This window comes from Tenrec ecaudatus, chromosome 12 (assembly GCF_050624435.1).
Source record: "Tenrec ecaudatus isolate mTenEca1 chromosome 12, mTenEca1.hap1, whole genome shotgun sequence".
In the NCBI taxonomy this organism is placed as follows: Eukaryota; Metazoa; Chordata; class Mammalia; order Afrosoricida; family Tenrecidae; genus Tenrec; species Tenrec ecaudatus.
The window spans coordinates 13,737,663-13,861,371 of NC_134541.1; the positions used below are offsets into that span (position 1 = coordinate 13,737,663).

The 123,709-nt window shown below is 43.1% G+C and overlaps 2 protein-coding genes and 3 pseudogenes across 19 annotated transcripts; 3 read left to right on the top strand and 2 right to left on the bottom strand.

The window, feature by feature from the left end:
- The first annotated feature begins 1,047 nt into the window (after positions 1-1,047).
- STAU1 (staufen double-stranded RNA binding protein 1) lies at positions 1,048-74,437 on the top strand. 18 transcript variants are annotated; one of them, XM_075528594.1, is made up of 18 exons: positions 1,048-1,290; positions 11,806-11,879; positions 19,382-19,670; positions 21,289-21,413; positions 24,248-24,404; positions 26,711-26,849; positions 28,374-28,539; positions 34,584-34,670; positions 45,234-45,332; positions 50,970-51,200; positions 52,153-52,296; positions 54,401-54,547; positions 55,620-55,695; positions 55,871-56,190; positions 56,680-56,802; positions 57,677-57,762; positions 69,380-69,615; positions 74,227-74,437. In XM_075528594.1, exons 3-17 carry the CDS (start codon positions 19,466-19,468, stop codon positions 69,561-69,563), a joined length of 2,289 nt encoding a protein of 762 aa, XP_075384709.1. In that variant the 5' UTR covers positions 1,048-1,290; positions 11,806-11,879; positions 19,382-19,465; the 3' UTR covers positions 69,564-69,615; positions 74,227-74,437. The 18 variants fall into 18 exon arrangements, with proteins under 18 accessions (XP_075384709.1, XP_075384710.1, XP_075384711.1 ...); XM_075528596.1 differs by having other exon boundaries at positions 1,049-1,290; positions 50,988-51,200; XM_075528595.1 differs by lacking the exon at positions 11,806-11,879.
- CSE1L (chromosome segregation 1 like) lies at positions 73,076-121,388 on the bottom strand. The gene is made up of 25 exons (XM_075528593.1): positions 121,241-121,388; positions 103,108-103,203; positions 99,181-99,323; positions 97,534-97,635; positions 97,290-97,435; positions 96,855-96,945; positions 93,898-94,005; positions 92,289-92,381; positions 91,106-91,273; positions 90,879-91,008; positions 89,933-89,998; positions 89,310-89,512; positions 88,812-88,896; positions 86,268-86,329; positions 85,548-85,684; positions 83,996-84,099; positions 82,349-82,446; positions 78,717-78,867; positions 78,374-78,582; positions 77,781-77,878; positions 77,594-77,679; positions 76,780-76,861; positions 75,804-75,950; positions 74,306-74,537; positions 73,076-73,616 (listed from the first exon to the last, which is right to left on the bottom strand). Exons 2-25 carry the CDS (start codon positions 103,190-103,192, stop codon positions 73,527-73,529), a joined length of 2,916 nt encoding a protein of 971 aa, XP_075384708.1. The 5' UTR covers positions 103,193-103,203; positions 121,241-121,388; the 3' UTR covers positions 73,076-73,526.
- Positions 78,998-79,903, top strand: LOC142422190 (polycomb group RING finger protein 6 pseudogene; annotated as a pseudogene).
- Positions 80,570-81,235, bottom strand: LOC142423347 (large ribosomal subunit protein uL13-like; annotated as a pseudogene).
- LOC142422307 (U6 snRNA-associated Sm-like protein LSm1 pseudogene) lies at positions 109,900-110,229 on the top strand (annotated as a pseudogene).
- Positions 121,389-123,709: the final 2,321 nt, after the last annotated feature.

Here is a 123,709-nt window from a genome sequence, read left to right on the forward strand (position 1 = left end):
TCCCCTCTGCCAAAACGTTTAAGCAATAGGGTGAGAGACAGTGACAGAAAAATAAAATATTTCAAAATGTTGGGAAAATAGTTGTGAAGTGAGGAGAGAGGAGGTTTGTAATTACTCCAGTTTCCTGAACCCTCTCACAATGGAGGCAACATTTTTTGCCAGTGTCAGTCTAGGCCGGGGGTCTAAGAATTTTTCCCTCTCCTCAAACCCAGCACAGCAGGACCTCTAAAAACAACTTAGTTTATCTAGAGCTGGGTGGAGAAAAACTTCCACTTTGTCAGAAAAACAAACAGAGAGTACATTATTGTCAAGTAAACCTTCAACTACTAAGCTCAAAGTCAGGGTTTCAATCCAGCACTGCTCAGCAGGAGAAAAATGAGGAGAAAATGTAAATCCCATAAAGATTTACAGCCTTGAAAACTCATAGGGTCACTGTGAGTTGGAAATGACTCACTAGCAATGGGTAGAAAATTTATTACTTCTATTACATATTTTTTTGGTATTTTGTTTTTTACCCATTAGAATGAAAGCTCCACAAGAGCAGGGATTTTTGTCTATCACTGTACAAGCAAGGGCTGGGAAGGAGTGGCAGAGTGGGCTTCAAAAAGTTTGTGAAAAATTCCGGTATCTTCTAATGCCACTAACTTCTTAAGCCCTCTAGTATTCGCAGGTCTGGGAGCAGGGCTTTGCACACAGTAGGTACTTAGAAAATATTTACGTTAGGAAGGAAGTAAGGAGGGGCTGAGTGAAGGCAAGAAAGGAAAGTGAGTAGCAGGGAGGAAGAGTGGAAGGCAGAGCCACCCTCCCTAGCTTAAATTGGCCACAGCCAGGAGACCGCAAAAACTACAACTCCCAGCAGGCTCCGGGGTCCCGTGCCAGTCCCGGCACCGCCATGCTTAGACCAGGTCCCAGCGCCCCAAGCTCCCGGTGTGCCTTGCGAGCGCAGATGCCACCGTAGCGCCCGCCGGGACTTGTGGTCCACGCTCGTGGGGGTGGGGCCGGGCATGGAGGCGGGCGGGGGTTGGGGGCGGGCGTGGGCCCCTCCCCCGTCACTTCCTGCCAGGCTGCGGGCGCCGGAGCGGCTCTTCAGCGTTTGCGACGGCGGCTGCCGCCGCGTCTCGCTCAGCTCCCCCTTCCCCTGATCCCCGGCCCGGCGGCGCCCGCCCCTTGCACGGCCACTCCGCCTCTTCCCCCCTCCGTCCCGTCCTCCTTTCCCTCTTCCTTCTTCCTTCCCCTCTTCGCCGCCGCCCAGGACCGCCGGCCGGGGGACGCACTCAGGGCAGCAGCCAGGTGAGGCGGCCGGGCCTGAAGGGGCTCGCGCGGCGGCGCGACCGCGGGAGGCGGGCGGCGGGTGGGGCCTAGGCCGCGGCGGCGCCGCGCGCCCGGCCTCAGCTCCCCGGGCCTGGCCGCCGCCGCGGGGCCTTCCCGGGGAGAGGCGGGTCGTTCAGCGCCTCCAGCCTGCAGCCTCCCGGCGGCGGCCAGGCCCCCAGGCGCCCCACGCCCTCCGCCCCTGGCTGGGGCCACAAACAGGTGCCACCGGCGCCGTTCCTCGTTTCTCCTCGCGCGGGCTAGCCCAAGTTGTTCCCGGGGCGGGGCGGGGGTCCCCGCGTCCAGCCCCCGAGCTCCGGAGCCTAGGAACCCTCAGCCCGAGCACGGCCCGGCTGCCCAGCCCGGGCGCGCTCCGGGCTCTGCCCCCTTCGGCAAGTCACTTCTACTCTTTTGTGTCTTCGCTGGCGCAAGGGGCGACCGCCGGCCCTGCTCCTTAAGGCTGCCGGGGTGCACCGAAACGGGGCGTGTAAAGCCCTTATCAGGCTGCCCCAACAAGCCGTCAGCATAATTTATTAGAGTGATAGTAAGCAATAATTGAGTGAAGACAGGACAGGAGTCGACCTCCCGAGCCGCGTTTGGCTGCTCCGAGGCCGGAACGTCCGCGTGCCCCCCGCCCGCGCGCGCGGGGGCATTGTTTTGGGTTGCTAACATTTGCTAGGGGCTCGCGGTGTCATTGGGGCCGCGTGGACGTCGGACGCTGGGCTGGCATCCCCTCCGCTTAGCCAACTGCAGCATTTGCACCCGTGTGAAGGGAGCAACCTGTCCGTCTTTTTCCGTCATCGCCAGGCTTCTCGTCATTCCATTTCTGGGAAAGTTGCTGGCAGAAGCTCTCTCCCCCGCCCACTCCCATCCCCCCACCCCCAGTCCCCCTGCAAACCTTTCAGCAGCACCTGCTTGCTATGTGTCAAGTTCTGTGGGGTGGGAGGTGGTGGTGTACAAAATTGGAAAGAGAATGTCTGTCTGTCTGTCTGCCTGCCTGCCCGCCCGCCCGCCCTGCCTTGCTCCACATCTCTAACTTATGATTTTATTTACTGCAGCTCTGCTTTGATTCCCTCCTCCCAGTTGGCCGACTTTAATTTTAGGTCCGTGCCCCACCTCCGTGGTGCAGTGTTGCTTGTGTGGAAGTAAGTTTTCTTATGTTCCGCCAAGATGTGTGCTTCCGGCTGTACTGCTACAGTTCTCTGGCAGCGGGGACATTTTTTAAGGTCGCTCTTCCCTTCTGCCTTTAGCTTTAGCGGGTGGGGAGGAGGAGTTCCACCAGGCTTGCAGAGGACTTGGGTCTGTTCCTCGAGTCCAGCGCACTTCCTCGCGGTAAATCGCATCGCTGCTTGTTGGCGTGGAGACTAAAAATGGATTGTAGAGGGAGCCCGTTGCCATCATCCTGGTGACAGGTGGGACTTTCAGAACTGTCTCTCTATTCACGCATGCTCTTTCTTTTAATGCTGCCCTTGGTTGAATAGGTGGGCCCTTCTGCAACCTGATGCCGCGCATGGAAGTTCACATTGACAAGAGTAAGGAAGGTCTGTGTGCCTCCTGAACCACAGGCTTGTCCTCGGCAACTTGTTTCCGAAGTTGAATAGAAAATGTTTTGGTTTCCATCCAGCTCACAATAATACACATGATAAATTGGGGCGGCCTCTCTGTTCTTGACTTAAAAACAAAACAAAAACTCTCCTACTTTTTTTTTTTCTGACACTAGGTTTTATCATAGTTTTGTTTACGAGGTTTCTTAAAAACACCTGCACAAATAACTAGACAAATAATTCAAGGGGGGGGGCTTCAAAAAATCCCCCCAGGGGGACGGTGGGGGGGGGATAGACTGAAAAGACAGTGGAATTTTCCCGTTAATGTTTTGAAGCTTCCTTGTACAAAGCATGTCTTATACTCACATGTTGTAAATTGTAGTGCTTGGGAAATGGTGTTTTAATATTGCAGTTGATAACTTATGAAAGCAACCGATATTATGGAAAAATAAATGGTTATCGAGTTGCACCAGATAGGACCCTTCGTGTTGGTCACTCAGCTCTGATAATTATTAACTGATAGGCAAGGTCAATTTTGCTTTGAATGGTTCCAGTCCCCCAAGCTGGATTTAAAAAAAATCAATCCTAAATAACAATATCTCAGCATCAATGATTTTGGCTCTTAGCAGATTGCCCCAGCCAGCCGCAAATTTACTTTGAACAGAGTCATACTAATCCTTTTGTCTGTTGGGATTCTCATCTTTTTTTTTTTTCCCTCTCTCATAGTTAGAAGATAGGGGAGGGGTGGGGAAAGAACCAGCAGTTTGATTAGTACTTAATTCAGTGTTTCTCTCCTTCAAAGTCAAATCCGAAATCCTGCCTTGTTTCTTTGCATAAGAAAACAATAATTCTTGTGCTGTTAATGACTGTAATTGAAAAACAATCAGAAATACTGAGTTCCTTGATCTGTCTGGTGGAGAGCTACTTGTTAAACAACTTTTAATGGAGAATAAGTCTGTCCAAGTTAAACTAAAGTTAATAATTTATCACGAAAACCTTTAAAGTTTCTTTACAGTCGTTGTGTCAATACGTCGGTGTCACCCCTAGGTTAAGAATTAAGCAGAAGTTATTTGATTTCAAAACCCTCTGTTGTAGAATTGTTTTCCTAAAGTCTGTGCTCATCTGCCAAATTTGCAAACAGTAAATTCAGTTATGTGGGCACGAAATCCTGATTTTTTGCGAGTAGTATGAAATTCCAGTTTAGGGTGGTCACATTTCTCTTTCATGTCTAAAAAGATCTAGACTGGAAGTTGACAAGAATATTTTTTAAAAATTCTGTCATTGTTAACTTAATTTTCAATCCTCTGATCGTGAGCAGATTCCAGTCTGAGTCTTGTAACATTGGTATTTCACTTAGAAAGGTTTCTTTTTAAACTTGATCAGGTACAGCGGAAGAGTTAAACATATTTTAGGCATTCCAATCCAGAGGATTGGGAAGGAAAGGCCAATTTGGTATTTAGGAAAGAATACAAAATATATTGTGGGAAATGCTGAGTGCTTCCCAATAGGCTAAAATGAAAATCTGTATTTAGAATGATTACCATAATTACAATTTATTCTGCATAAATTCCTTTCTTTTAAAATTGACCAGAAATTCTATCTATATCCAGATTATTACGTTTAAAGATGAATCTGACTCATGGGACTCCCCTTTCCCCCTCCTTTCTGAAGTTCAAACCGTTAATATATTCTGGCTGTAATAGGCGTGATGTTGCGCTCTGTCTTTTCATGCGTATAGGGGCCTGTATCAGGACTTCATTTCTCTTTCTTTTTTTCCATTTCTCTTTATGACTGAGCTGTATTCCACTGTGTGTATTTATCATCCATTTGTTGATAATGGGTTGTGTCTCCCTTTTGGCCATTATGGAAGGTGCTGCAGTTAGTGGTGTATTCTTTCGCTTTTGGGGTTCACCTAAGGCTTTGATTGCTGGGTCCTATGATAGTTCTATATCCCGCTTTTTGAGGAACCACCGACCTCGTCAGCAACTGTACCAGTTTACATTTCCACTAGCGCTGGGTTTGGGAGGCGGTGGTGGGGTTAGCCAGTTTCTTTATCTGCCACTTCTGCAACACCTGTGGTTTTCATTGTCTAACAGGGGTGAGGTGGTAGCTCATTGTGGATTTGATTTATAGCTCCCAAATGGCTAATGAAGGAGCCCTGGTGTCAGCAGGTGAATGTTGGACTGCAAAACTGCCAGGTTGGTGGCTCAAACCCAGTTGCTGTGGAGAAAGATCAGATTAGAGGCTCCCATGAAGATTTACAGCCTCTGACACTCTATCTAGACACTCTATCTAGGGTCTCTGAGTCAGAATTGCCTTGAAGCCAGTGGGCTTGGTGTGGAATAATGAAGGAGTCCTGGCGGCACTGGGTTGTGTGGAGCTAATGGAAAGGTCTGCTGTTGGAACCCACCAGCTGCTTTGTGGGAGGGCTTCTGTAAAGATTTGTTGTTGTTTTTAGGTGCTGTTGCTTTGTTTCTTACTAAAAGCACCTCTGTTTACAACAGAATGAAACACCGCCAGACCTGTGCCATCCTGACCCACCTGTGCAGCCACTGCTGTAAAGATTCACAGGCCTGGATACCATGTGAGGCATTTATCCTCTGCCCTACGAGGTTACCACATATCAATAAACTGTGGCAGTGGGCTTAGTGGCCAGCCATGGTCAGCGTCTTTTTCACATGCTTATTTACTTATGCTCTTTTATTGGATATAGAGTGAAATTCACCAGAATATAGGTGAAACTCATGAAAATGATGTCTTTTTAGTTGATGCCACAGTTTCAGAGGCCATGTTTTTTTTAAATCATTTTATTGGGGGCTCATATAACTCTTATCACAATCTGTACCTACATCAGTTGTGTAAAGCACATTTGTACATTTATTGCCCTCATCATTTCCAAAACATTTGCTCTCCACTTAAGCCTTTGGCATCAGCTGAGGCTGTGTTTTTAAGAGCTTAATGATCTTTGCTGTCATTTTTGATGGTCTTTCTTTCCATCAAGTCAGTGCCAATTCATGATGACCCCATGTAGGCAGACTGGAATTGTTCCATAGGGTTGTTGAGGATATATGACTTTTTAGAAGCAGGTTTCCAGGCCTGCCTTCCGATGTGCCTCTGAGTGGGTTCAAACTACCAATCTTTCAAGTAGTAGGCAAATATATATCTGTTTGCACTACCATGGATTATACCATTCATACTGCCCTAAAATTAGAAATTGTCAAGTTTGAGATGGAAATATGAGAAGACATGCTAGTTGCTACGGTTATTTGCTCCCAACATTTTATTATGAAAAATTTCACATGTATCACAGAATTCAGGGAATTTTGCAGGATACTTTTAGTATATCTGTCACCTGCTTTCTACTGTTAACACTTTATTGTATTGTACTTGCTTTTTCACCTGTCTATTCCATATATCCAAACTCACTGCCAGTAAGTTGATTCCGACTCATAGCAACCCTATAGGGCAGTGTTCAACTGCTGCTTCGGATTTCTGGGACTAAATCTTTACAGGAGCCAACACCCTCATCTTTCAACTACTATAATCAAGTCTTAAATTGAGATAGCCAGTCTGTATTGTCATCCGCCCCGATCAACATATATCAAGTTAATGTGCTCAACTAAACTTACTACAAGGAAAAATGATTTAAAATGTTTTGGTTAAGTTCCATACTAGTGTATAAGGTTGATGTTAACATGGTTTTTGTCACCAGAGAACCTGTCCAGACCACTAATTCTATTTGCTAGGATTTATTTGCTCAAGGGGCTCATATAGTCAGGGGGCTGAAAGATCTTTATTTTAAATCAAAGTGGAAAGTCTGAACAAGTATTTGTTTCCAATTAAAAAATTAGTCTTCTAAATATTAAATCTGTAACCCATCTGCTTCTGTTTAATCTGGAATCTAATTTTGGAAAGAAGTGGACTGCATTTGAGTTGATAAACAGTAATGAGCAAAACAGGCCCTTTTATTTTACAGCATAATTCAGAAGTCATAGTTGTCAGGTGTTTCTTATGTCGGCCGGGTTAAGAAAGTCGCCGACATTTCCCCCTGAAGTGGAGTCATTGTAGAGGGCTACCTTAGGACATACGCAGCTGTACGGCTGCCCGCCCCACAAGTGGGCTGATTTTAGCTTGTTCTGTAGAATGTTTTTTTACGAGTGGTATGTGTAGCTATAAGTTTATATTTACAGATATTTATGTGACTCTGGACAAGAGTAGTGAATTTGCTGGATAATAATATTTGCTATTACTTAACTGACTTCTTGCCATATGTCCAATTACCAATTAGAATTACAGGGTGAGAGTTACTGCAATAGTCAGATTAGAGATTGGATTTAGTGATTTAAAAGCTGCTGTTCATTGAGTTCTTCCTTTATGCAAAGCATTCAGCTCTAAACCCTGGATGCTATATTGAGGGGCAGGGGCTCCAAAAAGTTCATGGAAATTTTCCCCTCAAAAAAACATTTTATTGGGAGCTAATATAGACCATTCCATAGTTCAACCACATCAAAAAGTATTATACAATTGCTACCACAATCAGTTGCAAAATACTCTCTTCCTCCTTCAACTCCTGGATATCAGCTCCCTTTACCCACCTACCCCACTTTACCGCTTCCTGTCTCCATAAGTTCAAAGAACTTTTGAATTTTCCCTAGTACTTGTTATATCCCCAAATATCTTTGCATAGTAAGGGTCGTAATAGCTGAAAATGCCAGGAGCTGTCTGAGAGGCCATATCATTGATGCAGGACCCGAGTAGTCCCCTGAGAATTGATTGCTGGGATACAGGCTTGACTGGCTCTAAAGTCAGTGCTGCTTCGGGTGAGTTTGCTTAGGATCATTAATTCTGCTGTCCAGTCTCTACCTTTCTTCCTGAAAACGAGAATAGGGGAATGATAATTAATGATGCACTCAATTCAATGTTTAGGATGCGTTATGAAAAATAATCTTGTGATTTAGGTGAAAGTTTATACAGCACATTAGGTTCCTCTGAATGTTTATACAAACTGTCGTGTACCATTGGTTACGGTTTCTTAAGTGTGTCAGCATTCTTCTTCCTTTTTGTTTGTTTCATACCATCCTCTTGTTTCTGAGTAACTGTTGACCGTTTGGTCTTAGACAGGGAACACATTATTGCCAGGTGATACTGTTTATTTTATGAGCCAATCTATTTCTTTGGTTCTAAGGTGATGGGCAGATACAGCTTCAATTGCTATGCACTATTTCATTGAACCTGAATAAGAAATATCTGGCTCTCCAGCCAGGCAATAGTCATCTCTGATGGCAAGTTATAAAAGGCTAAGCCAGTGAGATTAAATCTGCCTTTGGGTTTGGGTTTTAAGTAAAATGTTGTATGAGCTTGTATTCTGTATTTAACCTTGACAGAGTACCTTGTAGTCTGTAATGACTTGAGTGTTTCTTTAATCTTGAAGTGGGCTTGGAAATGTTTCCTTTCTGGAGCTAAAGTGAGCAGACAATGCTGCTTAAATTGTTACTATAGCGGTTCCCCTCAGGATGCGCTTGTCCAATTCTATAAACATCTTTGCTGTTTTGAAGTCCAGCTTTCTATAGATTAAAATTAACCGAGGCATGAATTCTCTAGACTTGCAGATTCCGCCCTAATACAAACAGGGCTGTAGTCTGCTGATGCCATTGGGGTTTTGGGCAGTGTGGTCAGCAGACCTGTACTCTGTCAAAAAGAGGATAAAGGTATGTCATGGTGCCTGGTGATGTTCAGAGGGTTATGTTCCTGTTTTAACTGACCCAGTGCATTGAGGTTCCATGACCCTGCGCCTAGATGATAGGCCAGTAGAGCTAGGTAAGGTTTCTTTCTTGGGAACATTGAGAAAATGAGTACTTCTTGATAGTAATTTCCCTGTTAGCTGAGAATTTGTCCACTTAAACACCAAATATAAAAGAATGTACAAGAATCTTTTCTTGGATGAGGTTGTTTGTAAAATGTTGCTGTTCTCTTTAGTGCATTTTGAACATGATTGAATAATTAGTTCTGTTGTGTCCTGGTTTTGGTATAGTGGTATAATTCTTGTTCAGGATACCTAGGTTCCATTCCTGGCCAATGCACCTCATGCAGCCACCACCCATCTGTCAGCGAAATTTGCATGTTGCTATGGTGTGGAACAGGTTTCAGCAGAGCTAAGACAGACTAGGAAGAAAGGCCTGGTAATCTTCTGAAAACCAGCCAAGGAAAACCTTGTGGCTCACACTGGTCTTGTGTGCACCTGATCTTGGGAATGGTCCAGGACTGGGCAACATTTTGTTGTCTGTGGGGTCACCATGAGTTGGGGCCTGCTCAGTGAATGCTTATGATAAGATAATGCATCCTAATAAATAGGTGTTTTATAGCCAACTTTGATATAGCATGCCAGTTTACAAGCATTTCAAATACATTACCTTTTAATATCTTCAATAACCATATAACTAGTTTCATTAATCATATCATATGAAGTGAGTGTGGTCAGATCTGTTTTCAGGAATCCTGGTGGTGTAGTGTAGAGGTAGAAGTTGGGTTTGAACCTGCCCCTTGTTTCATGGGGAAAAGGTATAGTGGTCTGTTTCTACAGGACTCCAGCTGTGGAAACCCTATACACAAGTTATGTTCTAGGAGTGAGAGTCAACTGAACAGCACTCAGCTTGGAGTTGGGAAGCCCATTTTATTTATTAAAAGATAAAGGTCTACAGATATATCATGGTTAGGATTATTTAGCTGAGAGGCAGCATTAGGAGTCAAGCTCTGGTCCAGAGGGAGAATTTTCATCACCATACCTGAGCCAGCAGTGTGCTAACTGGTTTGCCCATATCCTCAATCCACAGCTGTGTGTCAGGGCTTTAGCCTCCTATTGTACATCTACCGCCTCTATTGCTGAGCAGATGATCCAAGAAACTGGACTGTATAAAGAAGTACGCAGGCATCAGGATTGAAGGAAGGAAGACTTATTAGCAGCCAGCAGAGACACAATTTTGCTTGCTGACAATGAGGACTTCAATGTTGTTGCTGATAGAACAATGTTGTTGCAACTCATTGTAAAAAGACCCTACATCCTCAAAACAGGACCAATAGATAACAACATGATACATAGAGAAAAGATTGACGTCAAGGATTTCATTTTATTTGGTTCCACAGCCAATGTTCATGGAAGCAGCAGTCAAGAAAGCAAAGGACGCATTGCATTGAGCAGATCTGCACAAGACCTCTTTAAAGTTTTGAAGAACAAGGAATTCACTTTTAGGACTAAGGTGTACTTGACCATGGTATTTTCATTTGCCTTATATGCATGTGAAAGTTGGACAATGAATTAGGAAGACCACAGATAATTGATTGCATTTGAATTATGGTGTTGGTGAAGAATACTGAAAGTGCTGTGAGTGGAGAACAGACAAATCAGGTTTGGAAGAGGTACAGCTGAAATACTCCTCAGAAGAGAGGCTGGTGAGATTTCATCTCGCATACTTTGGACATGTTACCAGAAGAGACCAATCCTTGAAAAAGGACATCATATAATATGGGCAGTGTTTCATTCTGTTGTGTCTCTCTGAGTTGGAATGACACAACTGCACCTAACAACCCCACATCTGCAAGAGTGTCATCTACCTTATTGACATTAGTAAGAGTTCCAGTTCCCTTGGTGGGCCAACAAGTACCTCATTTGCATAGCTGACCCAGTCTTTTGGTAGGAATCACAGAGATTATATCCTGAAGGAACCTATTAAGTGATTCACTGTACCATGGATGTGCTGACATAATTGTGATGGCTTTGGATCATCATTTGAACTGATCTTGAAGGATTATTTTTAAAAATCATGAGGTTTGCTCATGGGAACATGTACCAGAGTCACATCTATTACATGTATTGTGTAAAGGTACATGAGATTCACTGTTCATAAGATTGCAAACTGTCATACTTCTCTCTATTTGCTGTTAAGTTGTTGGCTGCTCTCTTTTGGTTGTTTTGTTTTTTAGCATTGTGTTTGTCCTAGTGACCCATTCATTTTTTTGTTTTTGCTCCTGCTTTGGACTAGAAAGGGAGCCTGATGTCATAATGAGTATGGGTTAGACTTTGAACTGCAAGGTCAGCAATTCGAAGCCACCAGCCACTCTGAGGAAGAGGAGACTTTCAAATCCTGTAAACAGTCTTGGAAACCCACAGGGACAGTTCTACTTTGTCTTAAAGGGTCAGTGTTCGATGGCAGTCAGTGAATGAATTGAACTGGAAAATCAGACACCCAGATGCAACTGCCCTAGATGGGTTTGAATTGAGGGTGGTATTAGTGAAAGGCCTGGGCTACAGCCTGAGTACTAAGTGGGCTTTAGAGGCCTTTTTCAGTTCCCATCAGCCAGCCTTTTAAAAGGGTGCGATATGGAGCAGCTGAGCTCCAGATGGGAGAGGTGTTATGCTGTAAAAATGTAAAAAAAACCTCAAGGTAAGAAGTTTCTCTTTGCTATTAATACCTTTTAAATAAAAGGGAAAATCTTAGATGAACCAGGCCTGGCATTTGATTACTTAAGCACCTATAATCTAGTTTAAAACCCAATTATGGTTTGATTCACTAATGTTAATAATGCTTTTTCATATTTTGAAATTTAGTGTAGTGTAAGAATGGTTTTATACTAAGTACCTTTTAGTAAATTTTCCCATGTTAATTGCATTTGTATTATCAAGCATATAAAAAGAACCTTCCTGGGCATTCTCAGCTCTCATTAGATGATTGAAACTAAAAGAAGTTTATACTGTGTTGAATGTACATGTGCCTGCAAAGTACCATCACCCTGTCTCAGGCAGTTGGAGATGCCCCAAGTGTGTAGCTTGGGGCTGTGACATCACTCCGCAGAAACTCCCACCTGGAACTTTTAGGTTTCCTTGAAAAACAGCAGTATATGCCTTCATTCTCAGAGAAAGACCTACTCTAGTAAATTATTATTGTTTCTTATTTTCTAGGGGTTGCTTAACCACATAACCTCTCACAACTCTGAACCAAAACAACATTGTTCGTGGAGCACCCTCTTTTTAAGGTACAAGTTACTTGGCTCTCTAGTTTCAGACCTGTGACTCCTGCAATGACTTCTGCAGAAAAATGACTTTTACTTCTGTAATCCTAGCGAAACAGAAGACATTTTATGCAGTTCAAATACATAAAATCTGGAGATTTGATTATATGTAAATGCTGGGCACGTATGGAATGGGAAGAAGTCACAAGAATGTAGAGCCCTCAAGCCAGGACTTCCAGCTACTTGAAATGTGGAGTCGGCTCGCTGAAGTTGACATTAAGCAGAACTTGTTCATTAGCCTCTTGGTCAATAGCAACTTTGGTGGTTTGTTTTATTTCAGGCTTGTGATATCTCAGATTGTTTATATTACACTTGATTTTCAAAGTTGTAGAACTAAATCACTGTTATGAGATAGGGTTGTAAATCGAGCTGTTTACCACTGGTAGATATGAGCACCCAGACCCCCAAAGAGTTTTCAGAACCCCTTGGGAATTGTCTTTTATTAAGACACGGGGTTGCAATACATGCATGAGCAATACTTCGTATTAGCACTTTCCTTCTTAAGAGCTCTTCACTCCCTCATCACACCAGCTCTCTGAGGCAGTACTGAGTGGACAGGTCCCTACCACTTTCTCTGGGGACTAGGGTGTGGAAGTGGAAGGAGGTTAAAGGGGTTGCACCAGCATGGTGATGGGCTTACAGTTGCACACTGAGTCTATATGATACGTTTCTTTCCAAAGAGCTGACTGACTCTGGGTTACCTGCTTCAGGATTTCTTGCAGAGCTTTAGCCCTCAGATTGCTGCAATTTAAGCTTTGTCAGATTTCTTGTGAAGTACTCTGGGGGAAACAGGAAATCCACTGGGAAGTGGATTGCTAGGATTTGGGTAACTGCTCTCTGAGTTGGGGAGTTTGATCTGATTTAATGTCACTCACTACTTAGCAGAAGGCTGGTTTCTTAGAAACTGGGTCTTGGCATTGGGTCTGTTTCACATGAAGATCATGGCGAGTACATTTGTGTTTCCACGTAGATGGCACTTGGCTACAGACTACAGTTTGCTGTTGCTGAAAGGACAGGCCAGTTAACCATTATGCCAAACTCAGCCCTTCTTGTCACACAGCATTACTTTCAGGAACCTCTAGTAAATTGTGCAAGAGTTAGTCATTTTGCTTGGTATAGAACACTTTTTTTTTTTTAAAGCCTGTACCTGAATTGATTTCAAGAATTTCCTGTAGGGAAAAGAGAGAGAGGGAGGGTAGCCTGACAAGGTTTTAAAGCTAGCGAGGGAAAAGAAAGGTCACAACGTGTTAGACTACAGAGAGAAATTTTCTTCGCTTTTGTACAAAGGATGAGGTGCAGGCATGTACTCTACTTTTGGCAATTTTCTGTAAACCACCACCTAGTGGTTACATACGTGCAGCAGGAACATTGGTCACCACCACCTGGCTTGGGGCCAAGAGTAGGGCAGGGCCTCACTTCAGCCATAGGGGCAGCAATGCGCTTGAACGGTATGGCCTGTTTCCGGGCATTGTGTTTTGACGATGCTATTGTCTTGGCTGTGCTTGTGTCTTCTCAGAGCTCTGTTTCTCTGGTCTTCCTTTAGCATAGGGTGTGCTAGTTTTCTTGTTTTAAATAGTTTGGTCCTGTTTCTTTCCAAGAGCCTTTTGTTATGTGATTTCTCTATGAGCTTGCTGTGGAACGTGGCTTGATTTTGACAGTAATAGGGCTGATTATGTAGGTTGTTATCGGCTGCCCTGCACTGTTTATTTGGATGCTGTTTAGAGTCTGTGAGTTGCTGTTTCTAGGTAAGGGTGGGATGGGGCTTTTACTGGCAGAAAACTTAAAACTACATTGCAACAAGAAAAATACGCCAGAAAAAAAGGATTGTGAGGAAAATAACTATTGGATGTAAGGGGTCAATATAGATATATATCAGGGGACTCAAAAAGTTCGTGGAAACATTTCATTATCTTTTCATTCCATTTCCCAGGAGCTTTTTGAAGCCCCTTAATATTTTAAGGCCATTGAAAGGGATTTTATGTGGTAGGAAACCTACCACATATACTCGAATATAAACCAACCTGTGTATAAGCTGAGGTACCTAATTATTACCTGGGAAACCAGAAAAACTGGTCGACTCGAGTATAAGCGTAGGGTGGGAAATGCAGGATGTGAATTAACACAGAGACCAGAGGGGACAGACTGAGCGCAGCCACAGACACATCCTTACCAGTTCAGCTGCCAGTGTAAGTGAATCACTAGGGGTGCTTCTGTGAATTGGAGCCATCCACGTCATACGACGGCTCTGATTGGTTGAATGAACAGTGGAGGAACAGCAATCACCCATGAGATGTTACACCTCGCTGGGTACCACTGACCCGTGTATAAGCCAAACCCCAATTTTTCAGCACATTTTTTTTTTTTTTGCTGAAAAACTCGGCTTATCCACGAGTATATACGGTAGTTTATTTCTTAGCATTACTTTTTTGTTAGCAAAGTTTTTCTGGGAATGAAGTCTCCCAAAACTAGAGAGGGCCGACAGATCAATCTTGAGCTAGTGGCTGGGAGTCTCTTCTTATTTCTTTGAGGAAGAATTTTATCAAACCAGAGTTTTTCCAGCATTGAGATGCACAATCTGCCTTTTATGAGTGTACTGTCAGTTGATTCCAGTTCGTGATGCCCCTAGGATACAAAATGGACTGACTCCGTAGTTTCCTTGGCTGTCGTTTTTGGGGAAGCGGATCACCAAGTCTTTCTCCTCTGGAGCTGCCGGGTGGGTTGAAAATGCCCACCTACAGCGAGCGCTTCTCTGTAGCACCACGTTTTGTCTGGCCACATCAGTTATTAAAATAGGAACTGCTGTACTGAGTACCACACAACAGTATACACCCAGCATTCTAAATCAATCCAGCGAAATAGAAAAATGACATTTCCCCTAAGTGCTGAAGTAGATTTAATGGTCTGTTCAAGGTGGATAAGACTTAATAAGATGCCAGTGAATTCTGTACACAATTTCTAAAGGAGCTCTTGTGTAGTCAATTATTCAAAATGCATACACCGTATGGTTTAGACTTAGAAGATTTACTGTGGAGTGAGGAGTAAGCATTTTGTGCGTGACTGTCTTAGCACATTATGTAATTACTGCTTAATTAAAAAAATTGTGTATTGAAGAGTTGTGTGCCCTTCCCAGTAGCCCAAAATGAAAAAGTGCTTGGCATGTATAAAATGGGAGCTGCTAACCAAGGCCAGGCTGTTTTGATAAGAGGTTGGTTGTATCACTATGACCAAGCCAGTGTTAGGATAGGAAGGGCAGAGGATTGTGGGATCTTTGGAAAGGAGGACCTGTCAGCCTACTATATCATGCCTTTTACAGACTGTTAAAGTGCTGACATGTGCACCACAAAAGGTGGGTCTCCTGAGTGAGATAAGTGTGCTTTCTGAGTGGGTGTGCGAGCACCTCAATAGAAAAGACTCTGGTGAGGATTCAAGACCCTCAACTGTGCCGTGGCCCCCAGGGAGGCAGGAAAGGGTCAGCAGAAGAATCTTTGTGTTTCTGTTTTCCAGACTAATTTTACTTTTTACAAAGTGTTGTGTTTCTATGGTGTTTTAGTTTCTCTTGAGTCCATATGTCTTGTGGAAAATAATCCTTAAAGGTTTGTGTTTCTATTCCTCTGGTTCCTTGAAGCTTCCTTACCCCCCCCCCCCACTATCATGAGCCCAAGCATCTCTTTCACTGAGGACTAGACTGGAGCATGTACACCGGTACAGATAAGAGCTCACGACACACAGAATCCAGGTCAGATAAACCCCTCAGGAACAGAAATGGGAGTAGCAATACCAGGAGGGGAGAGGAAAGGTGGGTAACGGAGGGGAGGAAGGGGGAACTAATTGTAATGATTGACACATAACCACTCCCTTCTCCAGGGGGACCCAACAAAAACCGTGGGGGAAGGGAGAGAGTGGTTGGTGTAAGATATGAAAATAAGAGTAATTATAAATTTTTAAGGGATCCCAAGGGTGGGGGTGGGGGGTGGGAAAAAGAGGAGCTGATTCCAAGGGCTCAAATAGAAGGTAAATGTTTAGAAAATGATGATGGCAACATATGTACAAATATGCTTGATACAATTGATGTATGGATTGTTATAAGAACCCCCAATAAAATGATATTTAAAAACAAAACAAAAGAGGAAGGGTTTGTGTTTAAGGACTTTCTCTTCTGGAGAGAAAGGTTGAGCAGCAGATTAAAATTTTGTGCAGAAGTAATATCTTCAAAATCTCATGATTCCTTTCAAGTTTTTCTAGGAGCTTGTTGACATGGTGGGCTACAAGTTTTGGACTGCTAACTGCAAGGCCACCTGTTCAAAACCACCAGCTGTTTGTGGGAGGAGGAAGACTTTTCTACTCTTTTAAGGATTTATAGTCTTAGAAACCTACAAGGACAGTTTTACTCTGTTCTATAGGGTAATTGTGAGACAGAATTGACAAGATGGTAGTGAGAATATTAGCTATTATAGCTCAAGCTTTATCCTTTTTTTAAATTAAAGATCATTTTGGGGGGCTCTTACAATAATCCATAGATCAGTTGTATCAAGTATATTTGTACATTTGTTGCAATATTATTTTCTAAACATTTACTTTCTATTGAACCCTTAGTATCAGCTCCTCTTTTTTCCCTCCTGCCAACCCTCATAACCCCTTGATAAATTATTACTTTTATATCTTACACCGACCACTGTCTCTTCCCCCATGGTTTCTTTTTTTCTTCTTCTAGCTTCACCCCCCACCCCAGCTTTATTCTTTAAAAACATGCGTCAATATATTTTTTCCAATGGCTTTCCTGACTTGGAGGGAATGTGGTAAAATATTAACATCCATTTTTTGAGCCTTCTGGTACTATATGGTAAGTATTGGACTGTGGACTGCAAAGGCAGCAGTTGAAACCCGCCATCTGTTTCATTGGGGAAAGTTAAGTGTACCTCCTGCTATAAAAATTTGTAGCCCTGTGCACCCTATAGGGAGTCACTGTGAGTCAGAATCCATGACAGTGGGTTTTTAGGTTTGGTTTTTGGAAATAAAAAGGGATCCCCCCACCCCCCAACCTCCCAGGAATGTCTCACTTGGTTTTGTCGACTAGTTTGTGTATGTTTGAAACAGCATCCCTGGCCTCTCTATCCCTGAACGCCAGCAGCTTCGGCTTGTTCCCCTCAGTTGTTAGACCTTAAAGATACTTCCAGACATAGTCAGATGTCCCTGAGAAGCAGGCTCACCCTAGTTGAGAACCACTGCTTTAGATACTCTGAGCTTTAAAGACACAGGAACCAGCTGCTGCCTAGTCAGTCCCGTGTGTGAGGGTAGAACTGCGCTCCATACGATTTTCAAGACCTTGTTTTTGGAAGTAGATTGCCAGGCCATTCCGTAGAGGTGCTTTTGGGTCAGCTTCCTCCTCGTCTTTTGGTTATCCGGTGAGTAAGTAGGTCAAGTGTCCACTCAGGGACTTCGACTAAAGACATAGAAGGGATGCATTAACAAATGACTGAAAGGTGTTAGCCAATGAGGACTGTTGGTTGAAGTCTAGTACAGGTCATGCTGGAAAGTACACAGTCTTATTAATGGAAGGGGGGGAGGTGGTTTTTAAAATTTCGTAATGTATTTGGAAATTTCAACCAATCATTTTGAAGACATAATTTTTTCAGATAAACATGAAAAAATAACAAGTTTGGGGCAGTCTTTAGAGACTATTTTTTTTCCTTTCTTAACTTTTATAAACCTATGTATTCATTCTGTGACTGGATATACTTGGCATTGAGCCTGTTTTAGGCAACATTCCCCCAGAGAGATCCCTCCAAGCCCCACCCTGTCTATATTTAGTTCATTCAGAGCCTCAGACTTCAGCATCAACCTAGGGCAGAGTTGGGCTCTGGGCAGACTCTGGAGCAGACACTGGTGTATGGCTTGCTTTTTCAGTTTATGACTGTGCAGTGTGAACTGAGTAATGTCAGAAATGATTTTTAAATTTTTGGCGTAAGGAAATGCCCTTAAGACCAAGTTAGGAATGAGGAAGAGGAAAGGTGAGTGAGTGATGAGTGAGTGAATCAGTGAGACACGTTTATATTTTGGCTACTGAAGAAGAAGAAGAAAAAAAAAATGACAAACCAGGACATGACTGACTTTTAAACTGGGGTTCCTCGGTTGACACTGGCAGCTTATCTGTTAAGACCCTTATCTAGCTAGTGGAGCTCCTCCGTGCTCTGATTCCCAGAATACTTATTAGTAAACAAGGAACAACTGCCACAAGGGTGAATTTTTTTAAAGAAATCTTTATGCTGCTGTTGTCCAACGTCCGGTTTTAGCTGAGTTTCTTTCAGTTTTGTAGCCTTAAACATTTTTTTTTAAATGCCTCTCAGCGGGAGAGAATGTCCCAGGATTCCTCAAGTAACTGAATTGCTCTTGTCTGGAGACTCTTTGTCAAAGGCCTGGCCCTCATTTGGCATCATGTTGAGACTTAGTAAATAAATTAAGGGAACCAATACTCCATGAAAGAACGTGTAAGCAGTTAGTTGGCTGATTTGTGCTTTGGTTGGTATTTCCTGAGACTCTTGTCATTTCTATGACTGCATGTAACAGGCAATTTTTAGGTAGTTTTAACTGTCAATACATTTCCGCTTCTGTAGGATGGCCAGGAAAATGAGCAGAATTGCCCTTATTTTTACTTGCTAAGAAATCGAAATGTATTTAGAACTAATGCCTTTGCTGTCTTCCTAACTTAGAAAATGAAGGCAACAGTGTCCTGTTTTGCCTGCTTTCCTCCCCTCTTCCATTTAAAACGCCCAAGTCTTCTCTGCTGCTTCTCCACTTCTGCTTCTAGTAGCACAAATACTATACAGGTTGGTCATGTGCTTACTGATGTGGGTGCTTGTAACTGAATGAGACTGAGTCTCACAAACCCATTAGGGAAATGAATACGTTGTTTATTACCATAAAGAAAAAGAAACGGCAGATGTGAGAAACTCCTCCCTTTCTTTGGACAATGTACAGAAAAGTGGTGAGGATGCTGATCTGAGCTTGTGGCCCTTGAATGGAAGCAGTGTTTTAAGTTCACTTATTAATGGTGTTAGATAGCCAGTTTGCTTTTAGCTTCTTAACAATTTCTGAGACTTTACCCCATGCACAGTGGAAAACTGCTCTATATATTTATAGATACTCTTGAATTTAAACTGTAGTTTAAAATTCTTAATTTTCAGTAATAAACATTACTGTGACCTAGTGATTCTCACTGTAAAATGAGTATGCAAATGTGTAGGTATTGTAAAAGTCATTAAACAAAACAAGAACAGTGTGGGGAAGTCACAAACCCAGGAACTGTGCGTATACAAGGAGAAAACTTTTCCTGCTTGTTCACCCAGCCACATGTTACATGGGGCCGTTTTCATTTGTGAGTTGGTGACACCAATTTTGACTTGAATATTGTCACTTACATATCTCCTCTATAATTTACCTTTTTATTTTCTTTCCCTTACAACTTTCAGGTAGAACTTTAGACTTCATAGCACTGAATTAACCTGCACTGAAAGCTGTTTACCTGCATTTGTTCACTTTTGTTGAAAGTGACCATGTCTCAAGTTCAAGTGCAAGTTCAGAACCCATCTGCTGCTCTCTCAGGGGGCCAAATACTGAACAGGAACCAGTCTCTCCTCTCACAGCCTTTGATGAGTATTCCTTCTACTACTAGCTCTCTACCCTCTGAAAATGCAGGTAGACCTATTCAAAACTCTGCTTTACCCTCTGCATCTATCACATCCACCAGTGCAGCTGCAGGTAAGCGCCTGAATCCAAGTGTCTTCTTTCTCAAATGTTGTCTTAGCTTATTTTCTGATCTGACATGCAGGTTTGCAGATGGAGGGAACCTCAAACTTAGCTTTGAGAAGCAGGAGGAGGTAGCATTGCCCTCACTCTTCCTTCCCCTGATAAGAAAACACTGCTCAAGTGTGGTGGTGTTTGAGATCCCAGTTGGCACATCATTTCAAAATTGTAGGAAGAGCAACTGAAAAGTACTCAAAATACAGAGCTTACTCAACTATGGACTGAAGACAGGTTGAAAGAATTGAACAATAAATACCACTTTTGATATTTATGGTCATAAGGGAAAATTCTGCCTTTATAGTTATTTCCCAGAACTGACAAAGAACTCTTGTTTGTACAGCTCCCTTTTTGTGTTCGCAAGAGTTTATTCCAGGCAAGGGGCAGCCAGGTTTCACTGGAAACAATATACAAAAGTACTGGCATCTGTTAATTTTTATTTCAAACAAGCCAAAGTTCAGATGATTCTAGAGGCTGTTTAGAAATCAATGTGAGTAGCAATTAGAATAAAGAAAAACATTTTAATAAAAGTTTCAAAACTTTCAAATCTGATTATTAGGAAAATGAGAATGAATTAAGGGTCCTTATTGGTTAGAAAAGACTTGACAAAACAAAACCTAAAACCATTATTCTGTACTCTTGTCAAAAGTGGTGAGACCAGTCAAATGCGTGGATTGCCAGTATTGTCTGTCTATACCTGAGGCACTTTACAACGGATACTTTTCAACCCCATCCATCTCCCTGACCATTTCCCATACATTCCCCTCCATCTTCTCATCACCTTTACTTTGTAAATTAGTTTTTCAGCATATTTGCTTTTCACTTAGCTGCCTGGCACCTTCCACACTGCCTCCAGATTTCCTGCAACTGGCTCACCAGACAGCATTCTTGGCTTGTCATAGTCCCCTTGATGCTCAGTTTCCCCCCAGTTGGCCAAGTCAGACCATCTTCAAAGGCAGAGGCACAAAGGTTTCCAGTCCTCTGGGATATTTGTTGCTCTTTCTTCTAATATGTTCTTATGTTTGCATCCTGTGACTGTAAACTCCCTCTGACCAAGTCCTGTTTATTTTACTTGGGAACTGTCAGAAGTAGTTACAGATGGAGAGGATGACAGCCTCTAGAGGCAACAATGAGAAGTTAGCTCTCTAGGAGAGGATGGTGGTGGTTTGAGAGGTGGTGGCATGTTGAGTTTGGTAAAATAATGGATAGGTAACCAGTGTGTCTACTCTGAAGACCTCCTTGTTATTTTTGGTTGGTTCTAGTAGCAGCAAATTGATTTCTCTGACACCAACTCTTGCCTTCCTGTCTGCCTCCAATAGTGTACTGACTCCTGGCTTCCATTCGCTCTCCTTTGAAGCCACACCTTCTTTTAGGTTACCTGGCTTCAGCTGGTTCAGTCTAGACCATGGTAGTGTCTTATGCAGCCAAGAGCCCCAGTGTGGTTTGCATTTTTGGATCCCTGCAGCTCTCAGCCCTCATCCCTCCTGTTTGAACCCCCCTCTGTGTTCATAACCCAGGGAGAGCAGCAGTTGGACATACGGCTAGTTGACTTCAATGCTCTTCGGTTATTTTGCAGTTCCTTCTAACTTGGCACACCCCAAAGAGAAAACCCCCATGTGTCTTGTGAATGAGTTAGCCCGTTTCAACAAGATTCAGCCTGAGTATAAGCTTATGCGTGAGCAAGGTCCAGCTCACTGTAAGGTAAATATTGCCCATATTGCTTGTGCATTTATAAACCACCAGGAATGCTTTCTGTTTTTGTTTCATTTGTAAACACTTTTGAAAGGGGTGCTTTGATTTAAAATACATATTTTCACACTGCAGTGAGATTGTCTTCTAAAGAAGTGAAAAGAGTGACTCTTTTGAAGGGCAACTTCCTTTGCCATCCTTACAGAATGGATCAAAGGAAAGACAGGTTTCTTTGGGAGACAGTTGGCTTTTTAAATTGCCACAGGTATGTGGTTGTGTAGGGTTCTGATTGGAGACCCTTCCCTAGCTCCTGTTACTGATTTTTCAGGAGCTTCCCAGGCTCTGGGCCTCCTTCTGGCTGCCGCATACTACTGGCCCTGCTCCTGCTGTTTGCAGGAGTGCCTTAGATTGGGCAAGGGCTGGAGGGGAAGGGGACACTAGTGTTGCCCCTTGGTAGCACTCAGAGTGTGCATTTTGCATCGTCTCTGACTTCAGTTATTCTTGTCACTCCTCAGAATGAAGGACTGACTATAACTTCATAGTTTACAGTTTGTTATTCAGAAATCCCAGCCTCTTAAGCTTGTGTGATCTCTGTGCCATTGTCCAGTTTGGAACTTGGTGTTTGCATATCTGGCTTTATTTTTCGTGACGAGTACAAGAGACTTTAGTGCGTGAGATACAAAAAATGGACTTCCTGTTTCTGCCCCTAGCCTTGCAGCGAAGACTACACTTAAAAGTTATTTAATCTCTTTATACTTCACTTTCTTGACATGGCAAACCTCAGGCCTTAACTCATGTGACCTCTCTCTTTTCACTTGACTAATATTAATATCAACCACAGTTCTAAATTGGCTGTGGAGAATAAACCAGCTAGGTGACTAAAGTGGATTGAAGTCAGGCAGATCTGGGTTTGAATCCTTGTTCCTTACTAGCTATGTGACCATGGAAAGTTAGTACTGCCTTTGAACTTCAGGTTCCTGGTCTTTAAAATGAGGAAAATACTGCCTGTCGAGTCGATCTGTTGTGAGAAGTAAATGAGAGAATCTTAAAAGTGTGAAGCACATGGTCTGTTATGTACTAAGGACTTAAAAAACTTATTAAGCACTTGTGTATTTAAGAAAAACAAATTTCTTACATGAAGTTAGTTTTAACATTATTCCAAAGCATAATTATATTTCAAATGTCTCTTCATATTGGGAGGCAGTGTGTTGTTTTCTATAACTATTATGCTGCTTCTACAGGTCTTTTGCAGACATTAACTTTGAGATTCCCCTTATTAATTGTTTTTGGTATTTTTGGGAAAATATTCTTTTTTGCCTCTCCTTTACTATTTCAGGTAGTTTTGCTGTGTGTTCAATCTTAACTCCATTTTTCTTCACCCAGCAGTTGCTCAAAGAGAAGTTGTTTCTTGCTAGGTTACTGTTAAAGAGTATTTTAAAAAGTCAGAGGTCTGCTGTGCCTTTAATTCTATCAGAACCAAGATTCAAACTCATTGCCCACCCTCCCCACACAACCCAGCAAAGAGGCCACAGTGCTGATGAGTCAACTCTTAGAAAATTAGAACACTGTTCACAGAGTTAACCCCTTGTTTGTGTTTATCCTTTTCCCCTTCAGTATCTTTTCATGAAAGGATCACCAAACCACTTAGCGTCTCAGGCTTCTGTGGTGGAACAAGCTAGCCAGGGCCTGGAGGGCGTGCTGCTGGTACTTGAATGAGTATGCGCAGGAACTGCAGCCCATGTACAGGCAGCCCCTCAGGTGTCAAGGTTTGAAGGAGTCTCTTAACTTTTCCCTTTCCTGGACTTGGTACACTGAAGGTGTCCTAAAGTTAAAACCAACAAGAAAAACCAGCCAGGCAAATTGCTCAACAAATCTCTCATCAGTACTCTGTGGATGAAATGAAATGACGTCCAACGAGAGAAAATTAGAAAAGTAAAAGCTCCAAAAAAAAAAAAAAGAAAAGTAAAAGCTCCAGTCAATTTTGCTAAGTTCCAAAATAGTGGCTATATCAGACTCTTAAGGGTATATCACAGTCACTCTGAGAGTGTATGACCTGGACCCTCCCTCGTGCTGTTCAGTCAGAATCGGGGAGTGGAACCTGGGCATCTGGCTCACCAGAAACCCCATGGTAATACTTTGGATGCATTGGTGCTTTGTAGTTTTTTATCTGTTTTTAATAATTTAAAAATGGAGATGCCTTCATACTTACAAAGTAATAAAATGTCCTGGTGTCAAAGGTGTGCGTGAAGGCTGAGCCAGCTATTTGGATGCTGCTTCACAGTGGAGTTCAGAAGTGATTTAGATCTTTGTGCCTCTAGGTATGATTTTCTTCTAAAAGTAGAGGCAGCATCTGAATAATACAGTCTGAGGAAAGCAGGCAGCATTTGAGAACCTAGCTGCCATTTCTAAATCTGCTTATGGACTTGTCCTCCGAAGGGATATGCTGTCCACCAAGACTCCGCAATGCACCTGACAGCATCCCAGCAAATATGGGTTTGCTTGAGATAATCCCCTGTGCCTAAGTACTCCCTGGAAGTTCCCTGGAAGACTGACTGTCTCTGGGTGACTTCCAAGTAGACAGTATCTAACATTTTAGTATGTAAGAAAGCATTTGCCAATTGTTGAATGGAGTACTGTACAACTTTCATCCATGATACTTAAATTTTAAAAATATTTCTCTGCTTATAAAAGCAACAGAAAATAAAAAAGGGGGTAAAAGGGATAGATTGCCAAGATAATGGCCCAGCCTTTTAAATCTTGACCATAAGAAGTGTTCAAGGGCCAAGTGACAACTTAGAGTCAACTTCCGGTTTCACGAATTGAGAGCTCACAATTTTCATTTGTAGGTGTTTACAGTACAGCTAACACTTGGAGATCAGCACTGGGAAGCGGAAGGAACTAGTATAAAAAAAGCCCAACACACAGCTGCTGCCAAAGCTTTGGAAGGAACAAAATTTCCTAACCCTATAGTGCGCCCTTTTCGTAGCGAAGGAAGGAATCCAGGTATTATGGGTGGGCCAAGACAGGTTCCTTTCAAAAGTGTGTCTAGTTATCCCTTTAGTATGTGTATAAACTATTTAACTAATGTGTTGAATTTGAAAGCACAGATTCTACACTATCAGTGGCAAATTCTTATCTTTTAGGAATTCTTGACTTTACTCCAAAGTGGTGGTTTCTAATCCTGAGTCTCTCTTAATTCCCAGCAGTCTGGAGAAAAGGGTCATAGGGGTAAGGAGGGTGGGGGATTCACCAAAGGATTTCTAAGACTTCAGAAAGGCTTAATGAAAATACGTTGTTTTTCCCTGATCAGGCTGCATGTGTTAACAAGAATGTAGGTTTTACCTGACATCACTTCAGCTCAGTATGGCAACAGGGATCATAGCAACCATGACCTTGAATGAGTCACGTGTCCTGATCATGAAAAAGAATGAGAAAATAAGTATTTCTATTTCAATAAATGTAAACTAGTAAGTAGTACTATCTTTTCAAACAAGAGACCCGAGGAGAGAGACTGGGAATAAGAAGGTGGGTGGTGCAGAGGTTGGGAGCCACTGATGGAAAGGCTGTGGTGAGAATGGACACTTTTAACAGATTGGACCCTTGAGGGCATCAAGGCATCTCAGTCCCTCTGTACACAGAACCAGATCCCAGAGGTCTTGGCCATGCTTTTCTTGTTACTTTTGATTTCATCTGTTTTCTTTCTTCAAATTCGTTCTCTGTTGAAACAAACAAAATTTCTATGGATCAGAGCTGCTGTTAAAGTTACTTAGATTGTACTTAATATGCAAATGTATGAATGATGAGAAGAGAGAGATGCTCATAACTCATGCCCTTTGATTTTGTGTACCCCAAAGATAGTTTTGTAAGTTTAATTTCATGCACTAGGTTTAGTCAAAGCAGTTATAGTACAGAATCAATATAGTCATTTTTACTCATTTTAAGGTGGTTTTCTGTATACATTTAAATTGAATTTTGCCATTGCTAGTGTTGCTCTGTGTTTGGTGTGTGATTGCACTGACACTAATGTTTTGAGTCCCCCCTCCCCCGCCATGGCTTGTAAAAGTTTATGAATTCGATGGGTGGGTGGATGTGGGAGGAGTTAGAAACTGGATAGTGTATGCTTTCCAAAGTTAACAGTCTGTCTTAACTCAAGGTATACTTGTTCCTGTTGTCAATGGAACTCATTTTCCTAACAAGTATTGCTGTAGGTCAAATCCCACAGCGCTGTTAAGAATGGAAAATCCTTAATGGTTTGCATGCTTCATCTGACTTCTATAGCCTCTTCCTCTGTAATTCTGTACCTTTCCTTAGTAGTTCATCCGTTGTAGCAACAAAGCTCTTTCAGTGTGTTGTGTGTTCCTGAACTCTGGAACAGGAGTTGTGTCCATCAGCTTAGCACACCGCTCTGCTTATAGTCATAAACATGTATCCCAAACCTGTTGCTGTGCAGTCGGTTCTGACTCAGTAACCCTATAGGACATAGTTTCCAAGGCTGGAAATCTTTATGAACCCAGACTGCCACATTGGTCTCCTATACAGCAGCTGGTGGGTTCGAACCTTTGACCTTTCATTTAGCAACCAGGTCATTTAATCAGTGTGCCATCTGGGCTCTTGTAAATTGTTCATACCCATTGTTCTGGAAATAGTATGTACAAACATACTTCCAGGTTCAAGCCAATAACCCAGTGGATTCATACAGTCAAAAGTTATTTTGGTGAAGCATTCCTTAATGATTCATTTGGGCAGTCCCATAGGCTGTTTACCGGAGCTCTGGTGGTGGAGTGTTTTCTCATTGGGCTGCCAACCGAGAGGCCAGCAGTTCAAAAACTCCAGTGGCTGTGCAGGAGAAAGATGAGGCTTTCTACTCCCTTAAAGAGTTAGTCTTTTAGAAACCCACAGGGGCAGTTCTACCCTGTTCTATTCTATAGGTCGCTATGAGTTGGCATCAACTGTGTGGCAGTCAGTTTGGTTTTTGTAGGCCTTTTAAATCCTGATGTTGCAGTGTGGTGTGGCACTCTGAACAGCTGGAACCTGAGGCTTTCCTATGCTAAGTTGCCACACCAAGGGCCCCTCCTGGGAATGCTGCTCTTGACTGGTTACTGATTCCTAGAAAGCATCTCAGCTTCTTGGATTTCCCGATCCCATTGATACCTAGCGGCGAAGCCCTTAGAGTGTAAGGCTTAGACACTTTTATGTAATGCACCATCCACTCACTTAGTCAAAAGTTTGCTACTCTATTATTTTAATATAGCTATCATTCTCATATTTGAAAAACAGCAACTGTTCCTTGTGTTGGTTCTGTGTTGCAGAAAGCATAACTCCTACTGTGGAACTAAATGCACTGTGCATGAAACTTGGAAAAAAACCAATGTACAAGCCTGTTGACCCTTACTCTCGGATGCAGTCCACCTATAACTACAACATGAGAGGAGGTGCTTATCCCCCAAGGTATGTGCTTGCTTTGTTGGTTTATTTATGCATTTCATCAACTACAGATAGAAATGAATGTATCAGATGCTTGCATAGACCAAGGTGCCTTGAAGGTCAGCAATTTGATCCTACCAGCTGCCCTGTGGTAGAATGGGCAGTTCTACTCTGTCCTAGAAGGTCACTGTGAGTCAGAATTGACTTAGTGATTATGAGCTTCTGGTTTTGCATAGAATAATAAAATAGTACCTGTCTTTAGATTATTAATTGGAGCCATGGTGGTACAGTGATTAAGTGCTTGACTGCTCACCAAGGATGCCACTTCAGACCTTAACAGCCCTGCGGGGAAAGCTGTGGCAGCCTACTTCCGTAAACACTAGTTTTAGAAACACTGTGGCAACTCTCCCACCTGCAGGGCCACTGTGAATCAGAATCGGCTTGATCCCCGTGAGTCTGCTTGGTTCATGAAGCAAGGAGTCTCTTGATCTTCAGGCCTGCCAGGTGGTAAAAGTCGATCTTAATGTGTTCCGTGCCTTTGCAACTGTAACTTGGTGCTCTTTTAACTCCGGATCATGCTTGTAACGGCTCTGTTGCTGAATCATATTTGAAGATGCTTTCTGCAACATCATTATTCTCAGCATTTATAAACTTCTGATTGTTTATTGGCCACTTTGTGACTTTTGAATGTGGGTGTTCTTTGTAAATAGACTTGGAGCATAGGTGTAAACTATTCATTTAAACCCTAAATGCCACATAAGAACCTCTTGCTGATAGTAATAAGGTATTAGTGGATAGATTGATGATCGAAATGGAAGTTTTCTTTTTCTTCCCTCTTTGGGTGGGAGCCAAAGCTATTTTTTAAATATAACCTGAAATTTAAGAAACTAGGTTCTGTCACACAATAGGCTGTGGAAATTTCCAGGAACATCAGTCTGTTTTGTTTTTTAAGTCATTTTATTGGGGTCTCTTAACAGCTCTTACCACAATCCATACATCCATCCATCCATTGTGTCAAGCACATTTGTACATATTTGCCAGTTTCAAAACATTTTCTTTCTGCTTGAGCCCTTTGTATCAGCTCCTCATTTTCTCCCCTATCCCTCTCCTTCTTCCCACTTGAACCCTTCATAATTTATAAATTATTTTTTCCATCAGTCTATTTTGAAAGACACTTTAAAAATTACAGAGCCCTCATGCAAGCGATAATTTTAGGTATGGGAAAATAAAAGCAAGTTGATAAGACTCAATCCATTTTAGGTTTTGTAAGTACAAGGTAACTTAAAAAAAATGACCTCGTGACTTGGAAGCTAGTGCATCTTGTGGAACAGTTGCTCTGAATCGCTAACTGACATTTGCTCAGACTGTGTGGCAATTCAAGTCTGGCTCAAACTTTTAGGAAATCTCTACACACAATGAGGAGGAGTCATTGTTACCCATCATATTTTAATGTGATTAGGACCCATGATGAAAGAAATACCTAGAATTTGTCATAAGATAGGTAGGTGATTTACCAGTCTGAAATTCAATCTAAATTTTAATTTCCAGGTATTTCTACCCATTTTCGGTTCCACCTTTACTTTACCAAGTTGAACTTTCTGTGGGAGGACAACAATTCAATGGAAAAGGAAGAACAAGGCAGGCTGCAAAACACGATGCTGCTGCTAAAGCATTGCGGATCCTGCAGAATGAACCCCTTCCTGAGAGGCTGGAGGTAAGGAGGCAGCCTGAGCTGAGGTCAGAGCTGGAGGCCAGCTGATAAGGGACCCTTCTTCTCCAGGTCCTTTTTGTTAGAAGGTGTAGTTAAACCGTCGTTTACCCAGTGTTGTTGTGACAGAATTATGACAAATAGGTGGCTTTGACAAACTTGCCTACACACGGTTTAAGAGGGTAGAAGTTTGAATTCAGGGAGATGGCTTCTAGGAGAAGGCATTTTTTCCTCCATTGACTTTGGGGCAAAGTTCTTGTCTCCTCAATTTCTGGAAAATGTCTTGGTTTCTTGGGGATCTTCATGTGGTGTAGCATCTACTTTCCCCATTTCTGCTTCTGTTCTTACTACTTTTTTTCACAATGACATCTGTCAGAGTTGCAACTAGACAGATAGCTGTGTTTATCTGGGTCTTTCCACCTTTCACGGGGTGTATTCTTACTCCACTGTCTTACTGCTCAGTTTAACAAAATATTTGAGTTTGTCTTTTCTGATAGTTTAACACCTTGACTACTAGTTCAGGGACATAAAACAAAGCTTGTACACTAATGGTCATTGAGGCATTACAACAGCCCACAGACAGAAGCAGCTTTCTAGGTGCATCTCTAGAGACAAGGTGGCAGTCTTCTTCTGTAAAGACTATAGTCTTTATTAATGGTGGTCCTTTTTTATTACTCATTGTTTGTATTTTTATCTTTCTTTTACTATTGTTTCATCCTTACCACTTCATTTTGTTTTGTTCTTTGTTGTTTCTGTTGGGTTTACCAGTTTACAAAGTACAGAAGGAGTAGACGCATAGAGATAATAACTGATGCAAGTGTTTGTAGGGGATGTAGGGGTGGGTGGTGGGGGAAGTGGGGAGGATGAGGAGATTTCAGGAGTAAGCAGTGAAGGTTGGGAGGGGGAGTGAGCACTAGAACGTAGGGTGATTACACAACTCATTTTAAAGGCGATTTAATGGGGGGATGGGCGGGAGAAAAAGTGTTCTGAAATTGATTGTGGTAATGATAGTACAATTCTTCTTGTTATAATTGCACTATTGAATTTTGTGATACATGGATTAAGTGCCAATACAAGTGTCAGAAAAAAAAGAGTACAGTCTTGGAAAATCTCTGGGTAGTCTTTATTGCATCGGGTCCCCCTGAGTTATGATTGACTCGTTCACAATAGGACACCCGACTGGACAGTGTTCCTTTCATTGTACACAGGCCACTCGATGGAACCTGACCACAACAGCTCACATGGTTTATCAGAGTTGCATGAGCTCAAACGTGGGCCGTGGGCATGTGGTAAATGCCCACTGCTTTATTAAAGCCTCAGATTGTGTCACGACCCAGTTAACACCCTCCAGTGGTCTTCTATGATGTTTTGATTGCATCAGATCACATGACTAAGCTCTGATGGTCATGGGGTTGCTATGAGTTGGAATCAACTTGGTGCCACCTACCAACAGCAGTGGAATTTTAACTAGCCAGTTAATGCTACAGAGCAAGCAGTCATACACCAGCTGCAATGCTTTCCTTGCTGGAAGCTCTTTAAATTTGGCAGAGCCTGGAGTAGAGGAGCTCGCCCCTGCTCCCCGGGGCTTGACTGGAGCAGTTCAACAGGAGGTTGGAGGATTGCTTTCACAGGGGCCCCTCACATACCCATCGACTAAGTTGGGGCTCAGACTGGGAACTTCCAGTTCCAAGTCTATTCTTACTGTGGGGTGTCCTTGAGACAGGAAATAGAAGGAGCTGCCAGTGTCTTAAGGCCTAGGTGCAGACATCAGGCAGTATTGCTTCTGCCATGTTCTGCATAGCTAATGCAGGCACAGAGCACAGATTCAAGGAATCCCACTTCTTTGAGGCAATATTCACTTCAGATACAATTAACCGTTTTAATCATTAAAGTATATAGTTGAGGGACTTTTTCATATATGCACCATGTTGAGAACCCTCCTGTTAAATTATCGGCTGTAGTAATACATCTGTTGATGTCGTTAGGTGCCATCCTAGTGGCTCCAACGGCATGTCCATAGTGACCCATGCATACCTGATGGAGAGAACTTTGCTTCTTAATGAGGGAAGTGTCGGACAGCTTGGGCTGGGTTGTCAAAGTGCTCCACAGGGGTGTGTCTCAGAAGTTGGGGTCCCCATGCCACTGAGGGGCCAGAGCTTTGATGAATAGCTCTGGTGTGGCAAAGTTTTACCTCAGATTAAGTCACCATAAGTCCAGGAGAAATACGTAGAGCAGAAATATTGAGGGCTCGGTCCTGTTTAGTCAAGAAATGCCAGCAGACTATTGTGGGCAGCACTGGCTTTTCCTCCCCAAGAAGCAAGCTAAAAACCCCAAGTTCTTGCATGGAACATTGGGGTGACATTGACCATGACATGTAATGGTGAACAGTTGGCCATTTGCATGCGTGCAGAGGCCCAGTGGGTCAATGTGCTCCCAGGGAGACCCAGCTCAGCTCGTCGCTGTGGCTCAGGTGTGTGTGTGGGTTGCTCAGGAGCGTCTTTCCCTTTGATTGTAGTGGCATTTCCGTTGGTTTGGGGTTTGTTGCAGGAGTTTCTGTTGTTTTGTTTGTTTTTATTTACTTTTTTTAAGGAGTTTCTGTTTTTTAGTGTCCTCACACATTTTTTTTTTGACATTCTTTTAAATTGTTTTATTAGGGGCTCTTAGAGCTCTTAGCACAATCCATACATACATGAATTGTGTAAAGCACTTTTGTACATTCATTGCCCTCATTCTCAAAACATTTGCGTTCTACTTGACCCCCTGGCATCAGCTCCTTATTTTTTCCCCTCCCTCCCCGCTCCCCACTTCCTCATGAACCCTTGATAATTCTTTTTTCTTAAAAAAAAAACTTTTATTGGGGGCTCTTACATCTCTTCTCACAATCCATACATGTCAAACACATTTACACATATGCCGCCATCATTTTCTGTAATTTTTTTAATCTTCACAATAACTTTAAAGAACCCTTGATAATTTATAAATTATTATTTTGTCATATCTTGCCCTGTCCAACGTCTCCCTTCACTTTTCTGTTGTCCGTCCCCCAGGGAGGAGGTCACACGTCAATCCTTGTAAATTGGTTCCCCATTTCCAACCCACCCTCCCTCCGCCCTCCCAGTATCACCACTCACACCACTGGTCCTGAAGGGATCATCCGCCCTGGATTCCCTGCGTTTCCAGTTCCTATCTGTACCAGTGTACATCCTCTGGTCTAGCCAGATTTTTAAGGTAGAATTGGATCATGATAGTGGGGGTTGGGGGGGAGCATTTAGGAACTAGAAGAAAGTTGTATATTTCATCGTTGCTACAAGGTACCCTGACTGGCTCATCTCCCGCAAACCCTTCTGTAAGGGGATGTCCAGTTGCCTACAAATGGGCTTTGGGTCTCCACTCTGCACTCCCCCCTCATTCACTATGGTAAGATTTTTTTTTTTGTTCTGATGATGCCTGATACCTGATCCCTTTGATAACTCGTGATTGCACAGGCTGGTGTGCTTCTTCCATGTGGGCTTTGTTGCTTCTGAGCTAGATGGCCGCTTGTTTACCTTCAAGCCTTTAAGACCTCAGACGCTATACCTTTTGATAGCCGGGCACCATCAGCTTCCTTCGCCATATTTGCTTATGCACCCGTTCATCCTCAGCGATCGTATCATGGAGGTGTGAATTTAATGATATGATTTTTTGTTCTTTGATGCCTGATAACTGATGCCTTCGGGACTACGTGCTCACACAGGCTGGTGTGTTCTTCCATGTGGGCTTTGTTGCTTCTGAGCTAGATGGCCGCTTGTTTATCTTCAAGCCTTTAAGACCCCAGACGCTATCTCTTTGATAGCCAGGCACCATCAGCTTTCTTGACCACATTTGCTTATGCAACAATTTGTCTTAAGCGATTGAATCAGGGAGGTGAGCACACAGTGATATTATTTTTTTGTTCTTTGATGCCTGATAACTGATCCCTTCGGCACCTCATGATCATGCAGGCTGGTGTGCTTATTCCATCTGGGCTTTCTTGATTCTGAGTTAGATGGCCACTTGTTTACCTTCAAGCTTTTAAGACTCGAGACACTATTATCTTTTGATAGCCAGGCACCATCAGCTTTCTTCATCACATTTGCTTATGCACCTGCTTTGTCTTCAAGAGTTGTGTCTGGAAGATGAGCATCATAGAATGCCATTTTAGTAGAAGAAAGTGTTCTTGCATTGAGGGAGTACTTGAGTGGAGGTCCAATGTCCTTCTGTTACTGTAATACTAAGTCTGTAGATATATGCACATAGATCTATTTACCCATCCTCATATGTAAATATATTTACATATGTACATGCCATTATTTAGACCTCTATAAATGCCATTTACCTCCGAGCTCTTTTCTTTATTTCCCTTGACTTTCCTCTTGTCCCACTATCATGTTCAGTCATCATTTGGGTTTCAGTAATTCCTCTTGGTTACATTACCCTTGATCATGCCCTACCAGGCCTTCTACACCCTCCTCACCACCGATTTGGATAACTTGTTGTTCCCTTGTCCCTAGATTTGTTAACACCACTACTCTTCCCCCCACCTGCTCCTCTCCCATGTCCCCCTGGAACTGTCGGCCCAGTTGTTTTTGCCTCTAGATTGTTGTTTATTCAGCCTATCTTATTTAGACAGACTGTGGAGATAATAACATGTACAAAAACAAGACAGAGCAAAACCAAGCAACAGTATACAACAAAACAACAACAAAAGCAAGCCAATTACAAAAAACCAAAACACAACAAGAAAGAAAAACTTGTAGTTAGTTCAGGGTCTGTTTGTTGGCCTTTAGGAGTGTTTTCCAGTCCAGTCTGTTGGAGCACCACACCGTGGTTCCAAAGTCCACCTTCAGCATTCCCTGGGGACCTCGTTGCTCCATTCCCTTGCTTTTTGTTGTTGCACCGGCTTAGTGTTTTGCCTTGGTGTGGTGGGATCAGATCGGGCGCAATTCCAACTCTGTGTCTCCGGTGTTGTCCCTTGTAGGGCTTTTGGTCAGTGAGGGATGCCATGTGGCCTTCTCTGTGGAGTGGCTGCTCTAATCGGGAACATCGTCCTCACAACCTGGTAGGCCAGGATGTGCTCCACTTTCTCCTCCTCCCCACTCATCTGCTCCCGTGTGCTCCGATCACATGTTCCGTTCCCGGAGCTGCAGATTCAATGCTGTCCTTTGAAGTAAATTCTGCGGGGGCTAGGGGCAGGTGTCCACGTAGTGGTTGGGATTGGGGCTGACCCCTCAGACCTCTCCACTGGGGTTCCTTACTCCATGCCAGCATGTGTCCTCACACTTTTTCAGTGTTCGTCTGCTCCCAGAATCCTAAGGACCAAATGAGAGTGAATAGGCTGGAAAGGTTTAAAAAACCTTTTTATTGTGAATTAGATGAAACTTCACAGCGCAGATCATCTGTATTACGTTATTCAGTTCATACACATTTTGTTTCAATTCCCTCAACCAACTATCTCTTTTTAAAAAAAATGTATTATTAGGGGCTCATAAACTCTTATCACAATCCATACATACATCAATTGTGTAAAGCTCCCTTGTACATTCATGGCCCTCATCATTTTCAAAGCATTTGCTTTCCACTTAAACCCTTGGCATCAGGTCCTCTTTTTGTTTTACCCCTCCCTACCTGCTTCCCTCTCCCTCATGAACTCTTGATAATTTATAAATTATTATGTTGTCATATCTTGCCCTGTCCGATGTCTCCCTTCACTCCTTTTCTGTTGTCTCTCCCCCAGGGAGGAGGTCACATGTAGATCCTTGTAATCGGTTCCCTCTTTTCCAACCCACTCTCCCTCTACCTTCCCAGTATCGCCACTCACACCCCTGTTCCTGAAGGAATCATCCGCCCTGGATTCCCTGTGCCTCCACCTCCCATCTGCACTAGTGTACATCCTCTGCCCTATCCAGACTTGCAAGGTAGAATTCAGATCATGATAGTGTGGGGGGTGGGAAGGGAGCACTTAGGAACTAGAGGAAAGCTATATTCTTCATTGGTGCTACATGGCACCCTGACTGACTCATCTCCTCCCCTAGACCCCTCTTCCCTCTGCAAGGGGATCTCCAGTGGCCGACAAATGGGTTTTGAGTCTCCACTCTGCACTTCTCCCTTCTTTCGCTATGGTAAGATTTTTTTTTTGTTCTGATGATGCCTGATACCTGATCCCTTTGGTACCTCGTGATCGCACAGGCTGGTGTGCTTCTTTCATGTGGGCTTTGTTGCTTGTGAGCTAGATGGCTGCTTGTTTACCTTCAAGCCTTTAAGACCCCAGACTGTACCTTTTGATAGCCGGGCACCATCAGCTTTCTTCGCCACATTTGCTTATGTACACGTTCATCCTCAGCGATCGTATCATGGAGGTGTGCACCCAATGATAAGATTTTTTGTTTTTTATGCCTGATAACTGATCCCTTCGGAGCCTCTTGATCACACAGGCTGGTGTGTTCTTCCATGTGGGCTTTGTTGCTTCTGAGCTAGATGGCCGCTTGTTTATCTTCAAGCCTTTAAGATCCCAGACGCTATATCTTTTGATAGCCAGGTACCATCATCTTTCTTCACCACCTTTGCTTATTCACCCGCTTTGTCTTCAGCGGTTTTGTCGGGAAGGTGAGCATCATAGAATGCCAATTTTTTTTTTTTTAGAATGCCAATTTAATAGAAGAAAGTATTCTTGCATTGAGGGAGTACTTGAGTGGAGGCCCAATGTCCTTCTGCCACTTTAATACTAAACCTATAAATATAGGCACATAGATATATTTCTCCATCCTCATATATATTTATATATGTACATGTCTTTGTCTGGACCTCTATAAATGCCCTTCGCCTCCCAGCTCTTTACACTATTTCCCTTGACTTTCTTCCTGTCCCACTCTCATGCTCCGTCCCCACCTGGGTTTCAGCAATACCTCTTCGTTACATTACTCTTGATCATGCCCTACCAGGCCTCCGTCACCCACCTCACCACCAATTTGGATCACTTGTTGTTCCCTTGTCCCTGTGTTTGTTAACACCACTTCCTTACCCCCCTCCTCCCCCGATTCTATTTCCCCTGAACTGTCGGTTCTGTTGTTTTTCTTCCAGATTGTTCATCCAGCCTATCTTATTTAGACAGACCTGGGGAGATAATAACATATGCAAAAACAAGACAGAGCAAAACCAAGCAACAATATACAACAAAACAACAACAAACCACTGACAAAGAACAAAACAAAACACAACAAGAAAGAAAAGCTTGTAGTTAGTTCAAGGACCATTTGTTGGCCTTTTAGGCAGCGTCCCCAGGGAATGCTGAAAGTGGACTTCGGGGCCAGGGCGTGGTGCCCCAACAGACTGGACTGGAAAACAACCAACTGTCTCTTATTCCACTTGTTCCCATAGGTCTTTTGATTTTCATCACGGTTTTTCCCTCCGTACAGGGGAGACCAATAATCGCACCATAAATACCTGTTCATGAGCTTTCAAAGGTTTTTTTTAATTGTCATATACGGTAATTCACATATCAGACAATTCAATGGTTCATTCATATTAAGAGTTGTGCAATTTCACCACAATCAATTTTAGAACATTTTGTTCTTGTGGCAATTGTTGTTAGCCCCCCATCTCCCCCTAATTTCCCCTGCCATATCCCTGGGCAATTATTAAACCAGTAACTGCCTCTACAGATTTACCTATCTTTGATTTCATATTGAGACAAAGATACAAACTAAAAACAAGAAACAAAAATACCCCCAATGGCAGTGACCAAACAGAGAAAAACCTTAATCTAAAAGAAAGCAGAAAATATTAAAAACAAGCAACTTTAAAACAGGTTAAAAGGCAGATCAAATGATAGGCATTACATTTTAACCGAATTACATCTGCCGTAGTTGACTTACCAGTGCTCTCTGAAAGCAGGGCTAGTAGTCACACCCCTTGACTGTGGTTCAGGGGTTCACAGCTTTAAAGAGCCCCGCCCCTCGCCACCAGAGTAGGGTGTAGAACATGGTGTTTGTGATCTCAGCTGTGCCTGTTGATCTTGGTGTCCCATGAAACTGATCTTGATCCAGGAGTGGGCTGGGACTTACAGGAGGATTTAATGAAGTGGATGGGGCATTTGGTGAATACATTATGCATAGGACTGCTAACCTCAAGTCAGTAGTTCAGCACCATCACTGCTGTTTGGGACAATGAGCTTTTCTACTCCTGTAAAGAGTGACAGTCTCAGAAGCCCACAGGGACAGTTCCACCCCGACCTGTAGGGTCGCTGTGAGTCAGAATGGACGTGATGGCAGTGAGTTTGGTTTTGTGTTTGAAGGATGAGCTCGGTGATGAGCTTTCGTAAAGTGTGGAAAGGCAGTGTAAACAGAGTTATTTTGGAGTCTTTCTTTTCTGTTTTTTTTCCCTTTACTCTGGTGCTAATTGGCAGGTTATAGGTATTTCTCAGTTCCTTACAGCCAACAATTGTTAAATACCTGCTGAAAACTTGGAAGAAGCACACCAGTCTGTGCAATCACAAGGTGTCGAAGGGATCTGGTATCAGGCATCATCAGAACAAAAAAAAAATCTTTACCATAGTGAGTGAAGGGAGAAGTGCAGAGTGGAGACCCAAAGCCCATTTGTCGGCCACTGGAGATCCCTTGCAGAGGGGTCTAGGGGAGGAGATGAGCCAGTCAGGGTGCCATGTAGCACCAATGAAGAATACAGCTTTCCTCTAGTTCCTAAATGCTTCCTCCCACCACCCCCCCACAGCCCCCACTATCATCCGAATTCTACCTTGCAAGTGTGGATAGAGCGGAGGATGTACACTGGTGCAGATAGGAGCTGGAGGCACAGAGAATCCAGGGCAGATGATACCTTCAGGACCAGGGGTGTGAGTGGCGATACTGCGAGGGTAGAGATAGAGTGGGTTGGAAAGATGAAACTGATTACAAGGATCTGCATGTAACCTCCTCCCTGGGGGAGAGACAACAGAAAAGGGGGTGAAGGGAGACATTGGACAGGCCAGGATAGGACAACATAATAATTTATAAATTATCAAGGGCTCATGAGGAAGGGGGAGCGGGGAAGGAGGGGAAAAAGAGGATGCAAAGGGCTTAAGTGGAGAGCAAATTCTTTGAGAATGATGAGGGCAAAGAATGTACAAGGGTGCTTTACACAATTGATGCATATGTATGGATTGTGGTAAGAGTTGTATGAGCCCCCTAATAAAATGTTTTTTCAAAAAAAACGGGTTGAGGGATATTGGCTATAGTTAAATAACTTGAATTAAAAAAAAGATTAGGTTCAGCGCCCACAGTTCTGATGCAATAAATAGGTCTAAGGTGAGACTTGGGAAGCTAACATTTGTGTCGTCTCTCTCACCTCCCTTTATTTTCAGTTTAATAATTTGTGGTTCTAAAATACAGTCAAGATCTGAAAACCTTAAATTCTAAGTGTTGTCGGTGTTTCCCGGACAGCAACCCTCTTCCCCCTCCCCAACATGGACACAATGACAACATGGAGGGACTGTGCTTCGTGGATAGGTGACCCTGGCCAAGTAGTATCCACTTCCCTGAACTCTGCAGGAAGCCTTGTGGGGGTACAGTTGAAATCACCTCCTGCCCCTTGCCTTTCTTCAAAATCCTTTGCAGATTTTTTTAGCTTCATGCAGTGTGAATAGAGCAGTTCTTTCAGAAGTGGCTCAGACTGGCCCTCAGCAGGGTTAGCATTGAGATCCCTAACTGCCCTTAAGACTTTTCCTTCATGTCCTTGACCTTCCACCTTAGCAAGCCGACCCTGTTAGTGGACAGTTGGGTCTAGATGGGTTTACAAGATGAATTTTTAAATTAAAGTATAATGTAAAATGTAAAAATGTAAAAAAAAATCAATAAAATGGGAAAAAAGTGATTTGCAAACGTACCCCCGTGAACAATTTTGTGGGGTGTCAGTGTATGTACACGTGAAAACATTCGCCCTCCATCTCTTGAAAGTGGGCGTTAGTGTGCAGTGTTCATCAAGAGCACGTTCATGCCGTGGAGGACCCGGTTTATGCCAGACCAAAACTCCGGGGGCAGCATGCCCACTCATTTTTTTCAACCTCGGGGGCTTGGCTCTTGATATTGTTGGCCATTTTCCTAACGTAAAATGAGTAAGTGAAGAAAAATGATGTTGTTACCTCCTGTGTGTGTCTGTGCAGGATGATTCCTGTGAGCCACAGTCCCAGAGAGAATTGCTCAGCCCATGTGTGTACATGTTGAATTAGTTAATGTAGAATTGCAGACATTAGTATTTGATCCTTCAAATAAGGTGTTGTGATGGGAAAGTAGTAGGTGGTAGAAGACCTTAAAAAGTGGACTTCCAAGGATCCATGGTGTAGTCTGAGAGGTCCTCCCGAGGGGCGAGTGCTTACACCGAGACACAGGAGTGGAAGGAAAGGGCAAGTGCTTTTGTAGAAAGGGAGCAGCAGGGGTAAAACGGCCCTGAGCTGGGAAAGCAAATATAGGGAGGTAGGTCGTAGTTTTTTATTTAAAGCGGGATTAGGAACCTCTTTTCTGCCGACGGCCTCTGGGGCATTTATAACATTCGAAGGCATTGCGTGAACTCCCTCTGTGGTGACTGGAACTGCTTCTCTTGGTGAAGGGTGGGGTGTTAGTTGGTGGTTTTCTGCCTGGACATTTCCCACCCTTGAACTAAAAGGTGGGACTCTCGGGTAAATTTGGACTCTTAATAGTTCGACAACCCCAGAAACCCATGTGAGATTGTGAGGAGTTGGAATTAACTGGATGACAGTGGGTTTAGTTTTTGGAAAGATTTGTGCTAGAAGGCTGAAGTGTTTTGAATAAGTTAAGTAGCAGTATCTGTACCAGAATGTAAAGGAAATGGATTAACACATGCCCTGCAATATTAGAAATGGTTAAATAAGTGGCTTCATGTACCCCACGGAGTACCAGGGTGTGCTGGATGTGTGTTGTCCCTGCAGTGAGAGGGAACCTGAGTACTGTGCATACAAGAGAGGATTTCAAAAATTCCTGGAAAAGTTCCATTTTCTTTTAATTCAGTTTTGTTACAGACTTTCTGAAGTTCTCTCATAATATAGCCCTGTTTGTATTTAAATAAAGAAACAAAAGCTTAAGGGTTATGCAAGTAGATGTATATTACGTTTTTATGTATATACTTTATATCTTAAATGATAAACCAAACTAAAAGTAGCTCTCAAAAAAAAAAAAGTAGCTCTCCATGTGGCAGCACTTTTTTTTTTAGCTGCTGTTTGAGATTCTTCTTTAAATACTGAACCAAAAGCCCCACTGCAGGTTGTGTGTTGTGTGTTGATTCGAGTCATAGCATCCTTTTACTTTAGATACTACTTTTGTCAAAAGTAAATGTAGTTCTTCCTGGTTTTGAGGCATATCATTAGATATGTACACACAGGGACTATCAAATCCCAAGTCTGCGAGAGCAGATAGACGTCCGCCTGAGGGGCTATGTCTGACTTACTGCTGCTGGCTCCAGGCTGTGGATTGCCAGATAAGATGATCATGAGCCAGATGGAGGAGACAAAGCAAATAAATGCGTGAGTTTTGTAGAACCTTCATATATGTTAATATTAGATCCAGGCCACACTTCCCTTACATCTGATCGGCTGATCACACCAGCTCACGTCATGGGGAATGATCACATTAGTACATAACTATTGAACTATTTAGAATCATGGCTCAGCCAAGTTTGCGCACAACTTCAGCACTTTCTGTAATGGTGAAGAGAGACTGCAATAATGATGAAATTAGCCATTTAAATGAAATTTCGGGGGGGGGTTGGAGTTGGGAACAGATTACAAGGATCTACGTATAACCTCTTCTCTGGGAAATGGACCATAGAAAAGTGGGTGAAGGGAGACGTCAGACAGTGCAAAATATGACAAAATAATACGTTTTACATTATCAAGGGTTCATGAGGGAGGGGGATGGGGAGGAAGGGGAGGAAATGAGGTGATGCCAGGGACTTAGGTGGAGAGCAAATGCTTTGAGAATGATGAAGGCAATGAATGTACAGATGTACTTTACACAGTTGTGTGTATGGATTGTGATAAGAGTTGTATGGGCCCCTAATGAAATGATTAAAAATAAATAAATAAATGCAATCTCAGGCTGTCTTCAGTGATACATTAGGTCAGTTTTCCCAAGCTCAGAAATCAACCCCCGAACAGCACACTTGTGTGGTGTGTCCTCATCGAGCCACTCAGCAGAGGGGCTTCGTCACATGACAGCTTTGCTACAAGAACCTGAAGCGAAGTATATGTAACAACGTTCTTCATTTTTTACAATGCTTAGGCCCTAGCATTTCTTTTTAAACATTTATTTCTTACATGGTATAGGTGAATTATATGGAAGCTAAGTGTGTTGTTGTAAAAAAAATTTACCCCATCTTCCCATTGGGGCTTTTGAACCTAAAATGAAAACATTTAACAGTAATGGGAGGACAGAGAAATGGCTGTTCTCCATTAAAATGATGACTCAAGCCTCAAAAGCTTCATAAGTATTGTGTCTTGATACTCCCCATCCAGAACAACAGAGAAATGGTGACAAACGAGAGCCTCTTTGGTAGGCATGCTCTGGGTTTGGCACGTGATGGCTGAGCTCTTGGCATAGGCATGTCAGTTGATTGCTTACCCTTGTTGAGAACATTGCCTGTTGTCGGTATACATAGCCTTCAAACTTGAAACATACAGAATAAAACTTGGGTTTTCTAACATTTCTAATGAAAACTGCTTTTGTTCTTCTTTCTTTAAATTACTTATAGAATGACTTTACAGGAAAATAAAAAGGGTTTATTGGAGACGGATGCATTCAGAGACTCACTGGAGCATAAAGAATTGGTTGCTATACAACCCACCAGGAGGTAGCATGTGATCATGAACCAATTAAATTGAAGGAGGAAGTTCAGTCTACACTGAAGGTATTGGTGAAAAACATACTTCCAGGATCTAATGTGTCACCAATCGAGATGTTTCAGCAAACAGATGTACCATGACAAGTGTTCAAGAAATCATTTGTGCCAAGAAATTTGGAAAATAGACATCTGGTCATTTGACTGGAAAAGGATTCATATTTGTGTCCATGCCAGAGAAAGATGATGCAATAGACTGTGAAAATAATTGAACAATGTTATTAATGTCACGTGCAAGTAAATTTTTGCTGAAGATAATAAATCATTGTGTACATTGACAAAAGAACTGACAGAAATTTAAGCCTGGGTCGGTAGAGAATACGGGCTGAGGGATATCATTGTTGACGTGGGACAGATCTTAGCTGAAAATAAGAGAATACTAGAAAGATGCTTACAAAAAATAAATTTTTAAAAGGAAAAAAAAAAAACAAAAAAATGCTTACCTGTGTAGCATTAACTGTTCAGAGGCATTTGACTGTGGAGCATAAAAAATTATGAAAACAAACAAATTATGAATAACAAAAAATCCCTAGAATTTCAGAACATTAATTGTGCTCTTGGGGAACCTGTACATTGACCAAGAGGCAGTCATTTGAATTGAACAAGGGGATATTGCATGGTTTTTAAATCAGAAAAGATGTGCATCCGTGTCTTCTTTCACCATGTGTTTTTTGAATTGTATGCTGAGAAAATAATTCAAGAAGCTGGACTGTATGAAGCAGAACACGGCATCGGGATTAGAGAAAGGTTTTGGAAAATGGCTTTCCTTATGTAGATGGCCCAGTCTTGCTCACTGTAAGTGAGGAAGACATGATGCCTTTACTGATGAAGATCATAGTCTACAGCTTTAGGGTGGATTACACCATCTTCACAACTCGATCATTAGCAGCACCATGATAAACAGGAAAACATGGATGTTTACTTTCATTTTCAAATCATTTTATTGGGGGCTCTTAAACAGCTCAATCCATCCATTGTGTCAAGCACATTTTTACATTTGTTGCCATCATTTTAAAAACATTTTATTTCTACTTGAACCCTTGGTATCAGCTTCTCGTTTTTCCCATTCCTCCTTCACCCTCCCTCCCTCACGAATCCTTGGTAATTTGTAAATAATTATTATTTTTTCATGCCTTGACCTGACCAGTGTTTCCCTTCACCCCCTTTTCTGTTGTCCGTCCCCCTGGGAGGGGGTTATATGTAGATCATTGTGATCGGTTCCCCCATGTTCTCCTGGAACATGGACATTTTCAAGGATTTCATTCTATTTGGAGCCATAGCCAGTACCCACAGAAGGAGCAGTAAAGGAGATCCAATAATGAAGTGCACTTGACTCACACATGTGAAGTTGGACAGTGAATAAGGAAAACCAAAGAACTGATACATTTGAATTATAGTGTTGGCAAGCAATGTTAAGTACACCTTGGATTGCCTCAGAGAGTTTACAGCCAGAATACTCGGAAACAAGGGTGGCAAGACTTCATATCATCATCTGGAGATGTCATCAGGAGGGACCAGTCCCTGGATAGCAACATCATGCTTGGTAAAGGGTCAAGTGCAACAGAGGAAGATCCTCCAAGAGATGATTGACACAGTGCCTGGAACAATGGACTTGCATGTAGCCATGCTTGTGAGACTGACTCAGCCCTGGGCCGTGTTTCCTTCTGTTGGACACGGGGGCCCTGTGAGTCAAAATCAACCCTGCAGTGCGACCATTGGCGCCAAATGGCCGACAATAATGTGTTTTCTTTTTAAAGCATACTAGAGATTATGCATGAATTTTTTTTTCTTAATAGTGCTAAAATTGAATGGCTGAAACATGCACCATGGCATTGATGAAGCTCCACTCTGCGGCAGGAAGACCCAAGAGCTAGCTCACCAAACTCTCTCATCTTACAATCACCGAGAACTTTTCGTCTAACCTGCTCATACCATAAACTCTCTTTACAGGAGCAGCAAAATCTCACTTTCAGCAGCTCACCTATTGACACATCTGGATACTCAGCACATAGCTGTCAAATGAGTCAATATGTTAGCTCACACAAAGATGTAGATAGATGCAGTGTGCTCAGATTTGAAGGGAATCACATATTTTTAAGATGTAGTCTGTCTTTGATTTGCATTAGTTGGGTTTTTTGTTTGTTTTTTTTACCTAGAATTTTAGTTTGCATGGTTAATAGCTTTTACTGTCCCCCACTGTAGTTTGGATAAACTTGATAAGCGTACGGAAATGTATGAGAGATAAAGCTAAGAACCTTGCCCATTCATCAATTTCAGTCTTAAGTTTCTGTCAGATAGTTTTAATCTTGGAAGCTGGATTTCTTTAAATCTGTTGACATATGTCCCAGTAAATGAGGAAAATGCCTCTTGCTATGTTCTTTTGAGGCTTTGCTCTGACCGAGATTATGTAGTTCTCAGATGACCAAAACTAAATAAAATTCACTGCCAGTGAGTTGAATCAGACGCATAGTGAACTTGTAGAACTCCCCATAAGGTTCTAAATCAGCGGTTCTCGTGGGTCGTGACCCCTTTGAGGGTCAAACTACCCTTTCACGGGGGGGGGGGGGTGGTGTTGCCTAGGACCACCGGAAAAGACAAATATTTCAAAATATATAATTACATTTTGTTTTGTGATTAATCACTATGCTTTATGTTCAGTTTGTAACAATGAAAATACATCCTGCATATGAGATACTTACATGACCATAACAGTAACAAAACTATAGTTACGAAGAAGCAATGAAAATAATTTTATCATTGAGGTTCACCACAACATGAGGAACTGTTTTAAGGGGTCACGGCATTAGGAAGCTTGAGAACCACTGTTCTAAAGCCATAACTCTGCAGGAGCAAACTGCCACATCTCTTTCTCTTTGAGTGGTTGACGGGTTTGATCTCCCAGCCTTCCAGTTAGTAGCCACTGAATTTTTATTGTGCCAACGAATTCCTCTCCAATTACCCACTCAGTTGCTATATGAAATCCATGGAAGACTACTGCTGTCCTTTAACTCGAACTTGACTGGAGGGCTAGTGATTGAACCTTGTTCCAAACAGAACCTCTGCCGCTGTTCAGACTGTTCGTGTGCATCTTGAGTTTTTGCCAGAGGCATGACTGTCGGAGACAGGCCATTTCGTAAGTTCTGTTTCACCACATTCTGTGTGAGCTTCAGGAACTTCAGAGTGAAAACAAGAGCCTGCCTCCTCTGGGCTGAGATCCTTTGGGTTTGCCATGACCCTCACAGATGGATCTCTCTCTCTCTCTCTCTCTCTCTCTCTCTCTCTCTCTCTCTCTCTCTCTCTCTCACTCGCTCTCTTTCTCTCTCTCTCTCTCTGTGTGTGTGTGTGTGTGTGTGAACCTTTTCCTAGTTTCAGTTTGACACTGCTTGTGTGAGCAACATTGGAGAGGTCTGTGCTTCTAAGCACCAGCATTCTCTCACTGCCAGAGGTCTTTTATGTGTGGACAGGCTAGGGCGGATTTGTGATTTCACTCCCAATGTGATGCACTGATCCATTGTAAGGATGGCACTGGACTTTTGGCCCCTGTGTACAAAGTTGCAGTGATTTGGAACCAACTTGACAACACCTAACAACATCTGACCCAAGTTTAATAATAGGATTTTTTTTTCTTTTTTAACATTTCAATCCAGTGATACACATGCCATGTGATTTTGCTGGTTTTGTGTTAAATCCACAGACGGAAGGTTCAGGGCCATGAACTACCCTAGCTAGAGTGGTGTTGATGGTCTTACTGTGAGTTACCTGCTAAACAGTTCTTGTTTTTCTAGGTGAATGGAAGAGAATCAGAAGAAGAAAATCTCAATAAATCTGAAATAAGTCAAGTGTTTGAGATTGCACTTAAACGGAACTTACCTGTGAATTTTGAGGTAAGTTTATTTTACAAGAAGGACTATATATTATAAAATTTTGGTGGCATTTATCATTACAGTGTGTTTTTCTTAAATAACATAAGAATGACATTCAAATGCATGCGATCCTCCAATTTCTGTCTCAGACTGCATATTTAGCCAAGTAGCATTTATCTGTAAAGTATCTGTAACAATAGCAACAAAAACAAAAACTGAAGAATCGCTTTAGGTGGGCCCTAATATCCCCTAAGAGTTGCTTGTAAAAGACAGAGGTTCTGTCACTGCCCAACTCCAGCCCCCAATTCACCCATTTAATAATTAATAGCCTCATTCATTGCTGGCACCTTAGTTGACTGAAAACAATAGCTTGCTGGTTCAAAATGCAAAAGAAAGCACAGTTCATGTGTGTTGCCTTTAGGCAGGTTGAGGAACCGCAAAGAGCATTTATTTCCCTAGATTCTCTGACATGTAACACATTCTTTGCAAATTCTTTTAATTTACTTGCTTGATTGTGCAAGACTTTGTGTTAACGTACAGCCACAGGTCGGTTGGTCTTTTAAGTCAGTTTTTCATCCTTCAAAGTTAGTACAAATCTAGGCTTGTAAAAGAGCTTTGCACTCTGTGGGCACGTTCCTTCTGGCAAATGGCCATCAAGCTGGGATAGCTGCTTAACATTTGTACGTGTGAACTATATTGTCTTGCAAAGACCTTCTTGATCATGTAGAATTTTGACAGTAATACAGTTGACTCCTGTATCAGGCCTGTTCCTTTAATGCCACAAACTGGCTCAGGAGTTGGTCTTTAACCGGCAGCTGAGTAGAGTTGCTTCCGGTATGATGGTTCTTTTGAAAATCCCCTTCCACCTGACCCTTCCCAAGAGTCCAAGACCACTATGCGTCTAGCATCTCTGCACTCTGGGACCTTCTCATTTGGCCACCTTTCCTCTCGACCTGCTGCCCGCTCTCCTGACACTGGAACTTGGCATGAGTTTGGGGAGAAGGTAAGACGGGAGATGTATAGACATCTAGGGCTAGTTGTTGGGTGGGACCTTGGAGGAGCTTCAGCCTAAGAAGCCCCGCTGTGTCCCTGCGGAGTGGTTGCAGGGAAAGGAAGGGATGCGCCTCCTCTCCCTTGCTTGAGGGATTCAAACTGGGAAGAGGAAGCTTAAAGCTGGGGAAAGAGCTCAGAAGCCGATGCTGCCTTCTCAGGTCCCCTCAGGGGAGGTCAGGTGTTGGCTAGCTCAGGATTTTGGGTTCCTGTGAGACTTGTCACTTTATCACATTAGTTAACTGTCTTAAGAGTCACAGGGCCTTCTAGAACTTCAGTTGAGGATTACTGTCTTGCACGGTAGGATTAAGGAGCCATATTTCTTCTTTCCACCTCCCATACACTTTTATTTAGGTTTCAAATTGGTATTTCAGATGGTTTCAGGAATAGTTAACCCTAAAGCGAATTGCCACTTAAAAATAATCATAAAAAGCGTTTTGGGCCAACTTCTGGCCACGAACATTTATTTATTTATCTATTTGTTTGTTTATTTATTTATTTATTTTTAGCAATTTATTGGGGCTCATACAATTCTTATCACAGTTCATACATATACATACATCAATTGTATAAAGCACTTCTGTACAGTCTTTGCCCTAATCATTTTTTTCTCCTCTTTTCTTTTTTTACATTTTATTAGGGACTCATACAACTCTTACCACCATCCATACATATACCGCCGTGAACATTTTTTAAAGCAGTATTTTAAAATATAGTAAGTGTAATCTACCTACTGAATTTGTTGATGAGAGTAGTTTTATTAAAGAACATTGTCACTATTATGAGCTTCCATTTATTAGGTCGAGGCTGGTCTCTCTTTGTCACTGCCTCATACCTGGAAGATATCCTGGCATTTACCCCTACCCCCTTTTGCTGTCTAGTGCCCCAAGGACAAAGTGGAACTGCCTCTCAGGGTTTCCAAGGTGCTCTCAAAGCCAACTGCTAGGTCTCTCCTTTGGGGGCAGAGTCTCAGAGTGGCTAGTCCCCTTGAACCACTGACCTTTCGGTTAGCCCCCACTGCTTCACACTACCCGATCGTTGGTGCCTTCGTCTACTGGGAACAGAGAGTGACTTTTTGAGCCGAGTTTTTGATAGTGAAGTCTGTCACATAGGAAGCCAGATGAGGTGTTTAGTAAACGACGAGCTGTTTGGAGAGTTTTCAGAAAAATTATACTGTCTGACTTTGTATGGGACACATAGCTTTTTTGTTAGCAGATGTGCTGGGGTCTGTGGGCAGTGGACGTTGGGAGGAGCTCTCATGCTGAGGGAAGCCATCACCGAGACTGCCCTGTCCAGCTAGCTCCATCTGTGCAGAAGCCTGGACCAAACCTACAGCCCATAGCAACCCTGTACCAGAGAGTAGAGAGCTGCTGCTGCTTAGGATTTCTGAGACTTTTCATCTTTATAGAAGCAGAACCGCCTCATCTTTGCCCTCAGAGCAGCTGTTACCAGCCTTTGGGGTTAGCAGCTTGACCGTGCTACCCAGGCTCCATGGCGTCCGTTTTTAGGCGGGACGTGCCTTTCCTGGAAGCTGTGCTGCTCTTCCCGTGTGTGGAGGTCCTGGGGAGAGGGGTGGCATGGGGGCGCTTCCCCACCAAGGCACCCCTGCTCTCCTGTGAGCTTCGCCCAGCCTTTCTTTGGCTCATTTGATTTTTCCTGTATGCCTTTTCATCTTAAAAAAAAAAAAATCCTAAAGCCCATCTGTAGACAATTGGACATCTCCTTACAAGCCAGTCAGGGTGCAGTATAGCACCGATGAAACTTATAGCTTTCCTCTACTGCTTTATTGCTCCCCCCTCCGCCCCTCCCTCCCATCATGATCCCAATTCTGTGTTACAAATCTGGCTAGAGAAGAGCATGCACACGGGTACAGACAGGAGCTGGAAACACAGGGAACCAGGACAGGTAAACCCCTCAGGACCAGTATTAAGAAAGTGTTGATGGCAACAGATGTGTGCGTGTGCTTGACATAATGATGTATGTATGGGTTGTGATAAGAGCTGTGTGAACCCCCCAATGAAATGATTTAAAAAAATTTTTTTTAATCTATGGAAAAGTTGCCAGAATAGAACAGTGAATATACACTTCATATAGGTTCACTGATGATTAATGTTATATGTACCGTTGTGTTTCCTTTCTCTCTGAACGTATGTGTTTCACTTTGCTTTTTAATTTTTGCGGAATCACTTGAGAGTAAGTGACAGATATCATGACACTTAAAGTGTGTGGCCTTGGGAGCAAGGACAATCATTTTCTGAGGGAAACCCCCACCCCCACCCAGAGCACCCGACACAGCCTTGTTTTCCCTGTGTGCTCTTTATTCACGCTTGGTCGGTTGCCTCAGTGAGGTTCCTTCTCGATGTCGTTGTTTTGCTCTGGAGTCCAGAGCAGGATTGCACGTCGATCCCCTGCAGTCAGGGACGACAGCGTTTCCTTATCTTTCATGCCATGATGTTTCAAGATCTGTGGTCAGCTTGGGATTTCTGGATAGATGCAGGTTAGGTGGGGTGTATCCCGGGGTTCAGTGGGTTTCTTCTCCCTTTGGCCTGAGAAGCACGTTTAGATGCTGGTCCTCAATGTCACCTTATCCCAGCACTGCCCCTTGGGCAGCATATCCACGTGCATTGCTCAGGGTGGGCCAGACTTGCCCTCTGTAAAGTTCCTGAGGCATCTGCGTGTGCTGGGAGGCTGCGCAGGGCTTGGGTCCTGAAGAGTCTCCCCTGTCCTCCCTCAGACAGTGAGAGCTCTCCGACCGTCACTGTCCAGGAAAGACCTTCCTTTCCCTCCCCTTTTACATTACAGCAATTGGTTCTCGTCTCTGTGTCCTCAGCTCCATCGTCACTGTTAGCCATGTTGATCTTTGCATTGCCATCATGTGCTTTCTGACAGGTCTTCATCCTTTTTGTGAGCGGTGCATGGTCAAGTTTCTCAAGATATAATTGACAGTAAAATTTAGCTTGTTTTAAATGTACTGTTGGTGTGTTTTGTTAAGTATAGGGCATTCTGAAAGTTTGTGCAAAATTGAATGTTCCCCAGAACTTTGTGAGCCTCTCCTTGGTATAGTCAGTGTGAGCACCAGGATGACAAGCAGTAGACTACGTTCCACTTCCTCCAAGACCGTGCTTTGTAAAACTTCTGAGTATTTTGCCCAGGTTTTTATGACTGGTTTGTCTAAGGCATTGAAATCTTATGGATACAAGTAATGTGTCAGATACCTGTATTGCAAGTGTTTTCTTCTCCCTTTTTATTTCTTAATTGGTGTCTTTTATTTTTTTGGGGGGGAGGGGCAGTGTTTTTTAATGATGTTGACTGAAGATCTAGAATCTCAGCTTCTGGAAGAACCACTTGTTTTTGCCTGTCTTGAACCTCTCCTCAAATTTGACCTTGGCCTCCCGGCGGGCCTTCCATTTAAGAGCAGGGTCTCTGAAGACATCCTTGTTAATGATAGTTTTGTCCAAGGGCATGGGTATGGAGCACCTTGTGGGCATGAGGGGATTATCCTTCACAAAAGACGTGATCCTTGACCTCTTGGCAATTTTCGTCATGCCAATGGCAGCTGTCACTTTGCAGGGATAGTGGTCGATTCCAACCACCAGGGCGTGGCTGTTGGGGCTGTCTGAGGTGCCGTCGTCCATGTCCTTCACTGTCTGAATAGCGTTAACCAGGACCAGCACCGCCTTCCTTATTTTCATGAACTTGCCCATATCAGCCACAGGCTCTCAGGCCGACAAGAGAAAGAACGTGGTGTTTTTTTGATGAACAATTTTTACGTTTGAGGAATTCCCTGCTTTCTCCCCAGCAGTCCTCTCACCTGTACCTCTCCACCACCAAGTGGATTCTGACTCCTAGTGACCCAAGAGGACAGAGCAAAACGGCTTCTTACTGTTTTTCTGACTGTAGCTCTCTGTACAGCAGAGAGCCTCCTCTTCCTGAACCACTGACCCATCCTATGCTGTGCAGCTCAGCCTTGTCATCCTGTGCCCCTGGTTCCTGCTCCCACTATGAGTTTCTGCGTTAGCCTGCCAGTGTGTGTTTCAGCCCTTGCGCACAAGCGCAGGTGCGCCTGTTGGCTGTCACTATCTCCCTTTTCTTCTTATGCGAAAATTAGCATGGGATGGATGGACTTTTGCCATCTGAGTTTCTCGGTTAACAATATATGGTAGGCGCCACTCCTTATCAGGGTTGATGGGGTCTCCTCATTTCTGTTTTTGTAGCAGCTCAGCAGCCCGTTCTTAATCTCAATCCTGACCCGAGGTGCAGAGCAAATAATGAATTTAAGCCATTGGGTTGCAGTTGCTTCTGGGCTTTGCTGAACCCTCCAGTAGGGGTCACACTACACTCTGGGTGAGCCTATCCCTGGGGGCTGGGGACCACTCTCCTGGTGGGGTTGGGCACACACTGTAGGGTTAAGAGGCCTTCCACCTTGGCCTCATTCAGGAGGAGGGAAGTCACAGTCGGACAGAAGGCTCACTGTTTCTGCGTGTGTGTGTGTGTGTGTGTTCACGCGCACAGTCCAGCTGCCCCTCCCCCTGTGCCGCTTGTGACGTGAACTCTGCTAACCAGTGAGCCCCACAGCTTTTAATAAGTGTCTGTCACGCTTTCACTCAGTCTTTCCCTCTGACACAGGTCGCCAGGGAGAGTGGCCCGCCGCACATGAAGAGTTTTGTGACCAAGGTGTCAGTCGGGGAGCTCGTAGGGGAAGGGGAAGGAAAGAGCAAGAAGATTTCAAAGAAAAATGCTGCCATCGCTGTCCTCCAAGAGCTCAAGAAGCTGCCTCCCCTCCCGACCGGGGAGCGGGTGAAGCCCAGAATCAAAAAGAAAACAAAGCCCATAGTCAAAGTAAGAGCCTGCCTGAAGCCCAGGGCTGTTTCCGTGGCTGTGGGCGGGCGGTAGGGGCTTAGAAGGCTGGTTGTGGATGTTAACTCCCTGAGCCCCAGGCCTCTCCTGAACCCTCAGGGGAGCCACAGGTGAGGTGAGGACAAAGACGGCATGAAGTCAGGTTCAGAAAAACCTACCTACAAGCCTGCACAAAGCCCCAGGGCCCAGAGGCCCAGTGTGCAGGGAGGAGAAGGGTTAGGCCTGGAGTGAAGGCTGCTGGCCTGGGGCAGGATGGAGCCTTCTCTCCTCAGCTTTTGAACGACACTAGTGAGCCTGTAAAAATGTGGCCCCTCCAATCCCCCAAAGGGATCAGGGGGCATCGGAGGCATCCGTGGGTGCTGCTGTGGTCCCCAGGATGGTTTAGTTGTTCTCGCGCTACAGCGAGACCACAGTCAGCAGACTCTGGAGACTCGTTGGCAGTTTTATTTTTACTTCAGGGTTTAACCTTTGCTCCCTGCTGGCTGGGGGCCTGCAGAGGGGCTGCTTAGAGCCCAGGGGGCTGCAGGGAAGAACTGGGTGTGCCTGGTTCTTTGGCACGGCATCTGCTTGAGCCTGAATTGTCAGCATGGCTGGATGCTGAGTCAGTCCCAACTTGGTTTTTTTTTGGTGGGGAGTCGGTGTCGGGGTGGGATTTCAGAATCAAGCTTATGTCTTTTAACCTCCTCTTCATGGTCTATGTTTAAGTTTGTTGTTCAAGTGTGAAAGACTGCATGACAGTGATGTTAAATCATAGTCAAATACTGATGCTGAGTGCTTAAGAAGACCCCAAAGTCAGTTCAGGAACATCCTAGAAGTCAGAGAGAACAACTTTGAATTCTGTAGTCAGGTGTGGGGCCGCTTTCTGTGTTCTCATTTCTATAAATTGGCAAGGTCTGTTCCATGTCACCCGGTTTCCTTATGACTTGTTCCTCAGCTGCACACAGGCCCAGAGTATGGCCAGGGCATGAATCCAATCAGCAGACTGGCCCAGATCCAGCAGGCCAAGAAGGAGAAGGAGCCGGAGTACTTGCTGCTCACCGAGCGAGGCCTGCCGCGCCGCAGGGAGTTTGTGATGCAGGTGGGGCTGCCGTCCTCTGACTACATCAGTCTCTGAATCAGTCTCTGGGTCCGCTAGGGGTGCGGGGCTGGACACCTTCCTGGGGAGCCGCCAGCCCAGCAGGCCACACACACTGCCGACAATCATTGTTATTATTGGCACCATATTGCTTGTGTTAATTGAAAATTTAAGACTTACTTGTATTTTACTAAACCCAACCCAACCCACCCACCCACCCACTCACTCACTCACTGCCCCTCGAGTTGACTCCGCCTCATAGCAACCCCTCAGGAACAGGGTAAAACTGCTCCTAATGTTTTCTAAACTTTAAATAATGGGGGCCCCCTTGGTTGGTCCTCAGTGTGGAGGTAGGGTACAGGGGCCAGAGTTGTGAAGTGGGCGGAGGATGTCCACCATCATTACCTTATCCTGAAAGGGTAGGGTATTGCTCTTTTCTAAGCTAAAGCTTCACAAGTAACATGAAAAACCTATCCCCTTCCTTTAGTCTTTTTGTAAAATTTGCAATCCAGGCCTGGCTTGAGTTAGCTCAGAACTTTCTCCATGTAACTTAGCTTATTGACTACAGTTACTTCACATGGGCAGCTTCCTTTGTGGTTTTTATTTAATAGTTTTCTTAGGAACAGAATACTTAATCTCTTTACAGTTTATAAAGCACTGCTGCTTGCCTAGTGCATTTAACTGTCCCTAAACCAGCCCGAGGGTTAGAGCAGTGGTCTTTCCATTCAGCACCTGAGAAATTTAGCCCAAGTCTAGGGGCTGGGAACTGCCCGGGCTACAGCCCGACTCCAGGCCACAAAGGATTTCCTTGACTGTCTTACAAAGGGAGGTTTTTGTTCTCAGTCGACTGGGGCCTGTGATGGAGCCGACCTTGCAGAAGTTTGGGTGCTGTTGATAACTGGAGTATGTTGAGCAACCAGCTTCTCGGAGACTAGGAGAGAATTTTAGCAGGCTGGGAAGTATATATATCAATCCTGCTAAAGTAGAAAGTGAAATCGAGGAAGACCCTCCACAAGATGGACTGACAAGCCGGTTGCAGTAGTGGACTCAAACATGGCCATGACTGACACAGGACTGAAGCAGGGTCACTATGAGTTGGACCTGACTTGATGTCCCCTGACCGGGGAGAGAGAGAGACACACACACACACACACAATAAACGTTACTCTTAGAAATGTGTAGCACACAATTTGCAAGTGCTACTATAGTACTCTGTTGTAAAGTCCATGTGTCAGTAACTCTAGTCTGACCCCACCACCAGCAGTAACGTTAGAGCAAAATCCAGATTCACTTTATTACGATCCAGTTCAACAAGGAAAATGCATGTATCACTGGCAAATGAGTATGTTCCCAGCATGACTTACCCGTTTATAGGTTTCTTTATGTTCCAGCTAAGAGGACAGTAAAAAACAAGGGCATATGTCAGAACAGCCCTTTTTGTCAGGGATGGGAGCAACTTCGTGCTGAATTACAGGATGATTTTGGATGCTGGAGGAAATCTGAGAGATTGCAGTATTTTATACTTGCCATGATGCGATAGCCACAGACTTGAGACATTTTTAAGCTCAATCTGCATCATCAGCCTTTTCCCATCACTTTTTAAAAATCAACACAGTGTTGTTTGTCCATTTCTGTAGTGTAAATCCTTCCACTAGAGCCACTGCCCAGCCACCCATGTGATGCTGCTGAGCCCCGGCTGGGGGAGGTGCGTAGAGGCACACCCTTCGTTATAGAGTTGATTCCAGGCGCTTCAGACATTGGGTGGGAAAATGCCATTATCATTTCATGTCATTGTCCACGACTCATAGATGTAAAGAACCTCAAGAGCACAGTGGATAATAAAATGCAGACACATTCGGAAGCATTGGGTTTTGACTGTTCATTACCTTTGTTTATGGGAAATGTCTTTATGACTTGAAGCGCCTGGAGCTAAATTTGCACTGAGGGCTATCCAGGCCTGGGCGTCTTTACCGGCCAGCACGTGCAGGTGGCAGACGCCAGCCCTGTGCACCACCGTGAAGCCACTCACATGTGACCAGGCCTGGTGTTCTGCCAAGTCAGCACCTAACTGCTCTATCTACCCTATGGTCCTGCCTTCCTTACTCAGGTGAAGGTCGGAAACCACACCGCCGAAGGAGCAGGTACCAACAAGAAGGTGGCCAAACGCAACGCAGCGGAGAACATGCTGGAGATCCTGGGCTTCAAAGTCCCACAGGCTCAGCCCGCCAAACCTGCCCTCAGATCAGAGGAGAAGGTGACTCTTAACACTCGGAAGGGGGATGAAGAGTTCCCCGGCAGGATCCCCACAGGAGCTGTCATAACCTGGGGTGGGGTGGGGGCACGGAATTGCATGCTTTGGGCTCAGTTGTCCCATGTGAGGGGGCCCCTGGTTTGGGAGGCTGCACTGCAAGACCAGCCAGCTCCTTGGCGTTCCTTGTGGGCTGAGGGGCACAGAGTGTGGGATGCTGGCAGAGAAGAGGAGCGTGCCCTTGTGCAAGCAGGCTGTGGTTTCCGTGGACACAGACCGGGCGATGGTCCAATCCCTTCCTTTCGCCCTGGGGCTGTCATTTTCTTATGTGAGTTGAATGGTAGGTATAGTCGGTCCCATGTCAGGAAGCTCACTGTCAACTGGATGCTCCAGCTAGGACAAGCCTGATTCATCCATGTCTGCTGGTCATGTCAGCAGGGGTGGACAGCATTAGAGGTGGCCACATGGATATAGGCCAAGACCCCAGGCACTTATTGGAGCACCCACACAGACCCTGACCTGGCCCTTGTGTCCCGCACTGACCGCTCCCTCAGTTCACTGTGTCTCAGAAGGGAGACCTTGGGTTTGACAACATTTTAAACCTAAATTTGGTTACCTTTGGAAATGTCAGCTAATTCTTTTTATTTAAAAAACAAAACATTTTCTTATACCACTTCTTTTTCACTTATTTAATTGCATACTAATTCAGGGAAGAGTCTTGATTCATTTGTTAAAGTTCAGTCTGAAAGTTGTGTCCCCTGGTGAGGGCTTTACCTGCCTGCCATTTGTGGCTCCTTGTGGTTAAACCCTTGCCTGCCTCCAATGAGTGCCACCGAGACTTGGCAGTCGCCACTCAATGAATGTACTTTCCAAGTGGTGTTCTAGGATCTGCCTGGTGTGGGCTGCGGTCCCCGGGGGAAGACGCAGAGCCAGCAGTCAGCCGTCCACCTTTTGTCCACTGGGGTCTCTTCATATTTAAAATGCTTCAAATAGACGTTCAGCACAGGCTGGAGTGGGTGTGTTTGGCAGCAGGAGCTAGTTTCCAGTGGCTTGATGTATGCCTTTTCTTTTTCTCAAGACGCCCGTAAAGAGACCGGGGGATGGAAGGAAGGTAACCTTTCTCGAGCCTGGCTCTGCAGATGAAAACGGAGCGAGTAAGTGTGCCCTTCCTGAAACGGAATGAGATTCTGGGACTGCCTGGTCCTGGTCGGCAGTGGCACGGTGGCTTGCATGCATCCAGTCCCTGAGTTCCCTGTGCTGCTGGGTGGGGTGCCTGGAGGAGCAGCGTGGTGAGACAGCCTTCTCTCTGCTCGGTCTGTCCCTCCCCAGGTCATAAGGAAGACGAGTTTAGGATGCCTTACCTCAGTCACCAGCAGCTGCCTGCTGGCATTCTTCCTATGGTGCCCGAGGTTGCCCAGGCTGTAGGTGTCAGTCAAGGACATCACACCAAAGATCACGCCAGAGCACCTCCTAACCCTGCCAAGGCTACGGTGACTGCCATGATAGCCCGAGAGTTGTTGTATGGGGGCACCTCGCCGACAGCCGAAACCGTTGTAAAGAACACCATCTCTTCAGGCCACGTATCCCATGGACCTCTCATGAGACCCTCGGAGCAGCTGCAATACCTTTCCAGGGTCCAAGGATTCCAGGTAACTGTGAGGCCTGCACAGCGGGGTTTGTGTCTCTGTGTGGCCGTCCCCGGGCTGCCCAGTCACCTCTGCTTTGCATTTCTTAAGTCAGTCTAGAGAGTAGAGAGGGGAGTAGAGAGGGCAGGATCGTGATAGGAGGAACGCATGTGGTGGAGAAACTCCCCATTCTTTGGTGATGCCGTCGAAGATGCCCATGTGAGCAGAGACTCCAAGCTTCAGCGGAGGAGCCGTCCTGGCTGACCATTTATGCCGTGTCCTTGAGAGCTTGGCTTCCTGCATCCTCGGGTTTGAGTTGTTAGGTCCTTGGGGAAGTCTGAGGGCCAGCATCCGGGGCCCTGGAGCCTGGGATTGACTTTTCTTTGACGGGTAGGTGGGGACCCAGCCACAGTCACATTGCTAGATCCGGAGGTCTGCTTGCTGGATTTCTGCCCACGCCCTCCTCTGCTCCCAGCCCCCCCAGTTTTTTGCTCATTTCCTTCTCCCCCTCAGGTTGAATACAAAGACTTCCCCAAAAACAACAAGAATGAGTTTGTATCTCTAATCAATTGCTCCTCTCAGCCGCCCCTGATCAGCCACGGCATCGGCAAAGATGTGGAGTCCTGCCATGACATGGTAGGTGACCCTCTTGCCTCTGGTGGGTCTGACTCAGCTGGGTGCTCTGGCCTGAGGGCTGGAGCTGCTTGGATCCTTCCCTGGCTTCAGCTGTTAGTGACCTTACTTGTAGTTCTGGAAACTTCCTCCGCCTTTATTAGTGGACTGTTACTTTTGTGTATCAGAACACATTAGCTGTAGGCCCCCCACCCCCCAATGGTCTAGGGAGGCTGGATTTGGATCCTGAAGCCCACTGGCCAGGTTGGTCCTTCCTAGATCACCAGCCCAAGGAACTGTAGGTCCTTCTTAGCCCCTCTGGACAGCCCTTTATTTTGGTATTCTGATTAAAGAAATTATGGTGGCAAGAAATACTAACACTAAGAAAATGGGTGGAAATAAAGTCTGGCAGATCCCCCAAATACAGCAGTTCTCAAACTGTGGGTCGATATCCCTTTGGGGGTCGAATGACCCTTGCACCGAGGTCACCGGATTCATAACGGTAGCAAAATGACAGTGACGAAGTAGCAATGAAAATAATTTTATGGTTGGGGGGGGGGTGACCATAACATGATGAACTGTATTAAAGGGTCACAGCATTAGGAAGGTTGAGAACCCCTGCCTTAGTGGATATCAAGATCTATCCATGGAATATCTCTGAAGCTGCTGCCAGGACCGACCGAGCCTGCATTACACCCAGGCTGGGCTCAGAGCTGGAGGTAGAAACCACAGGGGCCACACAGCCTCCCAGCAGAGGTTGTGGTTCACAACAGTAGACAATTCACATTTAAGAACTTGTGTTTCAGATTGACAATTCAGCTGTGTGAGACCTTCGTGGGTGGCTGGGCTCCGGGTGGCCCCAGAAGGCCTTGCTGACTCTGCTTTCCATCCCTACTAGGCGGCAATGAACATCCTAAAGTTGCTGTCTGAGTTGGACCCACAAAGTACAGAGATGTCAAGGACGGGAAATGGACCGTTGTCCGTGTGAGTGCACTGCCTCACGGGGAAAGGCTATTCTGTCTCCGGGTTGTTGCCTGGGCTTGTGCTGAGCGCTGCTCAGCCTCGCGTTCTGCCCCTTTTCCGGGAAAGATGGCCAACGACTGGACAGAAAGAACTGCTTTTCTATAAATCTGACATGTTGACTAGGTATTACAATCCCACATAATCTAGAAATCCAAATTCTCCTAGAAGGTACGTACACAGTGACCAATATTGCTCTCACACAGCCTCATGCTGTTTCCCCCCTTCCTGTAGCGTACAGGTGTTTTTAAACAGTTTTATTGGGACATAATCCACATATCATACAATTCAATCATATCAAGGAGAGTTGTACAATCATTACCATAGAGCACAGTTTTATTAGTTTCTTATCCATCTCTATGCTCTTTTGTGCAAATAAACAATGTGCATTTTAAACATGTATTTTCTCCCCCGAGGTAATGTTCCACAAACGCTGACCTCCTTAAATTTTCCACTGGGCAGTAGGCCCCTCCATCCAGCCACATGCGTGCTTCCCCGTGGAGCTCAGGGCTGGTTGGCTTGCTCTGGCAGCGTGGGCTACATTCTCTGCAATGAAGAAGCTGGCATCATATTCCTTTTTTTCCCCCTTAAAGGTGTGGGAGGTGCTGAACCTTTCCTGGCCACGAACCATGACTAAATCCCAACATATATACTGAAAATACTGAATCAGCTTTGAGGAAAAAAAAAAAGAATTTCTGATCCCTCCAGTGGGCTGCGAGGCGTGGACATGACAAACTGGACTCGTCACCGAAGGCGGGCACAGCCAGCGGTTTCATGGTGGTGGGGGTGCTCACTGTGCTTGCGGTTTGTGGTGAAGGGGCCAGAGGAGAGCAGGGCTTTTTGGCATTGTGAGAGAAACCATGGGCAACGTCTCACCACTGGCTCACCCATCCGGCGCCAGGTCAACCCTGGGCAGCCACTCTGCAGCGGGAGTCTGGCCTCGAGCTGCAAACTCCTGAGACCAGATGCTTCTGGTGGCTGAGGCTTCCTGTGGGAGGTCCCCAGTACCCACCCCATAGCCACTGCTTTCTCTCTAGCACCGTACCCATCCTTAGTTTCATTGTTTTCTTTTGATTAAAATGACACTATATACAATTTTCATGGGCAAGTTTCTCAATTGTATCTAGTTATATATATAGCACAGTTTAGAAACTTGTCTGAAATAGATTTTATTAGTAACCTAACTGGCAACGATCGTATCTGTGAGCGTGCGCGTGTGTTGGTGTGTGCTTGTGGGGCTGGTAAGCAGCCTTCATTTCATTGGACTGATTGACCCGGGATCATTTCAGTGACCCAAGCCAGGTACCCTTGGGTGCTGCTGAACCAGCCCTGGACTTGGCAGAAACCTCTGACGAAGTCTCCCCCAGGTGTATAAATTGGACATTTTGAACAATGAATTGATCATTGTTTTTTTTTAAAATTTTTTTCTGGGCTAACGGAAAGACTTAAACAGATGGACTTGGATCTGTTCACAAGATGACCGATGTGAGTGCATTCGCGCACACCGGCTTTTCGGGACTTGTGCCTTCACCGCACACCACACAGGCCTCTGGGCTCTGTGTAGCACTAGGAAATGTGCTGAGCACTGTTACGTACATCTCCACGTAACGCTGAGAAAATGACCTATGCGGACAGGTAGCTGTGTTGCTTTGGATGTGGAGAGTGCACAGCGAGGTGTGCGGTGTGCTTCTGCACAGGTCCAGGTAAAAGCACGGTGGCCTTGCCCATTAAGTATTGCTTTCATGCATTGTTTACGCTGGAAATTTTTTCTCCCCATGGAATGTAAGTAAAACTTAGTGTTTGTCACCAATAAATGGTAATACTAATTTTTTAATTTATTCTTAAATGCCACTATTGCTAGATTGCTCCCGCCCTTTCCTCCCCTTTTTTATTTTTAAGAAAATTAATTTGTAATGCTTGTGATTCCACCTGGGCAAAATCTGAGGATCTGAAATAACTTTCTATCAAACCATTGATCAATAAACAGCTACTAATGAATGTTTGGTCATGTTGAGCTGTGACTAGAGCGCAGTGTGGGTGGGGTGCGGAGGGTGCTTGGCATTCTGAAGAAGGGTGACTGTGGGAGCTACTTGGATGGAGAGCAGAGGGGGAGTGCTCCAGCCTGGCTGAGGCTTCATAACTTTTAAAGAGCCAAAGCTTCTTGAAGGTTTCACTAGAATCAGTCTTGAGGAATGTAGGGGAGTGCTAAGGGGTGGAAGAGGTCCACTGCAGCAGGAGGCCAGCCCTGGGAGGAGAAAGGCTGTCATCTGTTCAGAAACAGGAAAGGAAGGGACAGTAATGGGCCTGTGACAGCCTGCTATACACCTTGTCTACCCAGGCTCTGCCGCATGGTGATGTGCACTCCCCAGCAAAGCACATCCTGTGTCACGTTCTCCTGGGTCTGTGCTCAGTTGTAAAGATTCATTCTGGGTATCCACTGAAGAAGCTGGTGGTTGGGGCTAACTCCGTTCATGTTCAGGTGAAACTTCCAAACACTATCACTACTTTCAGTTCTCCCTGTGGTGTGGAAATCAGGACTGCATATATTGTCACAAGAACAAACGTGCCTGGTTTGGGTTCCTATGGCCTTGTGGCTGTCAGCAGGAGAAGCCATTATAGAATGCAGAACGGTGATGGCCACCAGTGCTTTACAGTGCGGCACGACAACTGGAGGCCTATGGGTGGTAGCCAGGTGAGGGAGGCCGCATGCACTTTCAGTGGGCAGGCTGGTTTGAGAAACTAAGGACATCTAAGGCACTCACTCTGGCCATCTTTCCTGGATAGCCAGAAGCCTCTAGACAAACCTGGAAATCCTTCTGTATTAACATCTGTGAGATTTCTATGCAGTGAGGCGCAGTTCTAAGGAGTTCAAAGAGCGAAGCCTATGACCTCAGCAGGGCGTCCTGAGGGAGGGGCAGGTTGCACAGACCGCACTCTCACAGTGGACAGCCAAGGGCAGTGGCTGGGGAGGTGCGGGTGGTATTGAAGACCTAGAAAAGGCAAAGACTAGACAGCACACTGAGAAGCCAGAATCAGTATTATTTTTAAAAATAGGCCTGCAATCATAAAGTCATGGTACAAACTTGCTCCCATGGAGGCGATGCTGACTCATAGGAACCCTACAGACAGGGTAGAACTGCCCCAGTGGGTCTCTGAGACTGCAGTTTAACATGAAGCTGTATGGTGCTGACTTGATGTTGGAGTGACAGGTCGCAGCCAGCTGCAGCGGACTGAGAAGGGAATTGTCAGCGGGCCACAAAATGCTCACCAATAATAAGGGTACTTGAAGGTAAAGATGCTTGGCAGGGTGACAGAAATCAGTGACCAGAAATGACAAAGCCAGCAAGGTGTTTGTGGGTAGTCAGTACTTAGCTAAGATTTGTAGATCATTTGATCCTGAAAGACACAGTTCTTTGTATAGAAGATGAGGGCAGCCACAGTGACCTGGTCAGCTTTTAAGTAGCAAGCAGTATATTTTAAGGTCCTCTTTGGCCAGAGGCATGCACCTAAGGTCCCTGCTGTAGTTGAGAGCTGAAGTGCTAGTGGTGCAGGGTGAATGCCCAGTGGGTGCTCTCTGAGCATGTGGATGTTAGGGCCAGGGAGGCGCCCAGGCCTGGTGTGATCCATAGGACATGGAAGCGGCCGGCCGCAGGCAAGCATCATGCTGTTTGTTTGGTGGAGGCTACCGGATGTGCACTGGGTTCTGACCAGCACTTGTTTCGAGTCCCGACACTTCACCCAACTCAAAAAGTTTCCACCTGTCAGCACCTCTGATGGAAGGGCTTAAATGTCTGTCTTGGAATCTTGGGAAGACAAATTTACGTGTAATTTCTAAATCTATTAACGGATTTGCTAAGTACTTCTAAGTATTACTGGCATGGCACAGGAAATAATCGATTTTCTTAAATAGATTTTTAAGGAAACAGTTTAAGATGCAGTAGGTAACTTCAGTAGAAGGAGGTGGGGATTTTAATGAAGGGAACTGCTCATTCTACTCCATGTGCCTCCGTAAGGGGTGTGTGTGTGTGTGTGTGTGTGTATGTGTGTGTGTGTGTGTGTGTTCACAGGGGAGTGCTTACGAGTTGGTGGGGAGTTCCATTTCTCTAAGAGCTTTTGATGCCCTTCGGGCATTCGGAGTGTATGTGCAGTACAGTAGAACCCTGGACCTTGGTGCTGATCCGCTCTAGAAGGAGCATCACAACGTGATGCTGTCGAGTTCCGAATCAAATTTTCCAGTAAGAAATAACTGAAAATGGATTAACCCGTTCTTGACCAAAAAGTTTTTACTCTAACCTTGCCTTTTTATACAAAATATCACACAGAAATTTCAAAGTAAGCAAGCTCAGAGTTCAATAATATAACTTGAATGAGAAACAACATTAAAACAGTTTTTAATAACTTGTACGGATCCCTTGAGACTGATGAGGATCTGGATCTGTGGTTATGGATGTGGAGAGCAGGGATGGAGAGAGAGTCGTTGTTTGGAAGGAATCCCCTTCCATAAAATCAACTGGTCGCTGCTTTTCAGGAGGTTTTTCCCTTCTTTGCATTTTTTCACTAGAACCTGGCTGGCTTTCTCTTTAAAAAAAATTGTATAATGTGGTCTGCTGTTGGCATTTCCTTAACTTTTCTGAAAAAGTTTACTAAATTATCAAAAATATCGGTAACAGTTAACCAGTTTATTATGTAAATTATTTTTTTGTTTGAATGTAAAAACTTATTTAAGTCAAAGTATGCAACAAATAAAACCTACAGAAAACATTTTCTCATCACAATCTTGCTTTATAATAATATAAAGTTCTTAAAATACAAAAGAAATTAAATCTGTAAGAAAGTCTAGTAGACCAGATGCTGTTGCCAGGACTTATGTTGCTGGGTTCCAACTCGGTACCTTCCATGTCATCCACCTCCACTCTTGCCACCACCCAAGCCATCAGGAGTGCTGTATCCTCCACTATAATTGTTCCCCATTCCCATTCTTCCAACAGATCCATATCCCCCCTGATTATCCATTCCATCTCTGCCATAGCCCTTCCATTCCAGAGCCACCTCCAGGAGTATAATTCAAGAGGAGTTCAATGTATCGATGTTGCATGTTATTTTTATCTTTAGACATGGCAGCGACTGCATCTTCATGTGTCTCAAACTCTACATATGCTTCTCCTGTTGTTGTGCCACCAGCTCCAACACCATTGTGAACTCCTGTCAGGTGTAGTGGTGGTAAGAAATTAGCAGTGTCATTTTCAGTTGCACGAAAAGGCACAAAATGACCACCATGAACACCTGACCGGGCGTCACCAGCTCCACCCTAACATGCCCCCCATACCTCTGCCATCAGAGCCATCATTTCCATTAGCCATAATTATGGCCACTGTGTAGTCATCAAAACACCCATAACTTACATGGCTAGCTCCATAATACCCCTCGTCGTCCTCATATTGGTCTGTCACGGTCCCGACCTTCTCCTGTGGCGACAACCACTGAGGGAGCTGCATCGCTGAGCGAGTGGCTGTAAATCTATTTTTAAGCACCATATTCGAAACATTTTCTAATTTAATGGTGGTCCAATTTAATACTTAAAATGATGTATGTTAGGAAATTAGTACAGTTTTTAATAACCTAAGTGTAACTTTATTTTTAAAAACTTGATTTAGGTAAAGGTCTACAGAGCAGATCATCAGTTTTACATTTCAACAATTTATACATATAAGCTTAACCATTAAAAACCTCCATGTAAAAGGAGCTCCGCTTAGAGTGCTTGACAAAGGAGCTACTAACAGTTCCTGTTTCAGATTGAATGCATGTTTCCAAGTCCCGATCCTTAGATTTTGTGCATGTGATCAAGTCTGGAAATAGTGTGTTGTTACTCTTTAATTAGGCCATATCTTCAGGATGGGTCTTCAAGCTAATCACTTCTGAGATAAAAGATCACAGCAATAACTTGGGGAAAAGGAAGACAGACACATGTCCCGGGAATTTCAAGGATTGCTGGTAGCTACTGGAATGTATATTAGACAAGCCTTCTGAACGGGGAATTTTAAAAAATGATGTTATTGGGGGCTCGTACAACTATTAGCATAATCCACCCATCCATCCATCCATCCAGTCAAGCACCTTTGTACATTTGTTGCCATCATTCTCAAAACATCTGCTTTCTGCTTGAGCCCTTGGCAATTAGCTCATTTGTCTCCCTTCCTCTCCACTCCTCCTCATGAAGTTTTGATAATTTATAAGTTATTGTTTTGTCATGTCTTACACTGTCCGATGTCTCCCTTTTCTGTTGTCCATCCCCCAGAGGAGGTTATATGTAGGATCTTTTTAATCAGTCCCCCCCTTCCACCCCACCTTCCCAGTATTGCCACTCTCAATTAATTTTTTAATCTAAAAGATACAAGCTGTACTAGCATTAGCAGATGAAGTGCCAGGGCACCTGACATCACGGGTCTGTTAGGCGCAATTTGTACAGTGATAAGATTATAGTAAAGTCATAGAGAGCATGAGAGAGAAATAATGGAGTCAGACAGTTTATGATACCAGGGCTCACCTCAGCCTTGCTTGTTGGTTCACGTGGAGAGATTTTTAATGCTAACCAAGGCTTTTATATTTTCTGGGGACATGCAAGCCCCCTAATTACAGGTCAAGACCTACCTCACAGGAGGGGGTTGTGCTATAGGTAATATAGTAATGGGAGGGGGTAATTTAGGGGTATCCATGCAATAGGAAGAGGAGGGTATTGGGGTTAGACATGTGGCAAGATGGGTGGATCCTAGATGCAGGATGGTAGCCAGCTTGACCTGTTCCTGGCTCATCTTATAGAGACCATTATCAGTGTGAACACCTACGGGAACCAAATGGATGACTGAGGGCCTGTCCATTGTCCTTAACAGCAGGGGGCTGGGCCTACCTTAGCTTGGTGACTGACTTGTCTTCAGGGAAGATGTCTAAGCTTCTGACCTCCCCCCACAGCTGAGGGGTGGGTGCTACTCTAAAACTGCTTTCGTAAGTGCTTTTGTGGTTATGCAGAGGCTGGAGGAATTGTGATGCCCTCAAGAGTTAAGAGCCTCCATTGTCTTAATCTAATATGTACATTAAGGGCAACTGTAATAAGAGGTCAGAAAGAATTAAGACCTGTGGGGACAGCTGCTAAAACAGGACAGAATGTTGCTCAAGTTGTGGCTGTATGTTAGTTTCTGGTGAGCTTTCAGAGTTGGGATGAACACCTTCTTGGGCCCTGGAGGGTGGTGATCTTGTATGAGTTCTAGTGGAAGGTTCTGTGAAGCATAGAGATTTTAAGTGATGAACTTGGATAGGGAACTAAGGAGATTCCTAAGCAACACCCGGACGTCACTGAGTGGTTTCTTGCTAAGGAAAGCGAGATTGAGAAATTAACTATGCAGAACAAAATCACCCTGAACTTAAGAGTCAATACTTTCTATTGTCAAATTTGTTTGCCCTGGAAGGGACTTTCAGGTATGGCCATAGGACCATTTGCTAGGGCGACAACCATCTCAGTGGAAATCCTGTAGGACGAAATGAAGGGGCGCTGTCCACTCCCTGGAGTTCTACAGCAGGTAATGGGCCAGTGGAGTGACTTGGTTACAAACATTTTGTAGACAGTTGATTGGTTGGAAGGAGCATGTGGCCAGGGCTGTTTTGTTCTAAAAAAAAGCGTGGTTTCAAAGAAGAAGGGGTGATGCCACCTGGTGGGCCAGGAGAACAGTGCCACTATCCAATTCTGAAGCGCCCTGGTGGCGTGGGTTATGCATTGGGCTGCTAACTAAAGGGTCAGCAGCTTGAAACCAGCTGCTGTGGGAGTGAGGTGAGGCAGGAGTTAGCTTCAGAAACCCACAGGGGGTCACTATGGGTTGGCACATTGCATGGCAGTGAGAATTGAGCCCAATGAGAATTAAGAGGCTGGTGTCCCTGTGCTGGCAGACTAGAATAGGGCCACTCAGAGCCGAAGGGGTGGTGGTGGCCTATCGATGGGCCTGGAAGGTGGGGCTGACACCCAGAATCCAGAGAGGATAACCAGTGTCCAGTGCCTGGAGGGCAGGATTATGGCCCAGATGACGGGCTTTTAGAACAGAACTATTTTCCAGGCTTAAGAACTAAGGTGATTGGTCCTGCTAGGTTTGGGGATTAATTGGTACCCCCAACTCCATTTCCCTCCAAGTCCACTTTATGCCCAACTCACAGTCGTACTTTGAAGCAGAGCCTATCTAGATTCTGTGGACCTCAGATGGGGGTTGATGGGTTGGACCACATCTAACGTCAGTAATACATGAATTTAGGGTGAGATTCTGGACTACAGAGTTGATGCTGGAGAGGGTTAAGTATCTGGGGATGATGTGACATGGTGAATAGATTTTGCTGTGGGAAGGACATGAATTTGGGGGCCTCAAGGGTGGAACAGAAACATAGGCTTGTCTTTCTAAAACAGAAAAGTCCCCATTCCTCCAGCGCTTTCATGTAACTAGTGCAGAGGTGGGCAGCCTGGTCTGAGGGCTATGACCCCCCTGCATCTGGAGGTCCAGATGCGGGACTCTCCTCCTAGCCTGGCTGAGTGTGCGTGCATGGCATTGGTAAACGCTTCCAAGTGTGTTTACTTCCTAATGTGGGCTTGTAGTTATCACCTGCCTTTAAAATTGGGTATTAGCTCAAAACCACCCCCAAACACGTTTTTAGTGGCTTGACCCAGTGATGCATTGGCTGATGGATTTGAACTACTGACCTTTTGTTTGACTGCTTAATATCATTTGCTACAGCTGTTTCCCAAGCCTCCCAAAGGGGAGGGCCTGTGGTTCTCAGATTTAGAAGTCCTTTGCTTTTTCTGTGCAGCTGCTTCATGGGGGTGGGGTGGCTGTCTCTCCTGCTGCTGCTCTCAACAGTAGGCCAAATAGATCCCTGCCTGGGACGGGGTGGTCATTGGGAATCTGCAGGCATGGGCAGTCCTCGGAGCCCTAAAGGTTGCGCTTGAGCCCTTGGATGTGTGTGCTGGGGGTGCCATCAGCCTGCCCCTAAAATCTGGGTATGCTCAGCCCTTCCCTCACCCAGTTAATGATTTCAGGGGCAGTTTGATTAAACTGCCTCAGGAACATTTACCCCAAGGATGGCAGCTAATGACACAAATTCTGTGGCCGAGTCTCCTGGCCTTAAAGAGCACCGCTGAAACCATCTCTCCTCTTAGGACAGCCAGGGACATCTACCTGCCTTTGGCCGAGGAGGAACGAGAAGTAGAGGTGGGTGGGCTTCTTTAAAGAGCAATAGCATGAGCCAGACTGCCTAGCAGCGGCCTTTCCAACAAGTTATTCCACCCCTGCTTCTGTTTTCCTCACCAATAAAGAACAAATGAAATTAAATGGCTTATCTTGAGTGTCATTTCAAATGCTTGGTACACAAAACACCAACTTTTGCTAACCACGTAGTCATGTTTTCTCCGATTGTTAATGCATGTTACAGAAGTGTGTGTAGACATAGAAATATCCTGTCATTATGACTGTTACCATTCTGTGCAGACACTGCTGACAGCTTGACTGCTCCTGGTTGTTTGCAGCCCTGAACTCGAATGGGGTGATGGGAAATACACTCTTTCTCCCCTTCGCACTGGCCCAAAATTCACACTGATCACACTGAATCTCAACGCTTAGAGATCCTTTCCTACCCAGCTTATTTCCAGGTCTCAACTGAGCAGTTCTTGATCCTTTTTTTTTTTTGGGGGGGGGGGTGTTCTCAGAAGGAGCAAGGGCCCAGGTTCTTTTCATCTGAGGGCAGTGGGAACCACGCCCTAGGTGTGCAACTGGGTGGGGCTCTGGAAGGGAACTAGTCAGAGCTGGTCTTTGCCAGAGGGCAGCGTACTTTACCTGGAAGCCAATGGGCTTTGGAAGGGGCAATGTGTGCCAGAAACGTTTTTTGCAAAGTCTACGCAGAGGGATTGTTTCTCTACAAAATATACCAAACCTGTTACCTTTATACTAAACCCTAAATTATGTCTTACCTGCACAACCTCAACCACGTCTAGCAGTTTGGAGCCCTTGGGTGCTCTGTGCCTCAGGGCTGTGGCCGCACCAGCTCTCGGTCTGCTCTTGTCCCAGCTGGGCCTTTCCTACGTAACTGTAGGCTTCCAAGGGTTCCCGTAGCTGGATGGCCCTCAAACTCCCCATCGCCAGTGCTCGCCCGTACCACTCTGCAGCTGCCCTTGGCAGACTTGCCTGTGGCCTGGTTTACTTCCCAGACACTCATCTCGCCTTGAAAGCACCATTTTCATCTGGTTTCCTCCGGGCTACAGTTCTCTGAAGGCTGTATTCCCAGGACATTGTCAGACATGTGGGATAACAAAAATAGTTCCCTTTAAGAGAAAAGTGAGCCGACCAGGTATTTGTTCTGTGGCCTCCCTCAGGGATCTGAGTCCCCAAGGCAATTGGGCGATAGGGGGCATCTTTTCCCAGCCTGAGCCCTGCCCAGGTGACCTTTGTCCCACAAATCATGAACATGACGAGAGCCAGTTTATGGCCACAAAGCACTAACTTCCAGTCACCTGGTTGGCTCAGAGGGTCCCCTTTAAAAGCTAACATCTAGGGGATGCCTGAAATGCTGTTGCCCAATGTGGGCCTCTCCAGAAGGAATCTACTATTTGCCTTTAGGAAATCTGCCTTCAAGATACAGACTCCAAATTTTCTTGAATCTATGGCCATACAGAGCTTTGACGAGACCTTGTTCAGAAGCCCCCCCCACAGAATTGGGTGGGTGGGGGTGTCTACATATGCCCATGGCAGAAGTCAGTTCATTGGGACACTCAGGATTGTTGAGGTACAGTAGGAGGGTCAAAACATAAGGTGAGATATTTGCCATGCTAGGGCCTGTGCATCCCCGCTGACCTGGAGGAGGCTTCTGCAGTAACCCTGTCTACAGAGCCATTGAATGATTAATGGGGCTCTTGATAGCCAGTCTACTTAACACCCACTAAACCAGTTTCCTGCATGGGCCTGGCTGTTAAGATGGGGGAAACCACCAATCAGATTCACCTGAATTAAATAGGATTCACTGCATTGCTTACCATCCTACTGGGTATAAGTCCTTTAAGAATGGCAGGATCCCATTACTAGCAAGAACTAGGAGTGAGGCAAGACATCTGGACCACCGAGATCTGTGCCCCAGAAGACAACAGTGACAAGTGCATTCAGTCAGCCAGAGTGGTCCTTCCTTCCCACCCCACACATCTAGTAACGGGTAGGAAAATGGCTTCTGGTGGTTAGGTGGCTCAGGGCACTTAATTTAGGGAGCTGGCTTCCGTGACACAAGGAGCTGGAGCCAGGGGCTTTGGGTTGAGACCGACGGGGAGTGGCGTGCCTTCGGGGCGTTTATCAGTAGTTCCTGAAAGTGCAACTATCTGGAGTCTGAAGCACAGTATCTAAGGATAAAGGTGGAGGGTGCCAATCTACACTACACACAGGCTAACAACTGGGTGGTACTCAGCAGACTCAAGGTCTCACCCTGAGGCTCAGGCTGAGACAGACTGACACAAGTCACAGCAGAGGTGTCTCTTGCAGCTTCAGATATCTTCCTTTGACCCTATTGGCTCCAGGTGCAGACTCCTTGGGACTCTTAATACATATTTTCTCAGCTGGTGGTGGAAGCAGAACCCCAACTTCCCAAGATCTCCTGACTCAGAAGTGCTAACTACCTGTGAGGAACAGGAGCCAGCGCTGTTTTCCAGCAGGGAGGAGGCAGTCTTCACCTCTCCGGCAGCCATGGCTCCCACTTTGTAATATGGTGCTTTCACACGTCACCTTCACCTCAACCGATAAGAAACCCAGACAGGTAAATGCTTTCTTATGCTCTGGCACTTTAGAAGGAATGCCTTTACTATGGTGGTGCAGCCACCCCAGCATGGTGACCGGTGGGAGTGAGTGGGCTCCTCAGAACAGCAGAGAAGCGATGGAAACTGATGAGTCCTTCCGAGGGAGGACCCAGGGTGCACCCTTGCAGGGCCTGAGGTGACCTCTTACCTTACAGGCAGAACCTGGGATGCCTAGTTTCTGAAACAGAACATTCAAACAAGTAGCAGGTCACAGAGCAAACACTCAGCTTTTCCGAAATGGAACAAAAGGCCACATCCCTCAGGCTGTAGTGTAAGGACTGTGCAGCCGGCCCCATTTTCAACTAGCTCCCTCGGGAGAGGGTCAGGGATAGTCACAGAAGCAAAAGCATTAAGTAGTGTTTTTATGTTTGAAACTTGCAAGGTGCTTAGCAATCATTCCTTCATTATGGCCATCCCAGTGAGCGTTGGGCCAGTGCGTGGAGTGGGGCTGCCTGGCCCACTGCTTACTGCCATCCAGCCTGATGAGGTCTCCACCTCCCAGAAACCAGACTGCAGCCCTGCTGCTGAAGCCCAGACATGGAGACAGGATCAGGTTCTCTGGGGCAGTTTTAGGATCAGGTTCTCTGGGGAGGATATATTAAGGGGTCTTCAAATTGTTCTTATAAAAATGGAATTAGGAGGCATGGAGTTCGAAGCCCCCTTGTACGTGTCAGTATGTAACACTTCACAGTGAGCGATAAGCTGTCACAGATGAGGTAGCAGGATTAATTCTGGTTGGCACAAGCTGCGGTGGGGGGCCAGAGCCCTTCCATCAGGACTCCTGAAGTCCACAGAAAGCAGTTATCTCAGAAAAGTGTTATGGAGAATCGATGCCACCCAGAAAGATTTGATAATTAGCTAGCCTTATGGTTCACAAAAGAAAAGAGATCTTCTATTTATGAGAAAAATAACAGCAATCAAAGTTGAAGAGAAATCTGCACAAGAAAGTCGGTATCTGCACAAAGGCAGAGGGCCAGCCTGTTGTGAACTGTTGCTGCCAGAGAAAAGCAATCACCCAATAGACAGTGCTCTGTGCACACAGCAAGCAACCCACCCAGGTGGGTTCGGTCTGTTGCTGACCAGCTACAGAAGCGTTCGGAACGGACGCTTGCCCAGCATCAGCGAAGCCCTAGCGGACAAGGAGGAGCGCGGAGGGAGTGGCACCCTCATTCTCAATACTGAGTAGTCAACGAACGGACCAGCTGAAGGGATAAAAGTGAAGATGACTATTTAAAGATAAAGGGAACCACTAAGCAATAGAATTTTAAAAATAGTGTGTGGCTGCTGAGTTGGCTGTAATGTCCAGCTGCCCAAGCCCGGTCCTGCATCCTGCTCACAACCGTTCTCATGGTTTCTGCTCACCCTCCACTTTGCCCAGGTTATATGTAGTGTGAGCCAAATTGTTATTTCCCATAGGAAGGAGCAAACAGGCATTTTAAGATTCATCTATCAAGGCGACCTGGGAAAGAATAAGGAAGTAACCATCAGAGGCACTGCTTGTGGAGGTAGAACTTGTGGTAGAACTTAATGCTCTGTTATCTAACCCGAGAAACACGTCACGTGCATATGAAAGTGTTGTTAAATGACAACCAGTTTTGCCCACAAGCTAAAAAGCGAAATGCTGTTCATCGGTATACTGGCAAAATCAGAAAGAAAGCAGCTGTGGGCCAGGTATATGAATTGGCACCTTCCTGTGAGGTTATTTAACGCAGGATTTCCACCCCGAGGAACCTTGGTAACAAACACTTAAGAGCCCGGCTGAGGACCAGGAAGACCGCCTTGTGACTCAACTTTACAAAGCCAGCAGCTGAGCAAACTCTCCGGGCAGCTCCACTGAAATCAGCTCAACAGCACCCAATCTTAACTACCCTCTGGCAAATCAGAGACGTCGTCCAAGATTACTGTATAAGGATGTTCATTGAAACATTTATAAAAGACCAATATCAAAACAACAATGATAATGACATAATTTTATGAGAGCCATGCACTCACTTAAAAGCCGTGTTTTCCAAGTACTGGTGTTTGTGATACACAAACATATGAAACTGATTGAGGGCAATTCAAAACCTGAAGAAAACTTGAAAATTTCCCTCCAAATGTTTGAAACCCCCTCATTCATATACAGAATAATTTCAACTTTGATTATGGGGCAGGTCTGTGAATGATGTATCATACTAAAGTATTTTTTTCTGCATCTATCAAGTCTCCTATAAATTACACCTTGAGATTGGAAATAGGTAATGCAGGTAATAGGCAATACAGGCCCAGCAGCTAGACCTCATGATAAATTTTGCAGGTATTTCCCAGGGTGTAGGACCTGTCCACCAGGTTTTCCTCCACCACTCAAGGGCAGCCATTCCTTCCCACCTGCCTCAGACACACCAGCAGCAGCTCGGATTCATTAGAAAGAGCTCACTCGGCGGGTCCTTTACCATCAGGGCAGCTGTCAGGCTACAAGGAGCTGAAGCATGTCAATATCATGCTTGCTTTTCACAAGAGGGAAGGAAACATGCAGCGCAGTAGGCCAGTTCCTCCAGGCCACAGTCGGGCGTGCAGCAGTCATTTAAACTGAGGCCTTGGAGACCCAAACTCTTCGGGTTTCACTCCTGAACCACACTCATCTCTCAGGGGAAGAAGTCGATTCCATGTAAACCGTAAAAATAAAACAACCCCACAGCAACAAAAAACTGGGACTAGAGACGACTGACCGACGCATGCCAGAGCAGAAAAAGGAGGGAAAGTCCTCCCCGCTTCAGAATCAATTTCAAACGCTACACAAAGACAGCTGTGTATTCGTCATTATTCAGGGAGGAACATTTTCAGTATTTCAACGATCCCTGTGGTGAAGATGTTGAAATAGAAGTCCTCTGAGAAAGCCAAGCTGACAAGCCAGGAGCAAATCTACATGGCAGATGCGTAAACGGCCCCTGACCCCCAGACCCGTCACCTGTGTCAGGAGGAATTAATGATTAAGAGTGTCATAGAAGGCTGCCACCACAGCAGCCACGTATGGTTTACTGTGTCAGCCACCTGCACTGATGGTGGGGCAGGCTCGATGGCACTCCTGACTGCGCTTCACACCTCAGGCTTCTGAGATGCCCTAGGTTTGAAGAATTCCAACTTTTGATGGGGAGGGAAGAAAAACATTGTGGAAAGGCTCAAGCAGCTACACAGTTGAACTTCCTCCCACAGGGCCCAGGATGCTAGACCAGCCCTCCCCTGCCTGCCCACAATCCGGAATTGCTGTACAAAGTTCCAGCACCTGGTCTAATGTTCCCCGCCTTCCCCTTGCAAAAAACACTGAATTTGAGTTGGAATGGTTTCAAAATTGTAATTTTATGCATCCCAGAAGGGAAAGAAATGAACCTTTTCGTATTAAGGCACCATTGAGCACTGAACCCTGGCAGATGGTCTTACCTCCATATTTCAGGGCTTTCTTTATTGCTGAGGACGGATTTAAAACGATGAAACGTGCACTGGTTGGCAAATTATACATGACTTTTCACTTACAATTCCAATGAAAGCTTAAGAAAACACACAAAGACAAGAAAACCATTAAGGGCAGTAGTCTCAAGACAAAGGCCGAGTCACAGAAAGGCTGCACGGCGGGCAGCCAGTGCTCACTCCGCTCACGTTGGGTCCCAGGCTTAGGCCAGGACAAGGCCGAATGGGGTTGGTAGGGGTGGGGCGTCACTCACTTTTAGTCACCACACACAGACCACCTTATTTGCTCAAGGTTCAGCTTAAAGCAACATTTAATTTGTGAGGAGTTGAAAAGGAAAACTTTCCTTGTGGCAAAGCAGCTCCGCTCCGAGGCGTGCGTGACCATCTGACACCCGCAGGGCGTGACTGACTAAGCAGGAAGAGGCTGCTACAGCAGCGTCACACTGGCAGCCTGCAGGTACCCTTGCAGATACTGGAGCGCTTCTGCATTGAGGCTGGTGCTCACCAGTGATGGGACCTGCAAGAGATCAGGGACACACACTGGCTGTTGGGAACTCTGCCCACACCACTCAAGCCTGTTTTTGCAGCAGACAGTAGGAAATGCCCATCACAGGCATGCCCCAATGGCCAATTGCTTGTGTGCCTTCAAAAGGAGACTGACTCCAAAAGCAGAACCATTTGGTTGCTAAGTGTGCCGAGAGCATTATGATTACGTTAAAAAAGTCATAAAATGATGCGATGCCTATGACACGCTCTGAAACTTTCTAAGAAGAACGAAAAAACAAGGTAATAATGGAAGATTCCTAGTAATTATTGAACTGAGTAACAACGAATAGTGCTCTTGCTTTTGTGTGTAATTTTTCTTACAACTTAACACTGAGAATCAGAAATATATAAGATCCCACAGAAGATGCTGGTTGAATGCAACTTGATAGTCACTAGTAGGTTTGGTCTAGGTTTCATCATTAAATATACTGGGTGTGTTATAATTAAAAAAAGGATACATTGTAAAAATGTATTCTCACTATCTATACACTAAGCTGATTATTTCATTCAGGAAAAAAATACATTTCTATTTGAAGAATGACCCCTTTGTTACTCCTAAAAGGACCTGTTTGTATTTGCAGCACATGATAAAGGGCCCCTCGTGGAGATGACAGAACAGGCTGACAAGGAGGCCAGGCGGCTCCGCGGGCCGGCACTCACCCGTCCCGGGCAGGCCGTGGACAACTTGTGGAGGGACTGTGCCAGGTGGATCTTGGGGTTGTTCACCATCTGGCCGACAGGATCGTGCTCTTTTTTACCAGCGAATGCCAACTGTGAGAAAGCAGTCTGGTATCCCGGTGTGTCTTCTATGTCAATAAAATGCTCCTCATCAGGAATGGTATTATCTTCAGGTAACTCAAAAAGGCCAATCAGAGACTGTAATAAAGGAGTCCTGGAAATGAAGAACACAAGGCAAAGGAAAATATTTAACAAGAAGCAGCACCTCCTAAGATAAACAAAACTGCTTTCTTATTCTTTGTAGTTGGTGCTGATAGGGTTTGGGGTATGATTCTCTTTATGTGAAACCCAGGACTAGTCATCAGATTAAAGGAACCTGAGGGTTACACAGCAGGGGGGTTTGGGGGGAAATGAGCTAACAACAAAGACACAATGGAGACAAGGTCCAGCATCCATTGTGGTGGTGACGGCACAACTCTTTACTATATGAAAACTATTGAATTGTATTGTATACAGCAGTAACATGGTTTAAAACAAAAACTTACATTCTGTTTCAGAGGAACCTTTGAAATTTAGAAAGCAGCGCCAAATGTCTGTCAGACACCATTCGCCAAGTTCTCAGCACAACACCCACACCCATCTTTGGGAAACTACTCGTTGTCCCCCCCAAATCAGGACAGACTAAACTTCTGTGGAGTCCATTCTGACCAGCACCATGAAGTAAGCGCTGCACTGCTAACCACAGGCTGATGGTTCAAACCCATCGCAACTTCCTTGGGAGGAAGATGAGGTGCTGCGCCCCTAGAGAGAGGTAGAGTCCAGGAAAACAGAGAGCGTCATGGTGAGCCTCAATCTACTTTGATGGCAGCGGGGTCTAAAACAATCTTCATGAACAGAGTGCCAAGTCTTTTTCCACAGAGCAGCTGGAGGGTTTGAACTGTCAGCCCTTTGTTTAGCAGCTTGTACATAACTAGTGTCATCAGGATTCCTTTGTGTGATTTAGCCTTAGCTAAAGACGGAGAAATACTTTAAGTTAGAAGTGGAAGGCGGAAGTGGCCAGCTCACAGCAGTAGAGGTTGCACATGCAGGACCAAGAGAAGGAAAGGAGAAGCCTAGGTACAGCGCAGGCAGGCGCACCTGACAGCCAGTACCAGGATGCTGGCCCTGTTCTGACTGCTTCTGTTCCGCTCATAAAAAACGAGCCAGTTTGGTTGGGCGTCACGCACTCAAGTCTTAAAGATCACCAAGACCACTTTTCACATTCATAAAGGGGCCCATGACTCCCCCCCAAAAAGTTATGAACCACGAACACAATCGCTCTAGGCCCAGAGGATCCAGTCCAATCTAGGCTAGATGAACTGCTAATGGGAAAGCCGTGATCAGAACCTCTTTTCTTTGCCATTCGACACTTGGTCCATTCTGCCGCCAGGAGGGAGAGCATGCTAATCCCTCAGAACGTTAGTTGGCGTGGGGTACTTACCACAGCTTCGTGTACTCGGTGTCCATCATGGGGGGGCATTCTGTTAGTAATTTGGTTATACCAACTGCACAGATCTTTTTCTCTACATTTCCAGACACCTTCTGAATTTCAGGAATAATGATTTTCTCCAACACCATTCCAAACATTCTATCAAAGCAAAATACATCCACTTAATGCTGCAGCATCCCTGTATTTAGTGAAATACTTACGTTATTTACACTCAGTGATTCCTTGTAACAAGCAACTAAAACGCATTAAGAGAGGCAGACATGAGAGAACAGACATCTCCCCTGTGGTCAAATGCCACCTGCTGTGCATGCAGTCAGAGTACCCAGCACCTGTGTGAGCTGGAGGATGCTCTCCAGAGCCACACAAGTCTCCAAATGGCAACAAGCACCCCCAAATCCTCAAACTTAGAAATTAGAAAACAGAAGTAATTGTCCATCTAAGCTCCCACTAGTAATGCTTAAGTCTGTTGAAATCCCTGAGATTCCCTACTGTTGGAACTCATGTTCTCAGCTATGATGTGGGGGTATTTAAAAAACAAAAAAACCCTTTACAAGAATCTTTACAGGAACGGTCTTTTAGTGTCTTTTTCAGCCCCGCCCCATGCAAACTGACATCTAGGGACACTTTTGAGATCCGCGTTAGTCAACACAGGGAAAAGCAGTTCCGCTGGTTCAGACCTTCTCATCCTGACCACAAGTTGCTGCCTAGGGAAGAAGCGTGCCCTTGGAAGTGTCACCAATCCTGTGACAGACTGCTGTCAAGGGTGGGCACCATGCAGGAAGGACAGAGGGGCCTTGGGAGCTGGAACATTGTTACAGGGATCTCAGAAGTGCTTTTTGGTTTTTTTTTTAGGAGGGCGGGTAGGGAGAGAGTTCACAAAGGTATTATCACTGCGCCAAGTACCATGAAATCATCTATAAAACAGATCATTGGTTTGCACATAAATATAAAATGTAATCATACTTACTTTGGTTGTATGCCATCAAATATTTCCTGTAGTGCTAACGCTCCATATTTTATGCAATACAAATTAATAAAGACTAAGAAACCTGTTGAAAGAAGATACTGAATGTCAGTATAAAGGCTTGGGTCTTAGCATCGATATGTACATTCTGCTTAGTGAACCATTCACTATTGTTAAACGCTCAATTACTAATGATCAGTGACTTGCCTTCTAACACTATTTGTACTAGATAAATGCTGTTTTACCTAAGCCAACCTTTGAGCACATAATGCATCCGTAGTCGGCGGCTACGAGCACTTAAAATACATTGTAGGCTTTCTGGCCCATGAACAAGAAGTAACATGGCAAACCAGCTGAGGACCAGAGACTGGTCTGCTGGCATGGTTGAGCAGAGGAGTTTCGAAAATAAAACTGTATCTTTACTACTCTACAACTGGTTAACTTCTTTAATAAACCCTCATAATTGTGAAAATAAAAGTATTTTGTTTACCTAATACTTATAACAAATAAAAAGATGATCTAACCATTCAGTCTGTTACAGACTGAAATGTGTTTTCATGTTATCAGTTAGGTTGCCTGCAATGGGGAAACAAACCAAGAAACGAGAGTCTCACACACAGGGAAAGACAGTACGTGAGACTTCCTCTGCACTGACAAACACCACGGTCATCAACGCGAAAGACACCAGGACAGCGCTTCCCCTGTAGCCTGGCGTGCTGCTGCACAGAAGTCAACTCTCTTTCACACAGCCACCCTGGCAAGCTAAGAATGGCCATCTCTTTCCATTTCTGTAGGACACGCAGACGACTTGACTTACTCTTGATAAACTTTGTTGTTTTGGAATTCTGAAGTCTTTGGAATAGCAGAATGAATATTTGCTTCCTGTACTGGTCAACGGACTCACTGAAGAATTAAATGGAAAAGCAACAATATGAACACAGCCTTTTTCCGAGGACAAAGAAAATCTGGGACTGACATAACCATGCGGTGACATCTATACTCACGGGGGCAGGTGCTCTATGATACTGTTGAGAAGATAAAAACCTTGGTGGTCATTTGCTTTGGATGCAATCAGCTTCTGGAAGACACCTAGTAACCCAGGCTAGAAACAAATCAGATTAAATGTAAATACATGTTTTTATCAATGAAAAATCATAACCCCCAACTTCAAAAAACACATTCACTGCCATCAACTGGATTCTAGCTGACAGCAACCCTGCATGACAGAGCAGGATGCTCCAGTGGGTTCCAACAAGTGTAGCTCCTTCCAAGGAGGAGAGGGCCTACTGCTTCTCCCTGGTTTCCGATGGCTGACCTCACAGTGAGCAGCCCAGTGCGCCCCCCCACTGCCCCGTAGTAAGTCCTTCCTCTTTCTAAAATTACTCACTTGACTACTATTTCCAAGTTTCTAAAACAAAACTAAAGATAATGGATCCTAATTAAAAAATGATTTTTTGTACACCAATTACTTCACTCTTTTATTATCTAAGAATTTAAAAATCCTGTTGGTTTGGCAAATACACAAAACCCCATCATCTTTAGTTTCTGAGCTATTTTAGAAAACTGTGCCTAATTCAACAAAATAAACCAGACTCACAATTTTGTCAGCGGCAGCACTTGCTATTGTATTTGAGCCACGTTCTAGGAAGGCTTGGAGAAGCCTCACGAGCGCAGGGATATTTCCTGTCCTCTCCCAAAGCACTGGCTGCAGGAGGTGAGGGAATAAGGCCATGTAGGAAGAAGGGATGTCATTCTTATGTGTTTCCAGAAGCAAAGACATGACTTGAAAGACGTAGGGAATAAATTCTGTTGATGCAAGTAAACAGAACTGTTAGATTCAGAATGGTTCTTTTAAAGGCACATTATCTAAGGCAGGCTGCATTGTTTAGCAATTTTAGTCATTTTATTGCATCAGAGAAGGTAGTGTCTTTTAAACTTACCTTGCACATCATTTTGTAAAATTTCAGTAAACACTAGAAACAAAGCCTCTTCAAAATTGACAACAGCAGCAGGGTTAGCTTTGCAGGTGATTCGAATGGATAAACATATTGCTTCAAACATGTAGTGATTAAAGTGAGGTTTGCTTGGATTCTGAAAGTTAATAACAAAGAGCTAATTACTCTAATCATCCAAGTAACTAAATTAAATAGATGAAAGCACATCTAACAGAAAAGGAGAACAAAAATTAAAGAGCAATTTCCTTCTGATTAACACTTAAAAAAAAACGAGGGCTCCCTCCCCTAGCTGCTGCCTGAGGTGCAGCGGCCTGGGGCGCCGGTGGGACAACTTCGAAGAAGAGGATGAGGATGAAGAAGAGTTGATTGAGCTACTTCTCCCTGAGGCTGCAGGGGTGCAGCCCGAGTTGGAGGATGAGAAGGAACGCCTGTGATTAACCTTTCTGAGCTGACCCTGTATATTCTATCTTGTGTTCCACCTGTAAAGGTTACTTAATAGATGCTACTACCATTAGTGAATGTGTCTTCATACTTTTTGTAAAAGCTGCATTGTAAGACATTTTTACTATAGCAACAGATGTCCAAAATGCAACATAGCAGTACATCAAACACAAACTCATTATCAGGTTGGACCAACAGTTATAAGACAAGACAAAGTGTACAAATCAGTGACCAATCTAGAGGAAAGAGAAAAAAAGCAAATGCATGGTTTCTATAAAAGAAAGAGGTACAGAAGTGTCTATACCTGCTGTTCCGCAACCAGTCCCTTCAAGCCAAGAGAAACCTCAGAAAGCCCTGGAACCAGTGTTTCGGATTCTGCCTCAACTTCACGTCTTTATTACGGGAGTTCACTGGTGCTAATGAAGGCACGGACATTTCAAGCCGCTGGGAAAAGAGTTTGTCTGAGTTTCAGGAGAAGCAACTATTGGGCATGTAGAAAAATTCCTCAAAAGAAAAATGGGTCTGGATCCAGCGTGTCAGGTGGATATTCTGTGTCAGAGTATCAAACTCTAAGAGAAATCCCATGAGCAATAGGTGATGCAGAAATGCAGGATGGTCTGCTTGTCCTTCATATGGTCTTGTGGTTTCTACTCTGAAAATTCTAGAAGTATTTTGACGAGGGAAACAGAGTGAATGGCTTCTGTCGGACTGCGTATCACCAAAGATCTTTATGAAATATGTAACTGCTACTACTTTGTTCTGTTTGAATTTACCTATTTTCAGCACCAAGTTGTATTTATAAATACAACTTAGACTGATGGAATGCACTATTTTACAAGACTTATAAAAATATCCGTAGCTCAGGGGTAAAATTTTAAACATTGCATTTTAAAATTCTACTTCAGAACATTGACATTGATTTTTGCGTTCTTTTCTGAGATCAGTTTCTGTGTTCATTGAGCCATAGCCCTTTCAAGCTGGTGGCTGGGATTCTGCTCTCAGGGATGGTATCACTTGATCAGTCATCCTTTGGAAAAGTATGCTTTTGAGCTGGAGAGAGCTAAACCATCTTTGTTTAACTACAGGGTATGAGCTCAGAAAAGATCAAAACTATTAGCCACTTTTGTATTTTGTCATCGTAGTTTCAACTTAAAAAACAAAACAAAACCCAGCAACACTACTACAGGAAGGTTACTGACTTCTCATATGAAGGAATTAGCATCTTCTGTATGAAGAGAATGTCTCCTGTAAGATATATGGGCCGTATTAGAAGCTTTCAGTGATAGGACCTCCTTAACATGTCCTACAGCAAGGGGAAAGCTGTAATATGTTAGTGTGGTCACCCCTGATTTTACTGGAGTACATAATACGGTATGAATCCCGAGTAATGGCACATATTCTTTTTTTTTTTTTGAAGGACTAAGTCTTTATTGGGCTCAGACCAGGAGTCCATGGGTCTTTAGAACCTCTGTGTACTTGTTGATCTTTGTCTCCAAGTTCTTCTCGGCCTGTTTCCGCAGCCTCATGAGCTGCTTCTTCTTCCTGTAATGGATCTTGGCTTTCTCCTTCCTCTTCTCCTCCAGGGTTGCTGTCACCGCCTGGTACTTCCAGCTCACCTCATGGGCTAGTCGGCCCAGGTAAGCAAACTTGCGTGTGGGCTTCAGTCGCACCACCTTGAGGGCAGCGGGGACCACCATCCGCTTTTTCTTGTCATAGGGGGGTGGGATCCCATCAAACACTTTGAGCCGGTCCAGGGCAGCCTGGCCCCGCTTGGTCTTGTGGGGCAGCATGCCTCGCACGGTTCTCCAGAAGATGCGGCTTGGGGCCCGGAAGTGGTGGGGGCCGCGGGAGGGGTTGGTGTTCATGCGCTACCTGAGGAAAGCCAGGTACTTCAACTTGTTTCTGTAGAAGTTTCCTGAAATGTTGATGCCCTCACAGCGCACCACCACCACCTTGCGTCCCAGCAGCACTTGCTTGGCCACAATGGCCGCCAGCCGGCTCAGGAGATGGCCGCGGCCATCGAGCACCAGGACCTGCCCCTCCGCCATCTTCGGCAGTCGCCTGGGAAAGGGGCACATATTCTTAAAGTAATCAATGTTAGATGAATTTGGGGGGAAAAGTCTCTTATACACATGCACTTAAAGTTTTAAACTGATTGGAAAAAAAATCCTTGTTAGTATTTGTTTTGTTTTTCTTTTTTCTTATTTGTTTGTTTTTCATGAGTAAAGGTCTGAGTCGCAGGTAACGAATGGCCATCTTCAGTTCCTGGAGCTGTGAGAGCACCTATCATCAGTATTTGGTGGAAGAGACAAGTTGACGGTGGGCCAGGTCAAGAGCCCTGGGAGGTGGGGCTGTGGCATATAAAAGTCCTCTGGCCCTCGGTGTCAGTACCTACAGAGTGACGCTGTACACAGCAGTGGCTTCCCAATTTTTTTTTTTAAGCAACAAAATTCAGTTCCTTCTGAATAAAAACTTCTTGGCAGGCTACCCTACAAAGCTGTTAAGTCCTAAGATGAGAACGCGTATGCACTTGGATGGGTGTGGGTGGTGGGGAGCGGAATTGCTCCTCAGGATCCACATTCTACGAGTACTGCCCTTCAGGGGCCCTCTAGTATGCTTTGGGCCTCCATCTCCATTTCCTAGAGTAATTAGGATTAAGTTTCTAAAAGAAAATTTTGTCAGCTGTAAACACACTTTAAAATTTTCCTAACATTTAGTATTAACATATAGACATATATGGAACTAGGTGTGGAATTCTAGACCAAAGACTACACTTTCCTGTTGGGACATAAAGGTAAGGGAAAAAGGAAGCCCTAGGCCCCCTTGGTCAGGTCCAAGGTCGGCGCAGCCTCTTGGGTCCCTATGGCGCAGGCTAGTTCCCTGCCTCCAACACGACCTCGGTTGACCTGACTGCTCTCCATTGTCAAGGCACACGTTCCTCTTAGGAAGGGAACAGAAAAGCACGAGCAGTTCGGAGCCTACAGGTAAAACTGACTACCACATGTCTCCATTCCGAAACTATCTGCCCAGCTTTGTGAATGTTTACTAACGCTCGAGGAGGATGAATTCGCAGGCTTTCTCCAAAGCCTCATCTAATGCCAGAGAATCCTCAGGGCTACACAGTTTAAAACAGGAGCTAAAACAAAACAAATGTGTACTTTTAAAATTGCCGTTACCTTACTAACAGCTAATAGCTTCTGTGTAAGCTGATTGATGAGAGTAGGGATGTAGGGGATTATGGCATCTTGTAGGAGGGAAAAGCTCCTCATGATAGCTGTAAAATAGAAAAAAAACAGCAAGAACAAAAAGGTCAGTTAAACTTCAGAATTAAATGAAAGACGGGGTGGGGGAGGAGTAGAACCCATTAAACCCACTGACACACATTTTAAGAATCTTAACCAACTTTCAGGTAGATATGTAAATTCAGAAATTATCTACATTTCCTAGCCTCTAAAAACAAGGGCAGGGGTTGGCAACTAAATATATGTGAACAATATTCAGAGTATTTCCAGAAGTCCCAAGGCTTGAGGAATAAAAAACGGACAAGACAAATCTGACTTAAGAGGCAAAAACAGAACTAGTAGGGAGGGGTGAGGTGGGGAAGAGAAGCATCCTGGGAGGATGAAGCAATAGTAGAATGGGACAAGAAGTTGAGTTTAGAAATAGGAAATGTTTCTTTCAATCCTGGAGGAAACAATGGCACTATACAGGGAACTAAAAACGAAGGCTATGTTGCTATATTTTCCCAAGAGAAATTAAACTAAGAAATATCTAAAACTCCACATAAAGTCAAAAAGATTTATATTACACAAAACCCACTCATTAAGATGCTTAACCACATTAGTGAGCTGTTAATGTATGCTAGCTTCCCCCACAAACCGAACACACACTAGCTTACAGAATGCCCGAGGCTGCTGTTAGACAATTATCATGTAGTTTCTTAGTTCAGCTACCCTCTAACTACTGTATATACTCGTGTATAATGTTTTTCAGCACATTTTTAATGCAGTTTTTGTGGTAAAATTAGGCGCCCCAGGTGATATTTGGTCAGCTTATCCTCGAGGGTATGCGGTAACTGGACCTACCCTAATACTTCAGCTGTGACACCACTTCCTAGAAGAAGTCACCCTTGTCCGAGAGTGAGGGGGTGAATTAAGATGCCCCTGCTCTCGGCTGGCAGGAACCCCTTTCATGAGTAATTCATGCAATGCCACTTGCTGGGAAGGTACTACAAGCAGGTGCATATGTTAGGAATGAAGCCCTGAAGACCACAGAGCAGTTACATGCTTGCACAGAAATAGACATGACACAAAAGTAATTTACACATCATGGCTGAGAGAATTAGGCCAAGCACAACCACACAAACTGGACTCTGGGGCAAGGGACCATGACTTTGTTAAGTGTCTCCTGAAAGATGCAACAGTAAGACTGAGATTGTCCTTTAGGTCAGGGCCAGGATCTTCTAACACTGCTCATGTATGCAGACAAAACCTGTGGATCCGTGTGGGGCCTGGTGGATGCACCCACAATTCACCAAGACCCAGCAAAGGGGCCTTCAATAAGTGAGAGCTAACCCTTCCCCTCAAGGAATTCAATGTAGGAGAACAAAACTTGCTGCCTTTTCTGTAATGTGGATTATATCAAGCTAAAAATGATCAGAAAATACCAAAACCAAGTTGTATTTTTCCATTTAGAAATAGCTAAGCCTGCCTAATTCTAGGCCAACAGTACATGGTTCATAGACTATGTACCTCAAAATGTTTATCTTTGTAAACCAAGATAAGATACTTATTTACAGTCTATACACCAGGGGAACGGCCTACCTTTCATAATATATTCATTTTCTGAAGAGCCAGGAAGTGTGAGAGCTTTGAAAAGGTTTGTTAGCAGAATCTCAACAAACGGTGCAATTTCTGCAGCTGTAAAGCTATAGATGAAAAAACAGCTTTCAGTCACTACCACCTCTTAAACTTGTCCCGGTGCGGTACCCTTGGCAACTAACAGTATCCCTGGCAGTGCTAAACCTCACTTCTCAGCATAGCAGTGGGTTATCTCCTACCACGTGGTGCCCTGTGTCGGTACTGGCAGACAGCTCAGGGAAATAGCTCTCACCCCCAGTGCTGTCCAGTAGACACCGCTCACAGCAACCCCAAAGGGCAGAGTAGAACTGCCCCCCCGGGGATTGAGGTTGCACACCTGTACAGGAACAGACCGCCACATCTTCCTTCCGAGCCTTCTAGTTAGCAACCCCACGCTTAATCCACAATTCACCAGGGCTCCTTTATCTGCTCATGCCAAGTGCACAAAGGTGGTAAATCTAGGGCAAAATAAAACCAAACTAACTCCAAACCAGAGAAACCCAACATTCTTCAAATCTGCAAAGGTAGTCCTTGGTTTAGGACTGTTTTTTGCATGAATTCTGGGCTTTGAATCACCTCAAGGAATGTCCTCTTAAACTAAGGTGACCAGATGCCCCGCTTATGGCGGGACAGACCCGGTTTTTAATAATTTGTCCCGCAACATTTTTTAAAAGTCCCGATTTTTGGAAAGAATGCACGCCAAGCTAGGGTATAGTTTTCGGCTGCCATGTGGCTATTTCCCAGGATATGAGTTTTATCAATGGTGTCCCGCTTCACCAATGTTAAAATCTGGTCACCTTATCTTAAACCCTTAATTGGCCACTTCAGGTTCTTGATGAGGAATCAAACAGAACTATTGTCCATCATTTTATCCATAGCCAAGTTTCAACCAGGAACACTGCTGTGGACAAGCAGACCATCCAGCCCTCTAGATTTTCCCTCAGATCCGATCAGAAGGGCTGTTTACTGGCTGCTGAGGAAGCTGTGCCCTCTCTCAGCGCTGAGTGAGAAGACAAAAGCGGCCACATGGAACTCAGTGCTGCACGGTTGTGTAGGAAATGTTCCCTCCCGAAGACCCCTTTCTCAGATCCTTTCTGAGAAACAGTTTTGACGGTAAATCTCATGGACATTGTACATATTTTAATTCCAGTTTTCTTTTTTGCTTTAGCTGCTAGGAAACTTCTAATAGAATTTCAGTCACTTCTATAAATACTGTACAGAATCTTTTGAGACAGTATTTTCTTTTTATTAATCTTACTTCTCCTCTAGTTAATTTTCTCTGCTCAATTTCTTCATGTACTTAATTTTATTCTGTCATAATGTATTTAATTTTGAGTAAGCTGCCTCAAATCCTTTTAGGAAGAAGACAGAGTCACTGAGTAAAAAACACACATTATCTTTTCCTTACCACAAATAATATTATGGATCTCTTTAACAGACACCCCTGACACAGGATAAAACAGCCACCACCCAGAGCTCAAGTAGACGGACAAACAGCTTAGGACCAGATACTTACAGAGTGGCATTGTTAGGTCCTCTCATGGTAAACAGTCTTTCAAGAGCATGTGCTGCGTAAGTATGCACAACAATACTTTCGGCTTGAAGATAATTTATCAAAAGAGGAATAGAGACCAAAAGATGTTCTTTTGGTACCTGAAAAACACAGTAATATACATATAGTCATTAAAAATGCTATTTTATAATGAACTGCAAAGAAATGGTGTGCTATTTCAAAGTTAGATTTTTAAAAGCTCTTGTTAAACTGGGACACAATTATGTTGAGCAATTTAAACATCAACATCATTGCATGATTCAATTTACCCTTTTATCAATTACTTGTCTGCGAATCATAATTAGGGAAAATAAGCAATAGAATAATAAGAACAAGCACATTAAGTATGCCAGCGTTCAGAATATAATTTTATACTCATTTCTAGGAATAGTCATCTGAGATCTTTGTGCCTATTGCTATTAAACTGGATCTTAAAACTAGTGGGCCAAGGTTACATAGCACAGTAACCTGGACAAATACTGACAAAGACATCAAAACTGTAATTTCAAAATTGAAGAAATTTCATCGCTTCTCGGCCTTTTGGCTAAGATCAAGTGCAATATTGAAGAAATTTTAAAAACCACCTATAGGAAATAACACATGGCACGGTCCTATAATGAAAGAATGCAGTTGTTAAACATCTATGTGACAAGTGGCAGGTAAAGCAATTACAGAAATACTTACTTGATTTCTAAAAATCATAACATATTTAATACCATCAGCTTTAAGAACAGGAAATTCATTCACTATTAAAAGAATAAAAAAGTCATAGTTACTTAAGTGTTAAGCCAGTTAATCAGATTGCTACTGTCAAACTTGTGACAATACTATCAGATTAAAAACAATGCTTTCCCCAATAAAATGATTTAAAAAACAATGCTTTTCATAAGTAACCAAAATATCTAAAAATATTCTACCATCTAGCCATTAATTCTCCATTCTTGCCTTTAGTTTTCATTACAAATGACCATGTGCTTTTACACAGTGGCATGCTCCACCCTGTCCTATGGCTTGTCAATGCATGGGGCTCACAGCAACCCCGTTCCGTGAGGTGTCCAAGGCTGGGACTTCACGGAAGCAGACTGCCCCATCTATCTCTCCCGAGAAGCTGCTGGGTTCAACTCTAGGTCGCTTGGTTACCCACTGAGTGGCTAATGCATGATTCTTAGCCATAGATACATACAGTGGAGCCACTGGAAGTGCCCTACTGGTGGAAAGAGTTCCTGGTCAAATGCTCAGTCTTGTTCCACGGCAGGAACATGGAATTGAGAGTAGAAGGACCTGCTTTGAACATTCTACTTTTGAGTGTATTAAAAAATTTCCACACAAAATGTTAAAACATATCCGAAGTATATGAAGGTGCTTCGAAAAGTTGAAGAAATCCCATGAGCTTTTCAACACATTTTACCACGATTTTAATTTTATTTTAAGGTATGTAAGAGTTTAATTTCTGAACACACGTTTTCAGAAGACTATGGATGGCAACAAAAATGCAAAATCCATTTTCCGAGTCCCTAAGCGGATCCAGCTTTCATTGAATCCCTTCTGACGCATGACTAGAGAATCAGCTTGCCTTCAGGCAGCGGGCTCAGGACACTGCCCCTCCTCTCCAGCCAGCTCAGGGAGGGACAGTCTCCCATAGGGCTTTACCTGAGGGTGTCCTTGATGGCAATAACCATCCTGGGGTTTGTGGGGGTGGGGTCGACATAATCATGCATCATACGCTATTAGTCATGCCCTGGCCGCTTTTATTTAAAGTCCTGGACCAATCTTGTACACTCCTTTGTCCGACATGATGCACATGCTCCATCATGATTTTATTACTATTTCTGACTGGTATGGTTGTTTGGTGCTCTTAAGTTGCTTCCGACTCGCAGTGACTTTCTTTGCAACAGCGCAAGACAATCTGGGTCCCCTGCCATCCTCACCCTTGTTCTTCTGTGGTTGTATCCACTGAATCACTCCATCTCCTCAGGGGGCTTCAGAATCAATTCCATGGGAGGGAAGTGTTCTTTTTGTTGTTGTTGTTATTTAGTCTCTACTGATAACATGTCCAAGGTCCTTGAGATATTCTCACCATCCTCGCTGTTAAGGAGCATTCTGGACAGACCTGCTTGTTAAACATTCTAGCATCACTAATCAAATGCATTGATTCTTCTTTGGCCTTCCTTCTTCAATGTGCCATTTCCACATGCAGGTGAGGCCATGGAGAATACCATGGCTTGGGTCAGGCACACCTTAGTCTTCAAAGTGACATCCTTGCTCTTCAACATTATAAAGAGGTCTTGTGCAGCATATTTATCCAATGCAATGCATCATTTGATTTCTTAACTGCTTCTTCAGTGAGCATGGATTGTAGATCCAAGCAAGATAAAATACTTGACATCTCTGATCTTTTCTCCATTTATCATGATGTTACCTAGTAGTGTAGCTACATATTGATCTCTTTGGGTTTTCTTTACATTGAAGGCAGCAATCCTCGATCTTCATAAGCAACTTCTTCAAGTCTCCCTGGATTTCAGGAAGCAAGTTGTATCATCCTTGGTTCTAAGGAGCATTCTGGTTACACGTCTCCTTAGAGTCAAGGATGGCAAGACTTAATCTCCAGTACTTCGGACAGATTTTAATTTTTAAATAGTGGATATAAACTTTTATGAATTCAAGTTTTGATAGTGCAATCTCACAGACAAGAATGGGCCTTCTCAGGAAAAAATGGGGCCACATGAACAAAAATGTGAAGAGGCAGGTAACTATAAATTTTTGGAAGCATCTTCTTCATCTATTAGAAAAGAGCCTTAACACTTATAACTCATAAATACTTTGAGATTTAACTCTATTTCTTAAGAGTTAATTTTCCAAGTGAGAAGAAAAAGGAAACTAAAGTACTATACTACACACGAAAATAAAACTGAGTGAGAGCTCAATTCCACGGGTTTCTATTCTTTTCTTTTAAAAAATCATTTTATTGGGCTCTTACAGATATAACAATCCATAAATTAATTACATCTAGTGAACTTGTACATGTTGCCATCCTCGTTTCTAAAACATTGTCTTTCTACTTGAGCCCTTTGATATCAGCTCCTCCTTTTTCCTTCCCTCCCCACTATATTTTATTTGTACACAAGGCACAATTTTGTTGTAGAAAGCTTCATACAGTTAAATAAATAAATAGCTGCAACAAGAACTGAAGTCTGTCATAATGTGTGCAATCCTCCAGTATGAACTCACCATTAGCTGATTTTAAATCAGGGAGAATGTGATTCACAAAGAACTCAGTCAGGTTTACAAGTTCATTTGCTTGTGTAATCCCATGCTGGAAAAAAAAATTGTAGCCAGGTGAAATATCATGACATATGTATGTCTATGAATCTACGACACAGAAATCTAGACAACTTGAGAGAAAACGACATTAAAAGTGAAGATGAGCACTTTGGAACCCAAACTGCTTATAAGTAAAAACAAGACTATCTGAACAAGACAGTTAAAAGACGAGCACACCATTTAAGTTCAGCCTGGTTTACACACTGATCTCCGCTGAGGAAACCAGTGTGGAATCTGTCAATTTTAGGTCGACAACAAAGTTTTTAATATATGAACATAAAACCACTCTAGAAATTACTTAAATTCTACTCAGAATTAACAGGCAATTATGTCGCATCTGTTTATCAAGCTCTGGTTACTGATAAAGTTTGTTTTAGGAAAATAAACCATATGGGAAAGAATCACCTTCTGTGTTTGGGCTTTTGATGCTAAAGATGTCACGAGGTAAATGGCTGCATCTTTGTGTTTCCAGTTGACAGATGGATTTTTGGCATATTCCTGCAGCATGGAATTAACATAACCAGAGAAGATTCCTGTCACGGGTCCCTCAAAAAACTTGCATAATCCTCGTACAAGATCACAAGCAGCCCTGCGTCTAGTATCAATATCTACAAAACCAAATGGAAATATCATCATGGGAGAAAAAAACCACCACTAACCATTGAGTAAGTTTGTAAGAAAACAAACTGCCATCTGATAGTATCTGCAACATAAATCAATGACAAAAGCATCCCTCTGAGCCCAGGAGAAAGGAGTAAGACAACAAAGAGGTCACAGTCAGGTGAGAAACACAAGAACATAAGGAAGGGGAGAGAAATGATTTGAACTTTGGTAATTTGGTGTAGCTTACAGAAGATGGGCACTTTCAGGGTTACAAATTAAAGAAGGAAGTCATTTCTACAATGAAAGTCAGCTGAGATGACCCAAGCCCAACGCCCACTACTTCTCTTATTTACTAGGAGGGCAATTTTAAAGCTGGCTTGCTAAGGCTTGCTAAGACATCAACAGTTAGAAACCAAAATACACACCAGATCCTTCCAAATCTCTTCTGATATACTCCTCAGAGTTATCTTCAAATGCTTCCTCATCCGCAGCTACAAAGAAAGTTGACAGTTCAGACACCTCCCTAAAGCCATGGCAAGTCACTGACGTGCACTTTACAACTGTACAACGTCTCTACAGCAGGACGCACTGTGCTTTCCATCAACTCACTGCCTGACATTGAAGCAGCATGTCTGTCTGGAAAGGATTCGGACTTTAGCAGCTGCAACATGGGATCACTTCTGAGAAGGCAGATCCCAGAATCAGATCTCACCAACCAATAGTAAAAAATAAATGTTGGAACTAACCTAAGGGTGCCCTAATAGTAGTTTGCCAGATAAAAACATTAAAAAACAAAACACCCCCCAACATTTAAAAAAATACCTAAAAACTATATTATGATTTCATAGCAACCATTTCAACACCAAAAAAAGAAAAAGATAACATCTCGATAAAGACCAGTCCTTTTAAGTGCTCCTCCAACTCTCAGAAAGTGGAAGGTTATTCTGAATCCTAGCACACTCTAGGTGCTCAGGCCATGGTGACCTCAGTACAGACGAAGTGGGCACTCCCTGCCATTCTTGTCAATTGATCTACTAGATCTAGCAAAACCAAGTTTATTCTCTAAACGTCTACCCAAGTTAATAGGAATTGAAAATTCTTGTTCAGTATCTCCTTCACAAGTATCTCCATACATATGCGCTCTCTACATAAATACTTGTTTTTACACGCCTTTTACATGGTATCTATGTAGATTTAGAAGACAGCCAGTAAATCACCCAAAGGAGGTTTTGTTTACCAATTAAAATACACCAAATGTTACCAAGATATATGACACAAAAACATCGGCTTTTACACTAACAAATTTAAAAAAAGAAAAGAACCGGAAAGCTTTTCATCCCCTAAAAAAGTTTTACCCTCTGCCATAATTACCTCTAAATTCCATGTTCGGCACAACCACCTTCTCACAGATACTTGTCAGAGTGTTCTGGTCCTCAAACAGGTTCTGATAATGCGGCCTCTCACAAACTGACGCCAGAAACTGAATGGCATTACTTACCAACTGGAAGGAAAATAAAAACAAACACAGAAAAATGAGTGTTACATCTTCGGGGATATGGGAAAAAATGTCTCTTAATTGCTGGTTTCTATCAGCTTACCAAATCATATTTAACCTCTTGACCTGTTGTAACCAATAAGTTCCAGATGGCTGTGACAAAACGAGGCAGGTACCGTTGAAATTCTTCATCATACTTTTGTGCATAGAGTGCAGCATTATCACAAATCTGGGATTTCAAGAGCTCCAGTAAGCCTGCTTCCTCTTCATCCTCACATAAGAAAACACAGAAAACTCTAACTGTAAGGCAACTATAGACATGGAGCGCTGACTGCAATTCCTGAAACAGACTTTTGAAGTATAAGCCCAAAGCCAAGTAAGTGATCCTAATTACTTGCCATGCTGCCCTCCCCCCATCTATTCAGCCACCCCCTGCACGTACATAAAAGGTGGAACATTCACATTTTCCTAATCACTGAAGAACTGTTCTTGAAAGTTCTCAAATTAAAGCTCTGTCTTCTGATTGCTAACTTATAAAATATTACATTGAAAATAGCATATTCCTACAGAAACATGGAAAACACTGCCAACATGAAGAACATATCACATTTTCCTTTGTAGTATGGTTAATTGTCTTGCCATTTCCCAAATGTTAAGATATTTAATTGTATCCCAGCCCTAAAAAACTATCAAGATGTACAATCAATTAGACACCAGATAATTTGCTATTTTCTTAGTAGTGGGTTATAAAAGATTTAACATTAATTTTTAAAAGCACACTGCAGTATACAGATCAAATCTGGCCTGTGGCCTTACAGTCTAAAGGTAGAACTAACTTTATCTATACACTGTGATCAAAGCAGTAAGATTCTGTTTATTATACACAACCAAACAGGAATACCTAACAGAATCAAGTATTACTGGCATGCTTGGAATTCTTTGTCTATTAATAATTTTAAGTCACTAATACTAAATAACTTCTAATTCTCTAAAGTTGAACTGCTAACTTCCAAAAGGTACCTTACCTAAAACTCAAACTCAGTGCCATCAAATCAATCTCAACCTCAAGGACAGGGCAGAAAAGCCCTGCAGGGTTCTCAGACTCTAACTCTGTATCAGAGTAGCTCCTCCTCCCTTGCAGTAACCAGTGGTTTCAAACCTCCAACTTTGCAGCTAGCAGCTCAATGCGTAACTGACAATGTCCACCAAAGCTCCTAGGGATACTCAAGTATTCTGGAAAAAACAACAACAAACCTACTCGGGTAATATTTGACAACAATACTTACATCAGTTTGTAGAAGCTTATTGTCTAATGTTAAGAGAGTATGAAAATTATTCATCCAAGTTTCCATATTATCTTCAAAAAATTCAGGAAGATCCTGAAAAATAAACACTGGTTTACTAACTTTTCACCGAGGCCTCACCCTAACCCCACCCCCAGCAAATGTTACCTACCTCTACCTCTTGTCTTAATCTTAAAGTACTTATTCCTTCAAGGTCCGCTAACATTGAAAATTCGGTGCTTATTTCCTTAATTATCTCCAGGGGACAAGCCCTCTGAGGGTAAACTTCATGTCTCTTTCTGGTTCCCTGACTATGCTCAAGAAATGCCTTGTTTTACCTAATTTCTTAAAAGCAGAATTCAGTAGAAGGGATAAGCAAAAGCAAACCAAAACAAGAGGATTAAGCGACAATTCTGAAAATGATAGCTGTCCAACTGAAGTAATAATAATAAGCCATGTTCATCTCCCTGAGAGCGCCCCAATTCTACTGGAGAATGTGCTCATTGTGAGGGTTTCTCCAGGCTCTTGCTATGAACAAGGAAAAGCTCGCTCTTCCTGGCACTTGGTGTACTAGACTGAACCAATAAAGGTACTCTTCTCAGAATCTGAATGACTTTTCCAGAGTACCCACTTAATAAACTCACTTTCTGTTCAAACCTTACAAATAAATAAACAAACAATTATTACTGATTCAAGAACACAAAGAATGATTAGAAGGTACTAGCTCAGAGCAACAGGGTGACCAAGCATTTTCTCTTTAACACTGCGACCGTTTCCTTGAAAATACATTGATTTTTATCCCTTGTAAAGCCTACTCTTCACCTACTCTTCCCCTGAACACTGCCATTAAGTCTAGGAGTAAGCTAGTCACCAGGCTTCTTTTGCTTCCTTGTAACAAAGGTTCTAATCAAGCCATGGTTTCTCCGATGATAAATGACTGAAAGCGGCCTAAGAAATGGGATCCCTGCAATGGTTTATACAGTGAGTGACAGTGCAAAAAGGTAATGGGATAGTCTCTCAAATCTACTAGATATAAGAGACTGCTACTTTCCCAAAAAAACATCTATTCACAACTCTAAATTATGGTGAAGCAAAACATGTTTACATGAGATGCAGTTTAAATAATAGATACCTAGTTATCTATAATTCTTTGTGATAATGATAATTTTTAAAGAATGAAGGATTTGGAAAATAAGAACTGCTTTAATTTCAGAAAATTCAACTGAGGTGAAAAGGTCTATCAAATAGAGATCAAGAATCAAAATCAACTTTTGACTCATCTTCTTTGGGGCTAAACTTTATCTGTTTTATTTTTTTGTTGTTATTGTCACTCTATTTTGTTGTCTTTTTAAAGATGATTTTCCTTATATGAAATCTATGAGAGGTGAGCTATAGAGACAGTAGTAACGGAATTAATTTTCCTTAGGGTTCTGACAGAGTAGGTTGAAGGAGGCATGGGGAGCTAACAATTTAATGGGCACAAAAATGAAGAAAATGCTCAAAACTCATTGTGGTGATTACACAACGCTAAGATATTTAAAACAATTCAATTTTATAGTATGTGAATTGAATGCCCTTAAAGTTTAAAACAAAAACGAAGAGTAAGGCTTACCTGAAAGTTTAAACTATAGAATAGTTTTGAGATCAGAATCAGGGAAGAAAAAAGGATCCTCAGGGCAGAGACATCATTTGCATGGGTACTGCAGAGTTCAATGGTGGCCTTGGAAAAAAGTAATTAAGAACATAGTTTCGGTGTACTGGAGACCCCGTTTCTTTGTACACACACACTCATCAAATTTCATAAATGTCTCATTAAATAATATTCCTGCCACTTGTCATTTAGGGTGTTTTCAATTGTTCAATTGCGATAAAGACACTGATACTAAAAAGGTTTATGCATACTTTAGCCAGAAGTTCTACAAGTGTACTACATGGTAAAACAATGCTAAGAACACAGGTGTTGGAAGACTGACAGTAAATCTAGACATTGGTGATAATGAACATTCCTTCAAACAAGTTTCTAAATTTACTAAATCTTCTCACCTATAATGTGCGAATAATGCCTACTTCACAGAGGGTGTGAACATGAAAATACATGTAAAAGACTCCGGAACTTGGTGCACACTAGTAAAAGACAATCAAAGGTTATTTCAAAAAGAGCCCTGGTTGCAGGGTAAGCATTGGGCCATTAACCCCAAGTTAGGTGGTTCGAACCCACTATTTGCTACAAAGGCGAAAAAATGAGGCAGTGTTACTATCCTGTCCATTGCTATGAGTCAGAATTAAACTAATGGCAGTGGCTATGGGTCTGGGAGGAAAATACGGTTAAAATTTTTCTTAATGTAATGAATGCCAAGCCGGCCTCAAGGCAGGCAATTCCTCCATTGGAATTAATGTTAATATCAACAGAATTACTATATTCCCTCATGGGGATAATTCACAATGTTCTTCTACAAAATATTAACACCTTTAAAGTGAACCAGAGATCTATATAAACCATAAATTTATGAATGGATTTTGAACTCAGACTTTATCCTAGCCCTAATCTAGGAACAGTAAGTTTTTATGACATAGCCTTGCTTAATGCCTGCCCCCATATGAAGTAGTCACTGAAGATACGGGTGGGGTGCTCTAGGAAAGTGTGGTGCAGAAAACAGATGGTGCCCAGCTTTCACCACGCATACTGTCTTAAAGACTTATCTTCTAACAAGCAGCCACCTAAATGAGGATGCTGGCTAAGATCCAAGAATTGTAAATAATAAAAACCAAACCTAGAGAAGGGAACGGTATTGGTTAGAGTTTAGAGCCTAAATTCTGAACAATGATTTTCAAAATCTGACTATGGATGACAGTGAAAGCCCAAAACCCACTTGCCGGGTCTTCCACACACGTTAATTCCCTCTCCATTGTAGGGTGATTACTGCAATTTTAGTCGGGTCAAAATATGACACTTTTGTTATTTGAGCTCTCTGGATTCAATGTATGATGATTCCAGTTTTTAATATTTTCTATTTTGTTGGATTTTTTGGGAGTAAGACTTACTATGGAATTTCCCATCATGCAGATATCAGAAACAGACTCTTTAATAATTTCTGTTAGTGAGAAAATACAGTGAAAATTCTGAGTTTATGAGTGTACTTTTTTGCTCCTACTTTTGCTTTTTTCAGGAGAGACCAGTTCAAATTCCAATATGTTGTCACACTTGGCCAAGTGACACCAGGACAGGCATTGCCTCCAGGATTCCCTGGGCCATTCGTTTTTGCTGATAAGTCTGTTCTCCATGGAGATTCTGTTGACTAACATTCAGGTCTACAATATTTATCACAGAGAAGTGCCAGCATCTATCTAAACAGCAGCAGATTTTTCTTTTTTTAGGGTAGGGTTGGGTATTCATAGGACTCATTAGATGCCCTGGGTCTTATTTATTTTCTTCCCCAGAAAACATTTGCTTCTTATGTTTGATAGAATTTCATCTTGGTTGGTGCTATAGCCCAGACTCTATTTTCAATGGTGGTTTTCCTGTTTTACTCTGCCATTGTTGTTGGGACACTGTGTATTGGTGTGAAAGTCTGTGTTTTTCTCTGTACGAAACCCAGCACAGGTCAGCTGGCCTACAGAGAACACAACTGGATGAACAGTTCCAAAGAGACATGGGAGGGGAATGGAGCGCTAACAATCACGAACAAGGCAGGAGGAACATCCTGGAGTTGATTGTGGAGATGGGTGCACAACTCTTAGGACTGTGAGTGAACTAGTGAAATGGAAATTGCCAAGCATAAAGAAATTTTAAAAGAAAGAAAGGTAAGTATGTCAGTTACAAGTCATTGACAGGACACCACCAGAGATTTGATATATTTCCCTGCTCTCTGGCTGAGATTTCTTATATCTTAAACTAAAAATATACCATCAACAAAAGACGCCAACCAAGAAAAACCCTGTGGTAAACACTCTCCATTGTAGACAAAAGGCACTGAATAGCTGTTCTATAGTTAGCATAACTTATTCTGGGTTTGAGGCCTGGCTTTCTCATTTATACTTAAAACTAACTGAAATGACAGTGAACCTCTATCAATTGGGGAAAAAAGGTAACACGGTCTCCTTTTAATCCCAAAAGATTCTCCTAAACAGCAAATAAAAATGTTTCCAAAAATAGCCTGGTACTATAAAATGATGTACCTATTTAAAATCTGTATATAGTCAAATAAAAATGTGGATCTACTCTACACACTTCTAGTTACTTATGAGTAAAATGGTATTAAGAACTGGAATTTGCTTTCAAATGTTTACACACACACACACACACACACACACACACACACACACACACACACACCATACCTTTTAGGTAACTGTTAAAATGTGTGAAATACATATATGAAAATTTATTATAACATTTTATTTCTAGTTAGGTTTGAAAATTTTCAAAAGAAATATTGCTCTCTATATTACCAATCAAATAAACTTTCAAAGCATTTTGTTAAACATAAAACTTATACAAGTATTTTAGAAATCAGTCATTAAAAAAACAGTAAGTGATGTAAAGTTATCAACAGAGATGTTAAGTCATACCTTAAATAGATTTGTTAAAGGCAAAGCAAAGGCATCTAGAACAAGTTTGATTTCAGTCCATAACTCGTTTGACTTAAATTCGTGGCGATATCTAGACAAGGTAAAATAGGTAAAATTTCAAAGAGAATTCCTGGTACTTCCCACCTGCAGGGAATCAAACAGCTTATAAGGATCAGGAATTTTTCTAGGTAACCCTATGGAACACAGCTCTGCTCTGAGACACATGTGGTTGCCAGGAGTCATGACCGACTCGATGGCGACCGGTTGACATTACACTTAACAGGGCAATATGGAAAAGGCTTGAGAAGCAACACAGGCAACTGAAGAGTGCACACATTCTTAGTGTAGGATGACTATTTGAAAGGGTGACAGCAGTCACAACGTTCACAAAACCAAATGCATTAGAAAAGTCTCAACCTGTACATAATTCATTACCTTTTAAACAGTGAATGTGCTGTTCGAAGGACACCATTAATAACATGGAAATCTCCACTCTGAAAACGATTCACCATTTCCGTCAACAGGTCAGGCCATTTCTGGGGGAAATCTTCTCTGCCAATAATGCTAATGGCATCACTCAGCTGGGGGGCGGGGGTTGGGTGGCAGGAGGGGAGGAAAGGATTAATGAGACAAAAGTGCTAAAAATAAGCCTACTTAAAAAAGCAGAACTGTGTGGTACCTGCTTCTGCATCTGCTCTGGGCTGCTGAGCATCAAGTGCACAATATTGGCTTTAATAGCTACTCGATCAGCTTCACATATTTTGTTTGGTTCATCTTCAACCTGAATGTAAAAACATTAGTGAACAAGTAACATAACATTTATATCTATGCCTATGGGATTGGGCTTATAGGTAACATAGGATTGTTTCTCTCCTGACTATCTAAGAAAAATCTATTATGGTTTACAATTAAAAAATGGAAAAAGGTAAGTAAAAGAAGTTCATGTGATATTTCCTTAGCTTCCCTCTATATAAGTGGGTTGTGGATTCTTTCAATAATTTGATTAAAGCACAAATTTCCTTGCTACAAAGATTTCACTTCCCTAACCCCCAAATGCACATTTTACAAACTAGAATCACAGTTCTATTTGTACGTATTATAAGAACATCTATCTAAATTTTTTATAAACTCGTGTCACTTAACCTCCATTTTCAAAAGCTTCAATCCAGACTTGAGCCAGAGGTCTTTTTTTGTGAATAATTCTGGAATCATTATTGGTTAGAAGACTCCCAGGAATACATTACCTGAAAAGGTCTTAGAAGTCTTAAAAGCCTTATTAATTAAGATAAGAGATAGAACTAGCATGCCTACAGTAGAGGGCTGTGTACTTTCTAAGACTCACTAATTCATGTTTTTAAATATGTTGTGAGATGCCTCTATAAACTTGAAAACAAAACAAGGCTTCAAAAAAGCCTACCATGGGTACATTGTGTGTTAATTAAAAGATAATTCCATTTTCCAACAAACTTTGTGAAAACCCTGTATATTTACTGTATGTGTGCATGTACTGAAAGGGATGGAGGAAGATTATAAACAAATAGTTAAATAAATTTAAAGTTGACATTTTAGGAAAAGTTATTATTTTTGCCTATCTTAATGTCTGCAATATCTTTATCTTAAGCCAGGTTTTCTCAAAATTAGTACTACTGACATTTGGGCCAAATGATTCTTTATTAGGGGTAGAAGGGCTTTGTAGAATGGTCAGCAGTTTCAATGACCTCTTCCCATTAGTAGTACCCCTCCTGCTGACAACAAAAATGTCCTTAAATAATTTAATATTATTGAATGTCTGGTGACTGGACTGGGGGTGGTGGTAGTGGTGGCAAAATCACTCCTGATTAAAACTCCTTGTTCTGGAAGATGCCTGTTTTTTTATTTAAAATTTTCTCCCAATCATCAAATTTGTAGCAAAATAGTAATTACCTTGAAATACAAACCTATTTCCATATTCCTAAAGAGATGGCACAGTCCATGATCAAAACTACAAATCTAAAATTATTTTGCAGGCTGTAAAAATTTCTATACAAAAAAATTCTATACAATGCATTGTCCATAATTTCATTTTGCCCAGTGCACAAATTACTACAATTATCCATCTAGCTTGTATCTTTGCACAAAGAATCTTCTCACTGGTGAGGGCTAGAGTGAAGTATCAACCCATAAAGAAGCTAAACCAGTCATACACTCTACAAGTTAAATAACAGAGTTTTGGAATAAGATTGTTTAATTTTACCTTTACTCCACCTATGCAATTTTTTAGGAACACTGCTTATGGAAAGCTTATAAGCATACAGGGCATTAAATTAAGTAGTAACAAAATACCTACAATTCTCCAGTTCCTTTTAATATAGTTCTTGAATGTTACAGAGGCACACACTTTGATGACATTGTCTTGAGACTTTTCCAATAATGTTAAAAGCAAAAGTGGGTAATTCTGGTTTCCTTCTACAGATTCAAGAAACTTCTCAGCTGTAAAAGAATTTGTATGTTAGAAAATTTCTTTTCGTAACAATTCTTTTTCTGTATTTGGTATACATGTGAACTAGTTATATACCTGTTTTAAAGCATAAAAAATTGGGATATTTTCCTAAAACAAAAAAACAGAACAAAGCAAAACCCTACCATAGGTATATGGTGTTCATATCCTAATCTATTAAAGTGGGCTCCATCTGCAGCAGCACTCAAGCACTCTACAAGGAATTCATCCATGTATTTTTCTGCAGGTTCTTGCCTCCTTGAGTGCACTTTTTATCTTTCATGCTTTAGACCGGTTCTCAACCTTCTTAATATTGCCACCCTTTAATACAGTTCCCTCATGTTGTGGTGACCCCCCGCCCCCAACCATAACATTATTTTTTTGGAGGCTCGTGCAACTCTTGTCGCAGTCTGTGCATCTGTCTATTGTGTCAAGCACATTTGTTGCCATCATCATTCTCAGGACTTATGCTCTCTGCTTGGGCCCTTGGTACTGGCTCATTTTTTCTTCCTCCTTCCCCATTCCCCCTTCTCTCATTGACCCTGGATAGTTTATAGATCCACTTGGTGTTGCCTCTCTCAGCATTGGTCCTGGGGGGAATCGTCTGTCCTGGATTCCCTGTGTTTCCAGTTCCTGGCTGTGCCACCGTGCATCCTCTGGTCTGGCTGGGTTTGCGGGGTGGAATTGGGATCATGGTGGTCGGGGAGGAGGCGTTTGGGAGCTGGAGGAGAGTTATATGTTTCATCGTTGCTGTATTGGGTTTCTGGGACTGTGATTCTTTGCGGGAGTAGAAAGCCTTACTCCCAAGGAGCAGTGGGTGGTTTTGAATTGCTGACCTTGCATTTAACAGCCCAACAAGTAACTGCTATGCCGCCAGGATCCACTGCAAGGATACAATAAAAATCCAATCCAGTTGTAGAAAATAAATAAAGTGGGTTTTATCAAGGAATACTGGTGGCAAAGTGGATTAAACATGAGAGGTGGCTCAAACCCATGAGTTACTCCACGGAAAGAGATGAGGCTGTCTAATTCTGTAAAGATTTACATTCTTGGAAGCCCTAGAAATCCTATTCTGTAGGTTTGGCTTAATTTAAACCTTATACTAAATTCACATAGTATTGTTTTCAAATTATTTTTAGCTCACCTGATTATCATAAACCCAATTGGATGGAAGCAGCTGATGCCTCTGAGAAATTAAGTGACCTTTGGGCTAAAGGCATATACAGGCAGTCCCAAGATTAGGAGTATGTTCATTTCCTAAATCAATCTTTCAATCTATTTTGTAAGGACTCAAAGCAGTACGGTTAGATGTGGTTTTATCTACATGAGTTAGACAAATGTACGTTTGGAGACTATAGAGCAATAGTGAACCTTTCTATGTATAAAAGACATTGAGAACATTTCTAGATACACTAAAACATCTTTAACATAATAATAATACTTGGATATGTGTCCCAACAGTGCCAATTTCATTAGATTTCTTTTGGGGTGGTGGTGGTTTGTTACAGGCTGTACGTAGATTAGATAATTGGAACCTGGGATTGCTTGCACCCTGTCTTGTTACAGGTTCTCATTATTCATAATTGTAATAGTAATGCTTATTTAATAAGGTTGTAATTCAATTAGTTAAAGCAAACTAATAGATATTATTAACCACATAGCCACAGTACTTTACTAATATATTACTATATCATTACTGGCTAGAGAAGTAAAAAAATTACTATTATCCTAGTTTTACAGCTAAGGTCACCACGATGAAGTAATCTGTTCCAACATCACATAGCTACAAAACTTCAACACTACTACTATTTTAGTTCTGTCATTCTACCACATCTACCTTGGGACTATGTTTCTCTTGGAAGTAAAATGTTTAATACTACCTCTGAATTTTATCATTACTTTTCAACCCATGCTAAATTTGGGGATAATACATTGTCTAGGGTTTACTGGCCAGATTAGATGGTTTTAATTTGCCCTGTCAATATCATAAAGTAACTAACACCCACTCTAAGATTCTAATGTTTATTTTTCTCCTAGACTCTATAATTTACATTATTTAACATTGCTCCTCCTCTGGATTGAGCTCCAAATGTTTTAATGCCATTTCCTAGTTCCCTGTTTTATGTCCATTTGTCTTGAAAGATCATGACTGCTGAAATGAAAAGTTTAAGGCTTTGGACTGTTTCCTCCTACACTTTAATGGGAAGCCTTTGATACAAGACACACTTTTGCACCCATGAATTAGAGGGAAATCTGCTGGGTGTTTTTCCTAAGTTGTAATCAATGTTCTGGAAGCAATCTGCCCAGAAGAGTAAGTTGTTATTCCTTCCCATGTTCATTAGCTTCAACTGTGCCCACAGAACATTCACGGTGACAACTCAAAAAGCCGTAAAAGGTCTTGAAATTCACACACACCACATCACATCTTAAGAACCAAGGGAGAAGAATGGTATCTGTTAGGTGTGATCTGCTACACATTTCCACCTCCATATTACTTTACAAAGAGGTTATTTAATGGCAGTCCCTGAGAAATGCCATATTCCTAACTCTTCCCCAAAGCAATCGTTTATTCTTACACATCCTCACATCCTGTCCTCAATTCATAGAGCAGCAAGCACCTTCACCTTAAGACACAAATTTTTTAAAATAACTTTTAATAGCTAACACCAGCCAAAGCTTTCTGAGGAAGTCTAAGAAGATTTACAGCCATTAACTTCCTGTTATTAAGAAACACACTACTTAAGAATAAATCGGAAAACCATAATCTTCCCTCTCAGAAATCACATAGGCTTTTCTAGAATAGGGTGGAAAGACATACATTTATGATTTCAATTCATATTTTACTGTTGTTCACATATATTTCATATATTTACTATAGAAATATAATACATATACTCATGCATTACTGTATCTCCATGGGGCAATTCTAAAATTATCTTTATGAACAGGAGCATTATTAAGTTCTGAATAATCAGGTTACGTGCATTCCTGGGCAAAACAGCTTAAACTGAGGACTATAAGTAACTGCTCACAGGTCCTATCTGACCCTCTCAAGTAGTTTGGTTTGCACTATGATTTAAAGCGTCTTTAAGTTAATTGCTATCATTTAAAACAGAGAACACTTTATAGAAATATCCTTAATTTAAAAGTAGCTGAAAATATGATTTAAGCCTTTTTGAATCCTCCAGTTAACCAGATCTGACAAAATGTGGCCCTTAACCAGGGCGTGTATTCCTAGAACATCCACACTTGCTCAGCTACTTCAGACCCGATTCCTGTGGGCATGTGTGCTTGTAATTCTAAGAATGTAAGCAAGTTTTTAAAGGTAAGTGATCAACATCGGAGGAAAAGAAATATACCCCAAACCTTTATCATAAAACACGCATTAATCCAAACTCAAAATGGAGCCTGAGATAATGTACCTGGTCTCCTGGTCTCATTCACTTAATCACTTTTAAGGCAATTAAGCTTCACCTCTGTGCCCTAATAATTCTCTCTACATAAAGTAAGTTTTAATGGCGATTTTCCCTTGTTTCCAGAAGATGCCAAGTAAAAGTGATTTTACTCAAAAGGAAGCATGTTATTACAGCTTTAAGCAGTCATTTACACATCATGAATGTGTAAATCATGCTAGAGAATGAAAACAAAACTATGTCTGAGAATAAAAGTGTGAACTTTAAAAAAAATTATTAAAAAATTTATGAACGAGCAGATTGCATAAAGGTCTTCCATCTTTAGAGAATAAAACAACTAGAAAACAAGATTTATCCTCTTTACCTGGACGTCTGACGGCAGGATCAGGATCAAGGGTTTTCTTTAAATATTCTGTTAGCGTTTGCAAGTTTGCATCACTGAGCTCCATTGTTATAGAACCTAAAATTACAAAAGAAGGTTGGGGGTGTTGTCAGGGGGAGGGGTAAGAATCCCTTCATCCTGTGATTCCTACAGTGAAAGCTGTCCATCCATCTGGTTTCCTCCTAGGCTGTACAAGCCTGCCTCCTGCAGGCTGGGCTTTTTAATACAATGGAGAGATGGTTTTTGAGATAAGGAAGAAAACACACTGCTCAAAGTAACCAAAAAGTTTATGCAATAAGGGCTAATAAAGAAATGTAAAGTGACTCATTTATTAAAAAGAAACAAAAAGCTCCAGAGCTAGAGATTAGCCATTTAAACAGAGGTCATGTTGGTACAGACAGCTCACGTGCCCACTGATAGGCTGGCAGTTCCAGCCTTCCCAGAAGCATCAAAGAGGTTCCACAAGGAAATGTGCTCCCCAAAAGCCACTGGAGACCCTATGGAGTTCTGATCTCCTCCGACATAAATGAAGTTGCTATGAGCCAGAATCAACATGAGGGGAGCTGGTTTGTTTTGTCAGTCTGTATGTTTGCACTAACTAAGCAAAAGCTGGTGTCAACGGGATTGCTGAAGGCAAAGCAGGTACATAAGCAAATGTGGTGAGAGAGGTGATGTTGCCCGGCTATCAAGAGATATAGCATCTAGGGTCTTAAAGGCTTGAAGATAAACAAGCGGCCATCAAGCTCAGAAGCAACAAAACCCACATGGAAGCAGCACACCAGCCTGTGCGATCATGAGGTGTCGATAGGATCAGATATCAGGCATCATCAGAACAAAAACTCCTATCATTGTGAATGAGGGGGAGTGAGGAGTAGATAGGCAAAGTCCATCAGTAGGCAACTGGACACCCCCTTACAGAAGGGTCACAAGGAGGAGAAGAGCCAGCCAGGGTGCAGTGTAGCACCGATGAGACACAACTTTCCTCTAATTCTTTAATGATTCTCCCACTATCATGAAACCAATTCTACCTTACAAATGGGGCTAGACCAGAGGAAGTACACTGGTACAGACGAAGAGCCTGAAACACAAGGAATCCATAACAAATAAACCCCTCAGGACCAATCATGAGAGTAGCGATACCAGAAGGGGAAGGGGAAGGTGGGGGAGAAAGGGAGAACTGATCACAATGACCTACATTTAACCCCCTCCTTGGGGGACAAACAGAAAACTGGGTGAAGGGAGACATCAGACAGTGTAGACATGAAAAAATAATAATTTGTAAATTATCAAGGGTTCGAGAGGGAGGGGAACAATGAGGAGCTGATATCAAGGACTTAAATACAGAGAAAATGTTTTGAGAATGATGATGGCAACAAATGTACAAATTTGCTTGATACATGGGTGTATATATGGACTGTGAGAAGAGTTGTATGAGCCCCCAATAAAATGATTTATAATTTTTTTAATTGGTAATGGAAACATGTACAAATATGCTTGATCTAATTGATGTATGAAATGTTATAAGAGGTTTAATAGTCCCCAATAAAATTATTATTTTAATAAAATAAAACATCTGAAATATAAAACAAAATTTTCTGGATCAAGTCCCACATGAATGAGACATTAATTTATTTAGTAGCACAAATAACTTGAAACATTCATATAAACCCAAGCCAAGCCTGTTGCTATAGTTTGTGCTGTTGTATAGCAATCCTGTGAGACAATGTAGAACTGCCTCCCCTACACAGGGTTTCCAAGGCTGTATCCTCTACAGACACAGATTGCTACCTCCCTCCCCACCAAAGTGGCTGGTGGCTTTAAATGATTGAATTTTAGTTAATGGTTGAGTGCTTAACCACTGTGCTTTCGAGACTTCTTAAATAAATAAAGAAGAATCTCATAAAGAATTAAGAGATTAAAGGGAAAGAAAAAAATACATGTAGTTTTAAGTATTCACTATCAACCACAAGCTGAGAATTTGCATCTAAGGAGATAATTCTGGAATTCAGAATGAGAAGTGTAACTTTCTTTTTTTGAGTTGTAACTATGATTAAAAAAAACGTATTAACAACAACAAAGTATAGATCTATGAGAAGGCATCAGAAAGTACATAAAAAAAAGATTATAAGATATGAAGCCCTCTTGTATATATCTAAGAGCCCAGGTGGCACAATGGTTAAGAGCTTGGATGTTAACCCAAAGGTTAGCAGTTCGAACCCAACCAATGACTCCACGAGAAGCCCTGGCACAGCCTACAACAGTTTTATTGTCCCATTGAGCCAGTGAGTCAAAATCACTCAAAGGCACCCAACGACAACATAACACACATACATACATACACCCACAAATATGCAAGTAAAGTATACAAGATTGCAGAATCCTTTATTAGGACAAAAATAACAAGATGTGAAGCTACTGGTTTTTGGGACATGGTCTCCATATAGTTAGTTCAACAGACTACTTCTTCGGTAGCGCTGGTAGCCTAGAGGGCTGCACGCTGAACTGCTAACTGCAGGCACCATCAACGGTCTGAACTCACCAGGACAAAGATGAAGCTATGGCTCCAGAAAAGATTTAAAAGTCTCAGTCACCAGAGAGCCATCTACAGGATTGCTGTGACCGGGAAGGGACTCAATGACAATGAATTTGGTTTAGAAATTTTGGGAATCCTTCCCAGGAGAGTTCTGTGCTCTTTGATTTATATCATGCAAAAAAGGGGCAGTTTTAGCATCCTTGAGGGACTGAAATCGTATTCCTTGTAAATGTTTTTTTTGTGTGTGTTTAGGGACCATAATAAAGTGTGAAGGGCTGGAGAGGAGATGGGGTAGGTTTCCCAAAGAAATTCTCACAGGATAGTGTAAGCTGAGTGAGCAGCTGCATTGTGATGAAAAAGATTGCTTGGTGCAATTTTTTTCCCATTTTTTTTCTCTTTTCTTTTTTTACATTTGCTGGGTGCAATTTTTCTGGCCCTTTTCTCACCAATACAGTTTCTAATTTTCTTAAAATTTCTTCATATAAGTTCCTGTAAGTATCCTGTGTTCTTTGAGATCAAGAGTATTCTTCTGGAATATAAAAAAAGATTTGCCATAACCTTCTGAGCTGACCTCTCTGGCCTTGAATTTAACTGGCCTAGCAGATCCTCTTGGAAGCCACTGATTGTCCCTATCCCCCCTTAGCAGACATTCGAACAAAACTAAGACAAATCGATTCCTGAGAGGACTTAACCGATTGCAGAAACATATTTAAACATATTTTATTCCCTTTGGGGCCATTGCTGAAGGCGCAGCGGCCAAAATGAAGTTCAATCCATTTGTGACTTTGGACCGGAGGAGCAAAAACTAGAAAAAGCATTTCTTTTTTTTATTTTTAGAAGAGGCATTTCAATGCATCTCCCCATGTTCGCAGGAAGATTATGTCTTCCCCTCTTTCCAAGAAACCAAGACAAATACAATGTTTGGTCCATGCCCATCCGCAAGGATGATGAAGTTTAGGTTGTGAGGCCACTACAAAAATCCAGCAGATTGGCAAAGTGGTCCAGGTTTACAGGAAGAAATACATCATTTACAGAGAGGGTGCAGCAAGATAAAGCTAACGGCACAACTGTCCATGTGGCCACTCACACCAGCAAGGTGGTTACAACAAGGTTAATGTGGAGAAAGAGTACAAAATCCCTGGAATGGAATGCCAAATCTCTCCAAGTAGGAAAAGAAAAGGGCACATACAAGGAAGAGTCACTTGATAAGATGTAAGAGGAGGGAGGGGGAGCGGGGAGAAGATGAGGAGCTGATATCAAGGGATTAAGTAGAAAGCAAATGTTTTGAGAATGATGGCAACAAATGTAAAAATGTGCTTGACATAATGGATGTATGTATGGATTGTAATAAGAGTTGTATATGAGCCTCCAATGAAGTTATTAAAAAAGATGCAAGAGTAAAATATCTTGTATACAACTCCCATTAAAACCAGCACATTAAAAAAAACATATATTTTGTTAAGAAAAACTCATGTATATATGAACTGAAGCCCTAGTAGCAACAAATCGTGACTTACCCTTGTCTATATGTAAATACAGGTATAGGCATATGTGCATAGTCACAGATATTCATATCTAAAGGGGCTTACAAAAATTCACGTAAAGATGGGAGTAAATAATGGTATTTTCCCAAGAACTTTTGGGAACCCTTTCACATGTGTAATGAAGTACACAGGAGGCACAGCCAGAGAAACTTCTTAACAATAACAAAGCACTTGGTAGAATAGGTGTCCTAGGTTTGAAGATTCAGAACATTACTTCCCTAAGAGACCTCAGTCAGTTGGCATAATGCAGTTCATGTTTGTGGTCTATATCCCAGTATGGTGAGTAGTGCCTGGGGTCTTAAAAGCTTGTGAGCAGTCGTATAGGGTAAGGTTGGCCTTGACCTACTGAGCAAAAATAGAAAAGAGTAAAGCCAAACATCCAAGGAAGAAACTAGTTTACAGGGCTGACAGTCTACACCAGCCACACCCATATCAGACCTACAAGAGATGGAGTCTGCTAAGAATTGGAGAAGAATGTGGAAATGAGCCTCAAATTTCTAAAAACAATGGAGGCTCCCCCGAGATATTCTTCAAAATTTGAACTGAAACTAGCCAGAAGTCACCTCTTAACTAAACAATTATCTAGCAGGCGTCCTCAAACTACGGCCTGCGGGCCACATGCGGCCCGCTGAGGACATTTATCCGGCCAGTCAGGTGTTTTTGCCCCGTTTGTTTTTTTATTTCAATATTAAGATATGTGCAGTGTGCATAGGAATTTGTTCACAGGTTTTATTTTAACTATAATCTGGCCCTCTAATGGGTCTGAAGGACAGTGAACTGGCCCCCCATTTAAAAAGTTTGAGGACCCCTGGTCTAACAAAATAGTTTCACTTTGAGTACTTTGTGCCTTAAAAAAAAAAAACAACCCAAAAACCTACCTTTATGAACCCAAACCATCAACAATTATATTAAAACAAAAACAAAGGTGAGAATGTAAGAGGAATGTAAGAAAGATGCTAGAAAGTGAAATGTAAACAACCAGATGTATTGAGAATGTCCACACTGTGCAAAGAATGCAACAAATATCACGGAAAAGTTTGTACAGAAATTGAATGGGAATTTTGTAAAGCCCTATTCAATTTACAATTTTAAAAATAAATGAGAATGGCTCTGTAACCTTGCTCCTAAACATAAGAAAATATTAAACATTTTTATCGAATAAAAATTTAAAGCTTAAAGAGAACTAAATAAAACCTGTAGAATATACTTCAGTGACTAACAGCTAACTGATAAGAATCAGACACAAAATAAACAACACAAATACAGATTACGTGTGTATGTGTTTTGTGTGTGAGAGATAGCGTGAGTGAGTGAGTGAGTGAGTGAGTGAGTGAGAGACCGACTGCAACCTGAGATCAGGGTGCCTGGTAACCACTCCCTGCAGTTTTACAAAGGATCACTTTCGAAGGTCCCGGATAGAGTGGGTGAAAATATGCAAAAGAACTCAAAAATTATAAAACAAAAAAAATTTTTTTTCAATTATAAAAGATACCAGGTTTATTGTTCAGCTACAGACTGGTGGACCCCCAAGACTACAGTGCTTAGTTACGTTTCAGGTCTGGAACAGAAATCACTTCCAGCGTCAGAATCATCAGCCATTTAAAAGGAGCAGCATTTGTCAAATGACAAAGTGAAGAGGAACACCAGGAAGAAGTGGATGAGATAGTACAATGAGGCAATTACAATGAGTTGAATACGAATGTCTATGAATTGTAAGAATGTCTAAGAATTGTTGACTGGAAAACTAAGATCTGTTCGGTAATCCTGCATCCAATCACAAAAATTAAACTTTTTAATAAATTGTGATTGTTAAAAAAAGGTATACATACAAGTTTACAGAAGGTAGCTTGAGTCAAAACTGACTTGACCACAGATAACTGCATACAGCTGTACAAAGTGCTTCAAAAAGTTGGTAAGGAAAAAATACATTATCTTTAGACTCCATTTTATTAAGGAACTTTAGGAAGCACTCTCGTGTAGTCTTTTATTCATTTCTCTTAATATGCATATTTGTTCACCAGAGAAATATGGTGCTTGATCACAGGGTGATACCCTCAGGCCTCACTGAGAAGGATGCAGAGCCCACAGTATGTGCAACCTAAAAATCCTCACGCAAGTCCATTGGAATTGGTAGCTGCCATTGAGTTGGCTCAATTTGGGGCACCCTATGTACAACACAACAAAACTCTGCCATCCCTGTCCTCTGCCGCAAGCTGTGTAATAGACAGGAAGATCTCTTCCCCTTGAAAGAAAAGGGGTGTTTGATGGTGATATATGTACTAGTAACTGGGAATAAACAGTAAAAGGAAAACTGTTAGCTGCTTACACATGACATAACTCAACAAAATCTTGCCAAGCCTGTGCAATCACTGTGGTCACTGATGTGTCTGAACCCATTGAAAACTCACTGAGGTTTCCGTTTTTGCTGGCCCTTTTCCAAACATAATTGTCTTTTAAAAACTGATGTGTCGAGATGGGTTCCTGTCCTGGCCCTAGTCCCACCGAGGCAGTGACTGCGGCAGGAAGAAGAGGAGGTGTTGGACCCGCTGGCCCGTTGCCGATAAACCTTGCAACCTTATCTCAGCTCAAGATAAACTATATGCCTGGCACTGCCAGCCTCATCGAAGACATCGACAGTGAGTAGCCCATCTCCTCCTGGGTGGGCGTCTCTTCGGAAGGAGCTTGTAGAAAAAGCACATGGTCCTGCTTCGAGATGCAAGGACACTTATAGGTTTTTTAAGAAGCATTGATCAATTTGCTAACTTAGTGCTCCATCATGTGGGAAAAAAATACGGTGATATTCCTCGAGGGATTTTTGTGGTCAGAGGAGAAAATGTGGTCCTACTAGGAGAAATAGACTTGGAAAAGGAGAGTGACACGCCCCTCCAGCAGGTGTCCATTGAAGAGATCCTGGAGAAGCAAAGGGTGGAGCAGCAGACCAAGCCGGAGGCAGAGACGCTGGAAGCTCAGGCGCCGAAGGATCGAGGTCTCTCCATTCCTCGAGCAGCTACTCTGGATGAGTATTGAGTCTTTGCTCAAGGCCAGGAGCACGCACTATCACTGAAATGAAAGTGGCATCCTGGTCACCTTTCACCAGAGTGCTGAATTTTGAAAAATCCTTTTTATTTTAAATTCTTTTACTGATGCAATCTGACAAAATCATGTGGCATTTTTGTTTCTTTTTTTAATAACAAAATCAATGTGAAGAGACAGTCACATGGACTCCTTTCTCACATCACGGTGAAGCCAGCAGATACTTCTTTATGTCGCTTCCCTGATTCCACGTTAGGCTTTATAAGGGACATTCTTCACTTGTAAATAAAATGTGAATCTCAAAACTCAAATTTATCCCCCAAATTTACGTTGCCTTCAATGAACCGGTAAAATTAATACTCTGCTTTCAAAGATATGAGCAGTCTACACTGGAATTTCCCCCTTCTGTCAGTTTCAAGTTGCTAGTGACTTATAAAGAAGTATTTTCTTACTGCCTAAAACAAAAAAAATCTGATGTGTCTTTCCTAGTGGCATGTCCAATTGCTTTCTTAGCCCCTGTATTATTATCAGAATCCTGTTAAACCAATCTCCAGGCAACAGGACAGTCAAGGGAGAAAGCGAATGACTCGGGGGTAAGGGAGACCTGTGACTCTTTTAGAGCAAAAGGAGGACACCATTACCAAATACCACTTTATGCCCAAAGCCTCTAGTGTGTGGTGTTCCTGCTTCAGTTACACCTTATTTCAATAAGGGACATGTCACCCTTCTACCAACTTTAAGACCTGAAGTGATAATACAGCTGTTGGCGGTTTCAAAGCTGTGATATATTTTCCTAGTGGCTTAATTTTTTATTACACACACACACACACACACACACACACACACACACACACACACACACACACACACACAGCCAGTCTTGTGCCACATATAATTGATCACAAATCATATATTGTGATCTAAAGAGTTTTCACTGGGTCATTTTTGAAGTGGATAAGCCAGACCATGCTTAGTAGTTTATCTTACTCTGGAAGCTCCACAGAATCCTCTTTAGCATCATATTGCAACATCAAGGCCCACTGACAGATGGTGGCTGTGCAAGAGGTGAATTGGCTGGGAAGGGAACCTGAGTCTTTCATGGGGGAGTTCTACCCCAAACTACCAATGTGCCCTTGCTCCTCGGTGTACAAGTGCCAAAGGAATCTCACAGACAGCAATGAGCTATTAGACGGTGAAGAAGGGAGCACTGAGGGATAGGGCAGTCAGATTTCCCAGAAATGGCAAGTCCTAATCTTGAAAGGTAGATGGAATTGGATAGGTGGGTAGAATAAGGATCGATCTCATGAAGTAAATGTTAGCCAAATAAACTCAGGGGGAAGAGTCAAGGGTAGAGTACCAAGCTCTTTTGGGAAATAGGTGACTGACAGACTGAGATCTTAAGTTCCTGACCACCTGGATGAAGAGTATCACGAATTAATGTACAACAGGGAGCTAGAAGGTTTTTGAGCGAGTTTCAGTTTTACTTGAATCCACAATCAATGTCCATGGAAGCAGCGGCCAAGCATTAGGCAAATCTGTTGCAAAAGACCTCTTTAAAGTAATGAAAAGTAAAGATGTCACCTCATATACATGTAGAGGGTTGGCAAAACAAAAGACAAAACAAACCACCCCCGCCCCCACTGTCATGATCCAAATTCTCCCTTGCAAGTCTAGCTAGACCAGAGTATGTACACTGGTACAGATAGGAAACTGGAAACACAGGGAATCCAGGGTGGATGATCCCTTCAGGACCAGTGGTGTGAGTGGTGATACTGGGAGGGTGGAGGGAGAGTGGGTTGTAAAGAGGAAACCAATTACAAGGATCTACATGTGACCCCCTCCCTGGGGGACAGACAACAGAAAAGTGGGTGAAGGGAGACGTCAGACAGGGCAAGATATGACAAAATAATAATGTATAAATGATCAAGGGCTCATGAGGGAGGGTGGAGGAGGAAGGGAGGGGATAAAATGAGGACCTGATGCCAGGGGCTTAAGTGGAGGGCAAATGTTTTGAGAATGATGAAGGCAATGAATGTACAGCTGTGCCTTACACAACTGATGTATGGATTGTGATGAGTTGTATGAGCCCTAATAAAACAATAAAAAAAAAAAAGGATGACCTACACTGCGATGGATTGACACAGGGACTGCAGCAATGGGTTTAAACACAGCAATGATTATGAGACTGTCACAGGTCCTGGTAGTGTTTCATTTTGTTGAACACAGGGTTGCGACAAGTTGGAACCAATTTGAAGGACTTACTGAAAATGGACTATAGATACTCTGGGCTAGTAATGGTTTGCAGAATGATGATAAAGTGAAGAGAACAGAATATCTGTAAGCATTTATCTGTGAACTAGGCATAAACAGTTATGTTTTATTTCCTATCATTTATTTCACATAATCACTTTACACACAAAGAGGAAATCTGAGGGAGGTTAACTGACTTGCTCCGAGTCACATATAGTTAATAATAGATCAGGTTTCAAATTACTCACCACCAGCCCCTCGGTTTCCAAGCCTGCCTTACATGGCAGTGATAACCACAGGGAATTGATTGAACAAGGGGAAAGCATAGGGCACATACAAAACCAGAAAGGGGTAGTCAGGGGTAGGGAGAAGAAGTCACAGATAACTCTTAAGATTCTGAAAATTGATCTTAAAAGTATAACCCTGTATGGGGCAGGGAGGGGGGTGCACACAGGAGGATAAGTAATTGGCTATACTGTGAACATGCAGGGTACCTACCACTCCGTAGATAAGACACCACAATCTGACAGGAAGAACTATCTGTTGAGCAGTTATTCTTACTACAATCTTCCTTCAGTAGAGGTTTTTTAACCACAAGGAAAACTAATATTCCAACTGGTTTAGTAGGTTCCACCAACCTTTCCCTCTTCACTACCACTGACCCAGTGCACACCACTCTGAGCACAAACAACCAGTTCCATTCAACACCATTATTTATTGAACAACTGCCTCTTCACTATTTTCAAGTTTTGGTAAATGCTATACATTACCCGCCCAACCCTCCTCCTCTAGAAGTTCACAATATATGCTAATTTTTAATGTTAACACACGAACACTTTAAAGACCTCTGGAACTAGACCAATGAATTATCAGCGTAATCCAACTTTTCCCCATTATTCAGCCACAGAAACTCTTTACTAATGGATATAGATACTTTGGAAAGCAGTGATTTAGCTAATTCATTTCCCCAGGCTTTTTATGTATTGAAATGCTGGTGCTCTTATGAAGTCATGAAAGTTTATGTAGTCAAGTATTGTGCATCAGTGAATTTGAGCTTACCAAATAAATAATTTGCCTTCACCTCACACAAATGTATTGTTTGGAGACTTGCAAGGCAGCATATGCAGACATTGTAAGGGAGTGGGTGCCTAAAAAGAGAAATTGGATCTATTCTGTTAGGTTTAAAAAAAAAAAATAAAAAACACCTCCTCGATAAATAATCATTGCACCAAAAAGTAGTCAACATTCAACCATTTCAAATTGTAACATTATGATCAAAACCTAATGGTGCTGAAGTGAGAAGTTCAAGCTGTATTGAAAGCATTCGCCAAAAATAAGGCTCCGGGAATTGATGGAATACCATAGAAAAGTTTCACCAAGCTGATGAAGTACTCGAAACACTCACTCATCTCTGCCAAGAAATTTGGAAGACAGCTACTTGGCCAACCGATTGGAAGAATCAGTTGGTACCCATCCCAAAGAAAGGTGATTCAAAAGAATGCAGAATTTATCGAACATTATTAAATACAAGTAAAATGTTGCTGAACATCCAACAGTTGCAGCAGTACATTCACATGGAGATGTCAGGGTTCAGGCCAGATTCAGAAGAGGAAGGGGAACAACGGGCCTCACTGCTGATGTCAGATGGATTTTGGCTCAAAGCAGAGAATACCAGAAAGATGTTTGTGTTTTATTGATTATGCAAAGGTGTTCTGTGCAGATCATAACGAGCCAAGGAAAACACTGAGAAGAATGAGAATTCTAATATCTCATTGTGCTCATGTGGAACCTTATATGGATCAAGAATTAGTTGTACGAACTGAAAAAGGGAACACTACATGATTTAAAATGAGGAAAGAGTTGTATCTTCTCACCATAATTATTCAAGAAGCAGGAATATAAGAATGTGGCATAAGGATCAAAGGAAGGCTTATTAACAAACTGCCGATATGCAGTTTACACAACCTTGCTTGCTTTAAGTGAGTTCTTGAAGCACTCGCTGATGATTAAGGACTGTAGCCCAAGTTGTACAGATTCCAGCTTAATGTAAAGAAGACCAATATCCTCATAATTGGACCAACAGGCAACATTATGATAAATGGAGAAAAGATTGAAGTTGTCAAAGATTTTATCTTACTTGGATCCATGAGCAATGCTCACGGAATCAGTAGTCAAAAGATGGAATGATGTATTAAACTGGGTAAATCTGCAGCGCAAGACCACTTTAAATAAGGTGTTAAGAACAAGGATTTCACGTTGAGGACTAAGGTGCGCCTGACCCAAACCATGCTGTTTTCTAATACTTCGTATGTAAGTGAAAGTTGGACACTAAATAAAGATGAGAGATGAATCGATGCATTTAAATTATGAGCTGGAGAATATTGAAAGTACCATGGACTTGGGGGGTGAGGTGGGCGGAATGAGAAGCTGATACCAAGGCCTCAAGTAGTAAATTTTTTTTGGGAAAATAATGGCAAATAATAATAATTTATAAATTATCAAGGGTTCATGAGAGGGAGCGGGGAGGGAGGGAAAAAAATGAGGAGCTGATACCAAGGGCTCAAATGGAAAACAAATGTTTTGAGAATGATGAGGGCAACAAATGTACAAATGTACCTGACACAATGGATGTATATATGGATTGTGAGAGTTGTACAAGACCCCAATAAAATGATTTAAATAAAAAAAGAAAATAAATGATGGCAACAAATGTACTTGACAGTGGATGTATGTATGGATTGTGATAAGAGCTGTCCAAACCCCCAATAAAATTATTAAAAATAAAAAGCAAACACTAGACTGTAATCACAAAGTTGGTAGTTCAGAGCCACCAAAAGCTCCTTTTGAGAATTAAAATTTACAACCTTTGCAACACTCCATAGGGTTTCTATAAATTGGAATTAACTTGATGGCAGTGGTTAAGTGATCTTTAGTACTTTTGTCAAGCCAACCTATGGAGATTACAATACAATAAGAGCTCATTTACCTCTTTGATCCCCCTGATCCCCCCACCCCCGTTCCCGCCGCCGCCTCTTCATCTCCCCACCTCCGTTTTTAAACAAACTAACAAACAAAAAAATTAACTAACGTTTCATTTGTGAAAAAAAAAGAGAAAATACCATGGACTGCCTAAAGAACAAACAAATGTCTTGGAATAAGTACATGCTTCTTAGAGGGAAAGATAGACTTTTCGGGTACTTTGGACATGTCAAGAGACTAGTCCCTGGATAAGGACATCATTCTTGGTAGAGGGGCAGCTAAAAAAAGGAATGTCCTCAAGAAGATGGACTGACACAATGGCTGCAACAACGGGCTCAAGCACAGAAACAATTGTGAGGATGGTGCATAAGCAGGCAGTGCTTTGTTCTGTGTTGTACATAGGGTTGCAATGAGTAAGAACAGACTCAATGGCATATAACCACCTCAATAATTGAATTTCATCAACTCTCTTCATTGTGTTTCTGTAGCATATATTGTGGTAGTTAAGGATTACGAGTGAAGGGGTTGAGTCTAGTCTGTCAATCAGATCATAGCCAGTGAGGCTTCTGTGTGGACATGGCTTCCTGAGAATTCTGGGAAATCTTGTATTTCCTCCTTGGAGGTGGGCACTATTTCACTCCTTGGGAGACATTGCAGCTGATAAGCCACATGGAATTACCCTAGTGCCCTGAGCTAGACAAGCCACATGGATGCAACCAGACCTCTGAAGCCGGAGAAGCCAGAGAGACCCCTGCCAGCTCCGAGATGCTTACAACGCCACTGGACCCAAAGACTTTCTACCCACTGGCTTGTGATCATCCGTCATTTGGCTTCATTGCATATGTTTCATGAGTCTGAAGAGGACTTTATAGATTGGCACCGGGCATATGGGCTAATGTCAGACTTATGGCACTAGACTGGACTGGGATGTTTTCTTAATGTACAATTGTTCTTGTATACAAATCTCTTTCTTATACACACGAGTCTCCCTGGATTTGTTTCTCTAGTCTACCCAGGATTAACATATATATATCTACAGAGGGATTGCCACGATTTTTATACACTTCGTCTATCCCTGCAGAGTTTATAGCAATCTATGCCATTTCAAAAATTACTTGTTTCCTAATGTACATGCTGGACTGTATAAGCTCCTTAGGGCAAGGCCTCTGTATGTCTTATCTGTGCCGAGAATTTTCAACATTGCCTAGCACATAGTAAGACATTTAGAAGGTAGTTGCTGCACAAACTCATGGATAAGGCAGTAAAAATCAGTGAGCAGCTAAACTACTAGCTACTCCTCAGGTTTGGAGGTGATTCTTTAAGGGTCCACTATTGCCATTCTCAACAAAATATACCACCTCAGAACAAGTGACCAATGCACTTGCCCTACTTTTCATTCAAAAGTACTTCAGAGAGAAGTGATTTTTGAGATTTAGCCCGTTTGACTATTCGTATCTAGTAGTGCTTACACAGTATGTTCCTTTCAAGGCGGGCAGTTTCCTGGTTCATGATCCCACTTTATTCAGGGCTCATGCTGGTGCATTCCTGGGCCAGCCAATGTAAATGAGCCACTTGCCACCTCATTTCTGCACATACCGGTAAATGTTTCTTAACATATTATTTTAAATTTACTGTGATTCTCCCTCCACTACACTGGAAGTTCCACAAGACCTGGGACTATGTTTTGTTCATTGCCATCTCCCTGAGAGCTGAGATCCACATTGGATGCTACAGCCTGTTTCCTTCAGCAATGTAAAAAGATCCAAATCCTCATAACTCTGGAAGAGACTGAGGTTATCACAATTTCATTTTGCTTGGATCCACAGTCAATGTTCATGGAAGCAGCAGCAGGATATCAAATGATATACTGCACTGGGCAAATGTGCTGCACACTTTAAAGTATTGAAGAGCAAGGATGTCACTTTGAGGACTAAAGAGAAAACCCAGGCCTTGTCTTTGCAATCACCTCATGTATGAAAGTTAAATATTGAATAAGGAAAACTGAAGAATTGATGCATTTGAGTTTTGATGTTAGCAAGAATATTGGAAATACCAGTCTGTCAAAGAAAAAAACAAATCTTAGAACAACAGCCAGAATGCTCCTTAGAAGTGAGGATGGGGAGACTTGTCTCATGTACTTTGCATATGGTAGCAGCAGGAGAAACCAGCCCCAGAAAAAGGATATCATGTTTGAAAAAGAGGAAGCCCTGACAAGATGGCTTGACACAGTGGCTTTAACAACGTACTCAAGCACAGCAACTACTGATGCAGGATGACCAGGCAGTGTTTTGTTCTATTCTACCCTGAATCACCACGAGTCAGAAATTACTCAATGGCACCTAACATCTCCCTAGAGCAGCGGTTCTCAACCTGGGGGTCGTGACCCCTTGGGGGGGGGTGTGTGTCCAAACAACCCTTCACAAGGGTCCCCTAAGACCATATTTCCGATGGTCTTAGGAACTGAGACACTGTTCCAGGTTCACCCACATATAGATACGCCTACATACAGGGTCACCACAACATGAAGAACTGTATTAAAGGGTCACGGCATTAGGAAGGTTGAGAACCACTGACCTAGAGCCTTACAACAGTGGTAAGCACCTAAAACACATGTGGTGTACTATGTTTAATGCTAGGTATTCACTCTTGCTCAATTTTTTTCATTAAAAGCACTATCAATTTTCATGTTACTCTGACCAATTTGGACTATGACAAAGTTGGGTAGAGACAATGGATTCTAGGACCACATGATAGACCAAAAATAAATCCCCTGCCAATGTTGATTCTGAGTCATTGTAACCCTAAAGGGCAGAGTTGAACTGCTCCCTAGGACTTCCGAGGCTGTAAATTTCTCTGGAAGCAGACAGCCTCATCTTTCTACTTCAGAGTGGCTGGTAGATTTGAACTATCTCTTAGTTAAAAAGAAAAAAGAGAACATTATATAAATGTTACAACTCCTGAAAATTAAAATATTGCATAAATCTTAAAGTCTGAATGCTAATCAGAGCTTAACGATGTCACCAGTCTTTTAAAAAAATCCAAATATGCTCTTACTAACAATGTCTATAAGACACTGCTACTCCAGAAATACACAATGTGTCAGCAGGATCCAAGTCTAATTATCTTCTTTGAGATTTAAAAATATTTAGCAAGCTATAAATGCAAAAACTGTTCCTGATTTTACAGTAAATAAAAATTTCACCTACAAAAAGCATATACCATAATACATTACGACACATGTATGTAAACTCCAAGTTCTTGTTGAATGACTGGCTGGAATCTATGTCTAGCTTCTTCATACAGGCTCTCAGTTTAGGCAAAGAATTTTCTAACAAAAACTGCTTTCCAAGGCTATCTTACAGACATCTGTGACATAAGTTGATTCAAACTAAATGCCTTTTCTTTAAGTATTTCCTCTATACTAAGGAACCATTCCTGAGGGTGGAGGCAAAGAGACCCAATGGGTAAAAACTATTGAGCATGCACACATTAAGAGCACACTCCAACCACTCAATCCACCTTTGGCTTTGTAATCACAAGACTAAGCCAATTAGAATAATAAAATCCAAACTCCTTGCCTACAAGGCCCTTTATGATCTGGTTCCTGGATACTGCTCCCTTTTTCAAACTATTCTCAGCAACCTGGCTGCTCCTAAAATATTTCAACATTCCATGTTTGCTCCTGCTCTTGAGCCTTTGTACTTTCTTTCCCCTCTTGAACAGCCTAACCTGTCACAGTTCTGCATGGATAGTCTCAGTTAAAAAGTCACTTCTGCAAGGACGCTTGCTTTGCCCATCACATAACTGTCACTTACAACTGCTTGAAATTATCTAACTTCTGGGTTGGTGTTACTGTTTGTGCACCCTGCCCCCATTCAAACTCTAAGGGAAAAGGCCTTGTCTATTTTTGTCTCGTGCTTTACTCCCCAGAATCTCCGTAAATGTTAGTAAGGAAATAAATTAACTTCAAAGCTAGAGCATTGCTCCCACACTCCCAACTAGCAGAAATCAAGATTCTAGATAGTGGGGGATTGTTCTAACAGAACTCAAAATCCTGAAAGACTTGCCTTATTGGTCGGACAGAAACTGGTGAGACCTCCAAGCCTGGAACTGAACTCACTTTATTTTGATTGTGAAATATCAAAAGGGCAACATTTACCCAAGGACAAGTTCAGAGGATTAGAGGCAGCAGTGGGATGAAGACAGGAAACACAGAAGCACTGGGGCATTGAGTCTGGACTGTAATTCATGAGTTGAATCCAAGGCTGTATGAGTTCAATGTAAAACTATGATCTGCTCTGTAAACGTTCACCTAATTCCCAACAAAAAGTTATTAGGAAAAATGGTCCCTATGTGCGCCCCTGAAAGAGCCCTGGTGCCACTGTGAGTTAGGTGTTGGGCTACTGATGAGGTGTAGAGTTTAAACCCATCATCTTTAACCACAGGATAAAGATGAGGCGCCTTAGAAACCCAAGGGGGCAGCTCTACTACTCTGCTGTATACTGTTGTGATGTGTTGGATTTGTCTCCACGGCAGTGGGTTTTTCTTTGGGATTTTTTCCCCCCACCTGTGCCTTCAAGGAAGAATAACCTTTTCCATGATGCACCATTCTGGCAACCCAAGACAGTCAGTCAAGGTCCTTGACTAAGGACAAAGCACTTACAAACCCAGTAGTTGAAAAAGACAATAAAGGAGTAAATATTAAATCCCTAATTTTAGATAATGCCTGCAAGTTAATAACCTTAGACCATTGTGATGAAGCGTTTCGGGAAGAAGGTGCCAAGAGAGGTTCTTCAGGGAGGCTCAAGAGGAAGGAAACTCGAAGGATAGGGCGCCAGCCCTGCACAGATCTGGGGGTTGGTAATTTCCATGCAAACTACAGGCACCTGTCGATGCTTAACGATAGGCCGGAGCAGGGGTGCAGGAGTGCGAGCATAAAGGTGAAGAAGTGGTGGGAGGGCGTTCTTCACGAGGATCTTTGCAAACCAAGGAAGTAGCTTCGCGGAGCCTCCTAAATTATTTTGGAGCCACTTTGTTATGAGCTAAGCCTATCGATTAACCCATTTTGCACATAATGAAACGCACACGCCGCTAGTTACACCCCTAGGAACGGACGCAGGCGGTCTGATTCCAAAGCTACCATCGCCCTCTCTCGAGGTGGCGGGTGTCTCCCTTATTACTGGACATTAACTACATAATTTTACTAGCAAAAGTGAGACCAAGTGAGACCTCGACACCCGTGTACGGTGGAGAGACAGTGCTCTCAACCTTGGGGTCAGGGGTCAGAGGGCGCGGTCGTGGCCTCAGTCCACTCGCCGCGCACCGCCCGCGGCCAGGCCTCGCCGCGGCACACAGCGCTCACGTTGTCCGCGGTCGGGTCCACCCCCAGTGGCGGAGCACCGACGCGCGGGCGTGGCCAATGAGAGGTGGCCTTTCCAAGCACAGAGCGGCGCCGCCGCCAATCAGCGCGGCGTCGGAGGGGAAAGGGCGGGCGCTCGGGCAGCTCACGTTAGGCCGCACCGCTGGTCCGCTCGCCCCTCGAAGGCGCCGCAAGGTCTGGGCCCGCGGTCCGCGACGCTGTCGTGTGGGGCGAGACGAGCATCACAAAGGAGACTCGACCCGCGGGCGCCGCCTGAGGTACCGGCCTACAGACTACTCTCGCCCAGAGGCGCGGCCCTGGCTTCCCAGAGCTCGGAAGTACTAGGAGCGCCTCACCCCGCCCTTGGCGGGCCCCCAAGAAACCGCCCTGTTAGACCCTGCGCGCCTCCCGCCTTACCTTGAGGGGAGACGGGAATGGAGGAGGGAATCCCAGCCCCGCACGGTAACCAGTACTAGCCGCTTCGCCTACCGCTCCGCCTCACATTCAAACCCCGGCAAAATGGCGCGGCGGCGAGGCTCCAGCGGGAGCGCATGCGTGAGAAGGGGGGCGTCGCCAGGCACGCTCTGGCCCCGCCCAGGCGCAAGTAGCCAATCGGAAGCCTGCTCCAGTTTCGCGTGACGTCACCAGTGACAATGCCCTTTGGCTTGGACCACTTCCTAACCAGCATCAGCCCCACAATTTTCTGAGATGAACGCTGAGCAGATCTTGCGAGTGGCAGCTGGGTTGTGATCTGTCTTGATGGCAGGACGTCTTTAGGATGACCACCACCTCTTCCGCGTCTCCTCCTCTCTCAGGAGGCCAGGCTAGCTGTCTCCCCTCAGAGCCATCCCTTGGAATTACTTATGTGCTCCTGGGATTGACTGATGAGGTCATATTTTCATGCACATTTAAGAACACACACTTTTATAGGTACTCTGGCTACAAACATGTGGCAATTCCTGATAAAATATAAAGTTGTTTAAGTGGCAGGGTTGTGGATATAAATTTTGTAGTTAGGCACCATCTCTAAACTTTTTATGATAGCCCACAAGCTCCTGCCAACCTGTCTGGCCCCTCATATCTTTTGCTCCCTTTCTGCCACCGCTCCCCTTCTTTCTAGCCTTTCAAGCGTCAAACTTATTCTCATTTCAGAGCTTTTACATTTGCTATTTCTGCTGCCTGGAAGGCTCCTCTTGCAGGTCCTGAATGACTGGCTCCTTTGATACGCGCAGGTCCCAGTTCAAATGTCCCCTCTTCAAAGACACCTTCCTGGACCACCTTACACAAAATTTGCCATGTAGGGTCCATTTAGGGTCACCTGATGAAGCCAATAATTTAATTCTGTTAGAAGGTACTCTGGGTGAGGACAAAGATGCCAGCCAGACCTAGAAACAGAATCCTTGAGGTGGTGAAAGAATGTGAACTTGTTCACTTGATTATTTATAGTAAGCAGCATGAGTAAGTCAGTGCTTCACTAGTTTACTTAGGCAATCTGACACTAGGATGGGTGATACCTGAAGACATCTCTGGGTACTCCCCTACCCATGCCCCCATGCATACTCCTCAGGGTTTGCTACAACTGCTAACAGACTGTTAGACACCAGTGAAATGAACTCCTCCACTTTGGGGCACAGAGAAGTGAGGACTCACTCATGCAATTTTATTTCCTTGTAAATCCTGGTACAGCAATCCCTTTAAAGCATGGATATTCTGAAAAGTCATGTTTTCTAGGATGTGCTGTCTGGAAAAAAAAGTTCATTTTATGTTTAATTTTGACCCAGAAGGGACATAGGCAAACATTTAGTTGCGCGTGAAAAACACAAATGTTCTTTGGAGCCCATCTCACTTTTAAAGCCCAACTGAAGAGTATTAATAGCTAAGATTGAAGTGTATCAGATTGCTATTTTTTACTTTTAAAATGAAGGTGGCTGCACTTGGTGAAAAACACAACATAAACAGGAAAGCCTTCCATCTTTCACTGCTAATTAGGATGATAGCTATAGGTCAAATATATTATTTATACCCTGCAATGCTCTTACCTTGAATTAATTGATGACAGTCGAGTTTAGCTGGCTGTCAGAAGTCCTAGTGGTGCTATGGACTAGGTGTTGGGCTAGTAACTAGGTCAGTGGTTCAAACCCACAAGCTTCTCTGTGGAAGTGAGATGAGGCTGTCTGCTCTTGTAAAGATGTACAGTCTCACTAGGAGTTGGAATTGACTTGTTGGCAGTGGGTTTTTATGCTTTTTTTCCCCAGGGTATCTTCTGATTCTGGACTTGTCATTTTCTTGGGGTCTTCTGTCTGTCATTTGGTTTACTTTGAAGCTACATTATTAGGTAGACAGTGGTCTATAGGATTTCTTCTTGATGAATCTACCACCTGACTGTGTGAAATATTTCTCTCTGGCTTTTTAAAAGTGCTCCTAAATTGATATATATGATTGTGGTAGTTACACAATCTGGTGCTAACTTGAGACTATTAAGAGTGAAGAGGTGGAGTTTAGCCTGTCAATCAGGTTGTACGTAACTTGATGACCTCTTTTGGAGGCGCTATGGATATAAACAGCTCCCTGGAGGCTAGACACACTAGATCCCTGGGAGACATTCCTGTTGACTAGCCACATGGAGCTACGCCGATTGATTCAAAGTCCTAGAGCTGAAGGAGCTATGTGGAGATCCACGCCATTGCTGAGATGAGTTGCTTCCACCACCACTGAAGCCACAAGACTTTCCACGCCACAAGACTTTCCACCCACTGACCTGTGATCTTCCTGCATTAGCTTCATTGCATGAGTCTGAAGTGGAGTTTATAGACTGGTATCAGACATACGGGCTAATATTGGACTTATGGACTTGTTCTGGGCTGGGATGCTTTCTTAATGTATAAT

Excerpts from the sequence above, each read along its gene's own strand:
- STAU1 (XM_075528594.1), top strand. The coding sequence starts at position 19,466 with ATGTCTCAAGTTCAAGTGCAAGTTCAGAACCCATCTGCTGCTCTCTCA. Across the intron at positions 21,414-24,247 it reads AAGGTCCAGCTCACTGTAAG|GTGTTTACAGTACAGCTAAC; the intron begins GTAAATATTGCC and ends TTTCATTTGTAG. Across the intron at positions 34,671-45,233 it reads TTCTCCCTTCTTTCGCTATG|GTGAATGGAAGAGAATCAGA; the intron begins GTAAGATTTTTT and ends TTGTTTTTCTAG.
- CSE1L (XM_075528593.1), bottom strand. The coding sequence starts at position 103,192 with ATGGAGCTCAGTGATGCAAACTTGCAAACGCTAACAGAATATTTAAAG. Across the intron at positions 89,513-89,932 it reads AAGAGATTTGGAAGGATCTG|ATATTGATACTAGACGCAGG; the intron begins GTGTGTATTTTG and ends TTGGTTTTGTAG. Across the intron at positions 86,330-88,811 it reads TGATTTAAAATCAGCTAATG|TGAATGAATTTCCTGTTCTT; the intron begins GTGAGTTCATAC and ends TTCTTTTAATAG.